Below are 144,179 nucleotides of genomic sequence, written 5' to 3' on the forward strand. Positions count from 1 at the left end.
GCACAGAGGAATCACGGAGGACGTTGGTGCGTTCAGCAAGGTACTCCCTCAGCATCTTCCCAAACTTTGCACTTCTTGTGACAGTACCCCGTGTCTGAGGGCCTGTGTGATGGGAGTGTCTGAGAAAACAGTCACAGAACTTTGCCAGTGTTCCCCTGCCTCTGCTGGAATGGAGTTGTGTCTTTCTCCTTTGTACTCCTTGGTAGTCCAATGAACTGTGACCTCTGCCACCAGCGTTTTCAGATAGGATTTTTATTTATAATTTCACAATAAGGGCCTTTTGGTACTGCCCCATTTTAAAACACAAGAAAAAAGGCAGACATGCTTACCTGCTCAGGCCTCCAAACAAATGTACTATCAGGGTGCAGTGGACCCGATTAAAAATGGTGACAGCACAGGTGCCGTAACACCGATGACACAACAACTCACAACCTACCAATCCATGGAGGGGGTGGTTGTTTGGTAAATCAGTGCACATAAAGATAATAATCTGTATGCGGCGTTATTCACATACATGCGATGCAGAGCATCTGGCTTACAGCCTATTAGTGATGCCTATACTCTTAGATCAGGCTGGCTGCCCAGTGCTAAACAAAATGCATCCTGTGTGAACAGAGGCCTCAGTTTACAGAGCCATCTGGGCCCAACTGCACCCTGAAAAATAAATAAAATGCAAAAAACACATTACAATATATGTGAGGTATTAGTTGATTTCATGGCCAAAATATGGAAGGTCACAACCCACATCAAGGGTCCCAACGTTTGCTAGTCCTGTCACTAAACCTCAAAACAGAGCTCACTGACACAAAAAGAGGACTTAGGAGTCCTCCAAAAAATGTTCAAAAAATACCAGAAAAAAGGCAGAGATGCTTACCTGCCCAGGCCTCCAAACAAATGCACTATCAGGGCGCAGTGGACCTGATTAAAGATGGCGACAACACAGGTGCAGCAATACCAATTAAACAATCACTCACAACCTACCAATCCATGGAGGGGGTGGTTGTTTGGTATATTAGTGCACAAAATATAATCTGTATGTGGCGTTATTTACATACAGGTGATGCAGAGCGTCTGGCTTATAGCCTATTAGTGATGCCCATACTGCTCGGGCGAGTACCGAGTAGTGGCGAGCATGCTCGCTCATCACTAGTTAAAAAGCATTTTTAACCAAAAAACAGCTTTTCTATGCTTTTGGAGTAATATTTCCAGAAGCATATGATAAATATAATTTTTACTTTGTCACTGGTTGCCTTACAGTAGCAAAAAAGGAACTCGTCAACTGATTCATGCTTGCCGAACCACGAGCAGCATGAGGCAAACACTGGTTCCATTATTGCAGCTATATTTCAGTCTATAACTGCAACACTGTAGGGTATCAAAGAAAACTTTAATATGCTGGCCTGGGACCAAACAAGGCAACTAGTCCAAGAAAAACTAAAACTACCAAAAACCAATTTACTTATGACCTTAAAGGGCCAAACAGAATAACTAAGAAAGAAAAAAACCCACTAAAAGCTATAATTTTATTAGATTATATTAAAACCATTCTGGTCATTCAACAAAATAGTACTGTCTATATAAATGACTAGGGGTAATTCTAGGGTCCTAAAAGATCAAGGGCCCTAGCATCACAGTGCATGTCTCCCCCATATTACTCTCCCATGCCATTTAAATGAGGATCTATACATACATAATTACTAGTGATGAACACTAGTGATGAGCGAATACATTAGGTCCTTTTCGTTATTCACACGAATAGTACAGTATTCGGACTATTAGTTACTCGGTGAATTAGTATTAGGAAATCACCATGGTCTATTTAAGTGACCCAGCATTTTTAGCACTTTATTTGCAGCCAATGAACATGCTGGGCTGGCTTGCCAAACATTGTCAAAATGGCCATGTGAGGGCTTATTTTTGCTGGACGAGTTGAACTTTTGAATGATATCATTGGTTTTAGCATATCGTGCACTGAATAATGGGAAAAAAAATTCCAAGTGCGGTGAAAATGCAAAAAAAAAGTGCAATTCAACAGTTGTTTTATTTACCATGTAAATGCTAAAACTGACCTGCCATTATGATTCTCCAGGTCATTTCAAGTTCATAGACATCAAACATGTGTAGGTTCTTTTTTATTTCACTGGTGAAAAAAAATCCATACTTTGGTTAAAAAAAAAATGGCTCCATTTTCCGAGACCTGTGGCGTCTCCATTTTTTGTGATCTTTGGCTATGTGAGAGCATATCTTCTGTGCGCCGAGCTGACGTTTTTGATACCATTTTGGTGTAGATACCATCTTTTGATCACCGGTTATTGCATTTTATTTCAATGTAGTGGCAAATAAATTTTTTGGACATTTTAAATTTTTTCTCGTTACGCTGTTTAGCAAAGGGGTTAATTTTTTTTAATATTGGTAGAGCAGGCAATTTTGAATGCGTTGATGCCAAATATATGTATATTCAATTTTTTTATTTTATTTTGAATGGGGCAAAAGGGGGATGATTTGAACTTTTTTTTTTAGTTTTTTTTATACTTTTAAAAACTTTTTTTACTTTTTGCATGTTTCAATAGTCTTCATTGGAGACTAGAAGCTGCACTACTTTGAGGGGCTCTGCTACATACAGGCCATGATCAGAGCGCTTGTATACAGCATAAATGATCACTTGCTATGAGCACCGTCCACTGGGCGGTGCTCATAGCAATCCAGCTATGACAACCATAGAGGTCTGGTGGAGACCTCTGGTTGTCATGCTAACCCATCGGTGACCCACGATCACATGACGAGTTCACCAATGAGCAGGATTTCCAACGCGCTTGAAGAAAGTGCGAGTTAAATGCCTCTGTCAGAGATTGACAGTGGCATTTAAGTAGTTAACATCCACGTGTGGATTGCAATTCCAGAAAACAGCTGACATGTGCTGGGATTGATGTGGGCTCAGCACTGAAGCCCACATGAAAGGGAGGGATTCCGACGTGGGAGTACTATTTCGCCCAACATCGGAAAGGTGTTAAAGGCTGCCAGTGCCATCTTGCGGAAAAGGGCATAGAGAGAGCATAGTAGTAGCATTGGGAGAGATAAGAGGTTATAGTGAGCATTATTCATTCCAAAAACCTCTTTTAAGAGCTGAAGAATGTGAAGAGATTACTTGTTTGTAAGGCTGGAGTCACACATAGCGACTCACCAGCGATCCTGACAACGATATCAATGTGTCAGGATCGCTGGTGAATCGCTATGTGATCGCTGGTGAGCTGTCAAACAGACAGCTTCACCAGCGGCGCCGAGTGCCCGGCGTCGCTGTGCACGTTAGTAACCAGCGCGCTGATGCAGGAAGCTGGTAACTAACGTACACATCGGGTATCTAAGGAACGTGCGTCCCTAGATACCCAATGTGTACATTAGTTACCAGCAGATCGCTGGTCTCCCGCCTGTCACACGCAGCGATGCGTGATGGCCAGCTGGAGACCAGCGACCAAAAAAAAAGTCCTGGCCTTTCCTGCAGCAATCAGTGATACCGGCAGGGGGGACGGTCGCTGATCGCTGTCACACACAGCGATCTCGCTAGCGAGATCGCTATGTGTGACGGGGCCTTTAGGTGGGGATTTAATTAAGGAGAGATTTAATAGGAGGAACGGTGAAAGGCAGGCACCCAGGTTTTCTCATCATTGCAAGTACATGCTGCAGATCTCCTCTATTTTCCACTGTGTTGTATAGTAGCTAGTATTAGGAACAGACTGTGGGGCTAAAGTGAAATAGGTAGGGTTTCATCCACTACCAAAATATAAGAATTAGCTATTTGTAAAGGGTGTAAGGAGGCTAATGGCAGTTTAATCAATGGAAGGTATGTGTCACAGGGATGGCTGCTCCTTGTAATGTAACCCGGAGTATTTGTCTTTAGTTCACGTATGCAGTTTAGTGTACCTGGATCCGGCTTGCGGGTAGCTATGAGAGATGGGCAGGTCTGGCTACCCACATACCTCAGATGTGGGTGTGGTTACAGCCTAGATAATGGAGGCTGTTGTTTGGCACATGGTCTGTGTGCAGAGAGGGAGAAGCCTTCCTGTGTGTGGCTGCAGACCGAGCTTTCTCAGCCTGTGTGCCCACATGACTGAGGGAGCAGAACCCAGCTAAGGACATGTTGGTGTTGTTTTGCGTGCTCTGAAGGTCGTTTTTTTTGTTGTTGCTTATGGGTTTATGAAGTAAATAAACCCGCAGGGACTTTTAGACTTTTGCTTTCCTCCTGCCGCACCTGAGTGAGTATAACCCCTACAGTTGGTGCTAGACTGCGGGCATTGGTCTAAGAAGGTACCTGTGAGGATTGCAGCAGGCGGCTTGCTGTGGAGCGGAGGGTCTGTGAACTCCTGGTGGCCTACTGTGTGCAGAGCCATGCAGAGAGGTGTGGAGCTGTTCAGAGCTGTGCAGAGAGGTCCAGAGCCATGCAGAACCATGCTGAGCCATGCAGAGCCATCCAGAACCTTACAGAGCAGTGCAGAGCCATGCAGATCCCTGAGGAGCCGGGCAGAGCCTTGCAGAATAGTGCGGCGCTTCGTTGTGAGGAACTGTTGGTGCAGATAGACTGCCATGCACAAGCGGTGAGCAGATTGATAGGGCCATGGGGATTCCATGGCATGCAATCCAAACAGAGATGGTTTCCCAAAAAGGGGTGGAGTCCCAAATGGTGGTGGTGACCCAAACAGGGATGGGTGCCTAAAAAGGGGTGGCGTCCCAAAAGGGGCAGCGACCCAAAAGGGGGTGCAGTCCCAAAAAGAGGCATTGACCCAAAAAGAGGTGGAGCCCCAAAAGGGGGCGGTGACCCAAATAAACGTAGAGGCCCAAAAAGGGGCAGCAGCAAATTCACTGAAGGACTGTTGCTGGGAACGATGTCGGAACAGCGCATGTCCTGTATTAGGTACTGACTATCCAGCCCGGTGACCCTGGTGAGCATCACACTCCCTGTCTATCTGATTCCTGGAAGAAGGATGGAAGTCCACTGCATCCATAGGGTCTCTAGGGATTATCTGGTGTCCAGGGTAATCACTGAGATGCCCACGATCATTACCAACCATGACGTCCCTGTATTCCTAGAGTTGCCATGTCCTATTGTAATAGGCCAGGACTTTAAAGGGTTTTGGGACTTGTGGAAGGAAAGGGGAGTGTCTGATTGCTCAGAGGGGATCCAGAATGACCCTAAGGGAGCCCCACCACAGCAGGTGGCTGTAGGGGTTTCTGGTGGTGTGATGCATAAATAGGAGGGGGTAGCACTCCCTAAGGTTGATGTCCTAGAGTTAGGGGTGACCGGGAAAAAGTGTGGGTCTGGCCAACACAGGGACTTAGCTGGGGTGACCAAATGTGTGATCGTTGAAACTGGGGTAGCTCCAGGAAAGGGGTCTGAAACCTATTTAAGTGGGGACTTGTTGTTCTAGGGTGAGTAGTGGTGACTCCCATTCAGACTGTGACGCAAGGCAAAAATAGTGCGGTAAGGGGGAGCCGGGTACAAATGGCAAGTCTTCCTCTCGTCGCTGGTGACGCGGCGACCGCCGAAAGGCAGGACATGCTACACCCTCTGAGAAGAGGGATGGAGAAGAGACAGGGTCAGATGCCAACAAGGTTAATGTCCTTGATAAATAGGTCACTTTACCACTGACAAACTCCAGCACAGAGGTGGTTGATGCCATGCGTCTTATCTTCTTCAGACTGTAGCTGATTCCTTGGCTTATCTCTCACCGTGAGTTTGCTTATTCCTTTGATACTGTGCAAAAGTCTAGGATTTGACCCAGCTTGTTTGACTATTCTGCTGCCACCTGTGGTACCCTTGCTGCTGCACTGCAGATCAGCTCTCTTTAGGTGCAGTCCTGCTTCCACTCTACTGCCATCTTGTGGAGCCTCCACCTACCTGCATCGCAGCAGCATGATATTATATATAACTGACCAGAAACGGCTATTTTTTTCTCTGCTCTGCTTTCTATGAATACCTCCATACTTCCTTTCCTTGGCTGATCAGATGGATAGTCTGGGACATATGATGCAGGATCTGTCTGTGGAACATAGGGCCTTGGCCTCATCTCATAACCACCTGCAATGGGAACTTTGTGACTCAGTAAAATCTTTGCAGGTATTTTCTTCCCAGTCTGTCTGTAAGCACTGTAACACTCTTGATGTCTCATTGCACTCTCCTGAACCTACTGCCAGGCTTCCAGATACATTCTCTGGGGAAAACTATAGGTTCTGTACATTCAAGAAGAATTGCAAGCTATTTTTTCTCCTTGATCCCAATCTTCTGGAGATGAGAGTCATCGGGTGGGGATAATGATTTCCTTATTGTGGGAGGGACCTCAGTCATGGGCTTTCTGTTTACCTGCTTCTGCCCCTGAATATGTGTCTGTTGATAGATTTTTTGAGGCCTTATGACTTATTTTTGACGAGCCTGACCGGATCAGAGTGGCAAAGGACACAATCATGAGTCTTTTTCAAGGGAAGCTCTCAGCTGAATGGTATTGCTACGAGTTCTGTTGATGGTCCAATGAGGTGTCCTGGGATGACTCTGCGCTGAGATGTCAGTTCAGGAGAAGATTGTCGGATCACCTGAAGGACGCTCTGGCTCTCCATCCACCACCCAGCTCATTGGAGGAGGCTATGACTCATGCTATTCGTATGGATCGGAGGTTACGGGAGAGAGGTGTTACACAGTGAGAGGTTCCATTACTCACTGCTAATCCTGTTGTTTTGCCACTGTCTGAGCCTATGGAGGTGGGGGCCACCAATCTCAAGGAGAAGGAGAGGAGGTGGCGACGCGAAAGAAAGCTGTGTTTTTACTGCGGAGATCCTGGACATTGGAAAAAGACTGCCCCTCCTGCCCACCGACTAACAAGCGGCTGAGTCTGGGTGATTGTTGTGGAGGTCACCCAGACTCTCAGGTACCTTTTTCCTCTTTTTCAAAAGTATTGTTGGAAGTGAAACTTAGTTGTTGGAGTTGCTGCACGCCCACTTCTGCTTTTGTGGATTGCAGGTCGTCCATGAACTTTATTGACTCTAACTTGGTGATCAAGTGTAAGTTAAGGACATTTAGGCTGGAGACGCCTATTCATGTTGTTGCCATTGACAAAACACCGCTGGCTAAGAATATCATCAGATTTGTCTCAGAGGAGTTGTTCTTTAAAGTATGTTCCTTGCACCAGGAACGTATTTCATGTTTTGTTCTGGACAAACTGCCTGCGGGACTGGTATTGGGGTTCCCCTGGTTACAGTTACATAATCCTGTGATAGACTGGGAATCTCGGGACATTGTTAAGTGGGGTCCTAATTGTAGCAGAAGTTGCCTTACTACTTGTGTCATCCATTAATCTGGAAGGTATTCCAAAGTATCTGAAGGATTTTGAGGATGTTTTTTTCTGAAAAAACCACCACACCGCCCTTTTGATTGTATGTGAGTTTGCTTATTCCTTTGGTACTGCGCTACCATCTAGGATTTGACCCGGATTGTCTGACTATTCTGCTGCTACCTGTGGTAACCTTGTTGCTGCACTGCAGGTCACCTCTGGTTAAGTGCAGTCCTGCTTCCATTCTATTTCCATCTTGTGGAGCCTGCACCTACCTGCATCGCAGCAGCATGATACCAGGAATCTGGTGAGAAAAATCATTGGGAGACTTGGCAAAGTAATGCAGGAGATTGTAGATAAGTCTGGGGTGGCAAGAGTGAGTATTCCAGCTGATGACGAAGCCCAGGTAATTGGTGAAGGTGGGATGGTTCCATTCTTCGCTGTCGGATCAATGGAGAGCCTTCAGAATTTCCGAATACTCCTGGAATATCACATGGCATACTTAAGAGAGGTAGAGCATCGAAGACTTAACAGGCTGCAGGTCAATAAACAGCTACAGAAAATGCGAAGAAGATGGCGGCCACTTTCAATCCAAGGTCTAGAGAAACTAAGGGGTTCCCTAAAGAATGGAAGCATTAGAAGTGATGACCCCTCTGTTAGCTCAGTGCTGAGTGACCTAGGCGGGAGACCCTGTAGCGGACGCGGTGACAGAGGGTCAGACTAACCAAAAGGTATGGGGCTAAGGGAATTGCAACACTGTACTGACCGTCGGGGATGGGGGTGGTCCGATAAAGGGGCAACCCTATCAGAAGAGGTGATGGAGTCAGATAATCTACTGTTCAAAAAGGGTTCAGTGACAGGGCCCAATTTTGATAGATGGGTTTACTACCAAAGGAGACCGAGAAGGGTCTCTGGTCGGGTAAGGGAAGGTGCCAAGTCCCACGGCTTTAGGCAGGGGGAGGTATGTAAGGAGGCTAATGGCCGTGTAATCAATGGGAGGTATGTGTCACAGGGTATTTGTCGCATAGGGCACCTGGGTCCAGGTTGCGGGTAGTTATGAGAGATGGGTGGGTCTGGCTACCCACATACCTCAGATGTGGGTGTGGTTACAGCCTACATAATGGAGGCTGCTGTTTGTCACATGGTCTGTGTGCAGAGAGGGAGAAGCCTTTTGGGTATGGCTCCAGACCGAGCCTGCATGCTGGACATTGCTCAGCCTGTGTGCCCACAGGTCTGAGGGAGGAGAACCCGGCTAAGGACATGTTGGTGTTGTTTTGCCTGCTCTGAAGGTAATTTTCCTTTTGTTGTTGTTTATGGGTTTATGAAGTAAATAAACCCACACAGACTTTTTAAAGAAAGGCATTTCCTGTTTTCCTCCTGCTGCACCTGAGTGTGTACAACCCCTACAAGGGAAATAATATTAGGTAGTAACAGCACATACAAAACCATTTTTTGGGAGATACATAATATTCCAGTGGAGCAGCCTATAGTTTTTAGAATTTTTTCACCACAAAATAATATTCCTCATTGCCAGCATATAGTAACATCCATTTTAAAATCTAATTGCTAAATAATATTCCTTGTCTGTTGCTTAAATACCTAATATTTGTCTAGTAGTTGTGTGACTGGTGCAAAACCTCTTGCGCTACGGAAGCATCACTATTTACCATTAATTTCCCCGAGTCTGCTGTTGACGTGTCTCCTAAGAGCTCATACTCACTTGCGAGAGACTCGCACAATTCTCGTGCGAATCTCTCGCATGAAAACCTGGCACTGCCGCAGACACTGGGACCGGAGCGTGCGGCTTCACAGAAATACATGTAGCTACACGCTCCAGTCCCAGTGCCGGCGGCTGTGCCAGGTTTTCATGAGAAAGACTCGCACAAGAGTCGTGCGAGTCTCTCGCAAGTGAGTATGAGCCCTAAAGGCGAAAATAAAAAAATACATTTGTATAAAATATAGCGTATCTTTGTCTATCAGTTGTGTGACTGGTGCAATCCAGGTATAGAAAATCTTACCTGACAATTTAGCAGGGGCAGTAATCTTAATTGCTCCACTATTGGAGTCTGTCAGCAAGGCGATCTAAAAAACAATCCTATTTTTCTATTGGTTTAAAAAAATAGTATCTTTATCTAGCAGTTGTGCGACAGTGCAATCCGAGTATAGTTAATCTTAACTGACATATTGGCAAAAAAATACTTGGCAAGTATTTTTTTGCCTATTGTATGGGTTAGATACCGTACTTGAGCACCACCATCAGTATTATTCTAGAGTGCTGTGCTATCTATTTCCTTACGTGACATATTAGCAGGGGCAATAATCTTCATTACTCCACTGTTGAGTGTGTCAGCAAGACAATTTAAAAAACAATTCTGATTTTCTATCAGTTTAAAAAATAGTGTATCTTTATCTAGCAGTGGTGCGACTGGGGCAAAGTCTGCTGAGCTACGTAAATGTGACTATTTACCTATGATTTACATCAGTCTACTGTTGCCGTGTATAATCAAGCTGTGATCTCCAAAAAAATAGCCACACATTGCTAGATAGAGTGAATTTGTACATAAGACCTTTGTAAGGGTACTTGTGAAAAATAAAGCCAGATTTTTTTTGGTTTCAAAAGCTTAACGCATTCAAGATGAGAAAAGGTGACATTAGGAGATGTGAATGTAATGGTGCCCACCAAGGCTGTGTGACAGATCCGAAGGTGACTGTATCTCGTTCTAGGTTCCTGTCAAAATTTCATCAGTGCACAACACCACTATTGAACCCAGACAAGTGCGAGGATGTTGTGGGTTGGATGACAGACAAAGGCTCCAGTGTGTTGACAAGCAGCACGACAAAGTCTTCCACACGGCCCAACCTCAGTAGCCAAGAGCCTGGGCCTCTGAATCCTCAACCTGGTCCTTCTTCCTCCCACCATCAAGAGTCCAAGGGGACATATGACCCCAACACTGGCCATTATGAGGAACTGTTTGTTACCTTAATTTGTCAGGCCTTTTAACGAGCACTATTAAAGAGAGTCATGAGAAGGTGGAGTGCAGTGATGTCCAAGCATTTGAGCACCCATGTTCAGGAGAAAGCCAAATTGGGGAAGGTCAATTGATATCTGAAAAGGTGGAGGATAATCATGAGGTCCAGTTGCCATCAGGTCAGCCTCAAATCACAACTCACAATGAGGATCTGATTGAGGAATTGGAAGACAAAGTGGTCAATGATGAGGCCACTGATCAAACCTGGCACGGTGGCACACCAAGCAAGCAGAGCAGTGCAGAGAGGGATGGATATGTAGCAAGAAAACAGGCAAGAAGAGGTAGTGGTTTGACCAGAGGTGGCACTTGGTCAACTATTCCACAAAGCCCCCCACCTAGATAACAGGCCAAGAATGTGTTGTTCTCCTGTTTGGCAGTTTTTTTTCTGAATGTCCTTCAGATAAAACAACTGTAATTTGCAGCATCTGCCAAACCAAGCTAAGGAGACACAATAACACTGTCAACCTGAGCACCCCAGTAGGTGGGCGGAACACCTGGTTACCAAATTTGTGTCTGAGGGTGAAACCACTGCTCCTTCCCCTGTGTTACGGCCTTCCCAATCTGCTGTACATGAAGCAGGTGCTGAGGCCTTCTGCCAACAGCCAGCGGTTATACACATACAACAGTAGCCACCACGTCCAGTTCATTGTGCCAGCGCAGCGTTCTGTTGTCCCTGTCCCAGACGTTTACTAGAAAGCAGAAATATCCTACCCACAGGTCCAAACACCCACATTGTCAGATTGCTAGCCCTGAAAATGTTGCTGTTTCAACTTGTGAGAACTGAGTCTTTCTGCAACCTCTTGGCGGTGGCAGGCCCACAGTACTCGATTCCCAGCCGACACTATTTTTGCCGGTGTGCCGTCTCCGAGTTACATAAACACGTGTTACACAATATCAGCTGTGCTCTAGCAAATGTAGTACACATGGACAAGTTCTTGTGGTCAGGGACGATACATTTCCCTGATGGCACACTGGGTGAACCTGGTGGAGTCTGGGACAGAGTCAGAGGCTGGGATATCATACATCTAACCCATACCAAGAATAGCGGACCCAACTTCCATCAGGGTTTCAGTCTTCTCGTATTCCACTTCCTGTTTCTCCTCCTCCCCCTCCTCATCCTCAGCAGAAGTAGACTCTCCATCACTTCCCAGCTGGGAAATCTGCAGCACTGCCTAGGCGAAGTGGCAGCACACTCTGCTCAAGCTCATCTGTTTAGGTGATAAAGCTCACAATGCAATCAAGCTGGCGAATGGGATAAAACAACAAATCGATCAGTGGCTCTCCATGCTGAACCTACAACCAGGTCAGGTTGTGTGCGATTAATGGGCGTAACTTGGTGGCGACTTTAAAGCTTGGCAAGCTGGTACACGTTCCACACATGGCCCACGTCCTGAACTTGGTTGTACAGTGTTTTTTAAAAACATACCCTGACTTACCAGACCTACTTGCCAACATACGCTGTGTCAGCACACATTTCCAAAAGTCATCTCAGACTTTCACCGGTCTAGCTTCGCTGCAGCAGTGCTTTTATTTGCCTCGTCATTCACTGATTTCTGCCCATATGTGGCGCCCCTGAGGGTTCAGTCGCCACAGAGGTACTGCACCTCCTCCTGAGGTGTGGTACCCCACCATCCATGTAAGGTGGAGACACCTGACCACACTCCAACACCTGCATCCCACACAACACAGTAGTGTAGCAAAGCACCCTTTGGTGGCTCCCTGCTTGGAACACGAAGCGTGCTGGGAGGCGCTGGCACAAGAAAGGGACATTGATAGAAAGCCTGACTCTCTCCATAAGAAGGAAAGGATTTGTACGGAACGTGAGGAGAAGAAGGGAACTAAGGATTAGGGTTAGAGCAGAACCCTTCCCGAGTTCACAACGCAAGGCCGGGGTCCGGTCCCCGAGGTTGTATGGATACTAATGGTCCTGCATCAGACCCCGGAGGAATAGAAGTTGTCACCACTTTATTCCCACACCAGACTTGGGGGCACAACAGCATCATGAGTGAGCCGGGACTAGGTAGTAAGGAGTCCCCGAAGCAGGCTACCGCTGTCTGTCGTACAAGTAGAGTTCATAGAAACATCTGACAGGAGGAACTCCAGTGTAACTCAGTACTGTGAGTACTTCACTCTAGGCGCTAAGAGGGAGACGTTCAGAAAAGGCACATGTTGGCGGAGTGTTGGAAAAGAAGACTTCATTTTGCCTGGGAGTTGGCTGAGCTCCTGACCCGGAGGACACGGCACGGATGCGGGCCCTTGTACCACAACAGACTGTGAATAAAGCTTTGGAACTACATGCCCTGGTGTCCCCCACTTATTCCTGCGTCAACCTACTCAGCACTGCTACGTCCCCCGCGCCTGACACTGCATCATCAACATGTCACTTCACCTACACTGCCCTGGGACTACAGCCCTGCCTGTGGAGGGCTATAACACCCTTGCTGCACCACACCATCTGTCCCAGAGGATCTGTCTGCAGCGTCGGCTTAACGTCTTCATTGCCGAACACCACAGGTGGCATCACGAATCACTCATAAACTTTAATCATCACCCAAAAGCTCAACACATCCCTTTTACATTGGACGCCCAGGGCCATGGACCGGGTCACTGCCACTTTGACAACTCCCATTGAAACCAATGGGCCCGGCTCCGAGTACCCCACCAGCCCTGGCTCGGGGCGATCCATTTTTGGCTTCACGAACAGGATGCCGAAGACCGGTGCCACGGGGTTCTGTGTGCCGAAGATTTATTGGACTTGATTGCTCACAATGTGCAGAATAACTAAATTGATAGACTGTAAAATGGACTCTAAAAATGGCCGCCGGCGCGGAGTGGAAGGGCGTGACAACATGGGTGGTCCTAGGAAAAGACTGCGAACTGTCCTGGGCCTCCCCTGCCTGAACTTCTATGCAACAGCGACATGGCCCACCCCCCGAGGGGTTCGTATACTGGCTTGGTATGGAGGAATAGGAAGAAGACACCACCCTCAGAAGGAGGAGCGAGAGCCAGGACGAAGAAGGAGAGAACGCCATGATGGAAGAAGGAGGGAGGCCCGAAGAGCGCAAGGAGGTTGAGCTGAACCTCCCCGGTGCATTGTCTGAAGGCTCCGATCCGACTTCCAAGATGGACCGCCAGCAGCTGGAGGCTGAGATCACCCAGCTGACACACCGTCTACGGCTGAGGCAGGAGGTGCTCTGGATAATGAACTGGTAGCATGCCCGGGAGGGGCCTACACCATCAGTAGCTCCATGTCCGGTGCCCTCGCCATTGGTACCCGCTGTCACTGCTGCCGTACCAGTGCCTTCACCCGCGGTACCTGCCTCCGCTGCACAAGACTTCTCCCAGGCAGCACCTGTGGAACCTACGGCCGCTGCTATGACACCGGCAGCGACTGTCTCCACCTGCACGCTACCATCACCGCAGAGCGAGGCCTGTCTGGAGGAATACTCTGAGGACCTGGGAGCCGGAGCGGAGGAAGTTGAGCTCCTGCCTGGATCTGACGCGGCTGTGCTGGTCCCACCGGAGATCCCTGCGGACTCGGAGCTGCCGTCTGCTCCACCATTGTCTCCAATCTTGGGCCAGGCAACCCGAAGAAACGTCATGCACCGACAGGATGCTCCAGGTATCACCGCCACCCCTGCTAACGGGTTACCCCTTGAATTTTCATGCTCTGCGGCCGGCATGCTCGAACTCCACATGGGACAAATGGAAGGACTGTGCTCTCAATTCAAAAGCACTAAGCTGACTGCGATGGGGAAATGGAAGAAGTCCCTGTTGAAAAGAGTCAGGCTGGAACAAACGCGTCCCATTCGACATCTTCTGATCTCAGCAGAAGAGTCTGAGCAGCAGAGGGGTGTCACTATACATCATGGGTTTCCCCTTCCACAACTTCAGAACCCCCGCATTTCAATCTACAAGCGCCCACAGACACCTGTACCACCTGATGTCAGGCCAAAAACCAAGGTAGCATTACCGTTAACTGCAGTGCCACTTGAAGTAGAGGAACAACATCCCTTGGTATTAGCTGCAACTCCTGCAGAATCACAGGCAGCAGAGATACCACCAGCAGCAGTTGACATGTTACCCTCACAGGCAGCAGTTACTCCCGCTGCCATTCCATCTACACAGGCAGATGCCCACCTCACCCCTTGGAAAGAGGAATACCTGCAATTTGTGGCCAGTAAGCAGGAAGAGGATGCCCACAAGTTCTTCCCTGGAAGCAGCCCAAGTCATCAGCTTTCAGCACCCCAGGAGGGAACCCCCAACACTAACAATGTTTAATAACTAACTTTGTTACCCAGGAGGGTATTCGCACAGTTGTGCCTCAAAGTTATTTTTTTTTTTTTGTTGTTCATCATGGTTTTCCAGTTTGCCCAGTTTTATTGGCAACGTTTTCATAGAACTGTGGAGATCATGGACACTGAATGATCCAGAACTGTAATGTATATAGTTGCACCTCTTTAGGTGCCCTCTCTTGGTTTTACATAGCCCTTTTTGGAACAAGGACTACCTCAAGAATTGGTGTTTTGCTCTTAGAATAAGGACATTTCAAGACAACTTGGCTGGACCAGTATCTAACCTACATAATTGCACTTAACCATAATGTTTAGTATTTTTGATAGAACAGGATTTTATAGTTGGTAGTGAGATTTAGAAATCTGATTAATAGTGAATGTTTTACATATGCTAATATTTTAATAAAGATTTAAAATTTGCAGGTGACGAACCAGGCATCAGCGGTTGTCACTTAAGGTTCAAAAGTAATAGTAAAATGTGAAGGAAAGGAAGACGTGATGAAGAAATGTGTTAATGATAATACTTGAAATTGGTAGTGAGTTTACTGCTAATAGCACTTTGAATTAGGTACTGTATTAAGACATAGAGAGTTAGTTAAAATTGTTTGCAACATTCAAGAGTCAGTGCCTCCCACATTGGGAAGTTTAGATAAGAATTGTTCATTAAGCATTACAAAAATTTTTGTATGTTCCTGTATTTTTTCCATCTTTGTTTCTTTTGCAGCCCACAGATGTGCTGTGTTTAATGGGGGGTGTGGTGCCCCTAAGGGTTGAGTCACCACAGAGGTACTGCACCACCTCCTGAGGTGTGGTACCCCACCATTCAGGTAAGGTGGAGACACCTGACCACACTCCATCACCTGCATCCCACACAACACAGTAGTGTAGCAAAGCACCCTTTGGTGGCATGTCACATATGTTTTTAATCCGTTTTTTCCTTGCTCAGCATGGTTTGGGAGACCCCACCCCTCTCTTGTGTGACATGCATATAAATGAGCTGCCATAAACCACAAGCCCATATACTAGGAGGCGCCTGTCTGTATCCTGTTCATTTAGACACTGTTCACATGTTCAGGTTTTAAATACATTAGATAGGGACTGCTCCGTGAAGTGTTACCATGACGTGGTGGAGCAGCTTGGCATATATTTTTTGCAAAAAACGTATTGACGAAATACCCTGTATTTGTTATCCAGCACTTGCTGATTACTGCCATATTTTTTACTGCAGTGTATTTTTGCAAATTTGTCATTTTGTGTTTTTTTGTTGTGTTTCAGCCATTGGGTGGCGTGAGCACTGTCTGACCGACTTGTTCACATTTTGTGCATGTCACATATGTTTTTAATCCGTTTTTTCCTTGCTCAGCATGGTTTGGGAGACCCCACCCCTCTCTTGTGTGAAATGCACATAAATGAGCTGCCATAAACCACAAGCCCATATACTAGGAGGCGCCTGTCTGTATTCTGTTCAATTAGACACTGTTCACATGTTCAGGTTTTAAATACATTAGATAGGGACTGCTCTGTGATGGGTTACCGTGACGTGGTGGACCAGGTTGGCATTTTTTTTTTTTGCAAAAAACGTATTGACTAAATACCCTGTATTTGTTATCCAGCACTTGCTGATTACTGCCATATTTTTTACTGCAGTGTATTTTTGCAAATTTGTCATTTTGTGTTTTTTTTTTTGTTGTGTTTCAGCCATTGCGTGGCGTGAGCACTGTCTGACCGACTTGTTCACATTTTGTGCATGTCACATATGTTTTTAATCCGTTTTTTCCATGCTCGGCATGGTTTGGAGACCCCACCCCTCTCTTGTGTGACATGCACATAAATGAGCTGCCATATACCACAAGCCCATATACTAGGAGGCACCTGTCTGTATCCTGTTCATTTAGACACAGTTCACATGTTCAGGTTTTAAATACATTAGATAGGGACTGCTCCGTGAAGGGTTACCGTGACGTGGTGGAGCAGCTTGGCATATATTTTTTGCAAAAAACGTATCGACTAAATACCCTGTATTTGTTATCCAGCACTTGCTGATTACTGCCATAGCACCTGTCTGCATCCTGCTCATTTAGACACTGTTCACATGTTCAGGTTTTAAATACATTAGATAGGGACTGCTCCGTGATGGGTTACTTTGACGTGGTGGAGCAGCTTGGCATATATTTTTTGCAAAAAACGTATCGACTAAATACCCTGTATTTGTTATCCAGCACTTGCTGATTACTGCCATATTTTTTACTGCAGTGTATTTTTGCAAATTTGTCATTTTGTGTTTTTTTGTTGTGTTTCAGCCATTGGGTGGCGTGAGCACTGTCTGACCGACTTGTTCACATTTTGTGCATGTCACATATGTTTTTAATCCATTTTTTCCTTGCTCAGCATGGTTTGGGAGACCCCACCCCTCTCTTGTGTGACATGCACATAAATGAGCTGCCATAAACCACAATCCCATATACTAGGAGGTGCCTGTCTGTATCCTGTTCATTTAGACACTGTTCACATGTTCAGGTTTTAAATACATTAGATAGGGACTACTCCATGAAGGGTTACCGTGACGTGGTGGAGCAGCTTGGCATATATTTTTTGCAAAACACGTATCGACTAAATACCCTGTATTTGATATCCAGTACTTGCTGATTACTGCCATATTTTTTATTGCAGTGTATTTTTGCAAATTTGTCATTTTGTTTATTTGTTGTGTTGAAGTCGCAAATCAAGCAGATTAGACAATGAAAACTTAATCTCCGAGCACGCCAAAATACTCGGAGGACACCCAAGCATGCTCGGGAAAACCCATGCAATGAGTATACTCGCTCATCACTAGTTCTTACATTAAAATGGTGGTGGTGGTGTATTGGCCAGTTTTTTTTATATTTTAAGCGTGTCTAAGAGACTGGGTTAATACGCTCCACAGACCTATTCAGGCCGCAGCTTTACACATATTGGAACATGGTCATTACTAGTGATGAGCGAGAATACTCGTTGCTCGGGTTTTCCTGAGCATGCTCGACTGACCTCTGAGTATTTTGGCGTGCTCGGAGATTTAGTTTATGTCGAAGTAGCTGCATAATTTGTGGCTGCTAGGCAGCCTGAATACATGTGAGGACTCCCTAACAAACAGGCATTCCTCACAAGTATTCAGCCTGTCCAGCAGCCACAAATCATGCAGCTGCTTCGACACAAACTAAATCTCCAAGCACGCAAAAATACTCGGAGGACACCCGAGCATGCTCAGGAAAACCCGAGCAACGAGTATACTCGCTCATCACTAGTCATTACCATGCTAACACGTTTACCTGAACTCTGTAGCACTGCCTGTCACCTGAGTAACTTACTCCACAGACCTCGACACTCTCTGGGTCATATCCTGTAATTATTACGTTGTTGCTTAAAACCATGCAAAAGATACAATCTGCCTGGTTGGGAAGTTTCCAGAAGAAATGCGTAGGCTTGTGCAGAGTGGTCAATGGCACTCCTGTCTCCTTCCCTTGAGGAAGCTGTTTCCAAGTAAAATGAGGCTTGTACATGTTTGTGACATGGGTCTCAGGCCTGACAGACTGACCACAACACAGGCTCTTGTTTGCATGCACTGTATTCTAAATTTAATTCTAATGTTTTTGGTGTTTGGTAGAATACAATTTACTGACGCTGAGCATACAGCTTCCCCTACTCCTGTATTATATTCACTTTACAGTGGTTTCACCCGCTATGGCAGTGGCTCCGTTGGGATCCGATGGCAAAAATAACATGTAGACCTTTCAAAACAATTGTTTCAAAGCACCAGATGGCCCTCTGAATATTAAACAAGAGGCCCGCATAATGACATGGCAGTGGACATGGTGGTGGTGGTGGGCAAAGCTCAAAATCCAAATGGGCATGTTTGAAATGGCTTTGTAAAGTGATGGGAAATATATATTCCACTATCTTACTAACTATTTGTCATGAGGGAGGGATCTCCCAAATGTAGGAGTAAAAAGAGAAGGCTGGTAGTGTAATAAGAGACTGCGCTGCTGTGGTAGAATTCAAGGTATCTTTATTGCCAACGCGTTTCCTGAGCCAGTCCCAGCTCACTTCATCAGGGCATGTTACAGAAGTTCATTGCAGGAGTATATATACACAAAAAAAAAAAGGGGGAGGCGCCAAGAATAGTGAGGTGACACGTCAGCATGGATACATATACATGAATCATACAAAACAATAAAACTTTATTACAACCATATTAAAAACGATGTATAAAATGCCATAAAAAGAGTGTTGGTATAAAAAACGTAATTAAAAAATAAAAAGACACGGGGGGATCACGAGGTAAAAGATTAAAAAATGGCTCAAGAGTCCTGGGGTGGATTAGAACTTGCCTCAGAGGATATAACTCATGGTATTAGTCCACTATGCTACTTGTGAAACTGGAAAGTAAGGAGAAAATGGTTAAAATCATGTGTAAATAGCTAAAACTAGTCTCAAATATCTTTTTTCTAGGTGGAGAAAAGAGAAGAACAACAAGAAGAAACTCTCTGGAATAGATGATATAAAAATGGTTAAAAAATTGAGTGTTAAGACATAATAAAAATAAAAAAATAAAAAAAATAAAAAAAATTTTTTTAAAAAATAAATAAAAAAAAAAAAATTCCTGGGTGAGAAAAAAAAAATGGATAAAATTTTTTTTCTTTAAAAAACCAAGATGATATAAAGGAATTTAATTGAAATAATAAGATATTAAAACACAGGGTCAAAATAAAATCAATAAAAAACATCATTGATGATATTAAGACCATTGGGCTCAATAGATTTGAGTTTGTAGATCCAAAAAACTTCCTTTCTGCATAGTGATTGAAACCTATTGGGGATGTGGTCTGGTATGTGATCAGTGGGATAAATGGTGGCTTTACTGAAATCTCTGGAATGTGTGGTGTCAAAGTGTCGTGAAAGTCCATATTTTTGGAAGCCTATTTTGATATTGTGACGGTGTGAATTCATGCGACAATGTAGTGCTTGTGTAGTGCGACCTACATACAATCTGGGACAAGGACAGGAAATGACATATATAACATGAGAGGAATGACAAGTGAGGTGGAATTTGAGGGCAAATTTTTCAAGTGTAATGGGGTGGACAAACACAGACGTGCAGTGTGAAATGGTATGACAGCAAGCACAATTAGGACGGTGACACTTATAAATCCCTGGTGATTAAATGGTATGGGTAGTAGGCTTCTGGGGTAGAAGTCTACTTGGAGCTAGAATATTCTTTAATGACCTGGCCTTTCGGAAGGTGATAGCAGGTTTGTCTGGAAGGACCCCATTAAGTATCGGGTCCTTCTTAATGATGGGCTATAAATTATTTAGAACATCTCTTATCCTGTTCTGTTGTGAACTGAATGTAATCATTAGTGCAGTTCTTTCTTATCCTTTGGAACGGATTGTGAGGAATATTAAAAAGCCATTTTTTGTAGTGTCCACTCTTAAAATATACATAACTATTAGAATCCACCTCTTTAAAAAAACGTTTTACTGCAAATCTTGGAATCCCTGATGAAAAATGTGATGTCTAAAAAATCCATGGACTGATTATTAACATGTGGGGTAAAAGTCAAGCCCCATGGATTATTCTGGATGGAACAAATAAGAGCACCCACATCTAAAACATCATTGTCCCAGATTAAGAACAGGTCATCAATGTATCTTCTGTATAAAATGATGCCTTTAGTAAAAGTCTCATTGGTGATAAAATTTTGTTCAAAGACCCCCATAAAAAGATTTACATACGTAGGTGCTACTTGTGATCCCATAGCGGTCCCACGTGTCTGGTGATAAAATTCCCCCAGAAAAGTAAAAAAGTTATTATGCAAAATAAAATCCATCCCTTTGTAGATAAAAGCTTTTTGTGCAACAGATAAACGAATGTCTGATAAAAGGAACCTGTTAAAACATTCAAGACCCAACTCATGTTCAATGTTTGTATATAAAGCACTAATGATGAGGATTTTAACACACTATCCGAGGTCCTGAGGGAAAGGATCCTTGCTCAGAGGTATCCCAAAAAACTCATTAGTTCTACATGTGATAATGTTTTTAAAAATTTTAACCAGAATATTCTCCTCAGCAAATCTCTGGCTAAACAAAAGAAAGATGATGCTGAACTCTTTAGAACAAATTTTATTACTACATTCAGTTCACAACAGAACAGGATAAGAAATGTTCTAAATAATTTATGGCCCATCATTAAGAAGGACCCGATACTTAATGGGGTCCTTCCAGACAAACCTGCTATCACCTTCCGAAAGGCCAGGTCATTAAAGAATATTCTGGCTCCAAGTAGACTTCTACCCCAGAAGCCTACTACCCATACCATTTCATCACCAGGGATTTATATAAGTGTCACCGTCCTAATTGTGCTTGCTGTCATACCATTTCACACTGCACGTCTGTGTTTGTCCACCCCATTACACTTGAAAAATTTCCCCTCAAATTCCACCTCACTTGTCATTCCTCTCATGTTATATATGTCATTTCCTGTCCTTGTCCCAGATTGTATGTAGGTCACACTACACAAGCACTACATTGTTGCATGAATTCACACCGTCACAATATCAAAATAGGCTTCCAAAAACATGGACTTTCACGACACTTTGACACCACACATTCCAGAGATTTCAGTAAAACCACCATTTATCCCATTGATCATATACCAGACCACATCCCCAATAGGTTTCAATCACTATGCAAAAAGGAAGTTTTTTGGATCTACAAACTCAAATCTATTGAGCCCAATGGTCTTAATATCATCAATGATGTTTTTTATTGATTTTATTTTGACCCTATGTTTTAATATCTTATCCTTTCAATTCCTTTATATCATCATCTTGGTTTTTTAAAGAAAAAAAATTTTATGCATTTTTTTTTTCTCACCCAGGAATTTTTTTTTTTTTTTTATTTTATTTTTTTTTTTTATTATGTCTTAACACTCAATTTTTTAACCATTTTTATATCACCTATTCCAGAGAGTTTCTTCTTGTTGTTCTTCTCTTTTCTCCACCTAGAAAAAAGATATTTGAGACTAGTTTTAGCTATTTACACATGATTTTAACCATTTTCTCCTTACTTTCCAGTTTTACATGTAGCATAGTGGACTAATACCATGAGTTATATCCTCTGAGGCAAGTTCTAATCCACCCCTGGACTCGAGAGCCATTTTTTAATCTTTTACCTCGTGATCCCCCCCGTATCTTTCTATTTTTTAATCACGTTTTTTATACCAACACTCTTTTTATGGCATTTTAAACATCGTTTTTAATATGGTTGTAATAAAGTTTTATTGTTTTGTATGATTCATGTATATGTATCCATGCTGACGTGTCACCTCACTATTCTTGACCCCTCCCCTTTTTTTTTTTTTATGTGTATATATACCCCTGCAATGAACTTCTGTAACATGCCCTGATGAAGTGAGCTGGGACTGGCTCAGGAAACGCGTTGGAAATAAAGATACCTTGCATTCTACCACAGCAGCGCAGTCTCTTATTGCACTACCAGCCTTCTCTTTGTACCAAGTCCTTGGACCTCGTGCAGACTGCTGCAGCTGTTTTATGCGATTATAGGTGTTGTGACTCTCACAACCCTATCAGGTGAGCCTAACACTTGCTGTGCACTCATCTACTTTCCATACAGACCTACGCATTGTAAGCGCCCTGTCTCCCCCTTTTCTTTTCACAGCTCACTCGGACCCCTTGGCGGGGGTACAGCAGTTGGTGATCCACTTACAGGTGCAGCTCCAGGCATTTGTCCATCATGGATTACTTCCAACACAGATAATTATCTCGGGAGAGATTGATTCTTCAAACCGTCGGCCAAATTCCAGCATCATCCAGCCATGAGGATCCCATTTTCTGTTCTTATACAGAGGAAGAAACAGAGACAATTAAAGGTCTGTTCCATACCCTTGAGAACCATATCAAGGACGAAATTGTACATAGCTTACCTTACATGCTAGGTTTCTCAATATATACCTAGAGGAACAATTATGCCCTCAGGGTTTAAGGATTTCTCTGCAGACCCCTTTCCCAAAAGATCCTGAATTTTCAGTAACCTGAAACAACATACAAAAAGACTGTATGCAGAGACTTTTAGCCTGCTTATGCAAAAAAAAGAGCTCTCTTAGCTGAGGCTGCTGCCCAGAATGTTTTGGAAATAGATTCTCAACTCCAGAATTTTGACAGTCATCCCTTATTCAGGAAGATCAACTCTAGCATCTCTATATCTGCTCTAAAACTAGAACATGAACTTATTTTGAAGAAATCTAAAAAACTCAATAGGGACAGGGAGGATCCCTGCTCTCCACCTGAAGATCCTGAGGATGATAGGGATTCCCCTACCATCCCCCAAGCTCCAAGATAGCTTAGAAAACCAAACTCCTACCCCTCCTCACACAGGGAACCCTCTGATAAAGGCTCTGGGAGGGTATTCACTAATAGTAACAGAGGGAGGAATGTTCCTCAGCATAGGAACAGATCCAGAGAACCCCCTGCACTACTAAATCAAAATGCCAAACCTGCTCCCAAATCCAAACCCACTCTATCTGAATTAATGAGTTCAAATATTAGTTCCTTTCAAGAAACTGCCTCTAATAATGTTTTTTTCCCAACTATGGATCTAACCAGCACTACTGAAGTGGTGAACCTTATCAATGATAGAAGGAAATCTGCTTCCTTCCCACTCCCCTTCTTTAATTCTCCCTGTTCCTCTCCTACCCCTACCACATCTGCTCTAACAGTCCTTGATTGTCAGGAACCTGAAGTTTTTCCTGACACTCCAGACCTCTTGGATCTCTCTATCCATCCCACTGATGAGACCTTACCTTCTACCATTCCTGAAAAAATTGTAATAGACAACTCCACTGCAGGATCTTCAGTTGCTGTCTCTTTTTTACCTGCAACACTGAATCCTGCACAGAAAACACCCAAAAAGAACAACATATCCCATTTTTTTCAAAAGGTCCAACAAAAACGAAAAAATCCTTTAGAGGATGCAGAGGAAAGGGAATTGTGAAAAAAAGGCAAAAACGATCATTAGCACAATCTAAATCTAATATCTTCAACCTTTCCTTCCATCTTTCCTCTGATGAAATCAGTCTACTGAATAAGGGTTTGTCTTTTTGCCCCACGTCCAGGAGGGATGGATTTGATTTGTTTTTGGACACCCAAAGATTTATCAGGAAAATCACACTCCTCAGACACTTTGAGATAAAAAAAAAATCTCTTCCTCCCACTAATGGGGTTAATTCTACTGATTCCTCCTTCCACTTGGATGTGAAAGGCAAATCCACCTTTTACCCTGTGGAAAGTAAAGGCCACCATCTAGAAACTTTCTCTGATCTACTTCTAGACCAGTTGAAAGATCTAGATAAGGAGCATACCTCTATCAACAAAAATCTTACTAATAGGGAGCAGGCAGCATTGACTAATCTTGAGAAAAACTGCAATATTATCATCAAATCTGCTGATAAAGGCGGTGGTATTGTAATACAGGACAGGAAAGACTATGTACAGGAATCCTACAGGATTTTATCTGACACCAATTTTTATGAAAAACTCCCCCACAATCCCATCCCTTCTGCCACCATTGCTTATAACCTTTTAATCAATGAAGCTTTTACTGAAGGAACCATCAATGATCAAGAGAAGAAATTTCTGGTCAATAAAAATCCATCCACTCCCTTCATTTATCATCTTCCTAAAATACATAAATCTACAACCAACCCCCCAGGTAGACCCATAATTTCTGGCATAGGGTCCCTTACAAGTAACTTACCCTTTTTTATTGACCGAATAATGCAACATCATGTTCTCTTGTTACCCAGCCACCTGAAGGACTCCACTGAATTGATTAATCTGGTTCATGATGTGTTATGGAAAGACTCTTATTATTTTATTTCATTTGATGTATCTGCTTTATATACAAACATTGAACATGAGTTGGGTCTTGAATGTTTTAACAGGTTCCTTTTATCAGACATTCGTTTATCTGTTGCACAAAAAGCTTTTATCTACAAAGGGATGGATTTTATTTTGCATAATAACTTTTTTACTTTTCTGGGGGAATTTTATCACCAGACACGTGGGACCGCTATGGGATCACGAGTAGCACCTATGTATGCAAATCTTTTTATGGGGGTCTTTGAACAAAATGTTATCACCAATGAGACTTTTAATAAAGGCATCATTTTATACAGAAGATACATTGATGACCTGCTCTTAATCTGGGACAATGACGTTTTAGATGTGGGTGCTCTTATTTGTTCCATCCAGAATAATCCATGGGGCTTGACTTTTACCCCACATGTTAATAATCAGTCCATGGATTTTTTAGACACCACGTTTTTCATCAGGGATTCCAAGATTTGCAGTAAAACGTTTTTTAAAGAGGTGGATTCTAATAGTTATGTACATTTTAAGAGTGGACACTACAAAAAATGGCTTTTTAATATTCCTCACAATCAGTTCCAAAGGATAAGAAAGAACTGCACTAATGATGATGATTTTAACACACAATCCGAGGTCCTGAGGGAAAGGTTCCTTGCTCAGAGGTATCCCAAAAAACTCATTAGTTCTACATGTGATAATGTTTTTAAAAATTTTAACCAGAATATTCTCCTCAGCAAATCTCTGGCTAAACAAAAGAAAGATGATGCTGAACTCTTTAGAACAAATTTTATTACTACATTCAGTTCACAACAGAACAGGATAAGAAATGTTCTAAATAATTTATGGCCCATCATTAAGAAGGACCCGATACTTAATGGGGTCCTTCCAGACAAACCTGCTATCACCTTCCGAAAGGCCAGGTCATTAAAGAATATTCTGGCTCCAAGTAGACTTCTACCCCAGAAGCCTACTACCCATACATTTCATCACCAGGGATTTATAAGTGTCACCGTCCTAATTGTGCGTCCACCCCATTACACTTGAAAAATTTCCCCTCAAATTCCACCTCACTTGTCATTCCTCTCATGTTATATATGTCATTTCCTGTCCTTGTCCCAGATTGTATGTAGGTCGCACTACACAAGCACTACATTGTCGCATGAATTCACACCGTCACAATATCAAAATAGGCTTCCAAAAATATGGACTTTCACGACACTTTGACACCACACATTCCAGAGATTTCAGTAAAACCACCATTTATCCCATTGATCACATACCAGACCACATCCCCAATAGGTTTCAATCACTATGCAGAAAGGAAGTTTTTTGGATCTACAAACTCAAATCTATTGAGCCCAATGGTCTTAATATCATCAATGATGTTTTTTATTGATTTTATTTTGACCCTGTGTTTTAATATCTTATCCTTTCAATTCCTTTATATCATCATCTTGGTTTTTTAAAGAAAAACATTTTTATGCATTTTTTTTTTTCTCACCCAGGAATTTTTTTTTTTATTTTTAAAATTTTTTTTTATTTTTTTTTATTTTTATTAACCATTTTTATATCACCTATTCCAGAGAGTTTCTTCTTGTTGTTCTTCTCTTTCTCCACCTAGAAAAAAGATATTTGAGACTAGTTTTAGCTATTTACACATGATTTTAACCATTTTCTCCTTACTTTCCAGTTTCACATGTAGCATAGTGGACTAATACCATGAGTTATATCCTCTGAGGCAAGTTCTAATCCACCCCAGGACTCGAGAGCCATTTTTTAATCTTTTACCTCGTGATCCCCCCGTGTCTTTTCATTTTTTAACCCCTTAACGACAGCCGATACGCCTTTTAACAGCAGTAATTAAGGGTACTAAAACCACAGCGCCGTTAATTCACGGCGCTGTGATTTAAGTGAATAGCGCCCCCCAGTGTCGGATTTTCTCCGGGGTCTCGGCTGCCAGGGGTAGCCGAGACCCCAGAGAACATGAATCAGTCGGTTCTTACCGACCCCCGCTTTTGCGATCGCCGTTATTAACCCTATAACGGCGACCGCAAACAAAAAAAAGCCACGATTTTACATTTAATTTCTCTCTCCTCTGATGTGATCGCACATCAGAGGAGAGAGAAATAGGGTCCCCGATCCCCCCCGGTACCTCTCCGTGGCCCTCCGTCCCCTCCCGGTGGTCCCACGTCCCGCCGGCATCCTCCGATGTACGCCGCCATCTTGAAAATGGCGGGCGCATGCGCAGTGCGCCCGCCGGGAATCTGCCGGCTCCGGCTGGCAGATTCCATTCATTATTTTGATCACTATGATAAACGATCATAGTGATCAAAATAAAAAAAATAGTACATAACCCCCCCGTTTATCACTCCCTTATATAGGCCAATATAATAAAATAAAGAAAATATTTTTTTTTTCAGTTTTCCATTAGGGTTAGGGTTAGGGTTAGGGTAGGGTTAGGGCTAGGGTTAGGGTTAGGGTTGGGCTAGGGTTAGGGTTAGGGTTGGGCTAGGGTTAGGGTTGGGCTAGGGTTAGGGTTGGGCTAGGGTTAGGGTTAGGGTTGTGCTAGGGCTAGGGTTAGGGCTCGGGTCACGACTAGGGTTAGAATTAGGGTTAGGGCAAACTAGAATTAGGGTTAGAATTAGGGTTGGGATTAGGGTTAGGGTTGGGATTAGGGTTAAGGGTGTGTTGGGGTTAGGGTTGGAGCAAGAATTGAGGGGTTTCCACTATTTGCCAACTTTGGGGGTCTAAAAATTGGGGTCTAAAAAATCACTTTTGTGGAAATAAAAAAAGACTTTTTATTTTCACGGCTCTGCGTTTATAAACTTTTGTGAAGCTCTTGGGGGTTCAAAGTGCTCACCACACATCTAGATAAGTTCCTTAGGGGGTCTAATTTCCAAAATGGGGTCACTTGTGGGGGGTTTCCACTGTTTAGGCCCATCAGGGGCTCTGCAAGCACAACATGATGCCCGCAGGCCATTCCATCAAAGTCTGCATTCCAAAATGGCACTCCTTCCCTTCCGAGCTCTCCCATGCACCCAAACAGTGGTTGCCCCCCACATATGGGGTATCGGCGTACTCAGGACAAATCGCATAACAACTGTGCGGGTATGATTTCTCCTGTTACCCTTGTAAAAATAAAAATTTGGGGGCGAAAAGATCATTTTTGTGGAAAAAAATGGATTTTTTATTTTCACGGCTCTACGTTATAAACTTCTGTGAAGCACTTGAAGGTTCAAAGTGCTCACCACACATCTAGATAAGTTCCTTAATGGGTCTAGTTTCCAAAATGGGGTCACTTGTGGGGGGTTTCCACTGTTTAGGCCCATCAGGGGCTATGCAAGCGCAACATGATGCCCGCAGACCATTCCATCAAAGTCTGCATTCCAAAATGGCACTCCTTCCCTTCCGAGCTCTCCCATGCGCCCAAACAGTGGTTCCCCCCCACATATGGGGTATCGGCGTATTCAGGACAAATCGCATAACAACTGTGCGGGTATGATTTCTCCTGTTACCCTTGTAAAAAATAAAAATTTGGGGGCGAAAAGATCATCTTTGTGGAAAAAAATAGATTTCTTATTTTCACGGCTCTACGTTATAAACTTCTGTGAAGCCCTTGGGGGTTCAAAGTGCTCACCACACATCTAGATAAGTTCCTTAATGGGTCTAGTTTCCAAAATGGGATCACTTGTTGGAGGTTTCCACTGTTTAGGCACATTAAGGGCTCTCCGAACGCAACATGGCATCCGATCTCAATTCCAGCCAATTCTGCGTTGAAAAAGTCAAACGGCGCTCCATCCCTTGCGAGCTCCGCCGTGTGCTGAAATAGTGGTGTACCCCCACATATAGGGTATCGGCGTATTCAGGAGAAATTGTACAACAAATTTTGTGGTTGATTTTCTCTTCTAACACTTGTGAAAATAGAAAAAATTGGTTCTGAAGTAATTTTTTTGCAAAAAAAAGTTAAATATTAATTTTTTCCTTCCACATTGCTTTAGTTCCTGTGAAGCACTTAAAGGGTTAATAAACTTCTTGAATGTGGTTTTGAGCACCTTGAGGGGTCTAGTTTTTAGAATGGTGCCACTTTTGGGTATTTTCTGTCATGTACACCCCTCAAAATGACTTTAAATATGATGTGGTCCCTAAAAAAAAATGGTTTTGTAAACTTTGTTGTAAAAATGAGAAATCGCTGGTTAACTTTTAACCCTTATAACTTCCTAACAAAAAAAAATTTTGCTTCCAAAATTGTGCTGATGTAAAGTAGACATGTGGGAAATGTTATTTATTAAGAAATTTGTGTGACACATCTCTCTGATTTGAGGGCATAAAAATTTAAAGTTTTAAAATTGCAAAATTTTCAAAATTTTCGCCATATTTCCATTTTTTTCATAAATAAACACAAGACTTAACGAAGAAATTTTACCACTAGCATGAAGTACAATATGTCACGAAAAAACAGTCTTAGAATCAGTGGGATCCATTAAAGCGTTCCAGAGTTATAACCTCATAAAGGGACAGTGGTCAGAATTGTAAAAATTGGCCTGGTCATTAAGCTGCAAACTGGCTCTGTCGCTAAGGGGTTAATCACGTTTTTTATACCTACACTCTTTTTATGGCATTTTAAACATCGTTTTTAATATGGTTGTAATAAAGTTTTATTGTTTTGTATGATTCATGTATATGTATGATCCCAGCAAAGAGCAAACAGATGAACGGCATATTAGGGCACACAAATCACCACATTACCAGACGGAGGTCTTTATCTGAAGTATTGCGGCATATAATTCAGACAAAAAATGGAGGTGCTTGCATGAAAAAACATGAATATTTCAATGTGAAGCAAAAAAAGAGGAAATATGCAGCACTCACCAATGTAGCTGAAAAACTGTGAGTCTTTATTTCACATATTTTCCATCAAATGTGTGGACATGCAGGACATGGAGGAATGCTAGGGGAGGGAGCATTCATGTATATGTATCCATGCTGACGTGTCACCTCACTATTCTTGGCGCCTCCCCTTTTTTTTTTTTAAATGTGTATATATACCCCTGCAATGAACTTCTGTAACATGCCCTGATGAAGTGAGCTGGGACTGGCTCAGGAAGCGCGTTGGCAATAAAGATACCTTGCATTCTACCACAGCAGCGCAGTCTCTTATTGCACTACCAGCCTTCTCTTTGTACCAAGTCCTTGGACCTCGTGCAGACTGCTGCAGCTGTTTTATGCGATTATAGGTGTTGTGACTCTCACAACCCTATCAGGTGAGCCTAACACTTGCTGTGCACTCATCTACTTTCCATACAGACCTACGCATTGGAAGCGCCCTGTCTCCCCCTTTTCTTTCCAAATGTAGGAGTGAGAGATCTCCCAAATGTAGGATACAGGGCCACCCGAGGACCCTTACCAAACTCAGGTTTCACGGCACCTGCTGACACTCTGAAAATTGTAAGCGAGGGCCGCATAGTGACATGGCGGTGGATATGGTGGTGGTGGCCGGCAAAGCCCAAAATTCAAATGGGCATGTTTGAAATGGCTTAGCAAAGGTATAGGGAATATGTATTCCACTATCTTGCTATTTGGCATAAGGAAGGGACCTCCTAAATGTAAGAGTGAGAGCCCTCACATATGTTAAAGGAAAAACTAAAGCCAAAATACTCCATGTGAACATATGCTGAAAGGGAGGTATAATTGTTTTTTTGTTTTTTTTTAAATTTAGCGTTATATACATGTAATTATAAAGGAAACAAATGTTTCTTAGCTTTTTTCACTTTAAAAAAATTTTTTGGTTTGGTTTGATAGGTCTTTTTAAAAATCCATAAAGCCAGCACAATAGTCTTACAACATTATTCCCAGATACCGTATGTGAGTCAGAAAGGCATGCAGGCATCTTCTCCATACTGTTCCCAATTAGTTTTAGCTCTTCCCCATTTGAGCTTTTTTCTCCGGCCCCCAGACCTGTTTGTTGGGTGCAGGAGAAAAATATTCGGCTTTCCCATTGACTTGCATTGAATTAATTTGGCACAAATACACGGATATTAGAAATTAGTCATGCCGATTTTCCCAAATCCAAATATTTCACTATTTGATCATCACTAATTATGAGAGCTTGCTTTTTGTGGTTCAAATTATATTTTTGTGCAGCCCTATTTATTTAATAATGCAATGTACTGGAAAATGGTAAAAACATTTCAAGTGCGGTAAAATTGAGAAAAAAAATGCACTAAGTTCCGCAGAGGTTTTTTGGATTTTGTTTTCATGACACTCATTATGTAGTAAAAATTGCTTGGCAATATGATTCTCCAGGCTAGTTATGTTTATGTAAAAAAAAATGTATAGTTTTTTTCATTCATGTGGTGAAAAAAATTTGGATAATCATATAAAAAATGTTGCTTGTGTTTCATTTTTCAGTTGATGCAGCTGTTTGAGGGCTTGATTTTTTTTACTATTTCTAATGTGGGATAAGAGGGATGATTTGAATGTATATATATATATATATATATATATAATTACACATATTTTTTCAGATTTCAAAAATCTTAAAAGAATTTTTTGTATCTGTCCTTGAACCTGCCATCGTCACAGTATTATTGCTGCATATAACAAAAACCATGGTCTCCTCTGAAGCCCAGCCCCAGACTAAATTTCAATGAAGCAATGTCATGACAGACATGGGGGTCTTCAGAAAACGTTTCATTGTCACAGTCAGTAGGCCACTGTCATGGCAACTCTTTGTATTTCCCGATCTTGTTGCGCAAGGATGGGTAAGTGGGCACTTAAATTGGAGGAGCCCCTGAACTGCAATAGGTTAAAAGCAATCAGTGGAGCTGAGATCTACTTGTGACTGTTAGAGACATGTGATGGCTGCATAATATCGTCCTGAGCCTGCATCAAAGGCAGAGACCTGACATTGAAAGTACTAGTACAACTAATGTTGGTAAGGAGCAAGATGTTCAGAATGCAATGTAGCTCATCATTTTCCCAATGCTATTTTTCAAATCTGATTCTGGCACTGAAAAGATGACATTTTATTAGAGACCCTATCTGTGATACCACACATTACAGAAAGCTGGAATTCAAAGTTGAACATCAAAGCTGTTACATCTTTCACAGCCCCATATGTATTATTTAAACAGATAAATGAGACACATATTTGTGCGTAATATGATGCATCATTTAATATTGTGTTATATTTCCCAGTTTTCCACTTTTATTCTAGAATAAAAATCATTTTCATTACATTATTAATCAGCATTTGGCAAATAACAAAGCACCATGCTCAGTGCCAAAGGAAATTTAATAGATATTTTATGTAGCATATAACATTTTACATTTTCCAGTGAATGATATGTTGCCATAAAAATCTGTGTTCCATGCTAAGAAAACCTGTATTGCCCATCTGGGACATTATTATAGCAACACACAGGATACAACTGAGTTAATTCTGGGCCATAGTTTCTTAAAGGATCAGTCCTAGAATTGCATTATTGTTCACAAAGCCCAGTAAATGAATACTTATATTTAATATAGAGGCACAAACAAGCATTGTAAGTTTTTTCCTTTTAACTTTTTTTTTTTTTTTCATTTCTGTGCCTCTCATGGCATTCAGATTCACATGGTAGAATGGGAAGTCCTATTGTTATCTGCTAAATCGTCATTTACCAGCAGCACTTGCTTCTCATCAGTGATGCAGACACCTTCCTCTCACTCCTGTGTTCCCCACCTCTCTAAGTTATCATCAAGATATTCTAGGTGCAGAATTCACCTTATGCTTTTCAGCACTCTCTGCTCCTAAAGAGTAACCTGCATGAAAGATCCTATCTTCTGCCATCTACATCAGTATCTAGGGTCAGATTGGCCCAAAGGTAAATCAGAGACTCCTCTGGTGGGCCCGCGCCCTGACCAGCACAACTCCTGCATAGCTCACATTAGTGCCTGCTCTGGCCTGTATTCTGATCGCATGCAGTGAGTGCATTATTCCATGCTCTGTGCCGGCGGACCATCTACACTGCTCAGCTGCAAGTCATGTGAAGTGAGTGCTTTGTCATCACCTGCTGCTGCCAGCTTCTATCGATCACATTGCACTCACCGCTCTCTCAGCTTCGCAGTGCACGATGAGATCAATAGGAACCAGCAGATGATGAGTTAGGCTTCTTTCACACATCCGGCTTTGTGTCTCCGAAGTCGTGCGTCGAAAAGCCGTAGGGGCGGATCCGGGATGTGCCGGAGACACCGGATGCCTGTGTGGCCGAATACGGTGGCGCCCACATTTAAAAGAGCAGCACAAGACTCAGAGTCTCCGCGCATGCGCTCTGAGAAAAACCGGTCCGGCGCTGTCAAAAAACGTTGCAGCGAACGTTTTTTGCAGACGCCGGACGGCTACTTTTTGCTGTATCCGGCAAAAACCGGATGCACCGCATACCCATCCGGCACGGTGCGGCGACAATACAACTCTATGGGACAAAACTGGATCCGGTACCGGATCCGGTTGTTCCAAATTTCACCGCATCGTGCTGGATTCAAAAAGCCGGATGTGTGAAAGCAGCCTAAGCATTCACTTCACCTCACTTGTTGCTGAGCAGTGCAGACGGCCCGCTGGCATCGGGTATGGAATAATAACACAGGTCCAGAAAAGCCAGCACAATCACAGACTGTGCCTGCAGACACAGCACGGAAGCATCTAGAACAGAGTTGATTTTGTGAGGGAATGATGTCCCTGGAAGGAGCGGGGCATCATTCAGTCTAGTGAAGACCCAATAGCAGGAAGCAGCGCTGCGCTCAGGCTGCTGGAGTCAAGAGGAGGGATATGTGGAGCTGCACCATGGAACCCTGTGAGAAGAGGACTGAGAGACTGCATCATGGAGCCGTGTGTGAAGAGGACTGAGGGGCTGCACAATGGACCTGTGTACAGTCTGGAAAAAGGACCCAAGACTCAGTGTGAGTGCTCTGAGGATGTATTTTGGAAGGGGTTGATGTAACTTGAGTGGGACTGCATAGGGAAGGTGATGATGAGGGGCTGTGTGGAGAAGGGTGGATGATGATGAGGGGCTGTGTGGAAAAGGGGGAAAGATGGGCTTTGTGGAAAATGGTGGTTGATTAGGAGCTGTGTGGAAAAGGTGGGGGAAGTGCGAAAAGGCCTCTCGGTGCAGAGGTGAGTTCACCGTGAGAGATGTCTCAAACTGAGCTGCAGTGAATTCTCTGAGCTCAGCTCTGCACTTTCTCATAGTGCTAGTGGGGGGTCTCACTGAGGTCATCACAGTTCAGGAGCCTGGCTGGGAATGCAGCCTCTGTGACCAGCAGAAACCTAAATAATGTCACCGCTGCTCACTGTTGCTGCGCTCACAGCAGCATAATCCTGAGTGGTTCTCAGCCTGGACGGTTGTATCTTGGCACCGTCCAGGTTGAAAATTATTAATCACCCAGACATAGATTAAGGTGTGGGACAGAACTATGGACCGGTGAGGGATATTGTTGTTTTTTATTTTTGTTTTATTACAGGAGACAATGGCTTCAGTGGAATGGGTGATGATGTGAGTATGGTTTAATTTAGAATCATTAAAGGAGTCTGTTATTCTTTCAATTGAAGCACTTTATTCTGGCTGTGTCTTTACTATATAACTATAGAATTAGTAATGGATAAGTGTCTTATAGATGCCTCTTCATTACTAAGCCATGGGCTTTGTCACCAGACGATACAAAGATGATGTCAACCCCACAAATATCAACCCCACTTGCCACTGCTACAGGGCAAGTGGGAAGAGCTGGGCAAAACACCAGAATTGGTGCATCTAATAGATGTGCCTTTTCTGGGCCACTGTGGGTTGCTGTTTTTAGGCTGGGTGGCAGTATCCATGACCCCTTACCAGACTGAGACTACCAGCTCCCAGCTATCTGCTTTAGCAAGGCTGGTTGTCAAAAATGAAGGGGGATCCACATTGTTATTTAAAATTATGTAAATCATTAAAAACACCAGCATGTGGACCCCTCTATTCCTGATAACCAGCCTTGCTAATGCTGATAGCTGAGGGTTACAGCCCCCAACTGTCAGATAAATACAGGGGAACTTGTATGTCATGTGTCTAGTGTGTTGTCATGTGTCTAGTGTGTGACTGGTGTGTATGTGTACTGTTTATAGTGTGTGACCGGTGTGTATGTATCCTGTGTTTAGCATGTGAGAGGTGTGTATGTATCTTGTGTCTATTGGTGTGACCGGTGTGTATCTGAAACATGTCTGATTATTACAATCTTTCTGTGTTTATAGAATATCATTGCTCTCGGCAGCACTTGTCTTGTTTACACAAAATTATCTGCTGCAGAGAAGAATGTTTTTAAATCAAGCATAAAAATCATTGCACCCAACAAATGAGCATTTAGCTGGCTTGTCAGGTAATTGGAAAGGTGCATAGTTGGAAAAAATTCCCTGATTATCAGCTTGACTAGATGGAAGCAAAGGGAAGACTCTGCAGCTAGTACCCCTTAAGCATGGTGGGCCCCAAGAATGATTTTCAGTCCAGAGCTGTTCTTGTTGCCTGCTGCTGATAGAGTAGTGTTGTGAAACTGCAAATGATGCTCTGTTGATGCATATACCAGAAGAAAATCTTCTGACATATACATCAATAAAGCAGCATATGCAGAGTCACATAACTGAACTCTCAGCAGCAGGCAAGAAACACAGCTCAGCTGATCTCAGGTCATGTACACAGTGTCCCATATTGTTGTATATCTTTACTCTCAGTCCCCTGCATACTCCCATCTTGCAGCATACTTCTCATTTCTGACTCTGCTACACACAGTCCAAACTGAAATACATCTCTCCTTATTGTTCCTGTATTCACAGCCCCATCCTGCAGTATATCTTTTCTGTCAGCTCCCAGTGCACAGCCCATCCTGCAGAACATTGTTCATTTTAGGCCGGTTTCACATTGGCGCTTTATGGCGCAGCGAAGGCCTGCGCACAGCCGCTGCTAAGCCCCACCCCCTGCCGGCTCCCTGCCCGCCCCTTCCAGTCATCTCCGTCTACTAGCACACATGGACGCTTGCGATCTGCGCACCCTATCTTTAGCATAGGGTGCGCAGATCGTGCGCTGGCCATGCGCTAGCAGGATTTGGCCGTGCGCTGCGCACTTTTGAAGGTGCGCCCTTGTGCGCCGAACGCAGCATGTTGCATTTTGGCGCGCACAGCGCACCTTCAAAAGTGCGCAGCGCACGGCAAAATCCTGCTAGCGCACGGCCAGCGCACGATCTGCGCACCCTATGCTAGCGATGACCGGAAGGGGCGGGCAGGGAGCCGGCAGGGGGCGGGGCTTAGCGACGGCCGTGCGCAGGCCATCGCTGCACCATAAAGCACAAATGTGAAACCGGCCTAAGTCACTACCACATAGGCACACAACTGCTTCCTGGTACGAGCTCTCCCAGTGTAATGAAGGAGATTCTGCCCCTTTTTGTGACAGTAGAAGTTCCTTGCTAGACAAACCACAGCTATGCTGGCAAGATGCCAGATGAGAGAGACACTGCACAGAATCGACCAAGGTTCCTGGAACTTTAGGATGGTTCCACCGGTAAGGCTAAGTGCACATGTAGCAGAAATTTTCTGCTGAAAAACAGGACTCCCTTCCCAGAAACCGCACTTTTTTTGCGCTTTTTCCCGCACGGTTTCTAGACACATGGAAAAAGCCAGAAGCACGGAAAAAAACGCGAAAATAATGAGCATGCTGTGTTTTTTACCGCAATGCGGTTTTTTCGCGGTAAAAAAAACGCATCAATGTGCACAAAAAGTGCTAAATGCATAGAAATGAATGGGAAGCTTCATTTTCGCATTTTTCCTGCGGATTTTTTGGCAAATCCGTGGGAAAAACTGCGAAAAAAACGCTGTGTGTGAACACAGCCTAACTGTACAGTAAAGCGAGCCTAGAGGGACTCCTAGGAAAGTGAAATATGGAAAACGGGGCAGATTTTAACCCCTTAAGCCCCAAGGGTGGTTTGCACGTAAATGACCAGGCCAATTTTTACAATTCTGACCACTGTCCCTTTATGAGGTAATAACTCTGAAACGCTTTCATGGATCCTGGTGATTCTGACACTGTTTTCTTGTGACATATTGTACTTCATGTTAGTGGTAAAATTTCATTCAAATAACTTGCGTTTATTTTTGAAAAAAATGGAAATTTGGCAAAAATTTTGAAAATGTCGCAATTTTCCAACTTTGAATTTTTATGCCCTTAAATCACAGCGATACGGCACACAAAAAACTTGATAAGTAACATTTCCCACATGTTTACTTTACATCAGCACAATTTTGGAACCAAAATTTTTTTTTGTTAGGAAGTTATAAGGGTTAAAATTTGACCAGCGATTTCTCATTTTTGCAACACCATTTTATTTTTACGGACCACATCACATTTGAAGCCACTTTGAGGGGTCTATATGATAGAAAATACCCAAAAGTGACACCATTCTAAAAACTGCACCCCTTAAGGTGCTCAAAACCACATTCAAGAAGTTTATTAACCCTTTAGGTGCATCACAGGAATTTTTTGAATATTTAAAAAAATGAACATTTAACTTTTTTTCACTAAAAAAATACTTCAGGTTCAATTTTTTTTATTTTACCAAGGGTAACAGGAGAAATTGGACCACAAAAGTTATTGTGCAATTTGTCCTGAGTACGCTGATACCTGATATGTGGGGGGGGACCACTGTTTCGGCGCATGGCAGACCTCAGCAGGGAAGGAGCGCCGTTTGACTTTTTCAATGCAAAATTGGCTGGAATTCAGATCGGACGCCATGTCGCGTTTGGAGAGCCCCTGATGTACCTAAACAGCGGAAACCCCCCCAAGTGACCCCATTTTGGAAACTAGACCCCCCAAGGAACTTATCTAGATATGTGGTGAGAACTTTGAACCCACAAGGGCTTCACAGAAGTTTATAACGTACAGCGGTACAATTAAAAAATCATATTTTTTCCACAAAAATGATCTTTTCACCCCCAATTTTTATTTTTCCAAGGGTAATAGGACCCTAAAAGTTATTGTGCAAATTGTCCTGAATACGCTGATACCCCACATGTGGGGGTAAACCACTATTTGGGCGCATGGCAGAGCTCGGAAGGGAAGCAGCGCCATTTGACGTTTTTGGCTGGAATTGAGATCAAACACCATGTCGCGATTGGAAAACCACTGATGTACCAAAACAGTGGAAACCCCCCACAAATGACACCATTTTGGAAACTAGACCCCCCCCAAGGAACTTATCTAGATGTGTGGTGAGAACTTTGAACCCCCAAGGGCTTCACAGAAGTTTATAACGCCCGGGTGTGAAAATAAAAAAATCTTATTTTTTCCACAAACATGATCTTTTAGTCACCAATTTTTTTATTTTCCCAAGGGTACAAGGAGAAATTGGACCTCAAAAGTTGTTGCCCAATTTGTCCTGAGTACGCTGATACCTCATATGTGGGAGAAAACTACTGTATGGGCACACGTCAGGGCTCGGAAGGGAAGTAGTGACGTTTTGGAATGCAGACTTTGATGGAATGGACTGCGGGTGTCATGTTGCTTTTGGAGAGCCCCTGATGTACCTAAACAGTGGAAACCCACCACAAATGACACCATTTTGGAAACTAGACCCCTAAGGAACTTACCTAGATGTGTGGTGAGCACATTGAACCCCCAAGGGCTTCACAAAAGTTTATAATGCCCAGGCATGAAAATAAAAAAATCGTATTTTTTCCACAAACATGATCAATTAGTCCCCAATTTGTTTATTTTCCCAAGGGTAAAAGGAGAAATTGGACCCCAAAAGTTGGGGTGTCAGCTGTGATAATCAGCTGACACCCGGCCGCAATCAGCGGCGCTCACCACGTGGGCGCCGCTGATTACATTAGACGTACTATCCCGTCCTTGGGAATTAAGTCCCAGGGCAAATGGACGGGATAGTACGTCTAATGGCAGAAAGGGGTTAAAATGGATTATAATGACACAAATTAATAAATATGTGTTTCTTATTATAAGACCACATTGTGATTTTTGAGAATATATTTTTTTAATTCTGTACACCGGATCCCTATGCTGTATGTTAACTCTTTACTCATTAAAGACAAATGGATATGTTCAGTAAAAGGAATCTGATCATAGAGGTAACCTACTAATTAAAGGGATGTCTGTATGACTGTGTTACCGCTATAATGATGTTTCTGATGCATACATTGAAAGATATTAGTATTAAATCCAGAAATGAACATCTGCTGGTTTTCTTCATGTAAATGAAATCTTCTGTACGTCAGCTGCCTGCCCAATTAACAATTCATCTGTTAGATCTTACTAATGTATGAAAGATCAATGAGGCACAACAGTGCAAACTAATATTCTTTGAAACATGGGCTATTAATAGAGAATGAGATATTTTTAATAGCCTTCATTGTAGGCATTGACAAAAAGTGCATGACAGTAATTTGATTTTGGCATATCCATTATACTTTTTATAGGGACGTTTCTTGCTAGATATTGTTGTAATGTGTGTTCTACAAGGTTTGATTCAAGAAAGAATACTATCGTTTACTAAAGTCACAATCAACTGCAGGTTTTGGGTAATAGTTCACACTCCCTGAGGGTCTGCTAAAATAAAGGCTTTTTTAGTATAGATATTATATCTAGAATATTTAAACATGGATGCCAAGCAGGGCCGCTTTTGTCAGTAGGCGAGAAAAGACAGATTAGGTGGCAGTCCTAGGTGCCTCTCTGGTGGCGTCATTTTGCCACTCTTGAAGAGTGGCTTTTGGCCGTTTTGTGAACCTGTTAAACTGACAGCTGACTTGGAGAACAGATATATCACTGTTTCTATTAATTCAATTGTCTTCCTTTCTATCAGACAAAAATACAATTGAAAAGACAAGTAACAGGCTGGCACTTCCATGGTTGAGGTGACGTGCAGGAGCATCATGAGGTCATGTTATCACAATGCTGACGTTACTTTAGCAGAACAAGATGGCAGAAAAATAAGTGTTCCTTAGTGGAGCTGTTGTGAATTCTCTTAATCCAACTTTTGAGGCAAGGCTCCCTCTGGTGGACACTGCTGTTAGTGGAGCTGGTCAACATGATGTTAACCCAACAGCTGCAGAGGATAATTGGGGGAGTGGGGGTGGTGACTGGGACTATATAAGCGATCAGACTTCTCCCAGTGGCTGCCGGTGATACTCCTTTCTTTGCTTATTGAGGATTTCTGTCTCCTGCCTGATCCTGCATTTTTCAGCTAAGTGTCATTTTCTAAACCCTTTGCATCTGATTTTGCCTTGCTGTCAGGGGTCAGCTTGCTCCCCCAGGGGCTGCTGGCTCCTGCCCTGTATTTTTGTATCTTGTGTTTGTTTGCTCAGTCCCCTGCTGTATTAGCCTGTTGCTAGCCGCCAGTTGACACCTGAGTGCTGATATAGTGGGAGCGAGGTTTGTGCAAACCTCAGTATTTTTGTACATCAGTCGTGTTGGAATTGTTAGGGTTTTTGCGTGATTGCAGACAGTACCTTTTCTATCTAGTCAGTGTGACCCCCTCATTTGCTCAGTCTATTTTCTGTCTGTGTTTGTGCTTCATCTTGTCTCACCGACAATATATGTTTGGGGGCTGTCTATTCCTTTGGGGATCTGCTCCGGAGCAGTTTAGATTTCACCTTTCTGTCTTTAGGCTTAGTTAGTCCTCCAGCTGTGACTTAGCGTCTAGGGCAATGTAGGAGCACTCCACGGCTACTGCTAGTTGTTGTCACGTCTGCCATGTCTGTTTGTCTCAAGAACTCCTGGAGCGATGTGCATGCGCATGTTTTGTCTGCTGTCCTGCATGTTCCCTAGAGCAGTGTGCACACTCACCTCATGTCTGAGCTGCAGGATGCCTGCGTTTCTGCTCTGCCTTCTGGGATCTTCTCGTCATGTCTGGAGTCCTTGATCATTTGACGTTTCTTAAGATCCTGCACTGTCTGGTTCTGCAATCATCTCATCATGTCTAGAATCCCGGATCATGTGTTCTTCCTAGGATCCTGCACTGGTTGGTTCGGTGATCATCTCGTCATGTCTGAAACCCTGATCATGTGACTTTTCCTAAGATCCTGCACTGTCTGGTTCTGCTATCATCTCGTCATGTCTAGAATTCTGGAAGTGCTCCCCTGGTCCTGACCTGGAGGAGGAGGTGCTATGCCCTATATCAGGCCGTCCCTTCCTATGCTCAGGGCCTGATTATTGTGTGGCTTCCCTGCATGGCTGCTTGGTCTGTGGGGTTGCTCCCTCTATTCTGTGCCCTTGCACTCTGCCCTGTCGTGCGTCTCTGCACACGCTCCGTGCTCGTATTCCGTCTCTTGTCCCGTGCCTTGTCTTATGTTTGTCTGTTGTGCCATGTTCGTCTTTGTCCTGCTTGGACTTGTAGTCCTTCTGTTTCTCTGCCTTGCCTGTTTTCGCTATGCCTTGTTTCGTACCTTGCCTTGCTCTGCCTTGTTCCTCCCTATGGTCTCAGTCTTCACTTGCTCTGCCTCGCTCTCTCCTATGGTGCTCTGTAGTGCTCCCTGGAACACGCACCATTTCTCCTCTCCTTAGTGCTCGTTTCTATGTCTAGTCCCAAGGTCTTCCCTTGGCCCGGCTCTGGGCTTCTGCCTACGCTCCGCTGCTAGACTCTGTCCTCGCTCTGACCTGGCTCTGTTTCTGCTTGTTCCTTGCCTTGTTCCCTGTCTTGTCCTTGCATTGAACCCCGGCGCGGGTTCCCCTTGGCCGTCTCCTGTGCCGTGGTAAGTGCCACGTGTTTGTGTACAGCCGTGTGCACTGGCCAGTGTGGCGTGCTCCCTGCGTGGCTCCTAGCACGCAGCCCTTCCTTGTGCCCTGGCGTTGCTCCTAGCACGCACCCTGCCTTGATCCCTGGCGTCGCTCCTAGCACGCACCCTGCCTTGAACCTTGGCGTGTCTCTACACGCACTCTGTCATGGACCCTGGCGTGTCTCTACACGCACCCTGTCTTGTACCTTGTGCCTTGGCGTGTCTCTACACGAACTCTGTCTTGTGCCTTGAACCTTGGCGTGTCTCTACACGCACTCTGTCTTATCCTATGCTTTGGCGTGGCTCTACACACGCACCCTGTCTCGTTTGTGAACCTTGGCGTGTCCCCTACACACGCACCTCGCTTTGAACCCTGGCGTGTCCCCTACACACGCACCTTGCATTGCACCTAGCCTTGACCCCTGGCGTGTCCCCTACACACGCACCTAGCCTTGGACCTTGGCGTGTTCCCTAAACACGCACCCTGCTTGGATATCTGTCGTGCCTCCTTGCCTGAACCCTGGTTTGCCTGCCGGATGCCCGGAACCTGCCGACCATTGCCAGAGGTCCGGAACCAGATGATTACGGCCTGATGTCCGGAGCTGACGTCCGCAGCCTGATCCCTGGACCCTGTCGGTTTGCCAGCAGTCCGGAGTCCGATGCCATCATGCCATTACCTGTACCTAGGCGTGCCACCTGGCACGTACCATGTTATGGACCTTGGCGTGCCCACGCGCGCACCTTGCACGTTTTGCTTGTTTACACTGTATGTGATCCTGACTTATTCTAATGAAGATACCTTGCACCTACATCTAGTCTCGTCTTGCTTCCTGCTCGTCCTTGTCGTCAGACACTCGTCTAGTGTCCCCTGAGCCGGCCGTCTGGTCCCAGCAGTCGTGGTGGCTCACCCCCTTGGTCTTGCCCCTGACACTCCCTGTATAGGGGGTGGATTCTCACAAGGTCAGCTCGGTGGGTGGGTGCCACGACCCAGAGGGTCCACTCAAAAAATGGGCTCAGCAGGAGCTGAGTCCGTCACAGTTGTGTTGTTAAGATCAGGGGTCTACAATCTGCTGAGCTACCAACCTCTCTGGTCTTCTGGTGGCATAGGCTATTGCGCTCTCCTCCTCGCTGACCCATTCATAACAGAATCACCAGCCAAACCGTAGATTCTACGGTACTCAAAAGAAGGAAAGAATTGCAAAAAAAAAAGTGTCAGAATTTTTTATATATCTTTTCCTCTTTTTTTCTCTGTGGCCGTAGGAGGATTTTTTCCTTAATGGAGACTAAGCAATTGTCCGATCGTGTTGAGCAGCTCGCTGCTGAAGTGCCGAGAATTTCTGCTTATCTCGCCCAATCATCTGTTGTAGAACCAAAGATCCCTACTCCTGATGTGTTTTCTGGGGATCGGTCTAAATTTCTGAACTTTAAGAATAATTGTAAACTATTTCTTGCTTTGAAGCCTAACTCCTCAGGAAGCTCGGTGCAGCAGGTTAAAATTGTCATTTCCCCAGGACTGGGCCTTTTCTCTGACACCTGGAGATCCTATTCTGGCTAATGTAGATGCATTTTTTCAAGCCCTGGGGTTATTGTATGATGAGCCTAATGCTATTGATCAAGCTGAGAAAACCTTATTGGCATTAAAACAGGGTCAAGATTCTGCTGAGTTATATTGTCAAAAATTCTGAATGTGGGCGGTCCTTACTAAATGGAATGATGATGCCCTAGCAGCTCTCTTTCGGAAAGGTCTGGCAGAATCCGTAAAGGATGTTATGGTGGGATTCCATGTCCCTTCTAGTCTTGACGACTCTGTCGTTGGCCATTCAAGTTGATCAACGTTTACGAGAATGTAAAACTATGCAAGAGGCGGTGCCGCCTTTCGAACAAACCTCTGAACCCATGCAATGTGATAGGGTTTTCTCTAGGGCGCAACGTCAAGAGTTTAGAAGGCGTAATAAGTTATGCTTCTTTTGTGGAGATGCTCCTCATGATATTTCAGCCTGCCCTAAATGAGAGAAACATTTTGCTCACTCATTTACGATGGGCAGTATGCAGCATAAGTTCCTTTTGGCTGTTAACTTGATCTGCTCCTTATCCACATTTTCCGCTAAGGCATTTGTGGATTCAGGAGCAGCTTTGAATCTGATGGATTTTGACTTCGCTAAGCATTGTGGTTTTCCTATGGTAACCCTGCGGACCCCTATTCCTTTGAGGGGTATTGATGCTACCCCTTTGGCGAAGAATAAACCCCAGTTTTGGACCCTGGTGATTATGCGGGTCTCCCCGGACCACCAAGAGAGTTGTAAATTTTTGGTGTTGCCCAATTTACATGATATTATTGTACTAGGTTTTCTGTGGTTGCAGACCCATAATCCTGTGTTGGATGGGAAATCTGTGTCTGTGGTGAGTTGGGGTTGTCAATGTGCTCTTGGTGACACTCTTGTTTTCTCCACCTCTCCCCTGTCTCAAGATGTTCCTGACTATTTGACTGATTTTTCTGATGTATTTAGTGAGAGTAAGTCTGCGTCTTTGCCTCCTCATAGGAGTTATGATTGCGCAATTGAGTTGATGACCGGGTGTAAATTTCCCAAAGGACGGCTTTTCAACTTATCGGTACCTGAACATGATGCTATGCGATCTTATATCAAGGAGTCATTAGAGAAGCTTCATATAAGACCATCCTCTTCACCTTTAGGTGCTGGGTTTTTTTTGTGGCCAAGAAAGATGGCTCATTAAGGCCATGTGTTGACTATTGTTCCCTTAACAAGACAGAGTGGAGCCAGAGGCCTAATTGGAGCATGTTTAAAATGAGTAGTAGTCTACAACAGATAATAAACTTGATGAAATTAGGCCTCAGCCTGCTCCCTGATTGACCCTGGGCTCCAAAATTGCCAGTTGCTTGCTCAGAAGTGCCATCTGCACAGTCAACATATGCTCCAGTGTTATTGGGGTTCAGTAACGCCCGCTGCTCCCCTGCTGTGTGTCCGGCAATGTCTACAGCTGCCTCCACATTCACACTACTACTGATTTCAAACGTGCTCCAATTAGTGCTCTGGCTTCACTCTGTCTCTAGTATTTACCCTGGCCTCCAACACCGCCAGTTGCTGCTCAGAAGTGCCGTCTGCACAATCAACACTTGTTCCTGTGTTACTGGGGTTCTGTAACGTCAGCTGATCCCCTGATGTGTGTCCGGCAATATCTCCTGCTCTGTCCATATTCCCACAGAGCAGGAGACATTGCCAGACACATCAGGGGATCAGCTGACATTACTGAACCCCAGTAACACAGGAACAAGTGTTGATTGTGCAGACGGCACTTCTGAGCAGCAACCGGCGGTTTCGGAGACACGGGTAAATACTAGAGACAGAGTGAAGCCAGAGCACTAATTGGAGCACGTTTGAAATCAGTAGTAGTGTGAATGTGGAGGCAGCTGTAGACATTGCCGGACACACAGCAGGGGAGCAGCGGGCGTTACTGAACCCCACTAACACAGGAGCTAGTGTTTTTCTCTGTGCAGACGGCACTTCTGAGCAGCAACTGGCAGTGTTGGAGCCCAGGGTCAATCATGGAGTAGGCTGAGGCCTACTTGGAGCAAGTGTAAAATCTGATGTATTTTGAATGTGGATGGAGCAGGAGATATTGCCGGACACACAGCAGGGGAGCAGCTGGTGTTACTGAACCCCACTAACACAGGAGCTAGTGTTTTTCTCTTTGCAGACGGCACTTCTGAGCAACAACTGGCGGTGTTAGAGCCCAGGGATTACAGTTCAGGTGGTAGAAACATGAACACAACAGGAGACCTGGATACTGTTGCCAACCAATTTATTCTGGAAGAGGACTGGCAAATTCCGGTGAGATCCAGGCCTTGTTCATTTTCAGAAAAGTAAGCTGGTCAACGTTATCGGAGGATAGTCGCGTGCGACGGTCTGTTAGTACACCATCTGCGGCACTAAAGATGCGTTCCGATAATACACTAGCAGCAGGGCAAGCCAGCACCTCCAATGCATACTGGCTAAGCTCTGGCCATGTATCCAGCTTAGAGACCCAAAACTTGAAGGGGGAAGGTCGTCTGTGAGTACACTGACAGGGCAAGACATGTAGTCTGTCACCATCTGCCGGAAACGTTGCCTTCTGCTGACTGGAGCCGTCTGTGATGGTGTAGACATTTGTGGTGGGCACACAAAACTTTGCCACATTTGGACCATACTGGTCTTGCCTTGTGCTGAGGCGCTGCCTCTGCTGCCTCTTTGTGCAGAGCTTCCTCCACTGCCTCGATGCACAGAGCTGCTTTGTAAAGCACTAGCAGCACTGCTCTCGGGTGGAATGGGGAACATGATGGAATGCACCAGTGTGTCTTGGTACTCCCGCATTTTACACTCCCGGTTCAACGGTGTTATGAGGCTTTGTAAGTTGTCCCAGTAGCGAGGATCTAGGAGGATGTACACCCAATAATCAGCCGTGTTGAGAATGTGGGCGATGCAGCGGTCGTTTCTCAGGCACTGCAGCATGAAATCAACCATGTGCTGCAGACTCCCAACTGCCCAAGAAACGCTGTCCCCTGCTTGAGGCGTCATCTCTGCATGCTCTGTATCACCCCACCCTCGCTGTACATATTGACTACTAGAGCATTGTGTACCTCCCTCCTCTGGAGAGATGTCTTCCTCCTCCATTGACTCCTCCTCATCCTCCTCACAAAGTGTCCCCTGCCTAGGTCTTTGTGAGGAACCACGTTGCGCAGACTGTCCAGAAGCACATGGCATTTGTGACTCCTCATCCTCCACCTCTTCCAAAACCTCCTCCCTTAGGGCTTGCAGTGTTTTTTGAAGCAGGCAGATAAGGGGGACAGTCATGCTGACTAGTGCATCATCTGCACTCGCCATCCGTGTGGAATCATCGAAGGCACGCAAAACGTGGCAGATGTCCTTCATAGAGGCCCACTCAGTGGTGCTGAAGTGTGACTGGCGCACAGTGCGACTTGTTTGCGCCTGATGCAGCTGGTACTCCATTACTGCTGCCTGCTGCTCACACAACCGCTCCAACATATGTAATGTTGAATTCCACCTGGTGGGTAGGTCACATATGATGCGATGTACTGGAAGGCGGAATCGGCGCTGCAGAGCTGCAATGCGCGATCTTGCCATGCTGGAACGCCGCAAGTGAGCGCACTCTATGCGGACCTTGTGCAGCAGTGCATCAAGATCCGGATAGTCCCTCAGAAAGCTCTGCACTACCAAGTTGAGCACATGTGCCAGACATGGGATGTGAGTGAGGTTGCCTAGGCCCAGAGCTGCCACCAGATTTCGGCCATTGTCACACACTACCAAGCCTGGCTGGAGATTCGCTGGCACAAACCGCACTTCGCTCTCCTGCTTGATGGCATTCCAGAGCTCCTGTGCTGTGTGGCTTCAATTCCCCAAAGAAATTAATTTGAGTACGGCCTGTTGACGTTTGGCCACGGCTGTGCTCATATCGGTCTTAACAGGCTCCTGCAGCGCTGATTCTGAGGAACTGGAGTATGAGGAGGAGTCAATGTGTGCAGACTGGATTCCTGCAATCCTTGAAAGTTGGCAGAACACGTACAGCGCCACTTTCAAGATCTGTACCCGGACCACAACATTAACCCAATGGGCAGTGGGGGAAAGGTATCGTCCCTGTCCATGGTTACTGGTCCATGCATCAGTGGTCAGGTGAACCTTGCTACTGACAGCGTTTAGTTGCGCATGTTTAATTTTTCCCTCCACATGCTTTTGCTGGGCAGGGACGGCTTGCCTGCTGAAATAAAAGCGGCTGGGCACGGTGTATTGTGGGACTGCCAATGCCATGAAGTTACGGAAGGTGTCTGTCTCCACCAGCCTGAATGAGAGCATTTCAAGGGCCAGTAGTTTTGCAATGCCAGCATTCAGAGCCTGTGCTCGGAGAAGGTTTGCCGAGTATGGCCGCCTTTTCTCCCATGCCTATGCTACCGATGGCTGTAGATTGGCCTAGGAGTGTGAGGATGACAGGGAACATGGTGCTGTGGGTGGAATGTCACTGGGTCTCTGGACAACATTGCCAGAGGTTCTTCCATGGCGATCCTGTGAGGAAGCCGAACCAGCTGTGTGTGAGTTGAAGGAAGAGGCTACAACACTAGCTGAAGAGGTGGTAGGTGGTGCTGTAGGTTGGCCTACGTCTTCAGTGTGTCTTTGTAACTCCACCACGTGCTTGGTCCGCACATGTTTCCACATATTTGTGGTATTCAGGTTGCTGACACTTTTCCCTCTTTTGACTTTCTGATTACACAGCTTGCATTTGACAAAGCAAATGTCATCTGCAACTATGTCAAAAAAGGACCACGCACTGCAAGTCCTGGGAGCGCCCGTGTTGGGTTTTGGAAGAGGAATGCTCCTAACGGGTGCCGAAGTGGAGGTTACAGGCAACCAAGTCTGCCCCCTCCCTCTCCCTCCTGTTTTGGCCGTTCAGGGAATCTCTTCCTCGGAGATGCTCCCACCACCTTCCTGTTCCTCACGCTATGATGGGTCAAGGACCTCATCATCTACACTCCCCTCTTCAAACACCTGCTTCTCCTGGGTAGTCTCGCCAGCACAGTATGCACCAGAAAGTGGCACCTGAGTCTCATCATCTGATGCGTACTGAGGTGTGCTGACCATAGGCACTGGCCCACCCGCCTCTTCAGATTCAGAGGGGCAAAGCAGTTGCTCATTACTGCATACTCCCTCTTCTTCACATTCTAGAATGCTGCTTGGCTGGCCCCCTGTTTCCAAGTCAAGAGATTCAGAGAACAGAAGTAGAGATGGCTCCTGTCCAGGGCTCTCTGACTGCCTGGGCAATTTGGCAGGTGGTGAAGAGACAGATGGTTGCTCTTCAGTGCTCTGGTCCTGAGAGGATGTGGAAGTCATTGAAGTCGATGCGTTAGCTGCCATCCATCCGACAACGGCTTCAATTTGTTCGTCCCGCAGCAGTGGGGTACGGCGAGGTCCTACAAAGCTGCGCATAAAGGACTGTTGTCTTGTAAAACTGGGGGATGCTGACTCACTGGTGCCCGCAGCAGGCACAGAATCCCCACGTCCTCTCCCTGCTGAAACTCCACGCCCACGACCACATGCCTTACTCCCTGCCTTCTTCATCTTGGTAGACTGATAAAGATAGGCAGAAAAGTACAAAGGGGGGGCTTAGTGTGCTTATTCCTGAACAGCTGCTAACAGGTATAAGAAACACTAATTTTATAAAGTGTGTGGACTACACTTTAATATGAGCTAATGTGGCCTACACAATTGTCAAGTGGAGTGTTTGGTGAACTTTATTTACGTGGGTTTTTTTTTTTTCAAAATAACAAGGATGTGACCAAAGATGTGAAAGCGATAGTATCACAAACTTTTTGGGGCTATTACAATGCAAGAAGGTAACCTACAATGCAATAGATGAGGCTCCAAAAAATAGGCTAATACTAATCTGGCTGCGGCTGCAGGGCACAAGCCAGCAAAAAGGCTCCTCTATCTACTCCTATATAGTGTTTGCAACCAACCAATGTAGATGGATACGGATGGAAACACACTAATAGGAGAAAAAAATCAGGAAAAATTAGCTGCAATAAAACAAAAAAAGGACTATGTATGAGGCAGTGACACATGCTGAGCTGACTACAACCAGAGGTGGTGCAGAACACACTACAACGTGAGCTGCATTCACACACAGAGACCTCACAGACAGCCGTGAACAGTGGAGAGAACTGGGCACTAGCACTGAAAGGCTGCAGAAAGGCTCCGCTGTCGACTCCTATAGTGTTTGCAACCAATGTATATGGATACGGATGGATGCACACTAATAGGAGAATTAATGAAAAATGAGCAGCAATGAAATAAAAATATGTATGAGGCAGTGACGCACGCTGAGCGGCCTACAACCAGAGGTGGCTGCAGGACACACTACAGCGTGAGCTGCACTCACACAGACCTTGCAGACAGCTGTGAACAGCGCTGCAAGGCAAAAGAAAGCTAAACTGATTGATAATGTAGCCTGGGCAAAGCACAATATTATATAGCAAATCGCTATCTCTAACTGTCCCTCAGAGTCTTGAACAGCAGCCTGTCCCTAACTGAATTCACAGCAGAGTGAACACTAAATGGCGGCGTCGGCTGCTTTTATAGTGTATCATGACATCATTTCAGCAGCCAATCACAGCCATGCCATTAGTTAACATGCCTACATGCCTAACAGGATGTGCCCACACGTCTGAGGATTCCTCATTGGCTGAATCAAATCAAACTGGCTCATAGCATTATGGGAGCTTCCCATTCCGGTATTCGATATACAAAAAGTACCGGAACTCAGTATCGGAATTCCGATACCGCGAATATCGGCCGATACCCAATATTTGCAGTATCGGAATGCTCAACACTACTAATCACTGTAAAAACTCCCGGGAGAATTCTCAGAGGTGATGCTGACCCTCAATTACTTTGTCTGTGGAAACATTGAAAACAGTTCTTGTGAAGAAAGGTTTGCTGTATCGCAGTACCGTGGAACCCATCACCGTTACTCATCTCCATCAAATTGTGATCACATGGACAGATGTAGACATTGTCCTCACTGCCTATCATGATCTGTCAGGTAACTTTGTAGTGTAACAGACACAAGCCACAGGCCGTAGGCGATTGTAATGGATTGGCATGAGAGGACTCATTTAAAAATGTGGGCAGGAATGTCACACGTCTGAGTCGGAAAACTGTGAAAGCTGATGATAAACCACCACTGCATCTCATTGTGAGTCGACGTCCATAACAAATGGAACCCATTGATCATCTCAAGATAGAGCCCAGCAGGACAGGGCATAGCTACATCTTAACCATCATCTATCATTTCACCAAATTTGCATTGGCAGTCCCAGTGAAGTATTTAACAGGCCAGACTACATAGTGGTGGAGCAGGGAGAGGTAAGTATTGCAAGTGCTGGTGCCCAGAGCAAGCAGGGGGGCCCACTCATGGGCGGCGGTACTGGCACAGGGCCCCTCATAGTACGCCGGTGTGTCTGACGGCGGGTGTGCACCCCCACCATCATAGACACTTGATTCTACTATGAGGGACCTTGTGGACCTTGTGCCAGTGCTGTTGCCAAAGAGTGTGCCCACCCACCTGTCCAGGGCAACGGCACTCGCACGGGTGCGTGTGCCAGGTGGTGACCCTGGCCCTGTGGTGTCAATGATGCACTGCGAGTGCTGGGTGGAGGAGCACTTTCTGGCAAATCCACATCCCTCCAGTCATGCACAAACCCTGTACCTGACCTTGCCATGCCAACATTTTTTCTTGCCCCCTGAGAAGCATCCTCCTCCCCAAAATAATCATCCCCATCCTCCTCCTCCTCCTCTTCTTCCTCCACCTCGTCCACGAGACTTCCCTGAGCAGACAATGGCTCACTGTCATCAAGGCTTCCCTCCTCCTCTTCCTCCTCTGCTGCAGATTCCTGCTCCTTAATGTGTGTCAAAGTTTGCATGAGCAGACGCATAAGTGGGATTCTCACGCTTATGATGGCGTCGTCTGCGCTTACCAGCCGTGTGCATTCCTCAAAACACTGAAGCACTTTACAGAGGTCTTTCAGCTTCGACCACTGCACACCAGACAACTCCATGTCTGCCTGCAAACTGCCTGCCTGTGTATCCTCCCAAAAATGAATTACAGCCTGCCTCTGTTCGCACAGCCTCTGGACCATGTGCAGGGTGGAGTTCCACCTTGTTGCAATTTCGATAAATAGGCTAAATAGGCGGTGCTTGGGAAGATGGAGCAATCGCTGCAGCTTCTGCATACGAATGAAGTGTACGGGCGACCGGCAGATGTGCGAGCACAGTCTTCGCACCTTATGGAGCAGGGGTGTTAACTCTGGATAATTATTGAGGAAGCACTGCACCACCAGGTTCAAGGTGTGAGCCAGGCAAGGTATGTGTCTGAGTTTTGAAAGGGCTATGGCTGCAACAAAATTCCGGCCGTTATCACTATCTACCTTGCCTGCCTCAAGATGTAGACTGCCCAGCCATGACTCAGCTTGTCGCTGCAAGTAGTCGGCCATTACCTCCGCGGTGTGTCTGTTGTCGCCTAAACACATCATCTTCAACACAGCCTGCTGACCCTTACCACTAGCTGTTCGATAGTGGGACACCTCGTGTGCAACACTGGCAGCTGCGGATGGAGTGCTCATGCGACTGCGCTCTGTGGACGAGCTTTCGCTTGAGGAGGAGGAGGAGGGTCGAACGCCTACAGCCAACTGTTTCCTATACCGTGGGCTAGGCAGCACTGTCCCACCGCCGCTGTCCCCTGTGGATCCTGCATCCACCTCATTAACCCAGTGCGCAGTGATGGACACGTAACGGCCCTGGCCATGCCTACTGGACCATGCATCTGTTGTGAGGTGCACCTTTCCACTCACTGATTGCTTAAGTGCATGGACAATGCGGTCTTTCACATGCACGTGGAGGGCTGGGAAGGCTTTTCACGAAAAGAAGTGCCGACTGCGAAGGTCATAGCGTGGTACTGCGTAGGCCATGAGCTCGCGGAAAGCTTTGCTTTCAACCAACCGGTAGAGCATCATCTCTAACGAGATTAGTTTGGCAATGTGGGTGTTCAAAGCCAGTGTACGCGGATGAGAGGATGAGTACTTTCTTGTCCTACTCAGAGTCTCTGGTAGGGTGAGCTGGACTTGAGAGCTGCATATGGTGGAACTAGCGGTGGACATAGCGGACTGAGAGAGGGTTGATGATGGTGTTGGTGTTGGTGTTCTTTCTGATGGCCTAGATTCAGTCTTTCGTAGCAATAACACTGTGATTCCCTGACTGCTTTGGCCTAGCGACAACACCTCAACATTTGCTGCTAGTTGTGTGCTAACCGGTGGGCTTACAGTGGGGGAAGCGATGTAGCGTTGCTGACTACCTTCATTTGGAGCAGGTGCACATGTGGTACATGAGGTTTGGTAGTCCATCCACGCTTGCAAGTGCATGGTGGTTAAATGTCTAAGCATGCAACTGGTATTCAAATTTCTCAGATTTTTCCCTCGGCTAAAGGTCTTTGCGCACTTCTTACAGATAACCTTTGCCTGATCATTAGGATTTTGTTCAAAAAAGTGCTGCACTGCACTCTTCCTACTATGGAAGACATTTTGAGGCCTTGCACGCTGTACTAATTTGACTGTCTGGCCAAGCTGTCCTGCAGCTCTTTTGGTTTTTGTAACACGTTTTTGGACTGCTACGGTCCTGCCAGATAACAGCTGTTGCGATGTCTTTGCCTGCTGCAGATCCTCCTCCTCCTCTTCTGAGCTATTGGCAGCGGCACCCTCTTCCCCCAATGGATGCCAATCTGGGTTAACAACTGGGTCATCCATCACCTCCTCTTCAATTTCATGTGCACCTTCCTCTGTGTCACCCTGTAAGGCGGTATAGTATGCGGGAAGGGGCACCTGAGTTTCATCAGGGTCTGATTCTGCCTCAGTACACTGCGAGGACAATGTAGTGGTCTGAGTGAATGTACCAGCAGAAAAATCTAGCAGTGGCTGTGCATCAGTGCACTCCATGTCAGATTCATCTTGGACTGGGGAATTCACGATTTGACTTGCTAACCCAGGCATGGTATGTGAAAAGAGCTCCATGGAGTAATCGGTAGTGTGGCCTGCCACATCCTTCACTTTTGGTAGGGGTGAAGGACACAAGTAAAGGTGTTGTTCCTGACCAGGAGCCTCCACTGATGACTCAGTGCTTTTATTTTTTGAAACTTCAGAAGATGAGGCGAGAGAGCTGGAGGCTGTGTCAGTAATGTAAGCCAAAACTTGTTCCTGAAGCTCTGGCTTTAAAAGTGGTTTACCTACTCCCAGGAAAGAGAGCCTTTGAGGCCTTGTGGAGCCAGAGGATGACGCAGGCTCAACACCTCCTGCCTTAGGTGCTATTGTGCTTTTGCCACTACCAACAGATGCAACACCACCACCACCATCGGGACCAGCTGGCAACCCCCGCCCACTTCCATGGCGTCTACCACCATACTTGCTCATTTTTGTGAAAATGTACCCAAAATACCACCAGCTTTATGGTACTGTAAAAGAAGGTAGAAGGTGTATCTACTATTGGTGAGAATTTGAATCTCACTATAGATTTGAGGGCGCTGAACTATTGTCTCAGGTCCAGGAGAGATTACACCTCAATGTAACAGGCTGAAATTGGATGGTGCATGACAAGGTGGAGGGTGTCTATAGGATTGGTGAGAATTTGGATCTCACTAGAGATTTGAGGACGCTAACAATGATGCTCTCAGTCCATGTATGGACGCAGACAGCCTAATAAGCAGCAAATATCCACAATTCGGGCCTGAAAATGCATGGCACTCCCCAACTACTATATACACCAAAAAGATCAAGGAAGCATAATGCCATAAAATGTAATTTACTTTATTGAATGACGTATAACAAAGATAGACATAAAACGTAGACATAAAAAGAGATGGATATATCAGTGGATATCACTGGTACAAATGTGCTAAGCATATAGAGATACACAAAAAATAATATACCTAATAATCCGATAACAAAAAAAATCTCGTAACCAAGTGTATCAATAAGAGGTATAAGAAATATATAACGTGTATGCTTTCTTAGGCGACTAGATTGTAAAATGCTATAGTGATATTACTGTCAAGAAAAAGAGCTGTAAGCATCCATGGTAGTAGTATGGCCACCACCCAATGTATATGATCCAAATGGCCAAAAAGAGCTCTTTAGCAACTAGTGCATTAATAAGGCCAAGTTAAATGCACGACATAATTATAATACTTCGGGCAAAAATTCATGTCAAAATAGAGAGGTAATGATATAAGTATTCACCCCCTGTCACAGCTATGACACTGCATAGACACATATGCTGTCTATAATTTGGACAACCCAGTCCTAAAAAGGTGCTAATAGTACAAAATGTAAGTCTACTGTCACAGCCGTAACATGAAGTAAACGTGCAAAAAGAGTAGGCCAAAATGTTCAATGATTGTAGATGCACTATTTTAAGTAATTAAAATGCCAAGTAGCATAAAGTGGTATATACCCACATAGTCATATCACAGACATGGTACAAGAAATGACACAAAGTGTACATAGCATATAAGTCCCCATAGAAATGCTGATAAGCCCCCTTAATTTTAAGCACATATGACCTGAGATACCGCGGTCCCCGACGCGCGTTTCGCCTTAGCTTCGTCCTGGGAGGTAAGTGAGTATGGCTGTGGGGTGTATTAGAGTATATATAGCAACATGATTGCAAATCATTCACCGCTGAGAGATCATCCGGTGCCCGGCGTGTGACGTCATCATGGCGTGCGTCCCCCGGCCGCACAGCCACTCCCCATCACACACGTCATGATGTGGAGACGGCTGAATGAGGCCAGGGTGAACGCGTTGCCACGGCGACGCACCACGCTGCAGGATAACGCTGCAGATAGGTAAGCCACTCCTCCACCCGACGTGTCAGGGAAGAGAGGCAGGCCTAATCCATCCAACAGACGTATCCACACAGAGTGTGCACGGTGCTCTGGGGGATGCATAGAGACTAAGGTATAATGAAGAGTTTTGAAATCATGTTGCTCAAATGCATCATTTATAAATAAATAATAGGCTTAAGTAGCGTCCTGTCAGATTATGTATACAGAAATACATGTTTCCAAAATTTACACCATTAAACCATACAATATACATAAGTGAATATCTATTGATGAGATATAAGGAGAAAATTCTAAAGATTATTAATATAGAGAGAACTGTATAATTAATAAAGACTTAGAAAATTGAGCAGTAATATATATAGCGGCAAAGTTAAAAATTTCAACTGCATACAATATGAATGGCATCGTACACTAGAGATTTGCAATCAAAGGCATATGATGTCATGAATAATCCCCCTAATTGTCAACATAACTAGAGCAACGTAACACCATTGGGTAAAGGATGGCCATATGAAGATGTGAAAGTGTAACATAGCGTATCACTACGTATTCCTTCCCTAAATACTTTATATAGAAATGTAGATATAGCCAAGGTATCTACCATGTGCAAGTCAATTAACACATGACTATATTGAGATTACAGAGATGAGGACTCCAAAACAGGTAATGTGTGAACCCAAGGGCGTACATGAATGTACTGATGAGTGCACACTCTATCTAGACATCAGAGTCCACAATATAAACATACAGCAATCCTGAAAAATAAATCCCACGATGATCACATTCTCTCTTGATTTCCCATGAGTGTCGACCAATAGATATTCAAATCCCTCCAATATCAGATGGGATGTAACAGCTTCTCAGTCAGTAGGCTTGAAGGTATCGTCCTAACCCGATGTCCAAATACACCACACACCAATATAATGCAGAAACTAGGAATAAAATGAGAATAAAATGAGAATGAAACAAAGAAAGCCAACCTACACCTAACAACAAGAGCATCCTACAGAAATGGGGCAAAGCTCAGAACCTCATTAAGTCCCCTAGGTTGGACCGTTCCCAGCTTGTATATCCATTCGGCTTCTTTTTGAGCTAATATTTTCTTCCAATTTCCACCACGATGGTCAATATGAACCTTGTCTATTCCACAGACCTTGAGTAGTTTGGGATTACTCCCATGGACCAATTTAAAATGTCTCGGAACTGGTTTAAGAATTGTGTTATCCTCAGTATCAGAGGCATTTCTAATGTCCCTAAAGTGCTCCCTAACTCTGATTTTTAGAGGCCTGGAGGTCATGCCCACATATATTTTTTCACATGGACATACAGCATAATATATTACACCAATAGAGTTACAGGTAATGTGCTGCGTGATGTTATATGTTATGCCACCATCACTGGATTTGAAAGAAGTCTGTTGCATATTAGGACATGCAATGCATTCCTTACATGGGAAGAAACCCCATTTAGGACCCTTCGATCCAAATGCTCTCTCAGGTTTTAAACCCGTATGATAGCTGTGCACCAATTTGTCCCGTAAATTACTGGACCTCCTATATGTGATCGAGGAATATTTGGGGACATATTTCGCTAAAGTTCTATCAGTCATGAGGATTGGCCAGTATTTATCTAACGCCTGTCTCATTTCGTGCCACTTATCATTAAATGAGGAGATAAATCTCACTTTTTGTGTTTCTAGAGGTCTATATTTAGGAACAAGCAAATCTATTCTTTTCGCCCGATTAGCCCTTTTCATTCCCCTGTTGATGCTTCGTCTAGAGTACCCTCTAGATATGAACCTAGATGCAAGATCTTCTGCTTGTCCCTGATACGCTTCCTCACTCGAACAAATGCGTTTTGCCCTAAGAAATTGTCCTGTTGGAATCCCTTCCACCAGTGATCTGGGGTGTGAGGAAGTGGCGTGTAAGATAGAATTTACCGCCGTTTCTTTACGGAACATATCGGTATGTAGAAAGCCGTCTGGTCCCTTAAAGATTTTAATATCCAAAAAGTCTATGTCGGACTGGCTATGCTTACACGTAAGCCTAACATTGATGGAAAAGGGCTAATCGGGCGAAAAGAATAGATTTGCTTGTTCCTAAATATAGACCTCTAGAAACACAAAAAGTGAGATTTATCTCCTCATTTAATGATAAGTGGCACGAAATGAGACAGGCGTTAGATAAATACTGGCCAATCCTCATGACTGATAGAACTTTAGCGAAATATGTCCCCAAATATTCCTCGATCACATATAGGAGGTCCAGTAATTTACGGGACAAATTGGTGCACAGCTATCATACGGGTTTAAAACCTGAGAGAGCATTTGGATCGAAGGGTCCTAAATGGGGTTTCTTCCCATGTAAGGAATGCATTGCATGTCCTAATATGCAACAGACTTCTTCTTTCAAATCCAGTGATGGTGGCATAACATATAACATCACGCAGCACATTACCTGTAACTCTATTGGTGTAATATATTATGCTGTATGTCCATGTGAAAAAAAATATATGTGGGCATGACCTCCAGGCCTCTAAAAATCAGAGTTAGGGAGCACTTTAGGGACATTAGAAATGCCTCTGATACTGAGGATAACACAATTCTTAAACCAGTTCCGAGACATTTTAAATTGGTCCATGGGAGTAATCCCAAACTACTCAAGGTCTGTGGAATAGACAAGGTTCATATTGACCATCGTGGTGGAAATTGGAAGAAAATATTAGCTCAAAAAGAAGCCGAATGGATATACAAGCTGGGAACGGTCCAACCTAGGGGACTTAATGAGGTTCTGAGCTTTGCCCCATTTCTGTAGGATGCTCTTGTTAGGTGTAGGTTGGCTTTCTTTGTTTTATTCTCATTTTATTCTCATTTTATTCCTAGTTTCTGCATTATATTGGTGTGTGGTGTATTTGGACATCGGGTTAGGACGATACCTTCAAGCCTACTGACTGAGAAGCTGTTACATCCCATCTGATATTGGAGGGATTTGAATATCTATTGGTCGACACTCATGGGAAATCAAGAGAGAATGTGATCATCGTGGGATTTATTTTTCAGGATTGCTGTATGTTTATATTGTGGACTCTGATGTCTAGATAGAGTGTGCACTCATCAGTACATTCATGTACGCCCTTGGGTTCACACATTACCTGTTTTGGAGTCCTCATCTCTGTAATCTCAATATAGTCATGTGTTAATTGACTTGCACATGGTAGATACCTTGGCTATATCTACATTTCTATATAAAGTATTTAGGGAAGGAATACGTAGTGATACGCTATGTTACACTTTCACATCTTCATATGGCCATCCTTTACCCAATGGTGTTACGTTGCTCTAGTTATGTTGACAATTAGGGGGATTATTCATGACATCATATGCCTTTGATTGCAAATCTCTAGTGTACGATGCCATTCATATTGTATGCAGTTGAAATTTTTAACTTTGCCGCTATATATATTACTGCTCAATTTTCTAAGTCTTTATTAATTATACAGTTCTCTCTATATTAATAATCTTTAGAATTTTCTCCTTATATCTCATCAATAGATATTCACTTATGTATATTGTATGGTTTAATGGTGTAAATTTTGGAAACATGTATTTCTGTATACATAATCTGACAGGACGCTACTTAAGCCTATTATTTATTTATAAATGATGCATTTGAGCAACATGATTTCAAAACTCTTCATTATACCTTAGTCTCTATGCATCCCCCAGAGCACCGTGCACACTCTGTGTGGATACGTCTGTTGGATGGATTAGGCCTGCCTCTCTTCCCTGACACGTCGGGTGGAGGAGTGGCTTACCTATCTGCAGCGTTATCCTGCAGCGTGGTGCGTCGCCGTGGCAACGCGTTCACCCTGGCCTCATTCAGCCGTCTCCACATCATGACGTGTGTGATGGGGAGTGGCTGTGCGGCCGGGGGACGCACGCCATGATGACGTCACACGCCGGGCACCGGATGATCTCTCAGCGGTGAATGATTTGCAATCATGTTGCTATATATACTCTAATACACCCCACAGCCATACTCACTTACCTCCCAGGACGAAGCTAAGGCGAAACGCGCGTCGGGGACCGCGGTATCTCAGGTCATATGTGCTTAAAATTAAGGGGGCTTATCAGCATTTCTATGGGGACTTATATGCTATGTACACTTTGTGTCATTTCTTGTACCATGTCTGTGATATGACTATGTGGGTATATACCACTTTATGCTACTTGGCATTTTAATTACTTAAAATAGTGCATCTACAATCATTGAACATTTTGGCCTACTCTTTTTGCACGTTTACTTCATGTTACGGCTGTGACAGTAGACTTACATTTTGTACTATTAGCACCTTTTTAGGACTGGGTTGTCCAAATTATAGACAGCATATGTGTCTATGCAGTGTCATAGCTGTGACAGGGGGTGAATACTTATATCATTACCTCTCTATTTTGACATGAATTTTTGCCCGAAGTATTATAATTATGTCGTGCATTTAACTTGGCCTTATTAATGCACTAGTTGCTAAAGAGCTCTTTTTGGCCATTTGGATCATATACATTGGGTGGTGGCCATACTACTACCATGGATGCTTACAGCTCTTTTTCTTGACAGTAATATCACTATAGCATTTTACAATCTAGTCGCCTAAGAAAGCATACACGTTATATATTTCTTATACCTCTTATTGATACACTTGGTTACGAGATTTTTTTTGTTATCGGATTATTAGGTATATTATTTTTTGTGTATCTCTATATGCTTAGCACATTTGTACCAGTGATATCCACTGATATATCCATCTCTTTTTATGTCTACGTTTTATGTCTATCTTTGTTATACGTCATTCAATAAAGTAAATTACATTTTATGGCATTATGCTTCCTTGATCTTTTTGGTGTATATAGCCTAATAAGCAGGACTGCTGCACAGTGCACACACAAAAGGGTGGAAAAATGAACCCTTGGTAACTGTGCAGAAAAGAGGAAGAAAAGTATTTTTGCTTTTAAAAAAGCAGTTTGCACAGCAGTGTGCAAACAGCAATGCAGCTATCAGGGAGCCTTATAAGGCAGCCTAATAACCAACAGAGCTGATGCTCAAAAATAGAGCCTCCCCTGTCACTGTACACAAAGTGATGTGTTGTAAGTGGAAATCGCTAACAGCAGAAGCAGTTTCTTTTGTTCTTCTTCCCTGCCTAACGCTTTCCCTACAGAATCAGCAGCAGCTCTCCCGATGCTAAGATCGGCATAAGTAAGATGGCGGTCGGCGTTCACGCCCTTTTATAGCCCCTGTGACGCCACACAATGTTAGGAGTCAGGTTCCTGCATTTGCTCTGCAGGAATCCAGACCCTTACATTCTGCGGTCTCTTGCTCTTTATCTACCGCAGAGGAGATTGCCTTGCAGCAAATCTTTCCAGGGGCTAAGTCTCTCTGTCCTCTTACTGAGCATGCTCATGAGACGGTTTCCCATTGGAGATCGGGAGTCATGTGCTCAGGTACTGCTCCAGATCTCATTGGTCCATCTCCGAGATCTGGAAGCTTCCGGAAGGTCCCGGCTGCTATAAAAAGCGTGCATGGCCGTTCCGCCATGCGCTAGTATAGACTATACTGCTATGTGTGAATGGTGACGGATGTATGATTCTGGTGACTGACTTATTATGAAACCCTTTCCCTCTGATATTACGCATGTGGTTAGGGAATTAGTTCAGTAGTCTGTGCCAGTCTGTGGCAAGCCTTAGGCCACTGTGCACAACGCACCTCTGCGCTAGCGTCCGACATAGCGCCTGCTTTGTAGCTGTGTCGTCCAGCAGCCGTGTCCTGTGCCGCGCTGCAGTTGCAGCCCTTCTTGGCATTCGCAGTAGCGACGCCGCACACACGGTAGGTCTAGCTGGACGCAGCCCCGCTGTCTTAGTTCCTGCTCCTGTGACCTTATACCGTGTGTGCATTTACCTGAGGCCTGTGACTCTAACAGGCTCAGCCTTTTTGTATGTTTTTGTTGCGGCGCCTCTGTGTCTGAACAGAGCCCGCTCTGCGCACTTCGGGTGAAGTTTAACCCGTGCGCATTATATCGCCATATTGCTCGTCTGCCATTACTCATCAGCGGTTGTAACACCTACTGCACGGTGGACCCCGAGCGGCGAACGCACTTTATTATTATTATTTTTATTTAGTGCGTTCCGCCGTTCCTAACATTATACTAGCACCAGGGTCTGGCTAGTGATGGCAGATCAGCAGTAACTCCTAAAGTGCGTTTGCTAGCTAGAGGGCCAGTTGGCTACTCTTGAGAGTGTTATCGCAGTGGCAAAGTCTTCGGAGGCTGCTGTACAGGCGATCGCAGAGGCGGTTTCTCTTATGTCCACGTCCTCCCACGCGCCGACAGTTACTCGCCTCCCGTTGCCCGATAAATTTTCTGGCGATGGCGCCTCCTGTAGGGGTTTTGTCAGCCATTGCTCAATCCAGCTGGAGTTACTGGCTGCGCGATTTCCTACGTAGCGGGCCAAGGTGGGGTTTATTGTGTCCCTTCTGTCGGGCAAGGCGTTGGAGTGGGCTACGCCACTATGGGAGCGTGATGACCCAGAGGTTCGGACTGCTGCTCAGTTTTTAACAGCTATTAAGCAGGTCTTCCTGGGACCACGGGTCACGCACGACACCTCTCTAAAGCTACTGGCTTTGACTCAGGGATCCCTCTCGGTTAGTCAGTATGCCGTTCGTTTTCGGACACTGGCTTCCAAGCTGGAGTAGTCTGACAAAGCCCTCATCCCTGTGTTTTGGAGAGGTTTAGCTGAGCATGTTAAGGATGCTCTTTCTCCCAGAGAGGTTCCTGCAAGTCTGGAGGAGCTGATTGCTATTTCCCCCCGCATTGACCTCCGTTTTTCGGAGCGCGGGCTGGAGCGTGCTCAATCCAGACGGAAGGTTACTCCGGCTCCCAACCTCTTTGAACCTCTGGAATTACCCGAGCCAGAGTGTTCACTTCAGAGCCCATGGAGGTGTCTCGCGCCAGTCTCGAGGCGCATCCGACACTAAGTTCCACTGGTGGCTGCCACTGTAAGCACTCTGTTCACCAGGATAACGGGGTCCCACAATGGCCAAACTCTGAGCCGCCGGGCAAGACCTTTGTCCCCCCTCGCCTTCGACCGAAGGTCCTCGTGTGGGCACACTCATCCAGTGCAGGTGGTCACTGTGGCTACATGCAGACCACAAAACTCATGGCAGGGTCGTATTGGTGGCCGCACAGGGCTCGGGACATTAAGAAATATATTCAGGCATGCGCCTCGTGTGCTTGGGTAAGCTTCCTTAAACAGAGTGGAGACGTTCGCCGACACACAGCGACGTCCCACTTCAACTTATGCTCCGGGCGGTTTTGCCGCTCCCGTGGTCTCGCACGTGTCTCTTCTTAAACCTAGTGATCTTGCCGCCTCTGATACCTTCCACGTGGCCCAGTTTTTCATGTCACCTAGCGGGACATCAGACTTGCCTTTGGACGAGTCTGAGGCCTATGCCTCTGATTGGCACAGGGTGGTGGATTGGAAGGCTCAGAGAGGAGGGGGGGTAATGTTTGGAGTCAGGTTCCTGCGTTTGCTCTGCAGGAATCCAGACCCTTACATTCTGCGGTCTCTTGCTCTTTATCTACCGCAGAGGAGATTGCTTTGCAGCAAATCTCTCCAGGGGCTAAGTATTATGAATGGGAAACCGAGGAGGAAAAAAAGACAACAAGCTAAGTCTCAGAAAACCAGAGAAGTTGGTAACTATGCAGATTGCAGATCCCTGATCTTACCCGCACAACTAGCAGCAGTCGAGGAGCGTGGAGAGTTCCTACGTTGGTCCTAGACGCCTCGTCACAACCGGAGAACTACATGGCCTGAGAGGACAATTTTCCATACAGACACCGTCTAGCGGTGTACGCTTGTCACACACTACCATGTACCGGCTGGTATCAGGGACAAATACAAGCTATCTGTTTGTTACTCTGGAAAAAAAAGCTGAGGAGTTTTTCCATTTTTCTACCGACACCTTAGAGTGCTGTCCACATTTCAAACAGTTTAGTATATCTGCTGTTTCATCACGGTCCAAACTATACAGAGACAGTGTGTGTCACTCCGTATAAACATAGCCTGAGATTGACAATTTTCCATACAGACACCGTCTAGCGGTGTACGGTCCTCACACACTACCGTGTACTGTCTGGTATCACGGACAAATACAAGCTATCTGTGTGTTTTAATGGAAAAACAAACAGAGGAGATTTTCCATTTTTCAAGAGCTACACCGTATTGAGCTGTCCGATTCTCAAACGGTATTGTATATCTGCTGTTCGCATTAGTCACATCTAAACAGAGGCAGCGTGTGTGACACTCCGTAAACACATATACGCAGATTGCTACTTACTCAAAAAACATATAGAGCTGTACACTTCTGATACAGTACCGTATATCTGCTTGTTGTATTACGGTCAAATATACACTGGGAGCGCGTCTGTGACTAACAAAATATATATGTAGATTTATTTTTTTTAATACACCTTACACAGCTGGACGCTCCTCATACAGTACCATCTCTCTGCTGGTATTTTGGTTACATTTTCCAAAACATGAAGTATGGTGGAACAGGCCGCAGACGTGGGCAGGGGGGCGCGGCTGGTACTGATGGTGGTGGTGCATCGGCTGGTTCTGGCAAAAGCACAATAGCAGCTAAGGCAGGAGGTGTTGAGCCTGCGTCATCGTCTGGCCCAAGAAGGCCTGTAAGATTCCCTTTTCTTGGAGTAGGAAAACCGCTTTTAAAGGTGGAGCTTCAGGAACATGGCGTACATTGCCGAAACAGCCACCAGCTCTATTGCCTCCTCTTCTGAATGTTCCAAACCTGCAAGCACGGAGTCGTCAGTGCAGGGTTCTGGTCAGGAAAAACACCTTTCCTTGTGTCCTTCACCCCCACCAAAAGTGAAGGATGCGGCAGCTGACACTTCAGATTACTCTATGGAGCTCTTTTCACATACCATGCCTGGGTTAGCCAGTCAAATCATGAAATCCCCAGTCCAAGATGAATCGGACATGGAGTGCACTGATGCACAGCCACTGCTAGATGATTCTGCTGGTACATTGACCCAGACCAATACATTGCCCTCACAGTCTACTGAGCCAGAATCTGACACTGATGAAACTCGGGTGCCCCTTCCCTCATACTATACCACCTTAGACGCTGACACAGAGGAAGGTAAAGATGAAAGTGCAGATGATTTTGAAGAGGAGGTGATGGATGACCCTGTTCTTGACCCGGATTGGCATCCATTAGGGGAGGAGGGTGGCGCTGGCAATAGTACAGATAAGGAGAAGGATCCGCAGCAGGCATTGACATCGCAGCAGCGGTTATCTGGCAGGCCCGTAGCTGAGCAAAAACATGGAACAAAAAAAAAAAGAGTTGCAGGACAGCTTGGCCAAATGGTCAAGTTATCACAGAGTGCAAGGCCAGAAAATGTATATCATAGTAGGAGTGCAGTGTGGCATTTGTTTGTCCAAAATCCTACTGATGAGGCAAAGGTAACCTGTAAGAAGTGAAGTGCGGAAGGACCTTTAGCCGAGGTAAACAACTCAGAAATTTGAATACCAGCTGCATGCTTAGACATTTAAACAACATACACTTGCAAGCGTGGACGGACTACAAAACCTCAGGTAGCACATGTGCACCTGCTCCGACTGAACGTAGCCAGCAACGCTCAATCTCTTCCCCCACTGTAAGACCACCGCCACCTTTAAGCTCACCACCAGCACTAAATGTTGAGGTGTCGTCGCAAGGCCAAAGCACTCAGGGAATCACAATGGTTTTGCAACACAACACTGAATCTAGGCCATCACCACCAATACCATCACCAACCCCCTCTCACTCCGTCCGGTCCACCGCTAGTTCCCCCATATGCAGCTCTCCATTCCAGCTCACCCTGCCAGACACGCTATGACCTACCCAGTCGGCACTTCTTTTTTCGAAAAGCCATCCCAGCCCTCCACCTGCATGTGAAAGACCGCATTGTCCATGCACTCAAGCAATCAGTGAGTGGAATGGTGCACCTCACAATAGATGCATGGTCCAGTAGGCATGGCCAGGGCTGTTACGTGTCCATCTCTGCGCACTGGGTTAATGTGGTGGATGCAGGTTCCACAGGGGACAGTGGCGGTGGAACAGTGCTGCCTAGCCCACGGTATAGGAAACAGTTGGCTGGAGGCTTTCGACCCTCCTCCTCCTCCATAAGCGAAAGCTCGTCCACAGAGCACAGTCGCACGAGGACTTCACCCGCAGCTGGCAGTGTTGCACACGAGGTGTCCCACTATCGAACAGCTAGTGGTATGCGTCAGCAGGCGGTGTTAAAGGCGATGTCTTTGGGCAACAACAGACACACCGCGGAGGTACTGGCCAACTACTTACAGCGATAAACTGAGTCATGGCTCGGCAGTCTACATCTTGAGCCAGGCTAGGTAGTCAGTGATAACGGCCGTAATTTTGTGGCAGCCATAGGCCATGCAAAACTCAGACACATACCTTGCCTGGCTGACACTTTGCACCTGGTAGTGCAGTGCTTCCTTAATAATTATCCGGAGTTAACATCCCTGCTCCATAAGGTGCGAAGACTGTGCTCGCACATCCGTCGCTCGGCCGTACACTCCAGTCGTATGCAGAAGCTGCAGCGATTGCTCCACCTCCCCAAGCACCGCCTAATTATAGACATTGCAACAAGGTGGAAATCCACCCTGCACATGGTTGAGAGGCTGTGCGAACAGAGGCAGGCTGTAACACATTTGAGGGACGATACACGGCCAGGCAGTTTGAGGGAACACATGGAATTGTCGGGTGTGCATTGGTCAAAGTTGAAAGACCTCTGTAAAGTCCTTCAGTGTTTTGAGGAATGCATATGGCTGGTAAGCGCAGATGACGCCATCATTAGCATCCCACTTATGCGTCTGCTCATGCAAAGTTTGATGCACATAAAGGAACAGGCGTCTGCAGCGGAGGAGGAACAGAAGGAGGAGGAGGAGGGAAGCCTTGCTGACAGTCAGCCATTGTCTGGTCAGGGAACTGTCCTGGACGAGGTGGAGGAAGAAGAGGAGGAGGATGAGGGGGATGATTATTTTGGGCAGGAGGATGCTTCTCGGGGGGCAAGAGAAAATGTTGGTGTTCCAAGGTCAGGTACAGTGTTTGTGCGTGAATGTAGGGATTTGGATTTTCCAGAAAGTGCTCCTCCACCCAGCAGTGGCAGTGTATAATTGACACCTGGAACATTGGCCCACATATGCGATTATCCCTAGCGGATCATAAAAAGGGACCCCTGCATTGCCAAAATGATGAAGGATGATGACTACTGGTGGGCCAGCATCCTCGATCCACGCTACAAAGGCAAATTACACAACATCATGCCACAGGAGAACCTTGAGATAATATTGGCTAACAAACAAGCAACTCTGGTAAACCGTTTGTTTGAGGCTTTCCCACCACACAGCAGCGGTGCTTTTTCTCCCACGAGCCGTAGTGGGCACAATGGAAGAGGTGTTTGTGGTGCACACAGCTGAAGTGGCGTTGGAGACAGGGGTTTCATGACCATGTTGTGGACTGATTTCTCAAGTACCGCTCACACGACTCCTAATACTACATCGATTAAAGGTGACAGGAGACAGCATTTGTCAACTATGGTGACAAACTACTTATCCTCCCATATCGATGTTCTCCCTCACAGGTCATTCCCCTTTGACTATTGGGCCTCTAAACTGGACACCTGGCATGAATTGGCACAATATGCCTTACAGGAGCTCGCTTGCCCTGCTGCTAGTGTGTTATCTGAAAGAGTCTTCAGTGCTGCTGGATCAATCCTGACAGAAAAAAGGACCCGTCTGTCGACCCAAAATGTTGATGATCTAACGTTCATTAAAATGAACCATGCATGGGTTTCAAAGGATTTTGTACCACCTTCCCCTGATGACAAATAGGTTGCCAGAAAACTGCCTCGCTTTTGTTCTCCTCTTCCTCTGACTTGCCCAATTCCGCCATTTACAGCTGCTGAATGTCCAGCCTACACATCAACATATGCCGTTTTTTAAACCTCCCTAACTGGGCTGACCAACACCCCCCCAAGGGCTGGAGTCAACACCTGGCACACCCGGGCAAGTGCCGTTGCTCTGAACAGGTGGATGGGCCCACTGATGGCCGACTGCACTGGTACAGGGCCCCTCATAGTACAACACAGTGTCTCTGATGGTGGGGGGGCCCACTCGCCGTCAGACACAGCAGCATACTATGAGGGGCCCTCTGCCAGTACCGTTGTCCACGTGTGTGCCCCCCCCTGCTTGGCCACAGCACTTGCAAATTGCAATACTTACCTCTCCCTGCTCCACCGCTGTGTAGTCTGGGCAGTTAATTCCTTCACAGGGACGGCCAATAGAAATTTGGTGTATTGATCGATGATGGATAAGATGTAGCTATTGTGACGGGGGTATTCTCCAGAGCAAGGAGGGACAACAGGCCTGGGAACGATCCAACAGATTTATTGACCAGAAAACAGGAACAACACGAAGGTAATTTGCAGAGTCCCAAAATAAGTCCACAGGAAACTGATTCGGGGGCACCTCCCGACAATCCTTGTGCCAGATCACAAAACCATAGTCCTTTAAGAGTCCCAGAAATCCACCACGATCACACAGAGGCCGAGGCTTCCTCAGACAGCCTCGTCCTTCTCTTTCAGCATCCAACTCACATCTGCTGGGTCACACATAAGTCCATTGTCTTGGGCTCCTGGGATCAGCCCAAGTGTAGGGGAGTAGAAGTTCCCACCTCCTAGTCAATGGTTTGGTCCATCGCACGGCTCCGAGGTGTCTACGAGGATGTGTATTGTGAGTCCTCCCCCTGCTGAGGAGAACAATGGTGATTCCCCTAGCTGTGTTGACCCAAGCCTGAATTCAATTATGGTCTAGATACACAAGTCTTGTGGAAAGGAGACAGGTTACTTACATAATTACATTATAGTCCCAGAGACACAGGCAATGGGGAAAGGAAACATATTGTTACAGGTATACACAAGACATTGCAAAGTATTGGGGAAAAATACATATCATGACAGCTATGACTTGTCCTGCTGGCCTCTAACTTCAGATGATCAATGGCTACCATTTGTAATGGACGTCAACTTACAAGCGGATGCAGTGGTGCTTTATGATCACCTTTCACAGTTGTGACAGTCACAGACGTGTGACATTCCTGCCACCATTTTTCAATGTCTCCTCTCATGCCAATCCAATAGAATCGCCTATGGCCTGTGGTTTCTGTCTTTTGCCCACCAGAATGCCCAGACACATCATGATAGGCACTGAGGACCATGTTTACATCTCTCCCTGTGATCACAATTTGATGGAGACGAGTAACGGTGATGTGATCCACGCTACTGCGATAAAGCTATCCTTTCTTCACAAAGAACTGTTTTCGCTGTCTCCACAGACACCGTAAGTGAGGGTATGCATCGTCTCTGCAACAGCTACCGTCACGTTTTCCCGCGATGAGTAATTCCCACATTTCTGCAAACACTCGACTTTCCGTCTGTACTTTTAGCCATGTAGTTTGCAGTAGCGGAGAGTCTGGACTGGCTTACTCAGATTGAAATATATACGAAGATTTAAAAGTACCACAGCACTGTATACTGGTGTACGCCTCGAATACCTTTCCCTTTTTCTACTTTTTAAATTCTGGTGTAATACATACTGAGCCGGTGAGTGTCAGCGTCTGACTCCGGAAGTGTAGACGGAAATTTACAATTACCTCTAGACTGGATACACCTGGTATGTGCTGATACAGTACCTTTGTTCAAAATTTTTTATTAAGGTATCATCCATAATGAGTGAGCGTGTGTGGTTTCCGCCTTCTATATATATGTTGAATCGGAGATACCAATTTTTGCCCTATACTCGATCCAGCTTGTATCTTGTTATACAGTACCTTTGGTACACATTTTAGTGTTACGGTCACATCCATACTGATTAAGCGTCTGAGAGTGACTACAGGACTATGTAAACAGAGATTTTAATTGTACACTATAATATATATACTTGCTATTTTGTTATCCAGTTCCTTTTTAACAACATTTTTTATTATGGTCAAAACCAGAATGAGTGAGCGTCTGAGGGTGAATCCGGAAATATATACTGCGATTTCAAATGTGACCAACAATGTATAGAGCATTACGCTTCTGATACAGTAACCTTTTTTGCTATTTAGATTCAGGTGTAATCCTTAATGAGCCTGTGAACGTCTGTCTGTTACTCCGGAAATATATTTGGAGATTTAAGATTACCCCAACACTGTATACAGCTGTACGCTTGTGTTACATTACCCATTTACAGCTTATCATACTCTTGTGTAATCCATACTTGGCCTGAGAGCATTTGTGTCTGCCTCCTGAAATATATACGGAGATTCAGAATGTTTACACTATACTATACAGTTGTGGCCAAAAGTATTGACACCCCTGCAATTTTGTCAGATAATACTCAGTTTCTTCCTGAAAATGATTGCAAAAACAAATTCTTTGGTATTATTATCTTCATTTAATTTGTCATAAATGAAAAAACACAAAAAGAATTGTCCTAAAGCCAAACTGGATATAATTCCACACCAAACATAAAAAAGAGGGTGGACAAAAGTATTGGCACTGTTCGAAAAATCATGCGATGCTTCTCTAATTTGTGTAATTAACAGCACCTATTACTTACCTGTGGCACCTAACAGGTGTTGGCAATAGCTAAATCACACTTGCAGCCAGTTGACATGGATTAAAGTTGACTCAACCTCTGTCCTGTGTCCTTGTGTGTACCACATTGAGCATGGAGAAAAGAAAGAAGACCAAAGAACTGTCTGAGGACTTAAGAAACCATATTGTGAGGAAGCATGAGCAATCTCAAGGCTACAAGTCCATCTCCAAAGACCTGAATGTTCCTGTGTCTACCGTGCGCAGTGTCATCAAGAAGTTTAAAGCCCATGGCACTGTGGTTAACCTCCCTAGATGTAGACGGAAAAGAAAAATTGACAAGAGATTTCAACGCAAGATTGTGCGGATGTTGGATAAAGAACCTCGACTAACATCCAAACAAGTTCAAGCTGCCCTGCAGTCTGAGGGTACATCAGTGTCAACTCATACTATCCATCGGCATCTGAATGAAAAGGGATTGTATGGTAGGAGACCCAGGAAGACCCCACTTCTTACCCCGAGACATAAAAAAGCCAGGCTGGAGTTTGCCAAAACTTACCTGAAAAAGCCTAAAACGTTTTGGAAGAATGTTCTCTGGTCAGATGAGACAAAAGTAGAGCTTTTTGGGCAAAGGCATCAACATAGAGTTTACAGGAGAAAAAAAGAGGCATTCAAAGAAAAAAACACGGTCCCTACAGTCAAACATGACGGAGGTTCCCTGATGTTTTGGGGTTGCTTTGCTGCCTCTGGCACTGGACTGCTTGACCGTGTGCATGGCATTATGAAGTCTGAAGACTACCAACAAATTTTGCAGCATAATGTAGGGCCCAGTGTGAGAAAGCTGGGTCTCCCTCAGAGGTCATGGGCCTTCCAGCAGGACAATGACCCAAAACACACTTCAAAAAGCAGTAGAAAATGGTTTGAGAGAAAGCACTGGAGACTTCTAAGGTGGCCAGCAATGAGTCCAGACCTGAATCCCATAGAACACCTGTGGAGAGATCTAAAAATGGCAGTTTGGAGAAGGCACCCTTCTAATATCAGGGACCTGGAGCAGTTTGCCAAAGAAGAATGGTGACTCCTGCTGTGACTGTGTAGGCAGCAGGAGAATTTGCCATCCACACAGCAGGGGAACAGCTGACGTTACTGAACCCCACTAACACAGGAGCTAGTGTGTTTTTCTCTGTGAGGACGGCACTTCTGAACACCAACTGGCATTGTTGGAGCCCAGGATGAAGCAGGGAGCAGGCTGAGGCCTGATGTTTTTGGCATGTGGAGGCAGCAGGAGACATTGCCGTCTACACAGCAGGGGAACAGCTGATGTTACTGAACCCCACTAACACAGGAGCTAGTGTGTTTTTCTCTGTGAGGACGGCACTTCTGAACACCAACTGGCGTTGTTGGAGCCCAGGATCATGAATGGAGCAGGCTGAGGCCTGATGTTTTTTGAATGTGGAGGCAGCAGGAGACATTGCCATCCACACAGCATGGGAACAGCTGATGTTACTGAACCCCACTAACACAGGAGCTAGTGTTTTTCTCTGTAAGGATGGCACTTCTGAACACCAACAGGCGTTGTTGGAGCACAGGATCAATCATGCAGCAGGCGGAGGCGAACTTGCAGCAGGTTTTATATAGGTTGTAGACTACTACTGATTGTAACTGTGCTTCACTATGGCCCCTGGCTCCACTGTCTCTAGTATTTCCCCAGGCCTCCAACCCCACCAGTTACAGCTCTGAAGTGGCATCTGCACAATCCACACTTGTTCCTGTGTAACTGGGGCTCAGTCACGTCAGTTGATCCCCTGATGTGTGTCCGGCAAGGTCTCCTGCTCTGTCCTCATTCACACTACTAGTAATGGGAATGTGGACAGAGCAGGAGACATTGCCGGACACACATCAGGGGATCAACTGACGTGACAGAGCCCCTGTAACCCAGGAACAAGTGTGGATTGTGCAGACGCCACTACAGAGCAGCAACTGGCGGGGTTGGAGGCCAGGGGAAATACTAGAGACAGTGGTGCCAGAGGCATAAGCGGAGCATGGTTAAAAATCAGTAGTAGTGTGACTGTGTAGGCAGCAGGAGAATTTGCCATCCACACAGCAGAGGAACAGCTGACGTTACTGAACCCCACTAACACAGGAGCTAGTGTGTTTTTCTCTGTGAGGACGGCATTTCTGAACACCAACTGGCGTTGTTGGAACCCAGTATGAAGCATGGAGCAGGCTGAGGCCTGATGTTTTTGGCATGTGGAGGCAGCAGGAGACATTGCCGTCTACACAGCAGGGGAACAGCTGACGTTACTGAACCCCACTAACACAGGAGCTAGTGTGTTTTTCTCTGTGAAGACGGCACTTCTGAACAGCAACTGGCGGGCTTGGAGGCCAGGGGAAAAACTAGAGACAGTAGAGCCACAGGTCTAAGTGGAGCACGGTTAAAAATCAGTAGTAGTTTGAATGTGGATGGAGCAGGAGACTTTGCCGTCCACACAGCAGGGCAGCAGCTGACGTTACTGAACCCCACTAACACAGGAGCTAGTGTTTTCTCTGTGCAGATGACACTTCTGAGCGACAACTGGCTGTGTTGAAGCCCAGGGATTATAGTTCAGGTGGCAGAAACATGAACACAACAGGAGACCTGGATGCTGTTGCTAACCAATAATTTATTCGGGAAGAGGACTGGCAAATTCTGGAGAGATCCAGGCCTTGTTCATTTCCAGAAAAGTAAGCCGGTCAATGTTATTGGAAGATAGTCGCGTGCGACGGTCTGTTAGTACACCACCTGCGGCACTAAAGACTCATTCCGATAATACACTAGCAGCAGGGCAAGCCAGCACCTCCAATGCATACTGGCTAAGCTCTGGCCATGTATCCAGCTTAGAGACCCAAAACTTGAAGGGGGAAGAGCCATCTGCGAGTACACTGACAGGGCAAGACATGTAGTCTGTCACCATCTGACGAAAACGTTGTCTCCTGCTGACTGGAGCCGTCTGTGATGGTGTAGACAATTGTGGCGGACACACAAAACTTTGCCACATTTGGGCCATAGTGGTCTTGCCTTGTGCTGAGGCGCTGCCTCTGCTCCCTCTTTGTGCCGAGTTTCCTCCACTGCCTCGTCGCACAGAACTGCTTTGTAAAGCACTAGCACCACTGCTGTGGAATGGAAAACATGATGGACTGCACCAGTGTGTCTTGGTACTCCCGCAGTTTACGCTCCCGGTTCAACGGTGGTATGAGGCTTTGTAAGTTGTCCCGGTAGCGAGGATCTAGGAGGGTGTACACCCAATAATCAGTCGTGTTGAGAATGTGGGCGATGCGGCGGTCGTTTCTCATGCGCTGCAGCATGAAATCAACCATGTGCTGCAGACTCCCAACTGCCAAAGAAACGCTGTCCCCTGCTTGAGGCGTCATCACTGCCTGCTCTGCTTCACCCCACCCTCGCTGTACATACTGACTAGAGGATTGTGTACCTCCCTCCTCTGGAGAGATGTCTTCCTCCTCCATCGACTTCTCCTCATCCTCCTCACAAAGTGTCCCCTGCCTAGGCCTTTGTGAGGAACCACGAAGCGCAGACTGTCCAGAAGCAGATGGCATTTGGGACTCCTCATCCTCCACCTCTTCCAAAACCTCATCCCTTTGTGCTTGCAGTGTTTTTTGAAGCATGCAGATAAGGGGGACAGTCATGCTGACTAGTGCATCATCGGCACTCGCCATCCGCGTGGAATCATAGAAGGCACGCAAAACGAGGCAGATGTCCTTCATAGAGGCCCACTCAGTGGTGCTGAAGTGTGACCGGCGCACAGTGCGACTTGTTTGTGCCTGATGCAGCTTGTACTCCATGACTGCTGCCTGCTGCTCACACAACCGCTCCAACATATGTAACGTTGAATTCCACCTGGTGGGTAGGTCACATATGATGCGATGTTCTGGAAGGCGTAATCGGCGCTGCAGAGCAGCAAGGCGCGATCTTGCCGTGCTGGAACGCCGCAAGTGAGCGCACTCTATGCGGACCTTGTGCAGCAGTGCATCAAGATCCGGATAGTCCCTCAGAAAGCTCTGCACGACCAAGTTCAGCACATGTGCCAGACATGGGATGTGAGTGAGGTTGCCTAGGCCAAGAGCTGCCACCAGATTTCGGCCATTGTCACACACTACCAAGCCCGGCTGGAGATTCGCTGGCAGAAACCACACGTCGCTCTCCTGCTTGATGGCATTCCAGAGCTCCTGCACTGTGTGGCTTCGATTCCCCAAAGAAATTAATTTGATTACGGCCTGTTGACGTTTGGCTACGGCTGTGCTCATATCGGTCGTAACAGGCTCCTGCTGCGCTGTTTCTGAGGAACTTGAGGAGGAGGAGTCAGTGTGTACAGACTGGATTCCTGCAATCCGAGGAGTTGGCAGAACACGTACAGCGCCATTCTCCAGATCTGTACCCGGCTCCACAACATTGACCCAATGGGCAGTGAGGGAATGGTATCGTCCCTGTCCATGGTTACTGGTCCACGCATCGGTGGTCAGGTGGACCTTGCTACTGACGGCATTTAGTAGCGCATGTTGTATTTTTCCTCCACATGTTTTTGCAGGGCAGGGACAGCTCGCCTGCTGAAATAAAAGCGGCTCGGCACGGTGTATTGTGGGACTGTCAATGCCCTCAAGTCCCGGAAGGTGTCAGTTTCCACCAGCCTGAATGAGAGCATTTCAAGTACCAGTAGCTTGGCAATGCCAGCATTCAGAGCCTGTGCTTGGGGATGGTTTGCCGAGTATGGCTGCCTTTTATCCCATGCCTTTGCTACCGATGGCTGTAGAGTTGCCTGGGAGTGTGAGGAGGACTGGGAACGTGGTGCTGTGGGTGGAAGCTCACTGGGTCTCCGGACAACAGTGCCAGAGATTCTTCCTTGGCGATCCTGTGAGGAAGCCGAACCAGCTGTGTGTGAGCTGGAGGAAGAGACCCCAACATGAGCTGAAGAGGTGGTAGGTGGTGCAGTACCTTGGCCTACATCTTCAGTGTGTCTGTGTAACTCCACCTCGTGCTTGGTCCGCACATGTTTCCACATATTTATGGTATTGAGGTTGCTGACATTTTCCCTCTTTTGACTTTCTGATGACACAGCTTGCATTTGACAAAGCAAATGTCATCTGCAACTGTGTCAAAAAAGGACCACGCACTGCAAGTCTTGGGAGCGCCCGTTTTGCCTTTTGAACGAGGAATGCTCCGGGTGCCAAAGTGGAGGCTACAGGCAACCAAGTCTGCCTCTCCCTCCTGTTTTGGCCGTTCGGGAATCTCTTCCTCAGAGCTGCTCCCACCACCTTCATGTTCCTCACGCCATGATGGGTCAAGGACCTCATCATCTACACTCCCCTCTTCAAACACCTGCTTCTCCTGGGTTGTCTCGCCAGCACCGTATGCACCAGAAAGTGGTAACTGAGTCTCGTCATCATCTGATGCGTACTGAAGTGTGCTGACCATAGGCACTGGCCCACCCGCCACTTCAGATTCCGAGGGACAAAGAAGTTGCTCATCACTGCATACTCCCTCTTCTTCACATTCTTGAATGCTGCTTGGCTCGCCCCCTCTTTCCAAGCCAACAGATTCAGAGAACAGAAGTAGAGACTGTGATGGCTCCTGTCCAGGGCTCTCTGACTGCCTAGGCACTTTGGCAGGTGGTGACGAGACAGATGGTTGCTCTTCGGTGCACTGGCCCTGAGAGGACGTGGAAGTCATTGAAGTCGATACGTTAGCTGCCATCCATCCGACAACGGCTTCAATTTGTTCCTCCCGCAGCAGTGGGGTACGGCGAGGTCCTACAAAGCTGCGTATAAAGGACTGTTGCCTGCTAAAACTGGGGGATGCTGACTCACTGGTGCCCGCAGCAGGCACAGAATCCCCACGTCCTCTCCCTGCAGAATCCCCACGTCCTCTCCCTGCAGAATCCCCACATCCTCTCCCTGCAGAATCCCCACATCCTCTCCCTGCAGAATCCCCACGCCCACGTGCCTTACTCCCTGCCTTCTTCATCTTGCTAGACTGATAAAGATGGGCAGAAAAGTACAAAGAGGGGGCTTAGTGTGCTTATTCCTGAACAGCTGGTAACAGGTATAAGAAACACTAATTTTATGAAGTGTGTGTGGACTACACTTTAATAGGAGCTAATGTGGCCTACACAACTGTCAAATGTAGTGTTTGGTGAACTTTATTTTGGTTTTTTTTTTGGAAAAAAAACTAAATGGATGTGATCAAAGATTTGAAAGTGATATTATCACAAACCTTTTGGAGCTATTACAATGCAGGCAGGTAACCTACAATGCAAAAAATGAGGCTCCAAAAAAATTGGGTAATACAAATCTGGCTGCAGCTGAAGGGCACAAGCCACAAAAAAGGCTCCTCTATCTACTCCTATATAGTGTTTGCAACCAACCAATGTAGATGGATACGGATGGATGCACACTAATAGGAGAAAAAAAAGGAGCTGCAATAAAAAAAAAAATGTGTGAGGCAGTGACGCACGCTGAGCGGCCTACAACCAAATGTAGCTGCAGGACACACTACTCAGCGTGAACTGCACTCGCACACAGTCAGAGACCTCTCAGACAGCCGTGAACAGTGCAGAGAAGTGGGCACTAGCACTGAAAGGCTGCAGAAATGCTCCGCTGTCTACTACTAGTGTTTGCAACCAACGTATATGGATACGGATGGAAGCACACTAGATAGAATTTATGAAAAATAAGCAGCTAGAAAAGAAAAATATGTATGAGGCAGCAGTGACACACACTGAGCGGCCTACAACCAGACGTGGCTGAAGGACCCACTACACAGCGTGAGCTGCACTCACACAGCCCTTGCAGACAGGTGTGAACACTGCTGCTAGGCAAAAGAAAGCTACAGTGGTGGTTTATGTAGCCTGGGTAAAGCACAATAATTTTTTGAGAATCGCTATATCTAACTGTCCCTCACAGTCTTCAACAGCAGCCTGTTCCTAACTGAATTCACAGCAGAGTGAACAGAAATGGCGGTGGCGGCTTTTATAGTGCATCATGACATCATTTCAGTAGCCAATCATAGCCATGCCAATAGTTAACATGCCTACATGCCTAACAGGATGTGCCCACACTTCTGAGGATTCCCATTGGCTGAATCAAATCAAGCGGGCTCATAGCATTATGGGAACTTCCGATAACGGCATTCGATAAGAAAAAAATATCGGAACTAACTATTGGAATTCGGATACAGCTAATATTGGCCGATACCCGATACTTGCGGTATCGGTATGCTCAACACTACCCATCACACATCCTCCATCCCATAGTCCCATGCCCATATACCCATCACACATCCTCCATCCCATAGTCCCATGCCCATATACCCATCATACATATTTGCCATCCCATAGTCGAGTGCCCATATACCCATCACACATCCTCCATCCCATAGTCCCATGCACATATACCCATCACACATCCTCCATCCCATAGTCGAGTGCCCATATACCCATCACACACATCCTCCATCCCATAGTCCCGTGCCCACATACCCATCATACATATGCACGATCCTATAGGCCTGTGCCCATATACCCATAATACATATCCTCCATCCCATAGTCAAGTGCCCATATACCCATCACACATCCTCCATCCCATAGCCCCATGCCCATATACCCATCATACATATCCTCTATGATGACATCAGCGTCGCCATGGCAACCATTGTGACATCATAATGAGGGGCGGGGCTTGATACGCTCACACTGTTTCCCCATTATGTAGATAGGGGCATTATGACATCATAATGAGGGGTGGGGCTTGACGCGCCCAGTATGTAGAAAGGGGCAAAATTGGTGAATTGGAACACGCGGGGTTAAAATTTCGCCTCACAACATAGCTAAGGACGCTCTCGGGGTCCAGACGTGCGACTGTGCCAAATTTTGTGACTGTAGCTGCAACGGTGCGGATGCCTATCCCGGACATACATACATACACACATACATACATACACACACTTGAGCTTTATATATTAGATAACAAAGAAACTCTTACTTTAAGAAAAATTCTTGTCAAAACTGAAAAGCTTTTCAGTATATGAACCCGTCACTTCCTTCCAGAGTTTGATTTATTCATCTCTACGAGTGCGACCATTTTTCTGCTCTGGATTTCAAGAAGGATTTCAAGGATTCACTAATGCTAGGTCTAGCACCCGGGATTCCCAGCTGATGGTCTTCTGTTTGCCGCACATCACAAGCGCATTCAAGGTAACAGCGGTGCCGTCCGCATTCTTTTTTTCCTATATGCACTGGACTTGTTTCTGGACTGAGCACGCTTGATTTGTCGTTTGGCAGTGGTGTGTGTACGGCTACAGTTTTGTATTTGAACATCTCATGTTTAGTGTTTTCATTTATACCATTTTTTTCTACATATACCTTTTTGATCACTCTGTATTCACTTTTTTGTCAGTCAGTGTAATGAAAAAGTGACATTTTTGGCATGTTTTTTTATTATTGTTTTTTATGGCGTTCGCCAAATGGAATACATAACGTGCCAGTTTTTATAGAGTGCTGCCCTTTGATTGTCGAAAAGGATTTTAGTGATTTGTTTGCACTTTTTTGTTTCTTTAATTTTTTTTAACATGTATTATTTTAGTTTTTTTCACTTTTTTACTTATTCCAACTGTGGAACATGTATAATTTTTATTTTGATCACTTGTCTCATATACTTCTGTACACATGTACAGCAGTGCATGAGACTGTCAGTGCTTATTACTGGATCTCACAGGCCACTGTACACCGGGGTCATCACTTGTCCCCAGGGTACCATGGTAACCATCAGGACCCGCAATTCTCATTGCCAAATCCAATGATTACTAAGGGGTCTTGTGATCCCCTTGGAACAACTTAAATACCGCTTTCCCGATTGACAGCGATATTTAAAGGGCTAATCGGCCCCAATCAGTTGCAAAACCATTCGGGTCCGATACTGCAGGATGTCAGCTGTCATGTACAGCTGATACACTTAGGAATAGTCAGCACTCGGTGGCACTATTCCCTTATTCCTCATTGCCGTTTTAAAGCAGAACTGAGGGAATAAGTACCCTTAACGACCGCTGTTTTCATTCATATTGGCTGTCGTTAAGATGTTTATCCACTGGGAAATAATGTAACATAGTAACATAGTTATTAAGGTTGAAGGGAGACTTTAAGTCCATCGAGTTCAACCCATATCCTATCCTAACTTGCCCTAACATGTTGATCCAGAGGAAGGCAAAAAAACCCATGTGGCAAACAGTAAGCTTCACATTGGGGAAAAAAATTCCTTCCCGACTCCACATACGGCAATCAGACTAGCTCCCTGGATCAACGCAATATTAACCCCTTAGCGACAGAGCCAGTTTGCAGCTTAATGACCAGGCCAATTTTTACAATTCTGACCACTGTCCCTTTATGAGGTTATAACTCTGGAACGCTTTAATGGATCCTGCTGATTCTGAGACTGTTTTTTCGTGACATATTGTACTTCATGTTAGTGGTAAAATTTCTTCAATAAGTCTTGTGTTTATTTATGAAAAAAACAGAAATATGGCAAAAAAATTTAAAATTTTGCAATTTTAAAATTTTAAATTTTTATGCCCTTAAATCAGAGAGATGTGTCACATAAATTTCTTAATAAATAACATTTCCCACATGTCTACTTTACATCAGCACAATTTTGGATGCAATATTTTTTTTTGTTAGGAAGTTATAAGGGTTAAAAGTTGACCAGCGATTTCTCATTTTTACAACAAAATTTACAAAGCCATTTTTTTTAGGGACCACATCATATTTAAAGTCATTTTGAGGGGTGTACATGACAGAAAATACCCAAAAGTGGCACCATTCTAAAAACTAGACCCCTCAAGGTGCTCAAAACCACATTCAAGAAGTTTATTAACCCTTTAAGTGCTTCACAGGAACGAAAGCAATGTGGATGGAAAAAATTAACATTTAACTTTTTTTTGGAAAAAAATTACTTCAGAACCAATTTTTTTATTTTCACAAGTGTTAAAAGAGAAAATCAACCACAAAATTTGTTGTACAATTTCTCCTGAATACGCCGATACCCCATATGTGGGGGTAAACCCCTTTTTCAGCACACGGCAGAGCTCGCAAGGGATGGAGCACCGTTTGACTTTTTCAACGCAGAATTGGCTGGAATTAAGATCGGATGCCATGTTGCGTTCGGAGAGCCCTTAATGTGCCTAAACAGTGGAAAACTCCAACAAGTGACCCCATTTTGGAAACTAGACCCATTAAGGAACTTATCTAGATGTGTGGTGAGCACTTTGAACCTTCAAGTGCTTCACAGAAGTTTATAACGTAGAGCCGTGAAAATAAGAAATCCATTTTTTTTCCCACAAAAATGATCTTTTCGCCCCCAAATTTTTATTTTTACAAGGGTAACAGGAGAAATCATACCCCCACAGTTATTATGCGATTTGTCCTGAGTACGCTGATACCCCATATGTGGGGAGGAACCACTGTTTGGGTGCATGGGAGAGCTTGGAAGGGAAGGAGTGCCATTTTGGAATGCAGACTTTGATGGAATGGTCTGCGGGCATCATGTTGCGTTTGCAGAGCCCCTGATGGGCCTAAACAGTGGAAACCCCCAACAAGTGACTACATTTTGGAAACTAGACCCATGAAGGAGCTTATCTAGATGTGTGGTGAGCACTTTGAACCTTCAAGTGCTTCACAGAAGTTTATAACGTAGAGCCGTGAAAATAAGAAATCCATTTTTTTTCCACAAAAATGATCTTTTCACCCCCAAATTTTTATTTTTACAAGGGTAACAGGAGAAATCATACCCCCACAGTTATTATGCGATTTGTCCTGAGTACGCTGATACCCCATATGTGGGGAGGAACCACTGTTTGGGCGCATGGGAGAGCTCGGAAGGGAAGGAGTGCCATTTTGGAATGCAGACTTTGATGGAATGGTCTGCGGGCATCATGTTGCGTTTGCAGAGCCCCTGATGGGCCTAAACAGTGGAAACCCCCAACAAGTGACTCCATTTTGGAAACTAGACCCATGAAGGAACTTATCTAGATGTGTGGTGAGCACTTTGAACCCCCAAGCGCGTCACAGAAGTTTATAAACGCAGAGCCGTGAAAATAAAAAGTCTTTTTTATTTCCACAAAAGTGATTTTTTTAGACCCCAATTTGTAGACCCCCAAAGTTGGTAAATAGTGGAAACCCTTCAATTCTTGCTCCAACCCTAACCCCAACACACCCCTAACCCTAATCCCAACCCTAATCCCTAATCCTAACCCTAATCCTTGTTCGCCCTAACCCTAGCCCAACCCTAGCCCAACCCTAGCCCTAACCCTAGCCCAACCCTAACCCTTAACCCTAGCCCAACCCTAACCCTTAACCCTAGCCCAACCCTAACCCTAGCCTAGCCCTAACCCTACCCTAACCCTAGCCTAACCCTAACCCTAGCCTAACCCTAGCCCAACCCTAACCCTAGCCTAACCCTAACCCTAGCCTAACCCTAACCCTAGCCTAACCCTAGCCTAACCCTAACCCTAGCCTAACCCTAACCCTAACCCTAGCCTAACCCTAACCCTAGCCTAACCCTAGCCTAACCCTAACCCTAGCCTAACCCTAACCCTAATCCTAGCCTAACCCTAACCCTAACCCTAGCCTAACCCTAACCCTAGCCTAACCCTAACCCTAGCCTAACCCTAACCCTTGCCTAACCCTAGCCTAACCCTAGCCTAACCCTAACCCTAACCCTAGCCTAACCCTAACCCTAGCCTAACCCTAACCCTAGCCTAACCCTAACCCTAACCCTAGCCTAACCCTAACCCTAGCCTAACCCTAACCCTAACCCTAACCCTAACCCTAGCCCTAGCCTAACCCTAACCCTAACCCTAACCCTAGCCTAACCCTAACCCTAGCCCTAGCCTAACCCTAACCCTAACCCTAGCCTAACCCTAACCCTAGCCCTAGCCTAACCCTAACCCTAACCCTAGCCTAACCCTAACCCTAACCCTTATGGAAAACTGAAAAAAAAAATATTTTTTTTATTTCATTATGTGTGCCTATATAAGGGGGTGATAAACGGGGGGTTATGTACTATTTTTATTATTTTGATCACTATGATCGTTTATCATAGTGATCAAAATAATTAATGGAATCTGCCAGCCGGAGCCAGCAGATTCCCGGCGGGCGCACTGCGCATGCGCCCGCCATTTTCAAGATGGCGGCGCCCATCGGATGACGCCGGCGGGCGTGGGACCACCGGGAGGGGACGGAGGACAAGGGAGAGGTACTGGGAGGGGACCGGGGGGATCGGGGACCCTATTTCTCTATCCTCTGATGTGCGATCACATCAGAGGAAAGAGAAATTAAATGTAAAATCGCGGCTTTTTTTTTTTTTGCGGTCGCCGTTATAGGGTTAATAACGGCGATCGCAAAAGCGGGGGTCGGTAAAAACCGACCGATTCATGTTCTCTGGGGTCTCGGCTACCCCTGGCAGCCGAGACCCCAGAGAAAATCCGACACTGGGGGGCGCTATTCACTTAAATCACAGCGCCGTGAATTAACGGCGCTGTGGTTTTAGTACCCTTAATTACCGCCGTTAAAAGGTGTATCGGCGGTCGTTAAGGGGTTAAGGAAACTAGTGTATATACCCTGTAATATTATACTTTTCAAGAAAGGCATCCAGTCCCTTCTTAAATTTTAGTAGGGAATCACTCATTACAACATCATATGGCAGAGAGTTCCATAGTCTCACTGCTCTTACAGTAAAGAATCCGCGTCTGTGAGTATGCTTAAATCTTCTTTCCTCCAGACGTAGAAGATGCCCCCTTGTCCTCGTCACAGGTCTAAGAGTAAAATGATCATTAGAAAGGTCTTTGTATTGTCCCCGCATATATTTATACATTGTAATAAGATCACCCCTAAGCCTTCGATTCTCCAAACTAAATAACCACAGGTGTAATAACCTGTCTTGGTATTGCAGACCCCCTAGTTCCCTAATAACCTTGGTCGCTCTTCTCTGCACCCGCTCCAGTTCAGCTATGTCTTTCTTATACACCGGAGACCAGAACTGTACACAGTATTCTAAGTGTGGTCGCACTAGTGACTTGTACAGAGGTAAAATTATGTTCCCCTCATGAGCATCTATGCTTCTTTTAATGCATCCCATTATTTTATTTGCCTTTGCAGCAGCTGCCTGACACTGGCCACTAAATGTGAGTTTGTCGTCCACCCATACACCCAGGTCTTTTTCAGTGACAGTTTTGCCCAGTGTTTTACAATTAAGCACATAATTATACATCTTGTTCGTTCTACCCAAGTGCATGACCTTACATTTATCCCCATTAAAGCTCATTTGCCATTTATCAGCCCAAGCTTCTAGTTTACATAAATCCTCCTGTAATATAAAATTATCCTCCTCTGTATTGATTATCCTACAGAGTTTAGTGTCATCTGCAAATATTGAAATTCTATTCTTTATGCCCCCTACAAGGTGATTAATAAATATGTTAAAAAGAAGCGGGCCCAAAACTGACCCCTGTGGTACCCCACTGCTAACCGTGACCCAGTCCGAGTGTGCTCCATTAATAACCACCCTTTGTTTCCAATCCCTGAGCCAGCTCTTAACCCACCTACACATATTTTCCCCTATCCCCATTGTTCTCATTTTATGTATCAACCTTTTGTGAGGCACCGTATCAAAAGCTTTTGAAAAGTCCATGTACACCACATCCACTGCATGCCCTTGGTCCAGTCCTGAACTTACCACTTCATAAAAGCTTATCAGTAGAGTTGAGCGAAATGGGTCGGTCATATTCAAAAGTCGGCGACTTTCACTGAAGTCGGGTTTCATGAAACGAAACCCGACCATAGCGTGAGGTCGGCCATGAGGTCGGCGACCAGAGCGCCAAAGTCGCGTTTCAAAAAATGCTTCCAGCGCCCTTTTTCAGCCAATGATGGAGGACGCACACTGTGGGCAACGTGATGACATAGGCATCTGTCACCACCATCTTTGAGAAGGTCATGCAAGTGATTGGCTGGCTTTGTGTGTTAGGAACGGCGGAGCGCACTAAATAAAAATAATAATAAAGTGCGTTCGCCACTCGGGGTCCACCGTGCAGTAGGTGTTACAACCGCTGCTGAGTAATGGTAGACGAGCAATATGGCGATATAATGCGCACGGGTTCAACTTCACCCGAAGTGCGCAGAGCGGGCTCTATTCACACACAGAGGCGCTGCAACAAAAACATACAGAAAGGCTGAGACTCAGGAGGGAGACGAGACTCAACAACAGGAGACGCTATTAGAGGTCACCTCCCACTCTAGCCCTTTATCAGATGGGGTGGGATTGCAGATAATTAATTTATCTTCATATGCACTATCAGAAATGGAAACCAAACTTCTGTCCAAGGGTCTCTCCTTTTCACCCATGAATTGTTTGGATAAGTTTGAGCTCACAAAGGATCTATATCTTTTTTGTCGTCAATTGATGTTCAAAATGTTGTACCAACAACCCTCTCTTATTGAGGAATTACCTGAACAGGACAGACAAGTATTACGTGACTTGTTAGATCTGTTGGCAGAAAATGAGGCTGGTACTGGGCGTAAGAGATTTACCGGTAAATTGCCATCTCAAGCTTCCCCGAGCTTTTCTCTAGTCCCAACAATTCAGATATTTTTCGACAAGACATGTGGGGACATTAAGAGACTTAGGATTGATAAGTTTCGTCACAACAATTTGAGTAGAGGGGAAAAACTGGCATTAAAGAGCTTGAAAAACAATGATTCCTTCGAAATTAAGGAAGCTGACAAAGGCGGTAACATCGTTCTTTGGCCTAAAGACATGTATTGCCTGGAAGTCCGCCGTCAGCTTGGTAATGCTCAGTATTATTTAATCTTACCCTCAGATCCAACCACTATTTTTAAAGGTCAGCTAGATAGATTACTTTCTAGGGCATTCCTGAATGGTATTATCAACAAAAAAGAGCTCGATTTTCTAACTACAAATCACCCGGTTGTACCAACTTTTTATTTGTTACCCAAGGTACATAAATCGACTATCGAGCCTCCGGGCAGACCCATTGTCTCTGGGCTGGGGGGTTTATATGAGAAACCTTGTGCTTATCTTGACTTCTTTCTGCAGCCCATGGCCCAACGGTTGGAGTCCTTCGTCAGAGATACCACTCATTTGTTATTGCTTTTGAAGGATCTGGAAATCCCCGATGGTACCATTCTGGTCACCCTTGATGTGGAGGCGCTTTACACGAATATCAGTCACAATCTTGGTATGGAGGCCGTCTCTTACTTTTTAAATCAACACACTACGGGTGACAGAGGTCATGACACGTTCATTCTGGAGCTCCTAAAGTTTGTCCTCGAAAAAAACTATTTTGTTTTTGACAGGGCTTTCTTTAGGCAAATATCTGGGACAGCCATGGGGGCTAAGATTGCGCCCTCCTATGCCAACCTCTTTTTGGGTTGGTGGGAGGAGACACACGTTTATCAACAAGATGGCTTTTCTAAATGGGTCTTCAAGTGGTTTAGGTATATAGATGACATTGTTATCATCTGGCTGGGATCTGAAACCCAGTTAATGGATTTTATAGCAACGCTAAATGAGAATTGTTGGAACATCAGGCTTACCTGTACCTTCTCTTCCAGCTCGGTGGATTTTTTGGATCTTAGGATTGGAGTGTGCCAAAATCGCATTACTACAACGCTGTTCCGTAAAACAACGGCAACTAATAACGTATTACACTTTGAGAGTTTTCACCCTGCACATTTACGCAAGGGAATCCCGAAAGGACAATTTATTCGCATTAGGAGAAATTGCAGCTGTACGGAAGATTTTTTGAGGGAATCACGACAATTATCCAACAGATTTCGTGAGAGAGGATATCCGAGGAGGATTGTATCTGGGGCCTTTGAGTTTTCCAGGAACAGACCCAGGGAGGAATTCCTCAATCCACGGGTAAGGGGAGTGCGCAATCGAGTTAGTCTCATCACGAGATTCCACAATCAGTGGAATGATGTTTACCAAATTCTTGGGAACAATTGGGGCATCCTGTTGAGTGACTCTAAGTTACGTCGTTTTATAGATGAACGCCCAAGTGTGGTGGCTAGAAGGGCGCAGAACCTTAAGGATATTCTATCCAATAGCCATTTCAGACGCCCAATTTCCAAGATTCGTACTGGTAATGACACTAGGGGTACGTTTCCATGTGGGGACTGTTCCATCTGTCCTCGAATTTTGACTAACAGATTTTTGTGGGCGCTTTGTCTGCCCTCACAGATACAGCCGAAGGCGTATTTCAACTGCCGTTCTCGCAACATGGTCTACGCCCTGGTTTGCGGATGCAAGAAATTGTATGTGGGGCAGACAACGCAGGAACTACGACGCAGGACACAGCAGCATCTCTCGAATATTATGACAGCAAGGGCTGACAGAGGTAAGGGGAAACCGCTGACCTCTGTGGCCACCCATTTTCTTGACAACCATGGTGGCTCCCCTGATTCCCTTAGGGTTATGGGTCTGGAGGGGGTTCGTGTTAACATTAGGGGGGTAACATCTCAGAAGAACTCCTCCGGCGGGAAGCGAGATGGATATTTGACCTGGATTGCCTTTCACCACGTGGTCTTAACGAGGAGCTGCTGTATAATGGCTTCTATAAGAAACTATAGATTGGGCTGTTGCATCTCATTTACTAACTTTTTCTGCCGCCCCCCTTTTTTTGTTCTTCCTCCCCCAGGTTTTAGGTCCGGGATTTCCCTTATACTGGAGCCTGTGACTGCTCTCGGGTTTTGGATTTTCAATCCTCCTTTATGTGGCTGTCTTTTAGCAATACTCCCTTGCCATGATGCTACAATTCACCCTGTGAAAAAAGAAAATCTTATGAGAGAAAAAATCATGAGGACTGCATTATAACGTGGCTGTTTCCCCCCCCCCCTTTTTTTTCTTTGGGATTTTCCGTTTTTGTCATTATAACGATGTTCGGTCTTCCGTCGTTTTAGATGAACTCTAATGCGCTCCATACTGCTGCTGTTCTATATGACATCTTGTTGTGGCGTTTTTGACCACTACCTTTTTGAGTGTATAGATCTAGGTGAACATCTCATTAAGCGCTGCCCTTTTGATACAGTAGCACCGGTGCACTATGTGTGTCTTTCTTGACACCCTGATCTAGGGCCAACTAGTATACACCCTGATTGGTGCCTAGCTACTATTACTTATGTTGCTTGTATGGTTCAGTCCACTTAAAATGCGGATCTGGCTGATTAAATAATACTTGTCTTTATTGTCTTGATAAACATTCTTGTGGGGGAGTGTGCATGCGTGTGCTTCACCAAACAGGTGTGGGTTCCTGTGTTTCAATAAATTGCTGTTACACTTATAAATGCTATTACCCATAAATAATTAACTTAGTGCCCATCTTGCTACAGTGTGTTTCTGTGGGATACACATCCCCCACAGGTTTTGAGTGTGTACTATTTTAACATTTACTCATCATGCTGGAAGGGTGTTTACGCATATGTATGTTTGATACTTTGCTTGCCCTCTCATCATGGCCATCTAAGGGTTGAATTGCGCATGCGTGTGATTCGCTAATCTTATGAGACGTTGACCCTTGATGGACGCTGATAGCGCTCACAAGATTGGTTGTGGTTATCCGTTTGACCATACTGCGCAGGCGCGTGAGACTCCAGTCTCATGAGACTTCAACCTATATGCTTTGGTTGCTACGCGACGGCGCCTGCGCAATAGATATGTGTCAACCTGTGAGGTCACATCCGCCTTCATGATTCTCCCTGCACGCGCGGGATACTCTAGTCTCATGAGACTTCAACCTATATGCTCTGGTTGCCGCGCGACGGCGCCTGCGCAATAGATACGTATCAAGCTGTTAGGTCACATCCGCCTTCATGATTCTCCCTGTACGCCGCCAGCCGTCACCTGGTTTGGATTTATTTGTGATTTCTCTGACTTAAATAAGCGGCGCTTAGAGGCTGTAATAGCACTCACCTTGAGAAAGACACCTAGCGGTGTCGGAACGCATGGGTCCTTGTATACCGCTGTGGCTGCTGGCACAATACACAGACGCTGGGGCGACCTTTGACTGGACTTACTGACTGTGCCTTTGGGTGATGTATTTTATGCCTGTTTGGGATCTTCAATTGCCATACATTACTAGCCCTCCTCCACTTTTTTTGGGCTACTGACTTTATTCTATGGGGACTTACATCTGTTATTCATATTCCTCATATTAGATATATTTTTCAAGCATTACAGGGCTCCTTTTAGGAAGGTTTGATTGATATTCTGGGTTATGTGCTATGCACTTTACATGTTGGTATAGGATCTTATTGAACTGGCCAGTCATCAGTGTATTGTTTTCGTCTCCATCATATTGTCTGTATTATATGTTATGATATTGAGAACGTTATTATTCGATATTGGTGCCTTTACATTCTGCAGCCAGCGGTCTACATGTTGATCAGATTTTTTTAATTGTTTTTATGTGTGGTGTTTTTTGCTGCTTCCTTGCTGCTTTTTGTATTTCATAATAAAAATTATATTTTTATAAATACTTGGTTTTGGCGTGGTGATCCCACATTTATGCATAGTCCCTTTCTCTTTTTTGTACAATTGTCTAGTTAACTTGCATGTGGTGATCCCTGCATGAGCATTTATTTGGTTGGTGCCCGCTCACCTGCTCTCTGCTGAGCCTGTTAGAGTTACAGGACTAAGGTAAATGCACACATGGTATAAGGTCACAGAAGCAGGAACTAAGACAGAGGGGCTGCGTCCGTCTAGAACTACCATGTGTGCGGCGTCGCTACTGCGAATGCCAAGGGCTGCAACTACAGTCTGGCACAGGACACGGCCGCTGGACGACACAGCTACAAAGCAGGCGCTATGTCGGACGCTAGCGCAGATGTTCGGTGTGCACAGTGGCCTAAGGCTTGCCACAGACTGGCACAGACTACTGAACTAATTCCCTAACCACATGCGTAATATCAGAGGGAAGGGGTTTCATAATAAGTCAGTCACCAGAATCATACATCCGTCACCATTCACACATAGCAGTATAGTCTATACTAGCGCATGGCGGAACGGCCTTGCGCGCTTTTCATAGCAGCCGGGACCTTCTGGAAGCTTCCAGATCTCCGAGATGGACCAATGAGATCTGGAGCAGGACCTGAGCACATGACTCCCGATCTCCAATGGGAAACCGTCTCATGAGCATGCTCAGTAGGAGGACAGAGAGACTTAGCTGTCATGAACTCATTTTCTGCTCCACCAGTTGAGAGTTCCCCTTCCATTCTCCCTCTGGTGGTGACAGGAGGTAGTGCGGTTGGTTTAAGTGGTAGTGATCTGCCACCTGATGAGGAAGATAACGATTGGATCTCTGGAGTATCAGACTGGATATAAGACAGCTGACGCCCTATCCGGGTGCTGGTGATTCAGTCTGCTTCTCAGGTCCTGGACTTCAGCTCTCTTCCAGTCTTCTCAAGTTAAGTTTGTTTTTTGCTAATGTTCACACTTGCGCTTGTTGGTCAATTCAGTTTTTTGTGTAATCAGCATGTCCCTGCTGGGGCTATGCTGAAATTCCACTCCTATTAATCAGTATTTGCCAATCTGCATTTTGTCCCTTATTAGATTGGCCTCTTTTTTGCTCTGTCTCAGAATATTTCAGAGTGCTGATATAGGTTTAGAAGTCTAGTGACTTCAGGGCTAATTTTGCTATCAGAAGTGTTGGACAATATTTTTGTAGTTTTTTTTGGCAGATTGCAGACAGTGTCTTTCCTTTTCTGTCCTTTTTAGTTAGCTGGGCCCCATCGTTTGCTCTGCCTATTTTCCTGCCTTTGTATTTTCATCTTGTTTCACCGTCAATACATGTCGGGGGCTGTCTTTCCTTTGGGGTCTGCTCTGGGGCAGTTAGTTTTCCTCTTTTCTTGCTTTAGGCTCACTAACAAGCTCAATTTTTGTGTTTTTCTTTGTATTTTTGCATTCTGTGCAAGCTGGGGTGTGGCATCCCTCTCCTGAGCTGGAAATTGTACTTAAAGGCTTCCCCTGACTGGTGTCCAGTGGTTGGGACCCGGTCCTTGTCTGCCCTTATTGACACAGAAGTCAACTTTGACACATGATAACGTTATTAATACTAGACAGTGTAGGACCGCCCCGACCACAGAATCACCTTGTCGATGGTGGGACGACTTTTATGCTATGTTTGATCAAATACAGTATTATTAAGAACTCTGTATGATTAAAATTCACTTTTGCTTTTCAATTATTTTTGTACTCTCTATCTCCCAAAAATTGGAATAAGACTTGGCACACATTTATCCTGCTCTCTCTGCTGAGCGCTTACGTCGGAGTTTCTGTGTAAATTCCCCAAACTGCGATTCAGGTGAAACCCCTAGATGAAACCACTCACTCATGAGGCAGATGGAGTCACTTTGAATTGGTCTCTGTTCCGGCCGGCGGTATCCCATGATTTTAGGGATCTTTTTTAGCGCACAAGTGTGGGCGACCACAGATCTGTGCATGCCTAAAAGGATAGAAACCACCAAAGCAGATGCCAAATGGAGTACAAAGTTTCTCCATCAGCCTCATGGTGGGTGGTTCTGTTGGGGGTTTCGTCTGATTCACATTTTTTGCGAGATTTGCACAAAAACCCAGAGTTAAATGTTTAGCATAGAACGCAAGAATGTGATACAGCCTTATTCTGGAAGTGATCGAAAAATATAATGTACACCAAAATGTTACCAATATAACCCTAAATTGTTAAATACAAAACCAGCCCCCACTCAGATCCATCATCTGTCACTGGATCTATAAGGGGTTCCCATGTTACGGTAGTACAAAGACTCTGGAAAAGTGACATGGCTTTTGCCTCCTCAGATAAAAGCCAGTGAATTATGTGCTCCCAAATCCAAATGCCCCCTCCTTCTGGGCTGCACTGTATCTAAACCACAGTAAGCGTCCACGTGTTTGGCATTATTGTAATGGAGAGAAGGCTCTTAATTTTTGGGTGCATATCGCCAGAAGCATAAGCTGGGCACATTGTAAGGGATTGCTATAATATATGGGGGCTGTACACTTTATGGGGGCACAATGTATGGGTATTAGACTGGCAGATTTGCAATTCTCAAAAAAAAAAGCCTGGCATGGGTGTTGCAAAATAGTCACTGTAGCCATAAATGATATCATCTAGAGGTGTAGTTTCAACAATGGGGTCACTTTTTGGGTTTTTCTGCTGTTCTGGCATCTTAGGGGCTCTACAAATGTCAAAATTGTGGCATCTAGTTTCACCTATTATTACCTGACAAATTTGCAGCAAATGCAAAAGTTACATTTTTATCAATAAAATATCATATTACCAATATTTTATTCCAATGTTCCAGTATTTCTCAATGTTATAAAATTCTGTGATGCACCTATGGATTCAAAATACTGACTACAGCCCTAGATGAATTCCTTGAGGGGTCTAGTTTCCAAAATAGAGTCACTTTGTGGGGAGTTTCTGCTGTTTTCACGTCAGGGGGTTTTCAAATTCGACATGGCATTCACAATCTATCTTAAGCAAATAGTGCTCTTTCCTTTCCTAGCTCTACCATGTGCCCAAGCAGAAGTTTTTAACTACATATGGGGTATAGTCATGTTCAGTAAAAATTGCACAACAAGCTATAGGGTCTATTTTCTCCTATTTTCCATTGTGAAAATTACAAATTTGGGGCAAAATCAACATTTTTGTGAAAAAAATTAAATTTTTCAAAATGATGACCTAATGTTATCAAATTTTGTGTAGTACCTGTGAGTTCAAAATGCTCACTATACCTCTGGATAAAATCCTTCAGGGATCTAGCTATTAAAATGTGGTAACTTCTCGAGGTATTTTACTGTTTAGGCACATCAGAGGCTTTCTAAACGCAACATGACGCCAGCAGACTATTCCATCAAAGTCTGCATTCAAAAACGTCACTCCTTCCTTTTTGAGCCCTGCCATGTGCCCAAACAGTAGTTTTCCACAACGAATGGGGTATCAGCGTAATCAGAAGAAATTGCACAATAATTTTGGGTCCATTTTCTCCTAATACCCTTGTGAAAATTAAAAAAAATGGGGCTAAAATTATATTTTTGTGGTTAAAATGCGATTTTTTTTTTTTTTTTTTTTTTTTTTTCTATTTTCACAGGTCTACGTTATAAACTTTTGTGAAGCACCTAGGGGTTCATGGTGCTCACCACACATCTAGATATATTCTCTGAGGGGACTAGTTTCCAAAATGGAGTCAGTTATGGGGTGCTTCTGCTGTTTAAGCAAATCAGGGGCTCTCCAAACGCAACATGACATCTGCTCTCGATTCTAACCATTTTTGGAATCAGAAGTGACCACTTCTGGGAGAAGCCTCCAAGCAGGTCGGGAGGACGTGGATAATTATTTTAAGGAGTGCGAAACCTGTGATGAGGTGCACACTTTGAGCACAAAATCATTAGAATTCTAACTCATGAATTTGGCTGAGAGAGAAAATTATTTTGGACTAATAATTCATTAAAGTCCTACAGCGAATGTGGACGAGTGCCACGAGGATTACGAGTGTGGAAAGATATTTCTATTTTTAGTGAAGATACCTCCTTCCGTATGGAGTGGGAGAAGATTTTACTTAAATGTTCTCAGGACTTATTACAACTGGTTTTGGCTACTAATCTGCGCAATTATGATATGGTAAAAGAGGAATTGGCTAAATCACAAGAGGAGTTGAAATCTAGGTTGACGGAGAACCAGTGGACAATGTTTAATAAGAAGATGGATAGTAAACTTTCACCCATACAGGCAGAAATCAAATCAAGAAAACGTGATAAATTTTTGAGGGATAAGAATGACTTTGCCAGCGGTCAGATCTTTAATTGGAATAAGCAACGGGTCCACTCCAGTACCCACTTTGGACATCTTGGAAAAACGAAAAATAAACGTTTCCAGTATAAGCAGAAACAGGTTTCAGTAAAAAGAGATTATCTTACTATGGATTCCGACTCCAGTGTGGGGGAGGGAGTTGGTTATACTTCTGTTTCTAGAGATCAGCAATTAGTGCAAGATGTGGTTTCAGCCGGATCTAGTGTCCCTTTAGGCGGAGAGTCAGAAGAGGAAGGAGGAAGACACTTTGGCCAGTATCGCAAAAGGAAACAGGTCTCGTGGAGACCAAGGCATTAACGGACGCTTCATCATTTTCAGTGGTTAATCTTTCTGGACATGTCCTTAAAGAATCGCATCAGGCGTTACTAGCTAAAGGTCTCAATTTTTGCTTACCACAGGCTTTTGACATGACAGAATTTAAAATTGATCTATTTAAATCTATAAGAAAGATTCATCTGCAGAAGCATTTTGTAACTAAATCCTCTGAGGATATTACACTATCGGGGGAAGTGCAGTGTAAAGTGGGTCCTCTAGGATTTATGGCAGGAACAGGGGCATTGGCAGATTTGCGAAAGGATGCCTCTCTATTGCTTAGTATCACAGGCTCAGAAGAGGTGACAGGTAATGATATGCAGTCCACAAATGTACCCTTTGTAGGGGGGGGAGTATCACAATATATGCCTCCTATTTCCCCGGGCAATCTCATTGATGTGTTTGAAAGGCAAGTCATTAAAGAAATTGAATCGGTGATTTATCCGACAGCTCCTTCTAATCTTACATTGGCAGAGAGGCAAGCAATGGTAGAAATTAGAGAATGGACGGACACCGTAGTGAGGCCTTCAGATAAAGGAGGCAATATGGTTTTACTACCAAGGGAGATGTATATTTCAGAGGCACATCGGCAGTTGTCAGATGTAGTTACATACACAAGATTGAAGGTGGATCCTACTTCTAGATACATCAGAGAATTGAGGTCATTTCTCAGGAAATATGTTTTGAGTAAAGTTATCTCCCAGAGGAAAGCAGAAAAATTATTGCCAGAGTTTCCCATATGTCCCCACTGGTACCACGTACCCAAAATCCACAAGTCTGCTTCTTGTCCTCCGGGACGTCCAATCGTATCTGGGATAGGGTCGGTAACCGAGCCTCTGTCCCAGTATATCGATTGGTTATTGCGACCATTATTAGCTTAGATCCTATCGTATATCAAGGATACATATGCTTTCTTGAGTGTGATCCACGATTTTGTATGGCAATCTGGCTTCCATTTGGCGTCTATAGACGTGGAGAGCCTTTACACGAGAATCCCCCAAAAATTGGGTGTGGACACCATTAGAGAGATTTTGGATACTACAGGAAGGGAGCAGGATTTTGTGAATTTTGTCTGCGAGGCCTTGAGCTTCGTATTAACTCATATCGCTTTTACTTTTGACTCTTGAGTGGTACATTCAAAATGTGGGTACAGCGATGGGTACTCCGGCATCATGTACATTTGCTAACCTATTTCTGGGTGCCTTTGAAGAAAAATGCGTCTATAATGCAAAAAAATTTTTTCCACACACCAGACTTTACCTTAGATATGTGGATGACGTGTTTATCATTTGGGATGGTTCTAGGGAAATGTTTGAGGGCTTTGTGGGTTACTTGAACAAGGTAAATCAGATGAATATGATGTTCACACATATTTTCGGAGGTACAAAGTTAGAGTTCCTAGACGTATTGTTGGAAATAAAAGAGGATACAATTTGTACGTCGGTTTATAGGAAACCTTTGGCTACCAATTCTATATTACGTTATGATAGTTTTCACCCTCCGCATACAGTAAAGTCGTTACCATATAGCCAATTTCTGAGAGTCCATCGATTGAATAATACCTCAGAGGGTTTTGAGAGGCAATCAAGAGAGTTATATGACAGGCTGAGACAACGGGGATATCCCAAGTCCCTGTTAGATACTACACTAGAAAAGGTAAAATCCCAAGTTAAGGATCATAAGAGGGGTGTTGTATCTCAACATTCAGGGGGAGTTAAAAAAGAAAAGAGGTTTACCTTTTGTTTTCGTTATGGCCCAATGGATCGCCAGATACGATCAGCCATTAGAAAAAATTGGCATATCTTAGAACAAGACAGGGATGTTAGTGATATAGTATCCACAGGGCCCCTAATTTCGTGCAAGCGTAGCACTAGAATTAGAGATATTTTGGTTCAGAATCGCATAATAACTAAGCGAGACACGTGGCTAAGCAGAGGCATACCCAAAGGGAATTATAGATGTGGGCACTGTTCATACTGTGGGTTCCACTGCACTGATCGGACATTACAGATGGGTTCAGTGAAACATACGGTTTCGGATCTGATTAAATGTAAAACGGATCATGTGGTCTATGTGATCTTTTGTACCTGTCGTTTCTTTTATATAGGCAAAACTATATGCCCATTACATGTCCGGTTTCGAGAACATTTTAAATCCATTGAAACAAGTAAAGGAGTCCCGCGTTTAATCAGCCATGTTAGAGATGTGCATGGGAAGGACCCCCGTGTTCTTTCCTTTGCGGGTATTGAGAAGGTAGTATTACCCCCGCAGGGAGGGAATCTTAATAAAATTTTGTTGAGACGAGAATCTAGGTGGATAATGAATACTCCGGCGATGGGACCGTTAGGATTTAACCCCTTCACCCCCAAGGGTGGTTTGCACGTTCATGACCGGGCCAATTTTTACAATTCTGACCACTGTACCTTTATGAGGTCATAACTCTGGAACGCTTCCATGGATCCCGGTGATTCTGACATTGTTTTCTCGTGACATGTTGTACTTCATGTTAGTGGTAAAATTTCATTCAAATAACTTGCATTTATTTGTGAGAAAAACGGAAATTTGGCGAAAATTTTGAAAATTTCGCAATTTTCCAACTTTGAATTTTTATGCCCTTAAATCACAGAGATACGGCACACAAAAAACTTGATAACTAACATTTCCCACATGTTTACTTTACATCAGCACAATTTTGGAACCAAAATTTTTTTTTTGTTAGGAAGTTATAAGGGTTAAAAGTTGACCAGCGATTTCTCATTTTTACAACACCATTTTATTTTTAGGACCACATCACATTTGAAGTCACTTTGAGGGGTCTATATGATAGAAAATACCCAAAAGTGACACCATTCTAAAAACTGCACCCCTTAAAGTGCTCAAAACCACATTCAAGAAGTTTATTAACCCTTTAGGTGCATCACAGGAATTTTTTGAATATTTAAAAAAAAATGAACATCTAACTTTTTTTCATAAAAAAAATTGAACCTGAAGTATTTTTTTTATTTTACCAAGGGTAACAGGAGAAATTGGACTGCAAAAGTTATTGTGCAATTTGTTCTGAGTACGCAGATACCTGATATGTGGGGGGAACCACTGTTTCGGTGCATGGCAGAGCTCAGAATGGAAGGAGCGCCGTTTGACTTTTTCAATGCAAAATTGGCTGGAATTCAGATTGGACGCCATGTCACGTTTGGAGAGTCCCTGATGTACCTAAACAGTGGAAACCCCCTACAAGTGACCCCATTTTGGAAACTAGATCCCCCAAGGAACTTATTTAGATATGTGGTGAGAACTTTGAACCCACAAGGGCTTTACAGAAGTTTATAACGTACAGCGGTACAATTAAAAAATCATATTTTTTCCACAAAAATGATCTTTTCACCCTCAATTCTTATTTTTCCAAGGGTAACAGGACCGTAAAAGTTATTGTGCAATTTGTCCTGAGTACGCTGATACCCCACATGTGGGGGTAAACAACTATTTGGGCGCATGGCAGAGCTCGGAAGGGAAGCAGCGCCATTTGACGTTTTTGGCTGGAATTGAGATCGGACACCATGTCGCGTTTGGAAAACCCCTGATGTACCAAAACAGTGGAAACCCCCCACAAATGACACCATTTTGGAAACTAGACCCCCTAAGGAACTTATCTAGATGTGTTGTGAGCACTTTGAACCCCCCAGTGCTTCACAGAAGTTTATAACGCCCGGGCATGAAAATAAAAAATGTTTTTTTCCACAAACATGATCTTTTAGTCACCATTTTTTTATTTTCCCAAGGGTACCAGGAGAAATTGGACCCCAAAAGTTGTTGTCCAATTTGTCCTGAGTATGCCGATACCCCATATGTGGGAGAAAACTACTGTATGGGCACACGTCGGGGCTCGGAAGGGAAGTAGTGACGTTTTGGAATGCAGACTTTGATGGAATGGTCTGCGGGTGTCATGTTGCCTTTGGAGAGCCCCTAATGTACCTAAACAGTGGAAACCCCCCACAAATGACACCATTTTGGAAACTAGACCCCCTAAGGAACTTATCTAGATGTGTGGTGAGCACTTTGAACCCCCAAGGGCTTCACAGAAGTTTATAATGCCAGGGCATGAAAATAGAAAAATCGTATTTTTTCCACAAACATGATCAATTAGTCCCCAATTTTTTCATTTTCCCAAGGGTAATGGGACAAATTGGACCCCAAAAGTTGTTGTCCAATTTGTCCTGAGTACGCTGACACCCCATATGTGGGAGAAAACTACTGTATGGACACACGTCGGGGCTCGGAAGGGAAGCAGTGCCATTTTGGAATGCAGACTTTGATGGAATGGTCTGCGGGTGTCATGTGTGTTTGGAGAGCCCCTGATGTACCTAAACTATTGAAACTCCCAACAGGTGACCCCATTTTGGACACTAGACACCCCACGGAACTTATCTAGATGTGTGGTGAGCACTTTGAACCCCCAAGTGCTTCACATAAGTTTATAACGCTCGGACGTGAAAATAAAAAAATCATTTTTTTCCACAAAAATGATATTTTTGCCCCCAATTTTTTATTTTCCTAAGGGTAACAGGAGAAATTGGACCCCAAAAATTGTTTTGCAATTTGTCCTGAGTAGGCTGATACCCTACATGTGGGGGTAAAACACTGTTTGGGCGCATGGCAGAGCTTGGAAGGGAAGGAGCACCATATGACTTTTTCAACTCAGAATTGGCTGAAATTGAGATCAGACGCAATGTTGCATTTGGAGAGCCCCTGATGTGCCCAAACAGTGGAAAGCCCCAATTCTAACTCCAACCCGAACCCCAACACACCCCTAACCCTAACCCAAGCCCTAACCCAAGCCCTAACCCTAGCCCTAACCCTAGCCCTAACCCTAGCCCTAACCCTAGCCCTAACCCTAGCCCTAACCCTAGCCCTAGCCCTAACCCTAGCCCTAATGGAAAAATGGAAATAAATACATTTTTTTTAATTTTATTATTTTTCCCTAACTAAGGGGGTGATAACGGGGGGTTTGATTTACTATTTATGGCGGTTTTTATTTTTGCCAGCTGTCGCACGCTAAAAGACGCTTTTTATTGTAAAAATAGTTTTTGCATCACCACATATTGAGAGCTATAATTTTTCCGTATTTTGACCCACCGAGTCATGTGAGGTCTTATTTTTTGCGGGACAAGTTGACGTTTTTATTGGTACCATTTTCAGGCACGTGACATTTTTTGATCGCTTTTTATTCCGATTTTTGGGACGCAGAATGAACAAAAACCAGCGTTTCATGAATTTCTTTTGGGGGAGTGCGTTTACACCGTTCCGCGTGCGGTAAAATTTTGGTTTTTTTTTATTTTCAAAAAATTAATTTATTGGGGAATATTTTTTTTTTTTTTTTTACTAATTTATTTGGCGATTTTTTTTTTTAAATTATTTTTACATTTTTTTTTAATTTTTTTTTTTACTTTATTACATAGTCCCAGGTGGGACATCACTGTCCTGTGACAGATCGCTGATCTGTCACATCACAGATCACTGTGACAGATCAGCAATCTGTCACAGGCAGTGCACAAGGCTTCCTCATGCCTGCGCTTTGCAGGCACTGAGGAAGCCAGCTTCCTCCAGGCCCCCGAAGGCCCCCGTCGCCATCTTGGATCCGGGGGCCTGGAGGAAAGGAGTCCCCCACAGCAGTGCTGCACATTGCGCTGCCGTGGGGGGCTCAGGGAAGCACGGAGGGAGCCCCCTCCCTGCCGATGCTTCCCTTTAACTCCCGGTACACCGCGATCATGTTTGATCGCGGTGTGCAAGGGGTTAACGTGTCGGGGGCGGTCCGTGACCACCCCTGACACATAGTGCCGGGTGTCAGCTGTGATAATCAGCTGACACCCGGCCGCGATCAGCGGCGCTCACCACGTGGGCGCCGCTGATCGTGCTAGACGTACTATCCCGTCCATGGGCATAGGGGCCCGGCTCCCATGGACAGGATAGTACGTCTGATGTCAGGAAGGGGTTAATGATAGGATAGATATGGCCATTTTTCTGTAGTTGGTAGGGTGGGCAGTGCCCGGTATAGGTAGATTGCCGTTGTGGTTTTTTGAATTGTATATATGTGTCTGTGCCCATGTAGTTGGACATGGACCCATATACCGTCTTCAGGTATGTGTTCAGGTCCGGCTTTTTGTCGGCTGTTCTGTGTTATCATCGTTTCGAAGGAATCTTTCTGTTATGTGGGTTGATACAGACACGTTAGTGTTTCTCTTGTATGCGGTTTTTTGTAGCTGAAAGATTGATATATGTTTTAGAGATGTTTGATATTTTTGCCTCAGACCATGTAGAATAATTGTGCAATAACCCAGAGTGATGTTGAAAGGATTTGATATGTAGCAGTGTCCTTAGGTTAGTTGGTTCATCAATTGCATGTCCCTTGGATATTAGACAGCATGTGGGAATTGCATGTATTATAGCCAATTGTTGTGGTATAATTTAATGGATATATAGAGATACTGCTTTTCAGTTTTGATAAGAATTTTTCTTAAAGTAAGAGTTTCTTTGTTACTCTAAAGAAGAATTATATTTATTATATCTTTTGTGGAGAACTTTTGAAAAAAACTTGGGCTTTTTTTTGTAATTGTTCATTTTGACAAGTTTAACAATGTGATAATCTCTTGATGTAATTATGTCTTTTCCGCCTTAGGCGGTGAGTTTGAATTCGTGCTTTATTTGTTTTTATGCATCCTCACATGTTTTTAATTTCACTGATGTCACTTAGGCAGCAGCTGTGGAAGGAGGAGAGGCGGTATGCTATGTTTTGTATATGATCCCGTCACTTCCTTCCAGAGTTTGACCCGTTGAAGCGCTCATACAGTGCGAAACGGCCGTTGTCAGCCTTTCGTGCACTCCTCATGTCACTCCCCTGACCAGATATGTAACTGGAATGCCAATAAAATGGTGATTTATTCATCTCGACGAGTGCGACCATTTTTCTGCTCTGGATTTCAAGGATTCACTAATACTAGGTCTAGCACCTGGGATTCCCAGCTGATGGTCTTCTGTTTGCCGCACATCACAAGCACATTCAAGGTAACAGTGGTGTCGTCCGCATTCTTTTGTTTTAATATATTCACCTACCACCACTTATTTTGGGATCCAGCGCCATCCTGCTCCTCATCTCAGTGACCTTATCGTAATTCAAACCAGCCGGCTCTTCAGAAGTGACTTTTACCATGTAACCTAATGGAGCCTTGTTCTGATGCTACTTGGGCTTACATTGTAAAAGCCACTTCAAATTGCCATGCCTTTATGAGATATTTTTCCTGAAGGTATGTGGCCGTGATTTTATATCACCATGCAAACTAAAGCACCAACATAGACTAAGAGTGGTCACTACTGGACACACACTACGATACAGCAAGGGCTAGCAATTTGTCCTTCCAATTATGTGTGTACTCATTGCTTAGGTAATGTCAGAGTCCAATTCACCTCATTTTATACCTACTTAGTACCAAACTTTTTTTAAAAAAATATCCTGAATATAACACAATAGAATAATATGGAAAATATTATTGTGCTCTCCATAATTCAAGGTACCGTTCTCTTATTAGAACTTTTTTTTTTTAAGGTATTTGGCCCTTAGATTCGTCGCCATTAGAGTTGTGCGAAACAGGTCGGTCAATTTAAAAAATCGCTGACTTTCGCTAAAGTCGGCTTTCATGAAATGAAACCCGACCATAGCGTGAAGTTGGCCATGAGGTCGCCGATCAGAGCGCTAAAGTCGCATTTCAAATGATGCTTCCAGCGTCCTTTTTCAGCCAATGATGGAGAACGCACACTGTGGGCAACGCGATGACATGGGCAGCGGTCACCACCATCTTAGAGAAGGGCATTCAAGTGATTGGCTGGCTTTGTGTGGCGTCACAGGGGCTATAAATGGGCGTGACCGCCGACCGCCATCTTACTTCTGCTGATCTTAGAATAGGGAGAGCTGCTGATGATGATGATTCTGTAGGGAGAGCGTTAGGCAGGGAAGAAGAAAAAAAAAATCTGCTTCTGCTGCTAGCGCTTTTCACTCTACTGTTAGTGTGCAGTGAAAGTGGAGGATTTTAGTAGTGTGCAGCAGCACTGGTGGTGATTAGGCTGCCTTTTCAGGCTACCTGATAGCTGCATTGGTGTGTGCACACTGCTGGTCAAACTGCTTTTTTCACAGCACTCCAACTTTTATTATTTTGTTCTGCTCAGTTACCGAGCGTTCATTTGTTCACACACTGTATAGCAGTGTACGTACGCTCCTCACACACTACCAGGTGCTGTCTGGTATCAGGAACAAATACAAGCTATCTGTGTGTTACTCTGGAAAAAAAAAGCCGAGGAGTTTTTCCAGACCGACACCTTAGAGTGCTGTCCGCTTTTCAAACAGTTTAGTATATCTGCTGTTTCATTACGGTCCAAACTATACAGAGACACTTCCGAGACCTGCCATGCGCCCAAACAGTGAATTTCCCGCAGATGTGGGGTATCGACATACCCAGTAGAAATCGCAAAACAAACTTTGGGGTCCATTTTCTCCTGTTACCCTTGTAAAAACAAAAAAATTGTAGCTAAAGTAAAATTTTTGTGAAACGAAGTTCATTTTTTCCTTCCACTTTGCTTTAGTTCATGTGAAGCACTGTAAGGTTTAATAAACTTCTTGAATGTGTTTTTTATTACTTTGAGGGGTGCAGATTTTAGGATGGTGTCACTTTTTGGTATTTTCTGTCATATAGGCACCCCAAAGTTACTTAATATTTTGTAGAAAAAATGAGAAATTGCTGATCAACTTTTAACCCTTATAACTTCATGATTGAAAAAAATATGTTTAAAAAATGATGGCGATATAAAGTAGATCTGTGGGAAATGCTATTTATTAATTATTTTGTGTGACAACTGTATGATTTAAGGCATAAGAATTAAAAGTTTGAAAATTGCTAAATTTTTGCAATTTTCACCATATTGCCAATATTTTCACAAATGAATTCAAATCACATCAAACTAATGTTACAAGTATTATGAAGTACAATATCTCTTGAGAAAATAGTCTCAGAATCAGTGGGATCAGTTGAAACGTACCACAGTTGTTCTCACATAAAATGACATTGGTCAAATTTAAAAAAAATTTGGCCTGGTCATTAAGGTCAAAATGGGCTTGGTCATTAAGGGGTTAAATAAGGACTATACTATTAGCTGACATTAAAATACATTTTTATAACTAAATTAATGCAAAAAAGAAAAAAAACAGATGATATTGGCCCTTTAAAAGTCATTAATAACAAGATAATTATAGATGACAAAAAAGGTTTTTCTTCCATGTTCACCAATGAACTGTCTGTTACAGGGATAATTCAACAATGTAAAAATCACAATCAAAAGTTTCAAACTTGATATAACTAGTTTAACACAAAAAGGAAGTGCACCTACTTCTGAGCAATTTAAACTTTAACAAATCCCCCGGCCAAGATAGCATTCATCCATGGATACTGAGGGAATTGAGTTCAATAATTGACAGACCACTGTATCTCATATTCTTAGGCTGGAGTCACACATAGCGACTCACCAGCGATCCTGACAACGATATCAATGTGTCAGGATCGCTGGTGAATCGCTATGTGATCGCTGGTGAGCTGTCACACAGACAGCTTCACCAGCGATCAGCACAGCGACGCCCAGCGCCCGGCGTTGCTGTGCACGTTAGTAACCAGCATGCTGATGCAGGAAGCTTGTAACTAACGTACACATCGAGTATCCAAGGGACGTGCGTCCCTAGATACCCGATGTGTACATTAGTTACCAGCAGATCGCTGGTCTACTGCCTGTCACACGCAGCAATGCGTGGTGGCCAGCGGGAGACCAGTGACCAAAAAAAAGTCCTGGCCTTTCCTGCAGCGATCTGCGATACCGGCAGGGGGGCCGGTCGCTGATCGCTGTCACACACAGCGATCTCGCTGGTGAGATCGCTGTTGTGTCACAAAAATTGTGACTCAGCAGCGATCTTGCTAGCGAGATCGCTATGTGTGACGGGGCCTTTAGACTTTCTTGTATCAGGGGTGGTGCAACGGGATTTGAGGGTGACTCACGTGGTACCGATATTTAAGAAAGGAAAGAAGGTGGATCAAGGCTACTACCGTCTGGTAAGCCTGACATCAATAGTGTGCAAAATGTTTGAGTGCATTATAAGAGATCCCTGCAGAAATATATTGTAGACAATAATATAATAACTGACAACCAGCATGGATTCATGAAGAATAAATCTTGTCTAACTTACTTGTTAGGTGTACATGAGGAAGTAAGTGCAAATCTGGATGTTGGTTATCTGATTTATCTGGACTTTGCAAAGGCATTTGATACTGTTCAACATAACACCCTTATACTGAAGCTACAGAAGCAAGGACTGAGGTAAATTTTATGCAGATGGGTAAGGAATTGGATAAATGACAGGAAACAAAGTGTTGTCATAAATGGAATGTTCTCTAAATGGGATATAGTCAGTAGTGTCGTTCGCAGTGATCTTTGCTAGGATCGATTTATTTTTTAACCTCTTTATTAATGACCTTGTGCATAGGATTGAGAGTAAACTATGTAGGATATTAAAATCTGACATGACATTACAATACTCCTAAACGATCTGAATAAGATGACTGGATGGGCAAACACTTGGCAAATGAGATTTAATGCAGGCAAATGTAGAGTAATGCACCTACAACAAAGTAATCCTATTGCTGCATTAAATGGAAGTATACTCAGAACTACACCACAGGAGAAGGACTTCAGCATTCTGGTTACAAGTAAGCATAGCAGCAGTACTCAATGTCAAGCAGCAGCTGCAAAGGCAAACAAGATTTTAGGATGTATAAAAAGATAGAGAAAATCCTGCAATCCCAATATATTATTGCCCCTTTATAAATCACTGGTGAGGCCACAAATACAATAAGGGATCCAGATTTGGGCTCCACATTTTAAAAAGGATATTCAGAATCAGTTTAAAAACGGGCAACTAGATTATTACAGGGGATGGAAGGCCTCTCATATGATGAGAGGTTGGAAAAGTTGGGCTTGTTTAACTTAGTAAAAAGACGCCTCAGAGGAGATCACATTTACATGTATAAATATAAGTATGGCCAGTACAAAACACTGGCACTTGACTTATTCCTTCCAAAGACCATACTAAAGACTAGGGGGCACTCATCACGGGTGGAAGAAAGGCGATTCCGATAGCTAAATAGGAAAGGGTTCTATACAGTTAGAGCAATCAGACTGTGGAATGCCCGACCACAAGAGGTGGCAATGGCAGACACTATAACTGTTGGAAGATTTCCTTGATACACACAATATTGCGGGTTATAGTTAAATTAATGCTGCATGTCAGAGACACCACACTACACTTGCTCATAGAGCCAGTGCACGTGTCCTGAGTACAGAAGCAGTGCTAAGAGTTACCTGGGGAGCAGGGCAGCAGAGGTGACAAAGCGTGCTTCAACTAATAGTGTCAGAGAAGCCAGAGAACTCAGATTATGGCAAAGCAGAAGTCATGCACGGTACAGACCAGCGAGGTACAGGAGGGATAAACAGACGGGATGTCAGACAAAGCCAAAGGTCATACACAGGATCACAGTACAGTACCAGGGAGGAGACAGAGCGGATAATCAGGGCCAAGCAGAGATCAAAACCAAACAGACATATAAGGTACGAGGCAGAATCCAAAGCGATATCCAGGGAACAGACCGAGTCATACACAGAGAATCAAGCAACCAGAACACAGCACTAACACACTCAGGGGTCACCACACAATGCCAAGGGCAAGAGTATAACTGACAGGGATGGGAGCGTCCTGAGGCTATAAGAAGCCTCCCCCAGAACCAGGGAGAGGCCACAATCATAGCCCCAGGTGTGCAGGTAAGCCTGCATCGGGATCACAACCTTTAACCCCAGAAATGCCAGTCATCAGCACTGGTTCCAAACATTAACCCCACGTGTGCGAGTCAAACCCACACTGAGATCATGACAGTACCCCCCCCTCTGGACCCCCAGGCTTGCCCGGGTACTTAGCATGGAAAGCCCGTACCAGGCGATCAGCATGCATCAACCGGGCCGGTACCCAGGACCTGTCCTCCGGTCCATACCCCTTCCAATGAACCAGGTACTGTACCGACCGCCGTACCAACCTGGAATCTACGATATGACCAACCTCGTACTCCACCTGCCCCTCGACCAAAACAGGAGAAGCAGCAGACTCGGAGTCTCCCCAGACTGCTTCAAAAGGTTTCAGTAGAGATTTGTGGAAGACGTTAGGGATTTTGAAAGAGGGTGGAAGGCACAGCCTATACGCCACTGGATTGATTTTTCCCACAATCTTGTACGGGCCAATGAATTTGGGTCCTAACTTGGCTGATGGAATCTTTAACTTAATGTTTCGCGTGGAGAGCCAAACTTTCTCTCCCACCCGAAACATGGGACCAGGTGTTCGTTTCCTGTCCGCGAAAAACTTATACCTGCCTTGAGACCTGGATATACGCCGCTGGACTTCTGCCCATGTATCTTTTAACCGCTGAACAGAGTCCTCAGCCCCGGGGCACCCCGAATCCAGACGAGAAAACTCACCAACATGAGGACTGAACCCATAGTTAATCAAGAAAGGGGACCTACCAGTGGATTGACTCACCCGACTATTGAAGGCAAATTCAGCCAACGGCAGCGCATTGCACCAGTCACTCTGTCTTGCAGAGGTTAGACACCTGAGGATCTGTTCCAGGGACTGGTTAGTGCGTCCCGTCTGCCCATTGCTCTCAGGATGGTATGCAGACGAAAAGGACAGAGACATACCTAATTTTTTGCAGAAAGCACGCCAAAACTTAGCCACAAACTGCACACCACGATCAGACACCACATTCAGGGGTACCCCATGCAACCGGATCACATGCTGCACAAACAACCTGGACAACGTCTCAGCTGATGGTAGTGCGGACAGGGGTACGAAATGAGCCTGCTTAGAAAACCTGTCCACCACTACCCATACCACTGTATTACCCTTAGATGGAGGGAGATTGGTAACAAAATCCATGGATAAGGCTAGTTTCACACTTGCTTTTTTTTGCAGCGCGTTTTTCCCGCAAAAAAACGCATTGAAAAAACGCATACATAAGCATACAACTGCTGCGTTTTTTTCAAGCATTTTTATGAGCATGCATGAAAAAAACGCAGCGTTTTTATGCGTTTGTATGCGTTTTTAGTGCGTTTTTACCGCGTTTGCGTTTTTTTCCAACATTTTTAGGTTGCCCCTCACACTACCCAAACCATGACTTTACTAACCCTAACCCTGACCCTAACCCTAACCCTAACCCTGACCCTAACCCTAACCCTAACCCTGACCCTAACCCTTAACCAAATCATACTTAACCCTAACCCTGACCCTAACCCTGACCCTAACCCTAACCCTAACCCTGACCCTAACCCTGACCCTAACCCTAACCCTAACCCTGACCCTAACCCTTAACAAAACCATACTTAACCCTAATCCTGACCCTAACCCTGACCCTAATCCTTAACAAAACCATACTTAACCCTAACCCTGACCCTAACCCTAACCCTGACCCTAACCCTAACCCTAACCCTAACCCTGACCCTTAACAAAACCATACTTAACCCTAATCCTGACCCTAACCCTGACCCTAATCCTTAACAAAACCATACTTAACCCTAACCCTGACCCTAACCCTAACCCTGACCCTAACCCTAACCCTGACCCTAACCCTAACCCTAACCCTGACCCTAACCCTTAACAAAACCATACTTAACCCTAATCCTGACCCTAACCCTGACCCTAACCCTTAACAAAACCATACTTAACCCTAACCCTGACCCTAACCCTAACCCTGACCCCAACCCTAACCCTGACCCTAACTCTAACCCAAACCCCTAAATTCCATGGTTAAAAAAAAAAAACGCATATGCAAAAAAACGCATACATGAGCATGCCAGTGCGCACATATGCGCATCCATAGGCTATAATGGCCATTTTTAGCGCAAAACGTGCGCATATGTGCGCATGCGCTTTTTTGCAGGGCCAAAAAATGCAACATGCTGCGTCTGGAAAATACCAACGCACACCCCAAAAAAACGCAGCGCATGAAAATCGCATACATGCGCTAACCAGCGCGCAGGTATGCGCACCCATGTTAAATATAGGGGAAAAAACGCATGCGCAGGTATGCGTTTTTTTCCAGCGCTAAAAAACGCAAATGTGAAACCAGCCTAAGTGAGTCCATGGCCTTTCGGGCACTTCCAAGGGTATCAGCTCCCCTGCCGGCCGGCTATGAGAGCTTTTAGAACGAGCGCAGACCCCACAACCAGCAATGAATTTTTTTATGTCCGAACCAAGGGTAGGCCACCAAAAGATCCTAGCCACCGCCAGACGTGTGGCTGAAATACCAGGGTGAGCACTCAGCTTGGATTCATGGAACTCCTGCAAGAGTTTCAGGCGAAGTTGCTCTGGGACAAACAACTTCCCCTCCGGCTTGGCCGCCGAGGCCTGTGACTGAGCCCCCTGAATCTCCCTTTCCAATTCAGATGAGACTTCTGCTATCACAACCCCAGGGTGAAGAATGGAGGACGGTGGCTCAGGGGGCGACACCGGCTGTAAACTGCGTGATAAGGCGTCAGCCTTGACATTCTTAGACCCTGGACGAAATGTAATTGTAAACTGAAAACGGGAAAAAAAAAGTGACCAACGGGCTTGTCTGGGCGTTAGTCTTTTAGCAGACTCAATGTACGACAAATTTTTGTGATCCGTGATCACCGTAACCGGGTGACTGGCCCCCTCCAAAAAGTGCCTCCATTCTTCAAACGCCAATTTGACCGCAAGAAGCTCTCTATTGCCTACGTCGTAATTTCTTTCCGCAGCAGAGAACTTCTTGGAAAAGAAAGCACATGGCCTGAGGTTGGTTAGAGTGGCAGGCCCTTGGGACCACACCGCCCCCACCCCCACCTCAGAGGCGTCCACTTCCACGACGAATGGTTTGGACGGATCTGGCTGCACTAACACAGGAGCAGACATAAAACATTTTTTCAGCGTCGCAAAGGCCTCTTTTGCGAGCGAGGACCAATTTCTCACATCCGCACGTTTGCATGTTAGATCCGTGAGAGGTTTGACCACTTGCGAAAACCCCCGGATAAATTTGCGGTAATAATTGGCGAACCCCAAGAAGCGCTGAAGACCCTTAAGATCTCGGGGTTGCACCCAATCCGCAATGGCCTGCACCTTCTTGGGGTCCATGTGAAAACCCTCACCGGATACAATTAACCCCAAAAAGGACAACTCTTGTACACAGAATACACATTTTCCAATTTGGCATACAAATGATTTTCTCTCAGCCTTTGGAGCACAGTTCGTACATGTTCCAAATGAGAATACTTGTCGGGGGAATATATCAAAATATCATCTAAGTAGATAACGACAAAATGACAAATGAGATCCGAGAATACCACGTTGATGAAATTCTGAAATATGGCAGGAGCGTTGGTAAGACCAAACGGCATGACTAAATTTTCAAATAGTCCCTCTGTCATGAGGAACGCGGTTTTCCATTCATCCCCCTCTCGGACCCTTATCAAATTATATGCCCCCCGAAGGTCCAGTTTAGAAAACCACTTTGCCCCTGATAGTTGGTTACATAAATCGGGAATCAACGGAAGGGGGTACGTATTCCGTACAGTAATTTGATTAAGCTCCCGGAAGTCGAGACAGGGACGTAACCCGCCATCTTTTTTCTTCACAAAAAAGAAACCTGCCACCACAGGTGAGACTGAAGGACGTATGTGTCCTTTGCGCAGACTTTCAGTAATGTACTCCTTCATAGCCAAGTGCTCAGGACCGGACAAATTAAACAGACGGGCTTTGGGTAATTTAGCCCCCGGGACCAGCTCAATAGCGCAGTCAAAGGGTCTATGTGGCGGTAACGTCTCGGCCTCGCTTTCGGAGAATACATCTTCGAAGTCCTTCAGGCATTCCGGAATACCTTCCAGCTCGACAGATGATACAGACACAGATTTAACAGGTTCAACCAGCAGTGCGGATTTATCATATAACTCAAAATCATTAAACCCCCATTGTACAATCTCCCCCGTTTTCCAGTTAATAACTGGGTTATGGTGTTGTAACCAGGGCATGCCCAACACCAACCCTGCAGGTAGATTGTCCAGCACAAAACAACTTATGTATTCCACATGAGTAGCGCCCACTCTGAGCGAAAACACATCAGACATAAAGCGAATTCCCTCCTTAGTGAGGGGAGATGAGTCAATGGCCATCACCTTGATCGGAACCTTGAGCCTAACTGTCCCTATCTTGCAGTGTGTGACCAATTGGGAGTCAATAAGATTAATAGATGATCCGCAGTCCACGAAGGCTGTAGAGGAACAAGAACTACCATCCACAAACAGTTCCACAGGCAGTACTACTTTAGAAAATGAGGAAAATGGTACCTGAAGGTCTGAGCAGCCTCCCCGTTGACTACCCAGACCTAGTCGTTTCCCGCCGATCGGGTTTGAAGACGTGCAATTCGGGCACTCCCTTTTCCAATGTCCCGTTTTACCGCAGTAAAAGCATAACTGCTTGTTCTTCCGGCGTTTCCTCTCCGTATCCTTCAGGGAGAGGGCGCCTACATCCATGGGCTCAGGGGCAGTCTCTTTTCCACTGGGGAATAATGGAGTTTCCACCTGCATCACCCCTCTGGCCCGCAGCCTGCGGTCCATCCGGATGGCCTGGGTCATGGCGTCCTCGAGAGAGTTAGGTGGGGGATGTAACGCCAAGGCATCCTGCAGCCGCTCGGACAAGCTTCTGCGAAAGAGTCCTCGGAGTGCGGCGTCGCTCCAAGAGACCTCTGCCGCCCAGCGGCAGAACTCAGAACAAAACCACTCAGCTGAGTGTTTCCCCTGACAGACACTCATCACCATGTCCTCTGCCAATCGCACTCGGTCAGGTTCATCATAAATGTGCCCGAGGGCCTCAAAGAATGCGTTCACTGACATACGTTCAGGAGCAGAGGAAGACAGTGAGAAAGCCCATGCTTGCGGAGCCCCCCGAAGTAGGGAAATAATGACCCCCACCCTCTGGAACTCATCCCCGGAGGAGCGGGGCCTTAGAGAAAAAAAAAGCTTGCATCCTTCTCTGAAATAATAATAATAATAAATTTTTATTTTTATAGCGCCGACATATTCCGCAGCACTTTACATTTCAGAGGGGATTTGTACAGACAATAGACATTACAGCATAACAATAATCACATACAGTAGATTATAACAAATACCAAGAGGAGTGAGGGCCCTGCTCGCAAGCTTACAGTCTATGAGGAAAGAGGTAGACACGAAAGGTGGGTGGTAACAGTTGCCCTGATTGTATGGACCAGCCATAATGTTAAGTGTGTAACAGTACAGACACAGAGGGCTAATGGATGCATAAAGCATGTGGGAACATGATGCTGGGAACCTGGTTATGGTAAAATTTTTGGCTCTGCCACACAGGGATAGGTTAGGTTAATGTGTTGAGGCGATAGGCCAGTCTGAATAAATGCGTTTTCAGGACACGCTTAAAATTGTGGGGACTGGGGACTAATCGTATTGACCTGGGAAGTGCATTCCAAAGAATTGGCGCGGCACGTGTAAAGTCTTGGAGACGGGAGTGGGAGGTTCTGACTATTGAGGATACTAACCTCAGGTCATCAGCAGAACGGAGGGCGCGGGTAGGGTGGTATACTGAAACAAGGGAGGAGATGTAGGGTGGTGCTGAGCCATGGAGGGCTTTGTGGGTGAGGGTAATAAGTTTATACTGAATTCTGGAGTGGATGGGTAGCCAGTGTACTGAAAGACCGGAACTCCTTTTTATCCCCTGAGAAAAGGTCTGGTAATTTGACCGGAGATTCGGGGGACGCTAATGACACATCCCTATCCCCAGAACCAGAAGCCCTCGCATCGACAGCCCCCTGCACAGTAACCACCAACTGTTGCTGGGTCTGGGCCATCGTGCGTTGTTCCACATTGAGCTTATGGAACATTTGGGTCAGGTGCTTGACCTGATCAGCCAAGGCTTGTATGGGATCCATGAGGATAACACACACTTTTTTTTTTTCTTCAGAAAAAAAAAAAAAAAAAACTGAAAGGGTCAGTTATAATGTCAGAGACACCGCACTACACTTGCTCATAGAGCCATGCACGTGTCCTGAGTACAGAAGCAGTGCTAATAGTTACCTGGGGAGCAGGGCAGCAGAGGTGACAAAGCGTGCTTCAACTAATAGTGTCAGAGAAGCCAGAGAACTCAGATTATGGCAAAGCAGAAGTCATGCACGGTACAGACCAGCGAGGTACAGGAGGGATAAACAGATGGGAGGTCAGACAAAGCCAAAGGTCATACACAGGATCACAGTACAGTACCAGGGAGGAGACAGAGCGGATAATCAGGGCCAAGCAGAGATCAAAACCAAACAGACATATAAGGTACGAGGCAGAATCCAAAGCGATATCCAGGGAACAGACCGAGTCATACACAGAGAATCAAGCAACCAGAACACAGCACTAACACACTCAGGGGTCACCACACAATGCCAAGGGCAAGAGTATAACTGACAGGGATGGGAGCGTCCTGAGGCTATAAGAAGCCTCCCCCAGAACCAGGGAGAGGCCACAATCATAGCCCCAGGTGTGCAGGTAAGCCTGCATCGGGATCACAATATTTAACCCCAGAAATGCCAGTCATCAGCACTGGTTCCAAACATTAACCCCACGTGTGCGAGTCAAACCCGCACTGAGATCATGACACTGCTGCTGCTGCTGCTGATGATGATGATGATGATGATGATGAAATGTACAATTGATGGACCTAGGTCTTTTTTCAATTTATTTAACTATGTAAAATTAATCATTTATTTTCTTATTTTCATTTATTTATATATTTTTGTTTCTTTTTTCAGACGTCTCTCGTACGTTGATCCATGACTGGTATAGTTCTTTACATGAAAATATAAGCATGAAAAGCAGTTTTTCAAATGGTCAATTAAACCAATGATTAATAAAACAATAATTAAAAATGAAAAAATAGGAAATTAAAAATTAACAATCTATATATAAAATCTATCTACAGTTAGGTCCATATATATTTTGACAGAGACAACATTTTTCTAATTTTGGTTCTAGACATTACCACAATGAATTTTAAACAAAACAATTCAGATGCAGTTGAAGTTCAGACTTTCAGCTTTCATTTGAGGGTATGCACATTAAAATTGGATGAAGGGTTTAGAAGTTTCAGCTCCTTAACATGTGCCACCCTGTTTTTAAAGGGACCAAAAGTAATTGGACAGATTAAATAATTGTAAATAAAATGTTCATTTCTAGTACTTGGTTGAAAACCCTTTGTTGGCAATGACTGCCTGAAGTCTTGAACTCATGGACATCACCAGATGCTGCGTTTCCTCCTTTTTGATGCTCTGCCAGGCCTTCACTGCGGTGGTTTTCAGTTGCTGTTTGCTTGTGGGCCTTTCTGTCTGAAGTTTAGTCTTTAACAAGTGAAATGCATGCTCAATTGGGTTGAGATCAGGTGACTAACTTGGCCATTCAGGAATATTCCACTTCTTTGCTTTAATAAACTCCTGGGTTGCTTTGGCTTTATGTTTTGGGTCATTGTCCATCTGTACTATGAAACAACGACCAATCAGTTTGACTACATTTGGCTGGATCTGAGCACACAGTATGGCTCTGAATACCTCAGAATTCATTCGGCTGCTTCTGTCCTGTGTCACATCATCAATAAACATTTGTGACCCAGTGCCACTGGCAGCCATGCATGCCCAAGCCATCACACTGCCTCCGCCGTGTTTTACAGATGTTGTGGTATGCTTTCGATCATGAGCTGTACCAGTCCTTCGCCATACTTTTCTCTTTCCATCATTCTGGTAGAGGTTGATCTTGGTTTCATCTGTCCAAATAATATTCTTCCAGAACTGTGCTGGCTTTTTAAGAGGTTTTTTAGCAAAGTCCAGTCTAGCCTTTTTATTCTTGATGCTTATGAGTGGCTTGCACCGTGCAGTGAACCCTCTGTATTTACTTTCATGCAGTCTTCTCTTTATGGTAGATTTGGATATTGATACACCTACCTCCTGGAGAGTGTTGTTCACTTGGTTGGCTGTTGTGAAGTGGTTTCTCTTCACCATGGAGATTCTGCGATCATCCACCACTGTTGTCTTCCATGGGCGCCCAGGTCTTTTTGCATTGATGAGTTCACCAGTGCTTTCTTTCTTTCTCAGGATGTACCAAACTGTAGATTTTGCCACTCCTAATGTTGTAGCAATTTCTCGGATGGGTTTTTTCTGTTTTTGCAGCTTAAGGATGGCTTGTTTCACCTGCATGGAGAGCTCCTTTGACCGCTTGTTTCCTTCACAGCAAAACCTTCCAAATGCAAGCACCACACCTCAAATCAACTCCAGGCCTTTTATCTGCTTAATTGAGAATGACATAACAAAGGGATTGCCCACACCTGTCCATGAAATAGCCTTGGAGTCAATTGTCCAATTACTTTTGGTCCCTTTAAAAAGAGGGTGGCACATGTTAAGGAGCTGAAACTCCTAAACCCTTCAACCAATTTTAATGTGGATACCCTCAAATGAAAGCTGAAAGTCTGAACTTCAACTGCATCTGAATTGTGTTGTTTAAAATTCATTGTGGTATGTATAGAACCAAAATTAGAAAAATGTTGTCTCTGTCCAAATATATATGGATCTAACTATATATATATATATATATATATATATACTGTATATACTATATATATTGTAAAAAATATAAATATAATTCAGCAGAGTATGGTTTAAAAGGGTGGACTAATATATATATGTGTGTTGTAATATGGCCGCCGGACTAGTCCCTGAAGGGAGATACGTGTCATCGTAGTTGTTAGCTTCGGTGATGTGGGCTCGGAAAGCATGCTCCAGCACATATAGTGCTGAGAGAGTTATTAGGCCATTCCAGGGCTGAGTTTTACGAGCAATCAAAAGAAATGAGTGGGAATGACTGCTCACATATCCCCATCCCAGGGGCGTGGTTTAGCTGATAAAATGGAGACTGAGTGTCTCATTCAGTGTCTGTGTCTGGAGATGTGTGGATCTCCTGCGTGTTGGTCTGTGTTAAGGCCTAAAGAACCGGACACTATCTTGAGCGGATGGACCCACTATATTGTCTTGACTTTTTTCTTGGTGTTTTCACTTTGTGCCGGAGAAGGCCATCTTTTGTTTGCTTATGCTTAAGCAGGTTTATGGAGTTTTAACAAATTTGCCAGAACATAATAACAAAATTGCTTCCTGTGCCTATCTCAACTGCAGCTGAGTGAGTACGAAACCCAACAATGTATATAATGACTTAGTCTATTAGTATGGTGATTTATACTATATATTAATTTTTGTCTTATTTTCCACTGGGAGAGAAACTCAATTTTGATTACTTAGTGATAGTCTTTTTTATTGATTTATTTATTTGTTAAAATGTAAATTGTTGTGAAAAAAAGTGTGTACTTATTCAGTGCCCAATTATATGTATAATATCTATTATATGTATAATATCCATATCGATTTATACAGCTCTGGCAAAAATTAAGAGACCACTGCAAAATTTTATAAAAATCAGCTTCTCTACATGTCTGACAGCCATTCCATTCAAGTGTCAGTTAAATTCCAACCAGAGTACACCTCATTCTACTTAATGTGCTTCTGATTAGGTGATCACCTGAACCAAATCTTATTTAACGAAGGAAAGTATAAATAAAAACCTGCTGTGGTGTTCACAATCCTCTTGCAATAGGACAAGCTGGATGGCAAGACAAGTTCTAGCAATATCCCAAAAGTAATAGGAATGAAAAAATAACTTTTAACCATGCTAAATGAGTTGAAAGAAAAGCCTTGAGTTAGGAAAGGAAAGGCTCAATTCTGGCTTTACTAACAGAGGGATACATTGAGCGTTATGTTGCCTCCATCCTTAAAATTTCTAAGATGGCAGTCAATTACAACAAAGTTAAGCAGCAGACATTGGAGACAACAAAGCGTCAGACCGGCAGAGGAGAAAAACTACTCCACTGACCGGGCTGAATGTCATCTTATTCGAATGTCACTCAGCAACTGCAGGATGACATCAAGTGACCTATAAATAGAATGGAAAATGGCAGGTGGGGTAAAGTGCATGGCAAGAACAGTTCGTAACAGGCTCCTAGAGGCAGGGCTCAAGTCATGTAAAGGTAGAAAAAAGCCTTTCATCAATGAGAAGAAAAGGAGAGCCATGCTGAAGTATGCCAAAGGCCATAAGGATTGGACCATAGAAGACTGGAGTAGGGTAATCTTCTCTGATGAGTCTAATTATCAGCTTTGCCCAACACCCAGTTGTGTTCATAGAAGTGTGTTCATAGAATCGTAGAGTTGGAAATGACCTCCTGGGCCATCTGGTCCAACCCCCAGCTCAAAGCAGGATTCTATAAATCATCCCAGACAGATGCCTGTCTCTGTTTGAAGACTTCTATTGAAGGAGAACTCACCACCTCTCATGGCAGCCTGTTCCACTCATTGATCACTCTATCAAAAAGGTTTTTCTAATACCTAATCTGTATCTCCTCCCATTCAGTTTCATACCATTGCTTCTAGTCTTACCTTGTGCAAATGAGAATAAAGATGATCCTTCTACAATGTGACAGCCCTTGAGATATTTGAAGACAGCTATTAAGTCTCCTCTCAGTCTTCTCTTCTGCAAGCTAAACATTCCCAAATCCTGCAACCTTTCCTCATAAGACAGGGCTTGCAGACCGGTCACCATTCTTGTCGCTCTTTTCTGAACTTGCTCCAGTTTGTTGGTCTTTTTTAAAATGTGGCGCCCAAAACTGGACACAGTATTCCAGATGAGGTCTTACCAAAGAGGAGTAGAGGGCAATAATGACTTCACGTGATCTAGACTGTATGCTTCTGTTAATACATCCTAGAATTGCATTTGCCTTTTTTGCTGCCGCATCATTCTGTTGACTCATATTCAGTCTGTGATCTATTAGTATACCCAAGTCTTTTTCACATGTGCTGTTGCTTAGCCCTATTCCTCCCATTCTGTATATGCTTTTTCATTTTTATTGCCCAGATGTAGTACTTTGCATTTTTCCCTGTTAAAAACCATTCTGTTAGTTGCTGCCCACTGCTCCAGTTTATTTATATCTTTTTGAATCCTCTCTCTCTCTTCTCTAGTATTAGCTATCCCTCCTAGCTTTGTGTCATCAGCAAATTTAATCAGTTTACCCTCAATTCCTTCATCTAAATCGTTAATAAAGATGTTGAACAATACAGGCCCCAGGACAGAGCTCTGTGGTACCCCACTTGAGACATTCTTCCAACTGGATGTGCAGCCATTTACGACCACCCTTTGGGTCCGATCACTAAGCCAGTTGTGAATCCACCTAACAGTTGCCTTGTCCATTCCATACTTAGCCATTTTTTCAAGAAGGATTGTGTGAGTACTTTGTCAAATGCTTTGCTGAAGTCAAGATATACAATATCTACAGCATTTCCCTGATCCACCCAAACAGTGATTCTGTCATAGAAGGAAATTAAGTTAGTCTGATATGACTTATTAGCTACAAACCCATGCTGACTTTGGTTAATCACTTCATTCATATCCAGGTACTTACATATATGTTGTTTAATAATTTGTTCAAAGATCTTTCCTGGTATAGAAGTCAGACTCACCGGCCTATAGTTGCTTGGGTCCACCTTCTTCCCCTTTTTGAAGATAGGAACAACATTTGCTCTTCTCCAGTCTTCTGGGACTTCTCCTGTTCTCCAAGAATTTTCAAAGATTATGGAGAGGGGTTCAAAAATGTATTCTGCTATCTCCTTCAGTACTCTGGGGTGTAATTCATCTGGACCTGGAGGCTTGAATTCATTTAGGTTAGCTAAGTATTTCCTCACTATCTTTCTGTTTATTGATATCCTGGCTTCTTCTATTCCCTTAGCAGGACAATGAAGAACAGTTGATGTTACATTTCCTTTCTGAGAGAAAACAGATGCAAAATAGGAATTTAAAAGTTCGGCCTTCTCAACATCCTGTCTTACCATTTCATCATTTTCATCCTGTAAAAATATTATAGCATCTTTGACTTTTCTTTTACTTTTGACATATCCCCAAAATCCTTTATTATTGCTTTTGACAACTCTTGCAAGCCTCAATTCATTGTCAGCTTCAGTTAATCTGATTTGTGCCCTGCAAGTTCTCTTGACAGCATTATATTCTTCTTTAGATATGCCTCCCTCTTTCCATTTTATAAACATTTCTTTCTTCCTTTTTAGCATGTGCTTAATTTCTGTGTTCATCCGTCCTGGTTTCCTTAAATGCTTCCTATTCTTCCCTCTTTTTGGAATTGTTAACAATTGTGCTTTGAGAATTTCATTTTTCAAGATTTCCCATCGATCCTGGACATTTTTGTCCTTAGATAGATATCCAGCCATTTGATCCCTCCAATTCTCTTTCTGAATCCCTTATAATCTGCCTTTCTGAAATCTAACCATGACATCTGAGTCTTCACAGGTCTTCCTCCTCTAGTTATTGAAAATTCTAAAATAGCATGGTTGCTACCTCCTAGGGTCCAAGCCACTTTTACCTCCTCAACCATTTCCTCCCTGTTTATAAGAATTAGATCCAAGGTAGCAGTTCCCCTTGTTTTCTCCCCCACCTTTTGGAAGATAAAGTTGTCAGCAAGAGATAAGAATTTCCTTGACCTGTTAGTTTTGCCTGAGAGAGATTCCCAACAAATGTCAGGATAGTTGAAATCTCCCATGACAACTATGTCATATTTTTTGGAGAGCTTGGCCATTTGATGCATAAAGAGTTCATCCATATCTTCAGCTTGCACAGGCCGCCTTTAGTAAATGCCTACAATGGTGTCCTTTCCATTGTTCTGTCCTTGTATTCTTACCCAAACAGTTTCCACAGAACTCCCAGTGTTATGATTCAGTCACCGAGGAGGATTACCGGGGAATCAGCTAAGCAACCAGGAAACCAGAAAGGTTGGCAACTTAGCGGAATGCAGACCCCTAAACCTAACAACACAACTAGCATTAGCCATGGGACATGCCTATGATGCCCTAGATGCCTCGGCACAGCTAAAGAGTTAACTAAGCCTAAAGCAAGAAAGGGGAAGCTAAACTGCCCTGAAGTAGAACCCCAAAGGAATAGATAGCCCCCAAACATATATTGTCGGTGAGACAAGATGAGGCACAAATGCAGGCAGAAAAGAGAGTGAGCAAATGATGGGGTCCAAACTGTATATATAGGACAGGACAGAAAAGATACTGTCTGCAATCACTCAAAAACCCTAAAAAATCCAACAAGTCTGATATACAACAACACTGAGGCCACACGACCTCTCCCCCACTAGATCACTATTCTGGTGTGAACTGGAAGCAAAGCAAAAGTTACAAATATAACAGGGAATTAGCAATACTGAACAGAATGACATAAGCTGTGACATATGAGCGGGGTCCAGCACAAATCCCAGCAGGGAATAATGCTGAAGCCACAGAGCAAAGCAGAACGCAGAGAAAGGCAAAAACTATATCAAATGCAAAAGATTCAAGCAAACAAATAACGTATCTGAATGATGCAAGACCAAGGAGGGGAAAAAGCAACTTCACAATGCACAGGAAGAGAAACCAAATCACCAGCAGCAACTGAAGGAAGCTTGCTGACTTAAATGCTCTGTCTGTAACCCCTGACTTCCAATCATCGTCTTCAGGTGAAAGACTTCTGTCAACACGACCAGCTCCACTACCCGCATCAACCACCAGAGGGATGTTAGGAGTCAGGTTCCTGCGTCTGCTCTGCAGGAATCCAGACCCTCACATTCTGTTGTCTCTTGCTCTTTATCTACCGCAAAGGATATTGCCTTGCAGCAAATCTCTCCAGGAGCTAAGTCCCTCTGTCCTCCTACTGAGCATGCTTATGAGACGGTTTCCCATTGGAGATCGGGAGTCATGTGATCAGGTCCTGCTCCAGATCTCATTGGTCCATCGCAGAGATCTGGAAGCTTCCAGAAGGTCCCAGCTGCTATAAAAAGCGCGCATGGCCATTTCGCCATGTGCTAGTATAGACTGTACTGATCATTAAAAAGCGGAGGTTGGCACCCTCTTGATACGCAAATGGCGCCCCCGCTCCTCGGTGGCTCTCCCTAATCACCCTGTTGACTCCTATCTAAATGACATCAGCTTGGAGTACAACAGATGGCCGGGGAGGAATAGTAACTGGAAAAAACTCTAATTTTTGGCAGATCTGTAAACATTTGCTTTGGGAGGAAAAGGGGTTGCAACTGCCTTTGCTAATGCACTATTATCCCATACACTGTACACATCAGTTTGCAGATATATTTTTTTGTTATTATTATTAAAACATTTTTTGTCTTTGGGGGGGATCTTTTCAGGGATAATTCTAAGTTATTACCCCTGTCTCCCTTGGCCATATGTTCTGACACCCTCTTTCCTCTTTCTGGGTGAGAAGTGTAGGGGTCAGTAAGGGTCAGCCCACGTGGAGCGGGGGCACCAGAGTAACGTAGGGTGTAAAAGCTCCGCTGTCAGGCAGGGAGACACCTAAATAGGGTTATTTAGACCCCTTTTCCTCCCAAAGCAAATGTTTACAAATCTGCCAAAAATTAGAGTTTTTTCCAGTTACTATTCCTCACATTTTTGTCTTGGTGGTTTGTTGCATGGGGTTATTATTTATTATATTTTTGTCCCCGGCCATCTGTTGTACTCCAAGCTGATGTCATTTAGATAGGAGTCAACAGGGTGATTAGGGAGAGCCGCCGAGGAGCGGGGGCGCCATTTGCGTATCAAGAGGGTGCCAACCTCCGCTGTCAGGTAGGAGAGAGATATAGGGCCCTATAGGGACAAATAGGTTTGTGACCCTCTACCTGACATTGGGACGACTCTCTAGTGTTTGTGGCTGGATTTTGAAAATCAGCAATAAGCCTATTTTTGTTTGCCTGTTTTTTGAAGTTTTGAAAACTTTTTAATGATTGGTTAATAAAGTATCTTTTAAGGATTGATTTTTTTTTTGTATATGAGCCATTGAATAATTAATCCAGAATTATATTTATTAAGAATTTTTATAGACTGTACTGCTATGTGTGAATGGTGATGGATGTATGATTCTGGTGACTTATTATGAAACCCCTTCATTCTGATATGACGCATGTGGTTAGGGAATTAGTTCAGTAGTCTGCGCCAGTCTGTAGCAAGCCTTAGGCCTCTGTGCACACCGCACCTCTGCGCTAGCGTCCGACATAGCGCCTGCTTTGTAGCTGTGCCGTCCAGCGGCAGTGTCCTGCGCCGCGCTGCAGTTGCAGCCCTTCTTGGCATTCGCAGTAGTGATGCCACCCACACGGAAGGTCTAGACAGACGCAGCCCCTCTGTCTTAGTTCCTACTCCTGTGACATTATACCGTGTGTGCATTTACCTGAGGCCTGTGACTTTAACAGGCTCAGCCTTTTGTATGTTTTTGTTGCGGCGCCTCTGTGTGTGGACAGAGTCCATTCTGTGCAATTCTGGTGAAGTTGAACCCATGCGCATTATATCGCCATATTGCTCATCTGCCATTACTCAGCAGCGGTTGTAACACCTACTGCACGGTGGACCCCGAGCGGCGAACGCACTTTATTATTATTTTTATTTAGTGCGTTCCGCCGTTCCTAACAAGTGAGCCCCGACTCAGAAGTCAGATTAAGAGAGTTCACAACAGTACCCCTCCCTTGAGGAGGGGTCGCCGAACCCTCATCCACGCCACCAGGCCAATCAGGATGGGCCCAGTGAAAAGCACGAACTAATCTCTCGGCATGAATGTCAGAAGCAGAGATCCAAGAATTATCCTCCTGGCCATAACCTTTCCACTTGTCCAAGTGCTGGAGTCTCTATCTAGCCATATGAGAATCCAATATCTTCTCTACCTCATACTCCAGATTACCCTTAACCAATACAGGATCAGGGGGCGCAGCCATGGGAACCACTGGCTCCACAAACCTTTTCAACAAAGATTTATGAAAAACGTTGTGAATCTTAAACGTTCCTGGAAGAATCAAACGGTAAGAAATGGGATTAAGGACTTCCAAAATCTTATAAGGTCCAATGAACCTTGGCTTGAATTTTGGAGACGCAACTTTCATAGGAATATTTTTTGAGGACAACCAAACCATATCACCCACTTTAAACCGGGAACCAGTGATCCTATACCAGTTGGCAAACGGTTGGGCCTTCTCCTGAAAATGAGACAACTTACCGACTACTTGATCCCAAATCTGCTGCATTCTCTCTACCACAGAATCCACACCTGGGCAAGCCGAAGCCTCCAGCTGCCCTGAAGAAAATCGAGGATGAAACCCAAAGTTGCAGAAAAAAGGAAACATCAAAGTGGCAGAACTAGCCCTATTATTTGGAGCAAATTCGGCAGCAGATATAAAACATCTCAAATAGGCTTCCAAGTCTGGTTTGTTCTCTCAGTTTGCCCATTGGTCTGAGGATGAAATGCAGAGGAGAAAGACAACTGATTTTCCAGTTTAGAACTAAACTCTCTCCAAAATCTGGAAACAAACTGGACTCCTCTGTCTGACACAATAATGTTCTCTGGAATACCGTGCAAATGAACCATCTGTTGTAAAAACAAGGGCACCAACTCAGAAGAAGATGGTAACTTTGGGAGTGGTAGGAGATGGATCATCTTAGAAAATCTATCACATTTCACCCAGATAACTGGCATTCTCTGAGAAACAGGGAGATCAGGAATAAAATCCATTGAAATATGAGTCCATGGCCTCCTGGGCACCGGCAGGGGCATTAACAAACCACTAGTATGAGAACAGGGATTGGACCGAGAACAAGTCACACAGGACTGCACAAAATTCCTGAGATAAAGCAGGCCACCAAAAAGACTGACTCATCAAGTCTCTGGTACCAAAAATACCAGGATAACCAGCTAACGCGGAGCAGTAAATTTCAGACATTACTCTTCTCCTCCCCTGTTCAGGGATATACAATTTCCCCATAGGGCCTCGTTCGGGTTTGTCCTCGTGCAATTCCTCCAGGGCAAGTCTCAAATTAGGTGAAATGGTGGAAAGAACCACACCCTCATTTAGAATGGTAGTAGGTTCGGTCACATCAAGAGAATAAGCAAAGAAACTCCTAGAGAGGGCGTCTGCCTTAACATTCTTAGTGCCCGGAAGAAAGGAGACCACAAAATTACGCTTGAAAAACAAGGCCCACCTAGCCTGTCTAGGGTTCAATCGCTTGGCTGATTCAAGATAGATCAGGTTATTGTGGTCGGTAAGGACCAAAACTTGATGTCTGGCTCCCTCCAACCAATGTCTCCACTCTTCAAAAGCCCACTTCATGGCCAGCAATTCCTGATTCCCCACATCATAGTTACGTTCAGATGGGGAAAATTTTCGAGAAAAGAAGGCACAAGGATTCATTTTAGAGGTTACCGGATTTCTTTGAGACAAAACGGCTCCTGCACCAATCTCAGAAGCATCTATCTCCACCTGAAATGGGAGTGAACCATCAGGTTGCCGTAAGACCGGAGCAGCAGTGAATCTCCGCTTAAACTCCTGGAATGCCGAGACTGCCTCTGGAGACCAATTCACCACATCAGCGCCCTTTTTGGTCAAATCCATCAGTGGTTTTACAATACCAGAAAAATTACTTATGAATTTACGGTAGAAATTAGCAAAACCCAAAAACTTCTGGAGGGCCTTCAAGGAAGTGGGCTGAGCCCAATCATAAATGGCCTGGACCTTGGCCGGGTCCATTTCAATAGCAGACAGGGACAAATTGAATCCCAAAAATGAAATCTTTTGAATGCCAAAGAGACATTTCTATCCCTTAACATAGAGTGTTTTCTCTCAAAATCCAGAACACAGTCTGTTCATGTTCCACATGAGAATCCCAATCGCTGGAAAAAAATCAAAATATCGTCCAAATAAATGATCAAAAACTTATCCACAAAGTCCCGGAAAATATCGTTCATGAAAGATTGGAAGACAGAAGGGGCATTAGTGAGCCCAAAAGGCATCACTAGGTACTCAAAATGTCCCTCAGAAGTACTATCCCCTTTCCTTCATTGGACGTAATATTCCGTCCATGTGACCTGGGCCCTAAGTACCATGGACGGAATATTACGTCATGCCCTTTAATGCGACATCGCAACTTAAGTCGCGGTGATCGCATTAAAATGCTGAAGCCATTTAACCTCAGGATAGATGGCCTCGGCATCCCGGGCAGTCTCCACCCTGGCCCGCCCCTCTGTGAGCTGTGATTGGCTGTTCAATTCAGAACAGCCAATCACAGCGATTCTCTTTGTTTCAGCCAATCAGATTGGCTGAAACAACAGGAACCTAGGCTAGGATCGAGTACCGATGTACTCGATCCTAGGACCGGTGCCTGGCAATGCCAGGCACCGGAAAAAAGCACCCAGATTGGTGCGATCGCTGATCTAATCGATCGCGCCAATCGTAGGTACCGGCCCGGATCGGTGCTGTAATAGCAACAATCCTAGGCCAGAGCCTAGGACAGGCCCAGCAGGGCCTGCAGGAAGTGGTTGGCGTGATCGATTAGATCGGTGATCGCGCCAGCCACAGGGCACAGCTGCGGTCACGCTGTGACCGCTCTGTGCCCTGCTGATGACCTGGCCATGACCTGCCTAGGAATCGGAGCTGTGAGCTCCGATCCTAGGCAGTTACCATGGTCACCAGGCAGAGCAGGGATTGGTGGGATCGATATAATCATTCGATCCCACCAATGACAGGTTACAGCAGCGACGTGACCGCTCTGTGACCTGCCCCTGACCTGCCTCTGACCTGTCTGACCTGTCTGCAGGGGTCCTCACTCTAGCTGAGGATTCCTGCAGAGAGGTCGGACACAGCAAGAGCTCCTGTGCTGGGTATTGTGGTGCCACAGCTTGTAGCATCACAATCCCTGCAGAAGAAAGAAGAAAGAAAACTACAACTGTAAGTGTTAATTGATCCTTGATCCCCTGCCCAATCTATCTTCACCCCCCCAATCTATCTTCATCCCCCCATCCCCCTCCACCCCCCTCACCTCCCTTTTACCCCCCTCCACCCCACTTTTGCGCCAACTCCATGCGCAGCCGTCGAGCATTGATCGGTGACGCAGTTCACCGATCAACACTCGTGCTCGCTTTTTTTTCCTTAGCCCCCTTTGCGCCACTTCCGTACACACATCCCGCAGCTGCAAAAGTTGGATAAGTGACACACGTCACTTATCCAAGCTTGTGCCTGCCGTTTTTCATTTTTTTACCCCCCTTTGTGCCACCTAACTACAACCCTAATTGCTGATCCCTGCCCAATCTCTCTTAATCCACCCCAATCCCCCATCCCCCTTCCCCCTATTTTTCCCCCCTCCACCCCACTTTTGCGCCACCTCCGTGCGCAGCCGCCGAGCGTTGATCGGTGACGCAGTTCCCCGATCAACACTCGTGCTCGCTTGTGCACACAACCAGCAGCCACTAAATTTTGATAAGTGACGCCGTTCACTTATCATATCTAGGACCTGCAGTTTTAGACTTTTTTCACAGGTATTTTGCTCCCTATTTCCTTTTATCTTTTTCTTACAGGATAGTGTGCACCAATCACAGGATAGTGTCCACCACATACACAGTTATAAATAAAGTACACCCAAGCACCATATTTACACGAAAAAATGTCCCACCCATCACGTTCCTCCCAACAGCGCTATTCAATGGAGGAGGCATATTCTTACCTTGCCTCCGACACTGATGGCGATGATGACGATCCAACTTTTCTTTGTTTTTCGGATTCTTCATCCTCTTCCTCTTCCCCCTCCTCATCTTCCTCCTCGGGTCCTCTGGAACTGCCACGCAGACGCTCCAGGACAGAAGATGAGGCAGCGCCCACTATGCCCGCAGCTGATTCAGCAGACCCTGTGTGGACCTCGCCCCCCGAAAATTACGAGCCACTGATTCCTGATTTTGTGGCAGAATCAGGAATCAAGTTTGACACCACCGGCCTCACAGAAATTGACTTTTTCAAAGTCTTTTTCTCTGAGGATTTTGTTAACCTCATGGTGGAGCAAACTAATTTGTACGCTTGGCAATTTTTGGAGCAAAACCCGCGTTCATCCTATAGTAACTGGTCTCCTGTGGACGCAGTTGAAATGACGCAGTTTTGGGGCTTGGTCCTCCACATGGGTCTCCTGAAGAAGCCTGAAATTCAGAAATATTGGAGTGTTGATATTTTATACAACACTCCAGTGTTCCGAATGGTCATGGTCCAGACGCGTTTTCAGGCCATCCACAAGTTTCTGCATTATAACGATAATGCACAGTGTCCCGCACGAGATGACCCCAACTTTGACCGTCTGTTCAAAGTTCGGCCTGTCATCGAACACTTCAACAAAAAGTTTGCTGAAGTGTACGTGCCCCAAAGGAACATCTGCGTGGATGAGTCCTTGGTCCATTTTAAGGGCAGGCTCAGATTCCGTCAATACCTGCCCAGTAAGAGGGCCAGGTACGGAATCAAACTCTTTAAGCTGTGTGAGAGTACCTCAGGGTACACCCACAGGTTTAGAGTGTATGAAGGAAAGGACTCCAGGATTGAACCCCCTGAGTGTCCTCCTGACCTGGGAGTGAGTGGGAAAATTGTGTGGGATTTGGTGCACCCACTGCTGGATAAAGGTTATCACCTCTACACTGATAACTTTTATACCAGTGTCCCACTCTACAAAGCCCTCTTTGCGCGAAGTACCGCAGCTTGCGGTACTGTCCGCAAAAATCAGAGAGGCCTCCCGAAGACGCTACTTGGGCAGATGCTCCGAAAAGGTGAGAGCAGGGCCCAATGTAGCGACCACCTGCTGGTGGTCAAGTACAAGCACAAGAAGGATTTCCATCTCTTGACCACCATACACGGTGATGGCAGCGCCCTCAGCACTGTACGGGGTACCTCTACACAGGTCCACAAACCTGAATGTGTGCTGGGGTACAATAAAAACATGGGGGGGCGTTGATCGCTCCGATCAACTCCTCCAACCGTACAATGCTTTGAGAAAGGCCAAGGCGTGGTACAAAACGCTGGCCGTGCACATCGTCCAATTGGCAATGCTCAACGCATTCCTATTGTCACAATGTGCATGCCCCAGCGATACGTCGTACCTTGAGTTCCAGGAGGTAGTGGTTAAGGCCCTGATGTTTGGCACTCTGGAAGGAGCGGGCCCCAGTACTTTGGGAACTGAAGGTGCTCGTATTGTACCAGGTCAGCATTTCCCGGGGAGGTCCCGCAAACTGGAAAAAGAGGTAAATCGCAAAAAAGGTGCCGAGTGTGTTACAAAAACGGAATACGCAAGGACACCATTTATCAATGCGACACCTGCCCTGAAAAACCTGGCCTGTGTATGAAGGGTTGCTTCAAAAAGTACCACACCTCAATGAACTACTAAATTACTTTACCGGAAACATTAGATTACTTGGGGCACATCTAGATAAGTTCCTTGGGGGTCTAGTTTCCAAAACAATGTCACTTGTGGGATTTTTTACTGTTTAGGAACATCAGGGGCTCTGCAAATGGAAAATGACGCCCGCAGACCATTCCATCTAAGTCTGCATTCCAAAACGTCACTCCCTTCCGATCCCCGACGCGTGTCTAAACAGTTTTTTCCCACATATGGGGTACCAGCGTACTCAGGACAAATTGGACAACAACTTTTGGGGTCCAATTTCTACTGTTACACTTGGGAAAATTAAAAATTGGAGACTAAATGATCATTTTTGTGGGCACAAAATAGGATTTTTTATTTTCACGCCTGGGCAGTATAAACTTTAGTGAAACACTTAGGGGTTCAAAGTTCTCCCCACATATCTAGATAAGTTCCTTAGGGGGTCTAGTTTCCAAAATGGGGTCACTTGTGGGGGGCTTCTACTGTTTAACCACATCAGGGGCTCTTGAAATGGAACATGACGCCCGCAGACCATTCCATCAAAGTCTGCATTCCAAAGCGTCACTACTTCCCTTCTGAGCCCCAACGTGTGCCCAAACAGTAGTTTTCTCCCACATATGGGGTACCAGCGTACTCAGGACAAATTGGACAACAACTTTTGGGGTCCATTTTCTCCTGTTACACTTGGGAAAATTAAAAATTGGGGACAAAACGATCATTTTTGTAGGCACAAAATAGGATTTTTTATTTTCACGCCTAGGCAGTATAAACTTTAGTGAAACACTTAGGGGTTCAAAGTTCTCACCACATATCTAGATAAGTTCCCTAGGGGGTCTAGTTTCCAAATTGGGGTCACTTGTGGGGGGTTTCCACTGTTTGGGCCCATTGGGGGCTTGTCAAACGCAACATGGCATCTAATCTCAATTCCAGCCAATTTTAGGTTGAAAAAGTCAAATGGCGCTGCTTCCCTTCCGAGCCCTGCCGTGCGCCCAAACAGTGGTTCCCCCCCACATATAGGGTATCAGTGTACTCAGGACAAATTGGGCAACAACTTTTGGGGTCCAATTTCTCCTGCTACCTTTGGGAGAATTAAAAATTGGGGACTAAACGATCATGTTTGTGGAAAAAATATGATTTTTTATTTTCATGCCCGGGCGTTATAAACTCCTGTGAAGCCCTAGGGAGTTCAAAGTGCTCACCACACATTTAGATAAGTTCCTTAGGGGGTCTAGTTTCCAAAATGGGGTCACTTGTGGGGGGTTTCCACTGTTTGGGCACATTGGGGGCTCGTCAAACGCAACATGGCGTCCAATCTCAATTCCAGCCAATTTTAGGTTGAAAAAGTCAAATGGTGCTGCTTCCCTTCCAAGCCCTGCCGTGCGCCTAAACAGTGGTTCCCCCCCACATATAGGGTATCGGCGTACTCAGGACAAATTGGACAACAACTTTTGGGGTCCAATTTCTCTTGCTACCTTTGAGAGAATAATAAATTTGGGACTAAACGATCATGTTTGTGGAAAAAATATGATTTTTTATTTTCACGCCCGGGCATTATAAACTCCTGTGAAGCCCTAGGGGGTTCAAAGTGCTCACCACACATCTAGATAAGTTCCTTAGGGGGTCTAGTTTCCAAAATGGGGTCACTTGTGGGGGGTTTCCACTGTTTGGGCACATTGGGGGCTCGTCAAACGCAACATGGCGTCCAATCTCAATTCCAGCCAATTTTAGGTTGAAAAAGTCAAACGGCGCTGCTTCCCTTCCGAGCCCTGCCGTGCGCCTAAACAGTGGTCCCCCCACATATAGGGTATCAGCATAATCAGGACAATTTGGACAACAACTTTTGTGGTCCAATTTCTCCTGTTACCCTTGGGAAAATTAAAAAATTGTTGCTAACAGATCATTTTTGTGACTAAAAAGTTAAATGTTAATTTTTTCCTTCCATGTTGCTTTTGCTCCTGTGAAGCGCCTGAATGGTTAATAATCTTCTTGAATGTAGTTTTGAGTAGCTTGAGGGGTGCAGTTTTTAGAACGGTGTCACTTTTGGGTATTTTCTGCCATATAGACCCCTCAAAGTGACTTCAAATGTGAGGTGGTCCCTAAAAAAAATGGTTTTGTAACTTTTGTTGTAAAAATGAGAAATAGCTGGTCAACTTTTAACCCTTATAACTTCCTAACAAAAAAAAAATTTGTTTCCAAAATTGTGCTGATGTAAACTAGACATGTGGGAAATGTTATTTATTAACTATTTTGTGTCACATAACTCTCTGGTTTAAGGGCGTAAAAATTTTAAGTATGAAAATCGCAAAATTTTCTAAATTTTTGTCATATTTCTGTTTTTTTCATAAATAAACGCAAGTTATAGCAAAGAAATGTTATCACTAAAGTGAAGTACAATATGTCATGAGAAAACAATGTCATAATCACCTAGAACCGTTGAAGCGTTCCAGAGTTATTACCTCATAAAGGGACAGTGGTCAGAATTGTAAAAATTGGGCCCGGGAGTTAACGTGCAAACCACCCTTGGTAGTGAAGGGGTTAAACGCTGTCATACATTCATCACCATGCTTGATGCGAATAAGAATATACGCCCCCTAAGGTCAAGCTAGGTAAACCAACTAGCACCTTTAACTCTGGAAAATAAATCAGAAATCAGGGGTAACAGATACTGATATTTAACAGTGATTTTATTAAGAGAACGATAATCAATGCATGGCCTTAATGAACTATCTTTCTTGGCCACAAAAAAAACAGCACCTAAAGGTGAAGAGGAATGACATGTTGATATAAGATCGCATAGCATCATGTTCGTGTACAGATAAGTTAAAACGCTGACCCTTGGTAAATTTACAATCAGGCACTAAGTCAACCGCGCAATCATAACTCCTATGAGGAGGCAAAGACGTGGACTTACTTTCACTAAATACATCAGAAAAATCAGCCAAATAATCAGGAACATCATGAGACTGGGGAGAGGTGGAGAAAACAGGAGTGTCACTAAGAACACATTGACAACTCCAGCTCACCACAGAGACAGATTTCCAATCCAAAACAGGATTATGGGTCTGCAACCAAGGAAAACCAAGTACAATAATGTCATGTAAATGATGCAACACCAAAAATTTACAATTCTCTTGGTGGTCCGGGGTGACCCGCATTATCACCTGGGTTCAAAACTGGGGTTTATTCTCTGCCAAGGGGGTAGCATCAATACCCCAGAAAGGAATTGGGGTCCACAGGGGTATCATGGGAAACCCAGAACATTTGGCAAAGTCAAAATCCATCAGATTCAGAGCTGCTCCTGAATCAGCAAAAGCTTTAGCAGAAAATGAAGACAAGGTGCAGATCAAGAAAACCACCAAAAGGAATTTAGGCTGTACACTGCCCATAGCAAATGACATTTTTCCCGCTTAGGGCAAACAGAAATAGCATGAGAGGCGTCCCCACAAAAGAAGCATAGCTTATTACGCCTTCTAAATTCTTGACATTGTGCCCTAGACAAAACCCTATCATATTGCATGAGCTCAGAAGTTTGTTCAAAATGCAGCACTGCCTTTCGCATAGTTTTACATTCACGTAAGCATCGATCAATTTGAATGGCTAGTGACATACAGTCGTTAAGACCAGAGGGGACCGGAAATCCCACCATAACATCTTTTACGGTTTCTGCCAAACCTTTCCGAAAGAGAGCTGCTAGGGCGTCATCATTCCATTTCGTAAGGACCGCCCACTTTCGGAATTTTTTACAATATAACTCTGCCGCATCCTGACCTACAGTTGTGGCCAAAAGTATTGACAACCCTGCAATTCTGTCAGATAATACTCAGTTTCTTCCTGGAAATGATTGCAAACACAAATTCTTTGGTATTATTATCTTCATTTAATTTGTCTTAAATGAAAAAACACAAAAGAGAATGAAGCAAAAAGCAAAACATTGATCATTTCACACAAAACTCCAAAAATGGGCCACACAAAAGTATTGGCACCCTCAGCCTAATACTTGGTTGCACAACCTTTAGCCAAAATAACTGCGACCAACCGCTTCCGGTAACCATCAATGAGTTTCTTACAATGCTCTGCTGGAATTTTAGACCATTCTTCTTTGGCAAACTGCTCCAGGTCCCTGATATTTGAAGGGTGCCTTCTCCAAACTGCCATTTTTAGATCTCTCCACAGGTGTTCTATGGGATTCAGGTCTGGACTCATTGCTGGCCACCTTAAAAGTCTCCAGTGCTTTCTCTCAAACCATTTTCTAGTGCTTTTTGAAGTGTGTTTTGGGTCATTGTCCTGCTGGAAGACCCATGACCTCTGAGGGAGACCCAACTTTCTCACACTGGGCCCTACATTATGCTGCAAAATTTGTTGGTAGTCTTCAGACTTCATAATGCCATGCACACGGTCAAGCAGTCCAGTGCCAGAGGCAGCAAGGCAACCCCAAAACATCAGGGAACCTCCGCCATGTTTGACTGTAGGGACCATGTTCTTTTCTTTGAATGCCTCTTTTTTTCTCCTGTAAACTCTATGTTGATGCCTTTGCCCAAAAAGCTCTACTTTTGTCTCATCTGACCAGAGAACATTCTTCCAAAATGTTTTAGGCTTTTTCAGGTAAGTTTTGGCAAATTCCAGCCTGGCTTTTTTATGTCTCGGGGTAAGAAGTGGGGTCTTTCTGGGTCTCCTACCATACAGTCCCTTTTCATTCAGACGCCGACGGATAGTAAGGGTTGACACTGTTGTACCCTCGGACTGCAGGGCAGCTTGAACTTGTTTGGATGTTAGTCGAGGTTCTTTATCCAACATCCGCACAATCTTGCGTTGAAATCTCTTGTCAATTTTTCTTTTCTGTCCACATCTAGGGAGGTTAGCCACAGTGCCATGGGCTTTAAACTTCTTGATGAGACTGCGAACGGTACACACAGGAACATTCAGGTCTTTGGAGATGGACTTGTAGCCTTGAGATTGCTCATGCTTCCTCACAATTTGGTTTCTCAAGTCCTCAGACAGTTCTTTAGTCTTCTTTCTTTTCTCCATGCTCAATGTGGTACACACAAGGACACAGGACAGAGGTTGAGTCAACGTTATTCCATGTCAACTGGCTGCAAGTGTGATTTAGTTATTGCCAACACCTGTTAGGTGCCACAGGTAAGTTACAGGTGCTGTTAATTACACAAATTAGAGAAGCATCACATAATTTTTCGAACAGTGCCAATACTTTTGTCCACCCTCTTTTTTATGTTTGGTGTGGAATTATATCCAATTTGGCTTTAGGACGATTCTTTTTGTGTTTTTTCATTTAAGACAAATTAAATGAAGATAATAATACCAAAGAATTTGTGTTTGCAATCATTTTCAGGAAGAAACTGAGTATTATCTGACAGAATTGCAGGGGTGTCAATACTTTTGGCCACAACTGTAGGTTCAATGCCAATAAGGTTTTCTCAGCTTGATCAATAACTTTAGGTTCATCATACAACAACCCCAAAGCTTGGAAAAATGCATCCACATCAGCCAAAATAGGATTCCCAGGTGTCAGAGAAAAAGCCCAGTCCTGGTGATCGCCACACAACAGGGAGATGACAATTTTAACCTGCTGCACCGAGTTCCCCGAGGAGTTATGTTTTAAGGAAAAAACAAGTTTACAATTATTCTTAAAGTTAAAAAATTTAGATCGATCCCCAGAAAAGACATCAGGAATAGGAATTTTTGGTTCTACAGCAGACGATTGCACGAGATAGGCAAAAATTCCCCGAACTTCAGCAGAGAGATGCTCAACACGATCGGACAATTGCTTAGTCTCCAGTAAAGAAAAAATCCTCCTACGGTCCCCAGAGAAAAAGAGGAAAAAATATATAAAAAATGCTGACTTTTTTTATTTTACAATTTTTTCCTTCTTTAGAGTACCCTAGAGTCTACAGTTTTGGCTGCTGATTCTCTTATGATTCGGTCAACGAGGAGGATTACCAGGGAATCAGCTAAGCAACCAGGAAACCAGAAAGGTTGGCAACTTAGCAGATTGCGGACCCCTAAACCTAACAACACAACTAGCATTAGCCATGGGACGTGCCTACGATGTCCTAGACGTCTCGGCACAGCCAAAGAGTTAACTAATCCTAAAGCAAGAAAGGGGGAAGCTAAGCTTCCTCGGAGTAGAACCACGAAGGATTAGATAGCCCCCAAACATATATTGTCGGTGAGATAAGATGAGGCACAAACGCAGGCAGAAAATAGAGTGAGCAAATGATGGGGCCCAAACTGTCTAGATAGGACAGGACAGAAAAGATACTGTCTGCAATCACGCAAAAACCCTAAAAAATCCAACACGTCTGATATACAAAAACACTGAGGCCACACGACCTCTCCCCCACTAGATCAGTATTCTGGTGTGAACTGGAAGCAAAGCAAAAGATACTAATATAACAGGGAATTAGCAATAATGAACAGAATGACATAAGCTGTGACATATGAGCGGGGTCCAGCACAAATCCCAGCAGGGAATAATGCTGAGCCCACACAGCAAAGCAGAAAGCAGAGAAAGGCAAAAACTATATCAAATGCAAAAGATTCCAGCAAACAAATAACTTATCTGATTGATGCAAGAACAAGGAGGGGAAAAAGGAGACTTCACAATGCACAGGAAGAAAAGCCAAATCACCAGCAGAAACTGAAAGACGCTTGCTCACTTAAATCCTCCCAGTCTGTAACCCCTGACTTCCAATCATCATCTTCAGGTGATAGACTTCTGTCAGCACGACCAGCTCCACTACCTGTCTCAACCACCAGAGGGAGCCCCGACCAAGAAGTCAGATCAAGAGAGTTCACAACATCCCAGTCTCTGAAGCTTCAATCTCTGTGCAGATATACGCGTTTCTAACATACAATGCGACACCTCCTCCTCGTTTATCAAGTCTATTTCTAGCAAATAAGTTGTATCCTTCTAGCCTTATATTCCAATCATGTGTATTGTCCCACCAAGTTTCAGTGATTCTAACGACATCATATTTCTTTTCCTGTGTTAGTAGTTCCAATTCTCCTTGTTTGTTGCCCATGCTTTGTGCATTAGTATAGAAACATTTTAGTTTGTGATTGATTTCTCTTTCTCCAATATTTTTATTATTTAGATTATTTTGTCTTTGTTCTTCCTTTCCACTTCTAATAGCAGAGTTCTCAATAGGATTTATCAGGTGTATGGCTTTTTCTGGCCTTTTGCTTCCCTTCCCACATTGTTCTAGTTTAAAGCTCTCCTGATGAGTGTAGCAAGGCAACTTTCAAATACACATTTTCCAGTCTTCGTAAGGTGCACCCCATCTCTAGCAAGTAGTCCATCATATAGGTAATTCACTCCGTGATCCAGAAATCCAAATCCTTGCTGACGGCACCATCGACGTAGCCAGTTGTTCACCTGCAGATTCTTATTCCACCTCCTTGTTCCATGGCCATCCACTGGGAGGATGGAAGAGAAGACCACCTGCGCTCCCAGTTCTTTCACTTTCTTACCTAAGTTTTCAAAGTCACTGCAGATGGTTTCCATGTTGTTTCTTGCTGTGTCATTTGTCCCCATATGTATTAGCAGGAATGGGTAGTCATTTGTAGGTCTGAAGAGTCCTGATATCCTGTCAGACACATGTTTAATTTTTGCACCTGGAAGACCGCATATTTCTCTTGAGGTCATATCCGGTCTGCAGATAGCGGCCTCTGTTCCTCTCAACAGGGAATCCCCCATGACCACCACTCTCCGTTTCTTCTTCACAACATTTTTCTTTCTCCATCCAGGAGGATTCTGAAGGCGTACAAGGTTGCTGTTTGTGGGCAAAGTCTTATCCTGATGTATTTCTTCATCGTTTTCCTGCGTGAGAGCCTGGTACTGGTTTCTGAGCAGTATGGGTGCTGACTGCCTCCCGATCCTCCTGCTTCTCTGGGTCACATGTTTCCATTCTTCTGTTTCTTCAGGTGCCCTTCGAATTTCTTCTCTTTCTGTATCATGAAGAGATAATTGTGCTCTGTCTAAGAACTCTTCACTTTCCTTAATGATCTTCAATGTAGCTAAGCTCTCTTCGAGATTTTGCAACTTTTCCTCCAACAGGGACACAAGCTTGCATTTGTGGCATGTGAAGTTTGGCTTTTCCTCTGATAAGTCTGTGAACATGTAGCAAGAAATACAGCTCACCAAATGGCTCCTGGCCTCTTGCATATAGTTATTGTTAAAGAGATTTCAAAGCGATGTTAAATGGCCCAAAATTTGCACACCGATCGGTGCGTGGTATACCAATTGCCTCTGTTCAGCTACAACGGCCAATATCCAGTGATTGTTGAGCTCCCGGAGACTCTTCACTTATCCCAGAAGGCACTGGGAATATGCAAATTCTCTCTCCAGGACTCTTCCCCTGGTTTACCGGTTTCCTCTTTTCAGCTGCAACAGCCAAAATCCAGTGATCATTGAGCTCATGGAGACTCTTCACTTATCCCAGAAGGCATTGGGAATATGCAAATTCTCTCTCCAGGACTCTTCCCCTGGTTTTGTCTAATGGTTGGAGGGAGACCTGGAGAGACTTACAAGCCACAGTGTCTTGCACCCACTGTGAAATTTGGTGGAGCATCAGTGATGATCTGGAGATGCTTCAGCAAGGCTGGAATTGGGCAGGTTAATCTTTGCGAAGTGTGGATGAATCAAGCAGCATACAATGTTATCCTGGAAGAACAGTTGATTCCTTCTGCTCAGGCAATGTTCCCCAACTCTGAGGACTGTTTTTTCCAGCAGGATAATGCGCCATGCCACACAGCTAGGTCAATCAATGTGTGGATGAAGGACCACCACCTGTCATGGCCAGCCCAATCTCTGGACCTGAGCCCCATTGACAACCTCTGGAATGCAATCAAGAGGAAGTTTGATAGTCACAAGCCATCAAACAAAGAAGAACTGCTTAAATTTTTGTACCAGGAGTGGCATAAGGTCACCCAAAAGCAGTGTGAAAGACTGGTGGGAAGCATCCAAAACGCATGAAAGCTGTGATTAAAAATCATGGTTATTCCACAAAATATTGATTTCTGAACGCTTCCTGAGTTAAAACATTAGTATTGGTGTTTCTAAATGATTCTGAACTTGTTTTCTTAGCATTATTTGAGGTCTCCAAGCACTGCATTTTTTTTGTTATTATGACCATTTCTCATTTTGTGAAAATAAATACAAAATTTAGTGCTTGGAAATTCAGAGACATGTTGTCAGTAGTTTATAGAATAAAGGAGCAATTTATAATTTACTCAAAAATATACCTATAAAGAGAAAAATCAGACAAACTGAAAATTCTGCAGTGGTCTCTTAATTTTGCCAGAGCTTTAGATACAGTGTGTGTGTGTGTGTGTGTGTATATATATATATATATATATATATATATATATATATATATATATATATATATCATGATTGACCTTTGTTGTGATACCATTTCCTGCTGTAATCCTATATAAGTTTTGAACTGTATTGTAACAGTTAAATCATATTTACTTTTTATGGCACTGCGGTACAGAATATTATGCACATAATAAGTTCCTACTATCACTTCATTTTTTTTTACTTACAATTTATTTTTATTCAATGGAAAATATTATTAAATGTCAGCAGCTACACTAATCTTTTTTAGAGTGATTGGAAGGTTATAATTAATTTTCTGAGGATTTATTATTTTACACTAGTCACATTTTTGGGGTAATGATGACTAGTCACTTTTATCTGAATTTTGCTAATTCTAAATATGAATCAGATCGGTATAAAATGTATTTATAGAATTCATGAAAATACTATTTTTGCATAGATTTAAAGATTTTCCTGGATCCTGATATAATTGATTAAAACCCCTTCACGCTGTAGCTCATTTTTGTTTTTTGCGCTTCTGTTTTTTGCTCCCCTCTTTCCCAGAGCCATAACATTTTTATTTTTCCGTCCGTTAATAAGGATATGGAAGGCTTCTTTTTTGCGGGACGAGTTGTACTTTTGAATAGCACTATTGGTTTTAACATATCGTGCACTGGAAAACAGGAAAAAAATTCCAAGTGTGGTAAAATTGCAAAAAAGTGCAATTCTAAAACTGTTTTTTGAGGGTTTTTTACAAGGTCATCACGAGTTCATAGATACCAAATATGTATAAGTTATTTTTCATTTAAGCGGTGAAGAAAAAATTAAAAGTTTGTTAGAAAAAAATTGCATCATTTTCCGAGACCCGTAACGTCTGCAGGTTTCATAATCTGGGGCTGGTTGAGAGCTTATTTTTTGCTTGCTGGGCTGATGTTTCCATTGATGCCATTTTAGTGTAGATACAATCTTTTGATCGCCCATTTTTGCATTTTAATTCTATATTGCGGCGACCAAAAAAACGTAATTCTGGCATTTTGACTTTTTTTTCGCTGTGCAGTTTACCAATCAGATTAATTATTTTTATATCTTGATAGATCGGGTGATTCTGAATGCAGCAATACCAAATTTGCGTATTTTGAACTTTTAGATGTTTTTTATATTTTTAAAAACATTTTTTTTCTTACTTTACACTTGCTTCAATAGTCTCCATGTGAGACTAGAAGCTACGATACTCTGATCACTTGTGCTAAAGGTGCTTTCTCACAAAATTAGAATATAATCAAAAAGTTATTTTATTTAAGTAACTCAATACAAAAAGTGAAACTCGAATATTATATAGCGTCATTACAAACAGAGTGATCTATATCACGTGTTTATTTCTGTTAATGTTGATTACGGCTTACAGCCAATGAAAACCCAAAAGTCATTATCTCATTAAATTAGAATACTTTATAACACCAGCTTGAAAAATTATTTTCAAATCCAAAATGTTGGCATACTGAAATGTATGTTCAGTAAATTCACTCAATGCTTGGTCGTGACTTCTTTTGCATCAATTATTGCATCAATGTGGCGTGGCATGGAGGCGATCAGCCTGGGACACTGCTGAGAAGTTATGGAAGCACGGATTGCTTTGATAGCACCCTTCAGCTAGTCTGCAATGTTGGGTCTGGTGTCGCTCAACTTCCTCTTGACAATACTCCATAGATTCTCTATGGGGTTAAGGTCAGGCGAGTTTGCTCGCCAATCAAGCACAGTGATACTGTTGTTTTTAAATCAGGTATTGGTACTTTTAGAGTGTGGACAGGTTCCAAGTACTGCTGGAGAATTAAATTTCCATCTCTAAAACCCTTGTCGGCAGAGGGAAGTGTTGTGGTTAAGTGGAAGGGTTATAGTCAGGAGGATAATTCCTGGGTCTCTGCCTCTGATATTCATGCCAAAAGATTGGTGCGTGCCTTTCATCGGGCTCACCCTGATCGCCCTGTTGGCGTGGATGAGGGTTCGGTGACCCCTCCTCAAGGGGGAGGTACTGTTGTGAGTTCATTTTCCCCTTCACCATTGAGGTCTGATGAACTCCCTCTTCTGGTGAAGGAAGGTAGTAAGCACCTGGGCAGGATGATGATGACTGGGTGACGGGAATTACTGACTGGATATAAGGCAGCCGACGCCCTTCTGCCTTGCTGGTGATCTCTCTGAGGGATTCTAGGAGACCAGTCTGATTCCTGCTCCTCAAAAGCTAAGTTTTCTGCTCTACTTTTTGCATTTGTGTTTTGGTTTTGTTTTGCATTGTTTTCCTAGATTTTTGCCATTCCCTGCTGGGGTGAGCTGAATTTGTTTTTGCTCTGTCTTCAGAAAATACCTGAGTACTGATATAGTCTTTTTGAAGCCTAGCGTCTTCAGGGCTTTTTTCCCTATCAGCTGTTGGCTCTTGTTTTGATAGGGTTTTGGCGGATTACAGACAGCAGCTTTTCTATCCTGTCCTATCTAGTTAGCTTGGGCCCCATCATTTGCTCAGCCTATCTTTCTATCTGTGTGAGTGTTTTTTCATCTTGCTTCACCGTCATTATATGTTGGGGGTTGCCTATTGCTTTGGGGTCTGCTCTGGGGCAGTTTAGATTTCCCTTTCTGTCTTTAGGCTATGTAGTTCTCCGGCTGTGATCGAGGGGTCTAGGGCACCGTAGGAACCCCCCACGGCTACTGCTAGTTGTTGTTGATAGGTTCAGGGGTCTGCAATCCGATAGCTTCCAACTTCTCTGGTTTTCTGGACTTAGCTAGTATTTCTGTTTTTGCCTCCTACGGTGACTCATTCATAACAGAATCACCAGCCATACCGCAGATCCTAGGGTACTCAATAGAAGGAAAGAATTGTAAAAAAAAAAAAAAAGGTGTGTATATTTTTTCCTCTATATCTCTGAGGCCGTAGGGGGAATTTTTTTTTTCTCTCAATGGAGATAAAGCAATTGTCTGATCATGTGGAGCAGCTCGCTGCGGAAGTGCGGGGAATTTCCGCCTACCTTGCTCATTCACATGCCGCTGAACCAAAGATCCCTACTCCTGATGTGTTTTTTGGGATCGGTCTAAATTTTTGAATTTCAAAAATAATTGTAAATTATTTTTTGCCTTGAAGCCTAACTTGTCAGAGAGCTCCGTGCAGCAGGTTAAAATTGTCATCTCTTTGCTGCGTGGCGATCCCCAGGATTGGGCGCTTTCTTTGAAACCAGATGATCCTTTTCTGACTAATGTGAGCGCATTTTTTCAAGCCTTGGGGTTGTTGTATGACGAACCTAATGCTATTGATCATGCTGAAAAGACCCTGTTGGCATTGAGCCAGGGTCGAGATTCTGCAGAATTGTACTGTCAAAAATTCCGAAAGTGGGCGGTCCTTACTACCTGGAATGATAATGCCTTAGCAGCTCTCTTTCGGAAGGGTTTGTCAGAAGCCGTAAAAGATACTATGGTGGGATTTCCTGTTCCCTCTGGTCTTGACGATTCTATGTCATTAGCCATTCAGGTTGATCGGCGTTTACGTGAACGCAGGACTGCACGAGAGGTGTTGCCACCTGTTGAACAAATGTCTGAACCTATGCAATGTGATAGAGTTTTGTCCAGGGAGCAACGTCAGGAGTTCAGAAGGCGTAATAAGCTGTGTTTTTTTGTGGGGATGCCTCGCATATTATTTCTGTCTGTCCTAAACGAGAGAAACGTTTTGCACACACGTTTTCTGTGGGTGGTGTTCAACCTAAGTTTCTTCTGGCAATTACTCTGATCTGCTCCCTGTCCACATTTTCCGCCAAGGCTTTTGTGGATTCGTTAGCAGCCCTGAACCTAATGGACTTGGATTTTGCTAAACGTTGTGGATTTCCTATGACACCTCTGCGGACGCCTATCCCTTTGAGGGGGATTGATGCTACTCCTTTGGCGAAAAATAAACCTCAGTTTTGGACCCAGGTGGTAATGCGGGTCGCCCCAGACCATCAAGAAAATTGCAGATTTTTGGTGTTGCATAATTTTCATGATACCATTGTTCTGGGGTTTCCCTGGTTGCAAATTCATAATCCAGTTTTGGATTGGAAATCTGTGTCTGTGGTGAGTTGGGGTTGTCGGTGTGCCCTTAGTAAGGCTCCGGCTTTTTCCACCTCTCCTCAGTCGCATGATGTTCCTGACTATTTGGCGGATTTCTATGATGTATTTAGTGAGAATGAGTCTGCATCTTTGCCTCCTCATAGGAGTTATGACTGTGCAATTGAACTTAGTCCGGGGTGTAAATTTCCCAAGGGTCGGCTCTTCAATTTTTCTGTACCCGAGCCACGAGGCTATGCGATCCTATATTAAGGAGGCGTTGGAGAAGGATCATATTAGACCATCCTCTTCACCCTTAGGTGCTGGGAGTTTTTTTTCGTGGCCAAAAAGGATGGTTCATTAAGGCCTTGTATTGATTATCGTGCCCTCAACAAAATTACTATTAAATATCAGTATCCGTTACCCCTGATTTCGGATCTATTCTCCAGAGTTAAAGGTGCTTGCTGGTTTACCAAGCTTGACCTCAGGGGGGCGTATAATCTTATCCGCATTAAGCATGGGGATGAATGGAAGACGGCGTTTAATACTCCGGAGGGACATTTTGAGTACCTGGTGATGCCTTTTGGGCTCACTAATGCCCCTTCTGTCTTCCAGTGCTTCATGAACGATATTTTCCGAGACTTTGTGGGTAAATTTTTGATTATCTATCTGGATGATATTTTGATCTTCTCCAAGGATTGGGATTCTCATGTGGAACATGTTCGGACTGTGTTCCGGATCTTGAGGGAGAATTCCCTGTATGTCAAAGGATCGAAATGCCTTTTTGGGGTTCAGAGGATTTCTTTTTTGGGATTTATTTTGTCTCCGTCAACTATTGAAATGGACCTGGCCAAGGTACAGGCCATTTATGATTGGGTTCAGCCCACTTCTTTGAAGGTCCTCCAGAAGTTTTTGGGTTTTGCTAATTTTTATCGGAAATTTATAGCAAAATTTTCTAGTATTGCCAAGCCATTGACTGATCTGACTAAGAAGGGTGCTGATGTGTTGAATTGGTCTCCAGAAGCTGTTTCTTCCTTTCAGGAGCTGAAGCGAAGATTCACTTCTGCCCCGGTTTTGCGGCAACCTGATGCCTCACTCCCGTTCCAGGTAGAGGTGGACGCTTCTGAGATTGGTGCAGGAGCTGTTTTGTCCCAAAAGAATCCTGTAACATCTAAAATGAATCCCTGTGCTTTCTTTTCCCGAAAGTTCTCTCCATCTGAACGTAACTATGATGTGGGGAATCGGGAACTGTTAGCCATGAAATGGGCATTTGAGGAGTGGAGACATTGGTTGGAGGAAGCTAAACATCAAGTCGTGGTCCTCACTGACCACAAGAATTTGATTTACCTGGAGTCGGCCAAACGCTTGAACCCTAGACAGGCTAGGTGGGCCTTGTTTTTTACACGTTTTGATTTTGTGGTCTCTTTTCTTCCTGGCACTAAGAATGTCAAGGCTGACACTCTCTCTAGGAGCTTCTTTGCTGATTCTCCTGTGGTGACCAAGCCTGCTACCATCTTAGGCGAAGGGGTAGTTCTTTCTGCCTTCTCGCCCGATTTGAGACGTGCTCAGGAAGAGTTCCAGGAGGACAAACCTGAGCGTTGTCCCAGTGGAAAGTTGCATGTTCCTGACCAGTGAAAGAAGAGAGTGATGTCTGAAGTTCATTGCTCTGCATTGGCTGGTCATCCAGGTATTTTTGGTACTAGAGATCTGGTGAGTCGGTCTTTTTGGTGGCCCGCCTTGTCTCGTGATGTCAGGAATTTTGTGCAGTCCTGTGGGACTTGCTCCCGGTCTAAACCTTGTTCTCGCTCTAGTGGGTTGTTGATGCCTTTGCCGGTCCCCAGGAGGTCATGGACCCATATTTCAATGGATTTCATCTCTGATATGCCTGCCTCTCAGAGAATGACTGTTATTTGGGTGATTTGTGATAGGTTCTCTAAGATGGTTCATCTTGTACCACTCCCTAAGTTGCCATCTTGCTCTGAGTTGGTGCCCTTGTTTTTGCAACAGGTGGTTCGCTTGCACGGGATTCCTGAGAACATTGTATCTGACAGAGGAGTTCAGTTTGTGTCTAGATTTTGGAGGACTTTCTGTTCCAAGCTGGGAATTCAGTTGTCCTTCTCCTCTGCTTTTCACCCTCAGACCAATGGGCAGACGGCGAGAACAAACCAGACCTTGGAGTCGTATTTGAGATGTTTTATTTCCGCTGATCAGGATGATTGGGTTTCATTTTTGCCCTTGGCCGAATTTGCTTTAAATAATAGAGCTAGTTCTGCCACTTTGATGTCACCTTTTTTTGTAACTTTGGGTTTCATCCTCGATTTTCTTCAGGGCAGGTGGAGCCTTCTGCCTGCCCAGGTGTTGACACTGTGGTGGAGAGAATGCATCAGATCTGGGACCAAGTGGTGGATAAGTTATCTCTCTCCCAGGAAAAGGCCCAGCGGTTTTCCAACCGACATAGGACCATTGGTCCCCAGTTTAAGGTTGGTGATATGGTTTGGTTAACATCAAAAAATATTGCTATGAAGGTGGCTTCTCCTAAGTTTAAGGCTAGATTTATTGGACCTTACAAGTTTTGGAGATTATTAATCCGGTCTCTTTTCGTTTGGCTCTTCCTGTTACATAATGTGTTTCATAAGTCCTTGTTGAAGAGGTTTGTTGAACCAGTAGTTCCTGGGGTGGCACCTCCGGACCCTGTATTGGTTGAAGGTAACATGGAATATGAGGTAGAGAAGATACTGGATTCCCGTCTGGCTAGACGGAGACTCCAGTATTTGGTTAAGTGGAAGGGTTATGGTCAGGAGGATAATTCCTGTGTCTCTGCCTCTGATATTCATGCCAAAAGATTGGTGTGTGCCTTTCATCGGGCTCACCCTGATCGCCCTGTTGGCATGGATGAGGGTTCGGTGACCCCTCCTCAAGGGGGAGGTACTGTTGTGAGTTCATTTTCCCCTTCACCATTGAGGTCTGATGAACTCCCTCTTCTGGTGAAGGAAGGTAGTGAGGCTGATTACCAAGTACCTGGGCAGAATGATGATGACTGGGTGACGGGAATTACTGACTGGATATAAGGCAGCCGACGCCCTTCTGCCTTGCTGGTGATCTCTCTGAGGGATTCTAGGAGACCAGTCTGATTCCTGCTCCTCAAAAGCTAAGTTTTCTGCTCTACTTTTTGCATTTGTGTTTTGGTTTTGTTTTGCATTGTTTTCCTAGATTTTTGCCATTCCCTGCTGGGGTGAGCTGAATTCCTTTTTGCTCTGTCTTCATAAAATATCTGACTACTGATATAGTCTTTTTGAACTCTAGCGTCTTCAGGGCTTTTTTCCCTATCAGCTGTTGGCTCTTGTTTTGATAGGGTTTTGCTTCACCGTCATTATATGTTGGGGGCTGCCTATTGCTTTGGGGTCTGCTCTGGGGCAGTTTAGATTTCCCTTTCTGTCTTTAGGCTATGTAGTTCTCCGGCTGTGATCGAGGGGTCTAGGGCACCGTAGGAACCCCCCACGGCTACTGCTAGTTGTTGTTGATAGGTTCAGGGGTCTGCAATCCGATAGCTGCCAGCTTCTCTGGTTTTCTGGACTTAGCTAGTATTTCTGTTTTTGCCTCCTACGGTGACTCATTCATAACAGGGAAGCATTACGTGCACATGTGGTGAGGGACAAAGGTAAGGTAAAGAGGAAAGGGAAGGACACATACCAAACTGCTCCTGAGGTGTCCGTGCAAAGACAAGTAGAGCCTATAATGATAATTATTATGTGATAAGTAGAGGGCTTACACTCTGAGTGTGTCAGGTCACTCTGTAGATGTTTCTCCTTAAACATGAGATCTTTATACCCCCCTACTAATGCTAATATGGAATACACAAAGGATTTGGGCCTAGAAAAAATGGCTCTTCCAAAACATCTATCATCCAAAAAGACTACGGAAGCATGTAGCCATGAGTTAATATCTATTTATTAAAGTCATTACAAAAGACACAAAAAACAAACAAACATGACATAAAAGGAGATGAATATCCAATTTAACACCACAAGGTATATATGCACGATAAAGGTAATAAATTCATTGCTGACACCATACATGTCATCTGTGAAAAATACCATAGAGCTGGGCTTCAGCCATGCTCTATGTAACAGAAATGCTCACTTTTTATAAGCTCTGATCGATGGATGGTGCTCATAGCAATCCAGCAATGACAACCACAGGGGTCTGCTGTAGACCCCGAGTTGTAATACCAACCAATCGGCAACCTACGGTCATGTGACATGGGGGCCGATGGGAAGGATTAGTGACGTGCTTCCAGCGTGATCACATTAAATGCCGCTGCCAGAGATTGACAGCTGCATTTAACAAATCAACAACTTAGTGAGAATCACTCACTTAATATTCAAATGGCATATATGGATATTCATAAAAGACAATGATAACCAATGCCCAAACCCCATAACCTCACTCTCCAACATCACTGAAGGGGAGCTTAATCGGCTCTTCTCCAAATCGCACCTCACAACCTGTGCACTCGACCCTATCCCATCCCACCTCCTCTCCA

The 144,179-nt window shown here is 44.5% G+C and overlaps 1 long non-coding RNA gene across 2 annotated transcripts; it reads left to right on the top strand.

Moving 5' to 3' along the window:
- Nucleotides 1-31,384: 31,384 nt before the first annotated feature.
- On the top strand, nucleotides 31,385-88,183 carry LOC141074741 (uncharacterized). Of its 2 annotated transcripts, none has more exons than XR_012227204.1 (5): nucleotides 31,385-31,494; nucleotides 84,643-84,784; nucleotides 85,161-85,470; nucleotides 85,792-85,948; nucleotides 86,249-88,183. It is a non-coding gene; the product is annotated as an uncharacterized lncRNA (long non-coding RNA). The 2 variants fall into 2 exon arrangements; XR_012227203.1 differs by lacking the exon at nucleotides 31,385-31,494 and adding an exon at nucleotides 32,659-33,494.
- The last annotated feature ends 55,996 nt before the right edge of the window (nucleotides 88,184-144,179 follow it).

Source organism: Dendrobates tinctorius, unplaced genomic scaffold, assembly GCF_039654945.1.
Source record: "Dendrobates tinctorius isolate UK_male_01 unplaced genomic scaffold, ASM3965494v1 ptg000015l, whole genome shotgun sequence".
In the NCBI taxonomy this organism is placed as follows: Eukaryota; Metazoa; Chordata; class Amphibia; order Anura; family Dendrobatidae; genus Dendrobates; species Dendrobates tinctorius.